Below are 114977 nucleotides of genomic sequence, written 5' to 3' on the forward strand. Positions count from 1 at the left end.
TACAAACTGGGTCACTTCATCCAAGTAAGGCCACCACCCGTACAGGAACTTCTCCGCAATGATTCTCAGCCAGGGAGTGACTTTCACTTCGCTCCGGGCCCCTCTCTCCAGGAGCCCTTCCAGTTCCTCCCGGGTCAGGTAGTCAAAGCTGCTGATTTCACTGGGATCTGCGCTGATAGTGACATCCTTCCTGATAAGCAGAAGGTAACAGACTTCATGTTCTCCCCAGACCACATCTGATTTCGCCTTATAATGATATCTTGTCATAAACACGATGTCCTCTAGAGAAACCTGTGGCAGAAATTGATGCAATGTAAACAAAATTGGTGTAAAATACAGAATATACATAGAAATGAAGCAAGTTCCTTGGATTTCTGCTGCCACAACTGTTATTGGGCAGACATTGGTACCTGGTCCTCGGGGATGCCCAGCTCAGCCTGCAGACGTCTCAGGGCTGCCCTCCTCACACCCAAGGCATCTTTCTCTTCCAATTCTTCAGGATTACTTAGTGGATGGCTGGAAAAGGAGTCAGTAAAGTGCCCTAGAAAGAACACACACGAGGAACAATCCTCTTATTTATTCCTGGAGATAGAATAGATGAAACAGACCTGCAGCTCTCACAGGGAAGCCCATCAAGACATGGCAGATGAGAAAGGCAGACAGGGGCTGAGTCCCTGCTCCCAGGGCTGTGAGATGTACTCCTAAGAACCAACAGCTCTGACTGCTCCCCTGCCCCTCCTGCAAAAGCAAAGCTTGCCCACACACTTGTTGCACTAAGTGAGCCTCAGGACAGGGAGCGGTTCTCGTATAGGTTTGTGCAAAGACCCAGAAATGCCACCTGACAGCAGGAAGAGCTAAGCGCTATGGACAGCCTGGATTGGTTTCGAGGTGGTGCGAGGAAGCAGAGGCCTCACTTGATAGTGTTGAGCTATTAGCTAGAGAGATAGCTCAGTGGTTAAGAGCACTTATTGCTCTTACAGAGGATCTGAGTTCAGTTCCCAGCACCCACATGAGGCAGTTCACAAATGCCTGTAACTCTAGTGTGGACGGTCAGCTCCTACCGTTTCAAGGGTTCCTATGAGGAGGAGAGTAGGATCAGAAAATATTAGATAGATTAGCAAAGAGGAGAAAGACAGAAACATAGGACAGCTTTGCGAGGACCTCGGTCAATACCCAATGGCCTTCCCGTTTATTCAAAAGGCTTTTTATAATAATGCCCAGGGGCAGGGCAAAAGACCTCCCCCTTGCTAGATCAAAGCACACCACACAGCCAAATGTAGACCCTTCCAAACATGTGGTAAACATGCCCATGGTCAAATCATCCCCTTATGCAGCCCTGCTGGGTAAAGCAAGCTCAGATTCTCAGACCCTGAGTAAGTTCCTACTAGGAAACTTCTGTGGGTCTCTACACTCCAGGTCCAGGGGATCTGTGTGATGGATTACTAACTCCTGGATTGTGTGACAATCAGAAATGGCAGGTCTGTGAAAAGATATCCCTCAGTCCAGGTATTGTTTTATTTTTATCTCCTAATCTTTATGCTAAATGTTGCTTATCATAGTCCTTCAGATTCTTAGACCAGTAAATTCTTCTGCATTTAAACAGCGTTGCTGCTGGACCTGGTGTGGGAAGAGAGCATTCAGCTATTCAGGAAGTTGAGATGGAAGGATTACAAATTCAAGGGCAATTACCTGTCTCAAAATAAAAGTGAAAACGAAGGGCCCAGAATGTGGGCAAATGGTAGTGTGCTTGCCCCTGGGTTTAACCCCTAGGACTAAATAAGTAAATAGGCTTTCATTTCACACAAAACAACAGGTAAACAGGGGGAAACAAACAAGCCAGACACTCTTACGGATCCCAGTTAAAGAAGCAGATCAAACAAGACATGCTAACCCAGCACCTTGGAGCAACACAGGCTGACAAGCATGTGTCTGACTAGTTCCTCCAGAAAGCTGTCGTGTATAGCCGGGTAACTTGTGTCACGTATTTCTCCCGATCACATCACATGGACCTGTTCTCTTTGAGTTATGATGAACTCACCCGGGAAAGTAAGTTTCGTGTCTGCTCGGCGCTGAATCAGAACCTTCTTCTCTGAGTTAAACAGAACAACACTGAAGGCTCGGTGGAGCAGCCCTGAAATGCAAAGGTCCGAGTGTGAGCACCCAGCAGCCACAGAATGGTTGCAAATGCAAAGGTCTGAGTGTGAGCACCCAGCAAAGCCACAGGATGGTTGCAAATGCAAAGGTCTGAGTGTGAGCACCCAGCACAGCCACAGGGTGGTTGCAAATGCAAAGGTCTGAGTGTGAGCACGCAGTATAGTTGCAAATGCAAAGGTCTGAGTGTGAGCACGCAGCACAGCCACAGGATGATTGCCTGCACTGTCTTCAGTCTGTGTTGTAAAAGAAAAATGGATGCTTATAGCAGTTGTATGCTTCACAGGACCATGGTTACCAAAAGTGATGTTTTATAGCCTGTAGCTTATTAAACTTATTTGACAAAACTCGAGACAAATATTTTAAACTTGTTAGGGAAATCAGGTCTAGATGGTAGTGAGGCAAAATCAGGACAAAAAGATTTTATTCAGGACTATTGTAATAGAGAGAAAAGAGACCTCAGTATAGATTTGGGATCAACTCTGAATATAAAATGGACAAGTGGGCACTTATAGCCTAGTGGCAGAATAGGGGTAGGTGAGTGGAAATGTCTAGTGAGAAGAAATCAGAGAGATGAGGAGAGCTGGATGAGATTGGCAGGTTGAGCTGGCCTTGGTGATGCATATCATTGTTCCCAGCACTCTGGAGGCAGATCTCTGAGTTTGAGATCAGCCTGATTTTTCTAGCAAGTTCCAGACCAGCCAGGGCCACACAATAAGACTGTCTTAACAAACAGACAGATAGATAGACAAAAAACACCTAAATAATCCAACACCTCCCGAGGGATGATGGGGCTTAAGGGATCTGATTGAACATCAGGATGGGGAACTCCTTTTGAACCTCTCGGGATTCCTGTCCCATGGGATTTCAGAGGGAAATGCATAGCTGCCCACAGGGTTGCAAGGTTCCGGATTCTGACAGTGGTTGGTTAAACAGATAATCCTGTCTAAGTGAGTTTCTCAGAATCCACTCCTGAAGTCTGTGTACTCTTTTTATGGGAAAACCTACATTTTTCTCTTCTGTTTCTTTATCAAATAAGGAGGGAAGAAGGGAGAGAGAGAGGAAGAGAGAGAAAAAGAATGAATAAATGAATGAATGAATGATTATTGCACAGTAGACAAAGCAAAACTATGGTGCTACCTTTCTCGATGTTTTCATTCTGATGACAATTCCTCTTGGTGTCTGCACCAATGACCTTGTCATTTTCATCAACAACAATCAGCATTTGATCTAAACGCTGTAGCTGGTGTCCATCAATCCAGTCAACAGTGGCATCAGACATGTCTGTGATCTGACATGAAATGGACACATACAGTTTCATCTTTGCGTGAAGAATATCATCATCTCATTTCTTGCTGTTTGTTACCAAACACCTCAAAGATCATTACATGCCTTCATCTCTCAGTGACAAAAATACTATACACTGATGCAGCACCTTCGTTAGCTACAACAGGGGCATAATGTGCTTCCAATTGTATCTCTTGGACAGAAGGTCTTGATGACTTTCTGAGTGAGAACATAGCCCTCATGCTCCCTAGAGTCTTTTCAAAGAAGATTCAAAAGTAAACCCCCACAAAAGGAATAAATGCTGACGAAAAGTACAGGTAATGCTGCTTGTGACATTTTTAAACAATGGTCTGAAGGTTTGAACAGACGTGGGGACATTCTATAGCCTTTCTAGAAAGTTGTGTTCACCCACAGAAAGGCTGGTGCATCCTGCTTAGTGTCAAATGGATTCTCTAAGAACATATTGTCAGTAACATTTATTTTCACCAAATCTTTCCATCATCCTTTTCCTCTTGTTTGTGTGTTCAAGACAATTTTGCTAGTTAGCCCAGGTTAGGCTCAGTTAAACTCACTATCTTTCAGCAAAAGCATTATAAGTACTGATATGACTGGCATGGGTCCTTATGCCTGGCCTTCACTCTCTTTAAAGAAATGTGAAGAGGGAGATAAATATGGTCAATTCCTTATGTATGAAAATGTCATAATGAGACCCATTTGTAAGACATTGCTAAACAGTCTTATTAATAAAAAAAAATTCAGAACCAGACATTAGGGTAAGAACTGAGAGATCAGAAAAGCAGAAAGAAAAAAAAAATAAAAGAAAAGCAGAAAGAAGCCAGCCATGTTCTCACTACTTGGAAATCCTCAGCCAAAGAGAACTACTTCCTGTCTACCCATGCCTATATGCCTTTTGGTTCTGCATCTCACTTCTCTCCGCCCACCTACATCATTTCTTGTCTGTCTATACAGACCTCCAGACCTCTATGGTTAGTGCTGGGATTAAAGGCGTGTGTCACCATGCCTGGCTCTGTTCCCCAGTGTGGCCTTGAACTCACAGAAATCCGGATGGATTTCTGCCTCCTGAATGCTAAGATAAAAGGTGTGTGCTACCATTGCCTGACTTCTACGTTTAATATAGTGGTTGGCTTTTCCCTCTGATGCTCAGATAAGCTTTATTAGGGTGCACAATAGATTGGGGGACACACACTGTATCACCACACCCATCATCATATACAGCTAATAGGTTAATAAGAAATGAACAGTGAAATTAGAGACATTTTCTCATTTCTGCCACTTATCTTCATGCGCTCATTATTTTGCATTGCTTATTGTCTCACTGTCTCAGCAAAGAAGCTGCTTAACTGGATTTCTGAATATGGGGTAGGGAAAAAACAGAAGAAAAATTTAACAAATACATACATGACTTGATCAGTGAGAGAGTTCCTAGAGAGAAAGGACACACACTAACCACTCCTGGATATTGGAAAATGTGTAGTGATGCTCCAGCTCAACTATGAACCACTCATACCTTTAAGTGTGCAAGGACAACAGTTAGGATGTCTGCAGTTCCTAGTGTTTTTTTATAAAAATAAACACACCCCAAACTCTCTGTGTCTTGTCTTTTCACTATGCCCTGCTTGTTCAGCTATCTATTTTCTTTCAAGTTTATTATTTAACTCCTAAAAGAATGTTCTAGGCATTACTCACTTTCACAACTGGGCAGATCACACCATAGTGCTGTGGGACATAACAAACCATTTTCTATTACTAGATGATTTGCTTTGTGAAATAGATGATCGTAGAAAATTATTTTAACACAAATACCTTTTTTTTAAAACACAAATTTACCCCTTAAAAGGGGGTTAACAATTTAGGCTTAACATTTATAGTGTAGGATTAGATAGCATCCCAAATAGATAGGGAAAGATTAATTATTTGAGATTTGATGATATAACTGATACATTTTTGAAAGTAACAAAGTTATATTCTTGCCTCTGATGCTCTATTAAATATATCCTAATGAATTTAAAGTTGAATTATAAAAAGTGAATGCATAAAAGAACTAGAAAAATACATGCATGAGCAGGGTATGCGATATTTTGTTAGGAAAAGCCTTTTTAGATACAACAATAATAGCAGAAATTTCAAGACACAACTAAATGGTTAATAAGTAAGTTTAAACCACCTTTCTGCAAGTCAGGAAAACCATGAACAAAGAAAAAGAGAAAACCAAAATACAACACTTTATCTTCCTAATATATGACAGACCTAATATCACCAAGTTATCAAACATTCTTATTTTAGAATAAAAATGTATAGATATAGTAGAAAATCATAGAAAAGCATAAATATATAATTTAAATATAAAGGAACCTACTATATGAATAGTTCTCCAGTCAGAGGGCAGGAGACCAAAGTCTCAGTACAGTGGAGACACAGGATTCTCCCTTCTGCCCTTTTATTCTGTTCAAGCTTTCTGAAGAACAGATGATGTCCAGCCCATTGGCAGGCTATTCTCTCCTATTTAATCTATAAATTCAGTGCTAATCTCTTCTGGAAACTCCCTCACAAATTGTGGTAATTACTTCTCTTGTTTCTATGAGAAAACACCCAACAAAAGCAAATTATGGAAAGAATGTTTATTTTAGCTGACAGTTTGAGGAGTCCGCCTATGATGGCAGGAAAGGCCTTAACTGTGTGCATGGGAGAGTGAGGTGGCTAGTTACATCACTGTAGATAACAAAGAGACAAAGATGAATGCTAGTATTCAGGTATCTTTCTCACACATGCACACCCCCTCCGCTTTTTATTCGGTCTGGAACTCCAGCCCAGGAGCTGTCCAGAAGTGTGTCTCATAGGTGATTATGAATTTATTAAAAATGTATTTATTTATTTCTTTGAAGTTGCCAATGAAGATTAACCATTACCCAGACACACAAAGAAATAATATTTGATTTGCATCTGAGCATAGTGCAATTAAGTTCCCACATAAAGTTAACCCTCACTTAAAAGTAACATACTCAGCACTTAAAAGTAGCATACTCAGCCGGCCGGAGGTGGCACACACCTTTAATCCCAGCACTCAGGAGGCAGAGGCAGGCAGATCTCTGTGAATTTGAGGCCAACCTGGTCTACAGAGAGAGCTCTAGGACAGCCAAGGCTGCACAAAGAAATCCTGTCTTGAAAAACAACAACAACAAAAGTAACATACTCATGATTCCTCTAGCTGATGAAGGGGCTTTATCACTCCGACAGTTTCTAAAAGAATGCCCAACTTAAAGTAAAAACATACAACAAAAACAATGAAGAGAGCAGAACGGAAGTTAGAAATATTTGTAGATAAAACTCAATATCCTACGAAAAGAAGTATTTTCAAGAGTTCATGAAGTATCTGTATTTGGGTCCATATAATAGACTCAAACAGTGACAAAATTGAAACTATAGATAATGTTTTCATATTATCCATAAACAACATTAAATATTAATAACATATGTCTATACTTCAAAACAGTAAGGAAACTATACTGTGAGATAATTTAGTAAGTGATGACAGAAAGATTCATATTATAGCACGTGTGATTCATTCAGCATTCTCATCACTGACAGGCCTCGTGTGGTGGTATATACCTGTGGCTCCAATACTCCAAAAGATGAAGCAGGAAGATCAGAAGTTCAAGACCAACCTAGCCCACATAGTGAGGCCTGCCAAAAACAAGACAAAACAGGGTGCTGGAGAGATGGATGCACTTGTTGCTTTTGCAGAGGACCCAAGTTCAGTTCTTAGCACCCTTGTGGCTTCTCACAACCATCTGTAAATCCAGTTCAGGACACTTGATGCTCCCTTCTAGCCTCTATGGACACTGCATGCATATGGTACACATTCAGACACCTAGGCACTTACAGATACACATAAAATAAAAATAAATAAATCTTTTTTAAAAGGACAAGACAAAGAAACTAATATCCATAAATGGCACATTGATAAATTTATTGGCAGGCTATATTGCCCTACATTTAAAACAATGAAACAATAAAAAAAACATTTTAAAATGTTGCATAGGGGCTGGAGAGATTGCTTAGTTGTCAAGAGAGCTTATTGCTTTTGGAGAAGACCCAGGTTCAGGTCCCAGCACCACATGGTGGCTCACAATCTCTAGTACCAACTCTGCCAAATTAAGCACAGAAAGCACTATAGGCAAATTCAATCAGTATTCTGCATCCCTTTATAATGTGTTCCAGGGTCTAGTAGGGGGAAGGTTGTCACTGGGTTCTCTGAGAATTCAGGATCTGATATATAGAACACAAAAACACATATCATGAAAGAGAAAGAATGAAAGGAAAGAAGTCAGAAGACATAGAAGATATAGAAGGAAGAAGAAAAAGAGAGATTGTGATTGAATAACTCAAAGAATTTCCTTTTTCTTTTTTTTTTTTTAAGATTTATTATTTATTTATTATGTATACAGCATGTATGACTGCAGGCCAGAAGAGGGCACCAGATCTCATTACAGATGGTTGTGAGCCACCATGTGGTTGCTGGGATTTGAACTCAGGACCTCTGGAAAAGCAGTCAGTGTTCTTAACCTCTGAGCCATCTCTCCAGCCCTCAAAGAATTTTCTTAAAAGAGATTGCATGACTGTAATATATATTGTTTTTCAGTGCAGACAGGGAACTCAACGCCTTGCTAGGGCTTTATCACTGAGCAAGACCCAGCAATCCAGTTTTCAGAGTGGCAGTCAATAACCATGACAATGCCCATAGAAGCTGCAGGAAGGGGGATGAGAAAAACCAAGAGATTACTGGGAAAAGATGATTATATTATATTATATTATATTATATTATATTATATTATATTATATTATATTATATTATATTATATGGAGACGAACAAGAAGCAACAGAAAGGACATGAGCTATCAATGGGATATAGAGCAAGACATGGATACAAGATCAAGAAAAGCAAGTAATTAGGGGTAGAATGATGCTTAAGAGCACTGACTGTTCTTTTGAAGATCTAGGTTTGATTCCAGGCCCCATATTGTGACTACAACTGTATGTAACTCTAGTTCCAGGGGATATGATGCCCTTTTCTGGCCTCTACAGGCACTGGAGGCATGTGGTACATAGGCATACATGTAGGAAAAATACTAACTGATATAAAATGACAATAAAAATTGAAAGCAAGTAATAAGAAATGTAAATAGATTTGAGTTAAAAGGATTAGACAAAGAGGTGCATATATGAAGGACACACACACACACACACACACACACACACACACACACACACACACCAGAACAAAACAAAAAACTTGCATTTGAACTTCTTAGTTAGAGTTTCTATTGCTGCAATGAAACACCATGACCAAAAAGTAAGTTGGAGAGGAAAGGATTTATTTGGCTTACACTTCCACATTGCTGTTCATCATCAAAGGAAGTCAGGACAGGAACTCAAACAGGGCAGGAACCTGGAGGCAGGGGCTGATGCAGAGGCCATGGAGGGGTGCTGCTTACTGACTTGCTCCCTATGGCTTGCTCAGCCTGCTTTCTTATAGAACCTAGGGATGGCACCACCCACAATGCCCCCACCCCCGTTAATCAGTAATTAAGATAATACCTTACAGCCAGATGTTATGGAGGCATTTTTTTCAATTAAAGTTCCCTCCTTTTAGATAACTTTAATTTATGTATCAAGTTGACATAAGACTAGCCAGCATAGTATCTTTGAAAAACGGTAGCCCAGGCTGGACTTGCTAGGTATGGTGGTACACACTTTTAATCCTAGCACTTAGGAGGCTGAGACAGGTGGATCTTTGTGAATTCAAGGCCAGCCTGGTCTACATAGTGAGTTCCAGGACTGCCAGGGAAGAAAGTGCTTTACCCACTGAACCACATGCCCAGCCCCTTGTCCATCTAAATTCAATGATTTTTTTTTTTTTTTGAGACAGGGTCTCTCAATGTAGCCCTGGCAGTCTTGGAACTTTCTATCTCTACTTCTTGGAAGACCCTATGAAGAACTGATATTATTTTCTATTATTTGTTTATGCCATCATGCTGTGATGGAGATGAAACCCGGGGCTTTGCATTTGCCAAGCATGTGCTCCGTCTGTGAACTACCATTCATCCTATTTTCTTTTCAAATGTTTGGCAGAACTCACTAGTGAGGCCATCCCAGTTGTATCCCCTTTTATAGGAAGATTTTAAAAGCACACCTCTTAAGAATCAAATAGTCAAACATCCCTTATAGACACAGGGATGGAGTCACATCACTCTCAAGTTTAGTAATTTATGCTCTCTCTCTATTTGTATCAATCAATTCATGATTTATTAATTTCATTGTTATTTTTAAAGATATGATTTATCAATTTGAGGGTAGTACAGATTTTTTCCCTTATGTTTGCTGTTTGGTATTTTTCTTTTAAGCTAATAGATTACTTTAGAGGAGTTTTCGTTTATAGTAAAATGAGAAGAAAGCACATTTTCATATACTCTCCACATATGCATACCACTCCCTTCCTGTTATTAAGGCCTTGCTTTAGTAAGGTACATTTTATTACTATCAGTGACCCTACAGTGGCCTCCTACTGACATATAAGATCAGCAGTTTGCAACAAGGTTAATTCTTGGTGTACACTCAGAGTTTAGACAGATTTATAATGACACATAATCTCCATTGTAGTACCACACACAGGAGTTTCACTGTTGATCAGAGATGAACCTGATTAATGAATCAGAGTTTCACTGAATAGCCCTCCAGAGGATTTCAACATCAAATTCATTCTCTATGCTCTGACACCTTCCCTTATTTCTACTTCTGTCACTTCTGATCTTTTAACTGTCTCCATCTAAAAAATTACGTTTATTTTATCTTATGTGTATGGGTGTCTTTCCTGCATTTTGTATGTATACCACATGCATGCCTAATGCCCCAAAGGCCAGGAGAGGGTGTCAGATCCCCTGAAACTGGAGATATAGATGCCCATGAGCTGCCAAGTGAGTGCTAGGAACCAGTTCTTCTGTAAGAGCAACAAGTGCTCTTAACTGCTGACCCTTCTCTCCAGCCTCTTAACTTTCTTTTTAATATTTTAAATTTGTTATTTGATAATCTCATACTTGCATACAATGTATTTCTATCATGCTCACCCACCCACCCCACCCACCACCAGCTCCTCATGGATTCCTCCCTGCAAGTTCTCCTCCAAACTTCCATGTCCTTTCTTATTTTTTATAGCTCACTGAACCGCCCCTCCTTTCCAGGAATGTCCTGTAGTTGGGATCATATGCTACGTATTCTTTCTGGATTGACTTCTTTTCACTTTAAGCTAAATTCATGTCTTCTTGTAGTTTGATGGTTTCTTTCCTGATAGCATTGACTAGTATTCCACTCACTGCATATAACACATTGGATTATTCATTAACTTCCTGGAGGATTCGCTCATTGCTTCCAGGTTTTGGCAATTATGAATGGAACTGCTTATTAATATCTATGTGCAGGCATTTGTGTGGATGTTTTCAACTCATTAGAATAGACACCTAAGCACAAAGGTGTTGGGAGGTTTGGTAAGAATATGGTTAGTTTTAGAGCTGCACCAACAAGAAGACTAGAGTCCAGATTGTTCAGAATCCATGAAAATGCCAGGTAAGCAATGGGGTCTGCCTGTAATTCCAGCCTCAAAAGGTGGAGACATGGGATCTCCCAACAAGCTTGCTAGCAAGACTGGCTCTATCAATGAACTCTGGGTTTAGCTGAGAGACCCTCCCCACCTTAAAGAATAAGGTGGTTTTTAACGTCCTCACTGTAGGGTTTTCCTAGCCAATAATAAATGAAATATTCACCGATTCCTTTTTAAAAAGGTAAAATAAGGTGGAAGCACAATCAAGGAAGATTCTTCATATAAACCTCAGACAACCACATGCATGCACATGTTCCCATACACAAATGAAACACACATACCCACAGGCATGTACGACTCACACACATACACATGAAAAGAAAAAAGAAGATGACGTTTTGTTTCACACAGATAGAATGCACACCCCTGTTGTAAACATCCTTTTGAGTCTTGGGCGTGACCATTCTAATGGATGGTACAAGTATCTCTGCTGTCCTCAGTTGCAGCGTTGTGATGATATAATGTTCAACACTTTATTTATTTTTAGTTTTTTGAGACAGAGTTTCTCTGGGTAGCCCTGGCTGTCCTGGAACTCACTCTGTAGACCAGGTTGGCTCTGAACTCAGAGATCTGCCTCCTGAGTTCTGAGATTAAAGGTATGCACTACCACTTTCTGGCTAAAAATTAGAATTTTTAATATTTTATGGGATCTTCTCCCCGATAGCTTTGATCCTGAACCAGGCCATAACTGTCTTTTTCTTTGATGTAGAATTCTGTCTTGATTAGAGAGAAAGAATAGATAGGCAAGGTCAGAGAAAGTAGACGGTCAACAACAGATTTTTCAGAGTTTTTCTTTAGCTTTAACATAACCTCTAAGTTTTTCTTAATTTCCCATTCATTTTTAACATCTCCTTTAATGATTTTTCTTGATAAATTTTTAAATTGTAATTAAAGCAGCCTGTTCATTTATGATCTTCAACTATACTGGCTAAAACTTTCAGTATAGTGAGAAAAAGAAATCCCAATAATACAGGCTCCAATGTTCCCCACTGAGGGAAGAGTAAAGCCAAGCTATTTTTAGTTAGCTTTCCCATTTTTCTCAAATACTTATGAGTTGAATTAACATAATTATAAAACACAGAAGCAGTTAAAGTACCAAACAGCAGTTTCCCTTCCAGCCCTTTCCCTTTTTTCAAATTAGACAACAGAGAAATGACAGAAGAAAAAGACAAAATAAGCACACAAACAAAATGGATGTCTTAAACCACATACTGAAAGCAAACAAAAATGGTACCAAATCAATCTGAAAAAAGCTCAGAATAGACCAATGGACCATCAACAAAACCAAGGGAGGTTCCAGTCCAGAAAGAGCTCCCTAACAATCCAATCCACCTGAACAGGTAATGCCAGATGGCTGGGCACAAGGGTATCTGGTGCCTATCTGGGTGACTGCTTTGGTGAAAGTAGATTGTCTTTGGGGGCTCAGATTTGTCAACACCAAACTGTCAACACAAAAGCACAACTCTCACCCTAAAAGGTAACAAGAGATTATTATGGATTAAAATATGAGTGCTCATAGCCTGGGAACACAGATGCAGGTTATCTCAAATTCCATGTTCCACTGTGGAAGTGCAATCGCATGAGATTTTATTAGTTATAGAGCAAATAAAGCAAAAAATCAAGACATTTACCAAATAGGTTGGTGAAGCACAATGGATAGGTCCATTACGCTAGGAAAATGGGAAATCTCTGTTAAATAACTCGGATGTTTTCTAGTGACATTTTTAGACTTTCAAATTGCTAAAGACTAGTGTTTTTCTAAGAATATGTATTAGAGTTGGATAGTAACAAAGAAGTTGGCAATGAATAGCTTTCAAAGAAACTGCAAATAGCAATCTGGCTCTAGTCTACCACATTTTATCTCTCTACAGTCATGAAGTTCAGTCATTCCACCTCTACAATCGTCAACAAATAGGAGGCTCCTCTGTGTGTGTGTTTGTGGGGTAGGGTCCAAAAAGTAAAAGGACCCATTCAGGTCATGTGATGGCAAATATGCCAATATTTGATTAGATCAGCCCCTCCTAGTTCCATGGAGATGGGAAGATGTTCAAAAGGTCCATAGCAACACCACAGGATGAGGAGGTGAGCCTGACCATGGAGAACCTCTGTGGATGATGGCAATCTAAATAAAGCCGTGCCTCCCCACCCTTCCACTGTACTCCACATTGCTCTTTTGAGGAAGCAAGTGATAGAATCTGTTCATGCCGTCTTGGATCTTGCAAAAGTTTTGCTTCAGTATTCCTTTCACTGCTGATTCCTAGTACTTGTTTCAGATGGACAGTCATGGGTCTTCAGAGATCCTGCCCTTCTTCTGTGAAGAAATACAAAGGTTTCATTACATGGGTAGCATCTTTCTAGCCTCTGAGTGTCTTATAGATTTGGAAAAACATTTGGGAAAAAACCCAGAATTTTAAAATGGCATCCTGCCTACATGAAAAAGGAGCTGGGAATGCGTATTTAGAGAAGTGACAGTTTAGGGGCTGAGGAGATGGTTCAGTTAGCCAAGTGTCTGTCCTATAAGCATGAGGACCTAGATCCACAGCATAAGGTAAAAAGCCAAGTGCAGCAGTGAGCACCTGTAACCCCAGGGACAGTGCTGGGAGGTGGGTAGGGTTCAAGAGGGTGTCCTGGAGCCCATTGGCTGCCTGCCTAACCAAGTCAATGAGCTTTGGGATTTCCTCACCTCAGGAGAAAGCCAAGCTAGTGTGAACTGTTGAGAATGTCCCCGTGGATTCAAGATCATTCTTCTTTGTTCCTATGACTTTCTATAAAAATTCTGGGTCAAGTTTTCCTTGAAATTAATTATTAAAAAATTTCTACATGTGCATCACCCTGAGGCACACTTACCCTAATGTTTCCTTCCAGGTGATTCTACTCTCAGTGACCAAAGGATAACTTTCTGCTAAGTAGCTATGATCGGAGAATTTTATCCCTATAGAAATCCTGATAAAGATAATTATTGAGTAGGTAAAGTTGTTCAAACATGGGAGGAGGAACTAAGAGAACTAGTATTGGTACAAATCACACTCAACAATGCACACAAAGCCAGGATTTACTTGACAGAATAGTATTTCAGTGGACGAAACAAAGGAAGAAGAAATGTAGTCATTAGGACCCAGAACAAGTGCTCAGTGACTTTCAGATGGAATTAAGGAAGGCTTTGTTAAATAGTACATTAAGCACTTGTTGAATGATGGAATGGTGGCTCCGTGTCAGCTAGTTCTCTTGGGTTTTCTGAAGGAGCTGTTTTCAACCCGTGCCCCTTAATTCAATCATGTTTTGTGTCAACTTGACACTTGCTAGGGTCAGGGGAGAGGAGGGAGCCTCAATTGAGAAAATGCCTCCACAAGATCTGACTGTAGGTAAGCCTGTAGGGCATTTTCTTAATTAGTGATTGATGGAAGAAGGCGCAGCCCATGGTGGGTGGTGATCTGGGTTCTATAGGAAAGCAGACTGAGCAAGCCATGAGAAGAAGGCCAGTGAGCTGCACTCCTCTATGACTTGTGCATCAGCTCCTGCCTTCTGGTCCTTGCCCTGCTTGAGTTCATGTCCTGACTTCCTTTGATGATGAACTGTGTTGTGGAAGCATGAGTCAAATAAACCCTTTCCTTCCCAAGTTTCTTTGGTCATGATGTTTTATCGCAGCAAAAGTAACCCCAACCAAGACACATGTCTATCACTGACATTGTGTTTGTCACACAGATTACTGGATATAAAAATTCTAAGAGGGTTTCAGTTGTACCCAATGGTACAGTTCCCATTAATATACCAGCCTTTCGGTCAATGGGAAATAATCCCTCCGCACTCAAGCACTCAAGGTTTCTCATCCTGCTGGGAAAACAGTAGCAGCATTCATCCTTCAATCTTCCTGCTGAGGCTTCTATTTCAAAGGGTGTGAATTCCACACTGGATTCCATTTTACTTTGGATACCAGACTTGCTGTGCTCCAGTATCTGAATTCTCTAAGTTGAGGTTACCGTGCATCCCGAGCCTGTCACTTAGGCCATATCAGTGTTGATGGGGCCAATTTCAGGCTTTGCTTCCATTTTTTTTCCTTTCAACACTTCTCAGTTTATTTGTGTTATTCCGGTCCTCTGTTCTTTAAGCTGTCTATTATGTAAATACCTTCAGACTCAGACACAAGCCCAAACCAGAAGCTCTAGGCAGGCATGGCCAACCTGTGGCCACTGGGCCACCTGCATCCCAGGATTGCTATGAATGCAGCCAACATAAAATCACAAACTTAGTTAAAACTTTGAGATCCTTTTGCAGCCTTACTCCTGCTTTTATGTAATTTGATTATTAGTTCTCCAGTGTGAACTTTGTAGACATCAAAATGTTGTAAAGGTTGAACGGCTGCTAAAGTCTGGCAAAAAGTAAACAAGGTTTACCTGGGTGTGGTGGTCGACACTTGTCATCTTAGCACTGGGGAGGTAGGCAAGAGGATCGGAAATTCAAAGTCATTCCTGCCCTCTAAACTACCCTCCTCCCCACAAACTCCCTCTCTTTCCATCACTATGTCTGAACCCCACACCCTTTCTGCTCCCCAAGAGCCCTGTCCCCTCCTACCCACAGTGCAGTCACTGTCTCAAATGTTTACTGAAGTGTGACCTCTGCTGCCAGGTTCCCCAGCCGATCTTAAGACAGGAAGAGCCAAGAGCTCACTCCTGACCATCCCCGCTTCTCAAGGATTACACAGGTGTCAAGGGAAGGACCGAAGCCACCGTCTTTTAAGCTGTCTCTGCATGCTGCTCTTAGCCCCATCTATGGTCCTGTGTGAAAGGGGACACCTTTCCCTTCACCCCATCTTGTGCTTGCAGTATGCATTAGCCTTCCTTTGTGTGCAGTGAGAGTTCCAGTCATGTGAGCTAACAAGAAGAGCGAGCCACGGACCTTCATGGAAGGCTGCCTTGGTGGAGCCTGCACTAACAAATCCACCTCTCACTTTTACAAGAAAATAATGATATTTCAGGAAAAAAAAACAAACAAAACAAGGTCATTCCTATTGGAAAAAAGATCATAACGAACTCAAGATAGTGAAAATAGAACAGTTTTAACAAATTCCCCCCAAGTGCCTGCCTTGAGATTTCTACCAGGCTACAAGTGGCTAGAGATTCTAATCTGAGGGCTATCAAATGAATCTAAGCACACTGAGTTCTTTAGTACATTCACTTTATTCTTCTAAAGCCATTCTATTTATACAGCTTCTTTTCTGTTCTCATACTTAGGTCCTCTTAGTCTTTCCTGCTCTCAGTCCCTTCTGCTGTTCTCTCATGTCTATCTAGTTCTTTCCATCTTCGTCCTTATCTTGTTCTTCTCAATCAATTCTCCTTCTGCTGTGAGGGAACCAGTACACATACACAAGCAGTAATTCTTTGGCAATGCAATGGGAGGCTTGAAGTTTTCAGGGTCGCAGGAAGAGATGATAAGGATCCACACACAAAGCAATAATTGTCAGCTTCCAATTACAACCCAAAAGGGGGGTGACTAAAGGGGAGTTCTCTGGTAGGGTCAACTAAAGGCTAAGATCAATTAGGGAATTGATGTGCTCAAACTATAATCTAGAAATGGCTAGGTAGAATGTTGGGGGTCAATAAGTCACTAGAAAGCAAACTGTCTTTGGCACCGTTTCCTCCCCTGCCCCCACTCATATCAGCTGCAGCTGCTGCCTGGTAGGGAGGGGGACATATGCTCGGTGGCTAAACAACCTATGTCAGAGCAGGTAGCATTTGGTTAGTAAAAGCACCTTCATTTGGAGTAATTGCTGAGGAGAGAATCTAGGAATAGCACTGGTTGAGGAGGAATTAAAACTTAATTTGCACAAGAAAGAAGCTTGGCACCTATTGCCTGCCTGGCCTGGAGGCAATCTCCTTGGGTCAGTGGGAAGTAACTGCCTTAACTCAGTAACTAGCAAGTGGCTAAAACATCATCCCAGGAATGTGAGCAGTAAATCTCTTAAATTAGGGTCTTGTGTAAATAACCCAGGCTGAAGGTAAGGAGTTAAAGATTTAATTGTTAGTAGTTATTTTCTCTTATCCGTAAGTTAGATGAGCTAATGTTTATCTGCATTTGTCCTTGGATAAAAAGGTATCTTAGCTGAAATACTTTTGTCAGGAGAATGGCTCTGGCCAGGTTTATGTTAATGAAAAAATAAACACAGCCTGGGACAATTATCCAACCACCCCAAATGTACAGGGAAAGTTGTACAAAGATTGAGATGCAATCGTGAGATTACATGTACATATAACATGGAAATGCATGGTAAATGGGGAGAATCATAGCTGTTATTGCACAAGAAGTTTACAACAAGAGACAGCCAATTCATTCAAAAGGCAGGAATTCCATAACGCCTTGGGTGATGGTTTCCTCTAACAGAACCCATAGATCTGATTGGTTGACCTTCTGAACTCTAGTTGTCACTGCTGTATACTCCATGGACTTTTGCTACTAGCAGCTCTTAGTACAATTTTTAATGTACAATTCTACAGAAAGGGGTGCTCGCTTCGGCAGCACATATACAATTCTACAGAAAGGGATGCCAGCAGAGAAAAGGCAAAATGACTGGTGTGATGATTTGGTGCAAGACACTGGTTTATAAATCCCTTATCTCAAGAGTCTTGTCATTTTTGACCACAGGCCAGGACTTGCCCCCTTCCCAAATTTCCCATTTCATTAATTTAGGATACAAAGGCTTACCTAGTTAATATGAGCCTTGAGATTGTCCCCTTTACTGATTGTGGGCTCAATTACACAGCAGATGCCCTGGAACTTTCCAAGTCTCAGAGTTTTGAGAGAAGCAGGCACCAGCCACAGCGGGAGGAGAGAGCAGCCTAGTGCTTCCTGCTTATCCATAACTATGATAAACTCTTAAGCATACCTCATACTGAAAATGGACCATCACATTCTGTTTCTTACAATCCCCAGCTATCCTGGGGTCAGTCAGGGATATATAAGACTGTCTAAAAGCCAAACAACAAACACCCCACCCCCCACCCCAAAGGATGAACGGTGCTGGTGGCAGCGCTGATTACCAGCAGAAAAGTCATGAGTCATGGCCACAACTACCAGAGTTACAAAGAGCTTTATTAGGAGGGAAGGGTGGGGGAGAGGGGAGCCAGGTTTGGTGGGAGGGAGCAGACAGCAGAGAGAGAGGGTGGGGGTCTGCATCCAGCTTTTAAGGCACATATGTAGTTGCCAGCACCCCCTGATGGTGTAAGATGCAAGACCCCGAGCTATGCATGTGCTGGAGTGAAGTCAGGATCCTAACAAACCCGCCCACACACACAAAACTCACCATGCCTATCCGATATCTTAGGAGACTGAATAATTAAACATGTAAATAATTTAATTGATTTTAGTGCATATATGTACTCATCTTTATAGATTTATAGAGTTGTTCCTGTTTTGTTTTACCGTAAGTAGCAATGGCTAGCTTAGTAAATACCTGGATGTCAGTATAACTGGCCAAACTCCCATGACAAAGTCATTCCTTAGAATTAGAGACACTAACCTGGTAAGACTCTTTACCCATAAAAGCACTTGCCACAAGCCTGATGACCTGAGTTGGTCCTCAGAACCTGAATGATAGAAGAAACCATACCCCCAAAGTTGTCCTCTACTTCCACAAGTGCTATAACAAACACATGCACACACACACATATACACAAACTAACTAAATAAATAAAAAAAATTGGATCCACAGCTCTTGGGTGGTCAAGGTCAAAAGTCAGGATTCGGAGTAGATTCCAGGGACTTGCTGGCTTGGACATGACTACCCCAAACCCTGGGTATTATCAATTTCACTGAAGTTCCTCCATGAACTATCTCCAAAGACATGTGTAAACCTTAGGATGTTCTTTATGCCATGGTCATGTTTTAAATGCCATAAACCCCAAGGACACCAGCTGTTATCCAGGAGCATAAAAATCCCAAGATTTGCCAGACAGTGGTGGCACACGCCTATAATCCCAGCACTCGGGAGGCAGAGGCAGGTGGATCTTTGTGAGTTCGAGGCCAGCCTGGTTTACAGAGTGAGACCCAGGACAGGCACCAAAACTACACAGAGAAACTCTGTCTCGAAAAACAAAAACAAAACAAAACAAAAAGATCCCAGGATTTTAAATAAAAGCAGCTTTCAGGCTTCATGAGATAGGCCTGTAAATTGTCTTCTTCTTGCTTCTGAAGGTAACTTTATGGGCTGTGCAGAAAACAACAAAGTGTTGTTATCCATCGTCTTAGTTGGGGTTTCTACTGCTTCGGTGAAACACTAGGACCAAAAAGCAAGTTGGGGAGGAAAGGGTTTATTTGGTTTACACTTCCACATTGCTGTTCATCACTGAAGGAAATCAGGACAGGAACTCAAGCAGGGCAGGATCCTTGAGTCAGGAGCTGAGGCAGAAGCCATGGAGGAATGCTGCCTACTGGCTTGCTCCTCATGCCTTGCTCAGACTGCTTTCTTTTTTTCTTTTTTCTTTTTGGTTTTTCGAGACAGGGTTTCTCTGTGTAGCTTTGTGCCTTTCCTGGAACTCACTTGGTAGTCCAGGCTGGCCTCGAACTCACAGAGATCCGCCTGGTTCTGCCTCCCGAGTGCTGGGATTAAAGGCGTGTGCCACCACTGCCCAGCCCAGACTGCTTTCTTATAGAAACCAGGACTACCAGTCTAGGGATGGCAGCACCCACCATGGGATGGGTCCTCCCCCACTGAACATTAAATGAGAAAATGCCTTACAGTTGTATCTCATGGAAGTATTTCCTCAACTGAGGTTCCTTCCTCTCTGATGACTCTAGCTTGTAAACAAACCAGCCAGTACATCCGTGAAAACAAAAAGAGAAACATCTTCGCTCAATAAGAGCCCAAAGCAAGAAAGGTGATGCTCTGTCCACGTCTCAGGTCCTGCTCTACCTCCTTAGTAAGCCGTTTATACACAAGACTTCATGCTTCCCTCCCTTCTTTCCTCCCACTAACAGTTTTTGAGCTCTTATTATGAACTGGTTCTGGGCACAGTTTGGAAAAATCTGTAATAAAAAACAATCCGTTTGAGAACCACCATAGTGATTTCTGCCTGGACTCATGTCTTCGGTCATATCCCTGGAATCTGGCTGCTAGGATCTTCTTAAACCATGTTCAGTTTCTTTCAAAAACTCTCCATCAGGTCTTTTATGTCCTTGATAATATTCAGATTTATGTTTTGATGTGTGGGAAATTAAGACCTCTGAGGATTTACTAATGGGCTTTTATTTACTTGGTATCAGCCATATTAGCTTGTCATCCTATCTCTCTGATTATTTCTAATGAGCATTGGTTTTAGCAATGGACACAATGTGATACGTTTTCTGTCCTGATAATAGGTTTCTCTGTCAACACAGTAAGCCAGATCAACCCAAAATTAAAAAGTAAAAGACCAGGTTTATTTGGGCAAAGTACTCTTGGGTGACCCTCCAGCCCCCAGAGATCCTGGCAGGGGAAGGAGGCAGGAGAAAAATCACATGGCCTGCCTAAAGGAGATGGCTTATACCCTGTAGCCAATGCATGGTGATGAGTCAGCCGCAGCTAGCAGATTCAGGGAGGAGCTGCCAGGCACAGCTGGGCTTTAGGCGGCTTTTCTTTGTTGGTATTTCTCTGAGGGTGAGGTTTGGAGCGAGAAAGAGAAGTGGGGGCTTTTGCAAGAGCTGGAAGTCTCAGCCAAACATCATGTATGAGAAAAGAACTTGAGGTAACTTGGAGTCTGTGGTATGTTGTTCTTTTTCTTTCTTTCTTTCTCTTTTTTTTTTTTTTTTTTTTTTTTTTTGAGACAGTTCCAGGCTGGACCTCTTTTCCAATGAGAATCAGCATATTCTTGTTACTCTAGAATCTAAGACTGGGATTTCAACACAAGCCAGCACTCTCAACAGGACTCATGGTCTTTACTTCCCTATTCTTATCTTTCAAAAAGCAAATTCCATTTCTCAGTCTCCCTGTTCTTTTCCTTTAATTAGGAAAAAGTCAGCCTAGGTGTTATCTCTGGAATTTGGTCCAATGGTTTTTAGAGCTATTCAATATCTGAAGTATATTCTAGGCCAGAGGGATTATATCTTGTTGCCTGGTACAGGAGGGTTCAGCCCACTGTGGGCAGTACCATCTCTATGCATGTGGACCTGAGTTTTACAAAACAGCTAAACATGACCTAGGGAACAGTCCAGTAAGCAGCATTCCTCCATGGTTTCTGCTTCAAGCTCCTGTCTTGGCTTCCTCAATGACAGACTGTGATCTCTAAGATCAAATAAACCCTTTCCTTTCAGTCAGAGTTGCTTTATCACAACCATAGAAATCACTTTAGAACTCTTGGCATATTATTACCTAAGTGATGCACAAACAGCCTGTATGCTTATGGTTGCTGTATACAAGAAGTGAGGCCACAAGACACCTTCAGGTAGTCACTCAAATTTCATTCATTCATTCATTCATTTATTCATTTGATCAACAGTCACACTGAATTCTACTTTATGGAGACAGCCACTCACGTTGCTTTGATAATTTCAATTTGTCAGTCCAGATGGATTGCTCGCGACGACATTGGCTAAGAATTTATGTCTTAAGTCAAATTCAACCAGGTGCAGACTAAGAGAATGCATATTCCACATGTGTGAAAATGCATATTCTAGATACAAATGTTTAACCCTTGAAACCAAGAGGTAAAGAGTCCCTCCAGTACTGTACCTGTTACCTTAAGTGGACACACCTCTTTCTGCTTCAGACTGTGTACTCCTTTGTTCTTCATAAATAGAACACACTAGGGACTATGTGTATATATCATACATTACCTGGCCAAATGAAGTGACTGTATCTTACAAGGATGGGAGGTGTTATTTTACATGAGAGAGATGCGTACAGGCTAACATCCTGGTCAGTTGCTAGGCAAGTCTCACTGGCTATAGGCAGTGATACCCACAGTTGCTGTCTTTTTCACATTAGTGAAGTGTTGCTCCATCAACTGACCAGTGGGCAGAGAGGCTCAGAAATCTGCTGGCGATTGGCTACCATTGACCAGCTTGGGATTGATTCTAAGTTCTTTTATTGAGTCATCACACACAGTGAACAAATCTTATACTTCAATTATTCTGACATATACATTCACCTATTCTGGCCTCCATCTTCAATTGGCTGTGCCTGTCATTAAACTTCAACTTCATGTCATTAGACTCATGATAATATATACTTTTTGTGTCTGGCTTCTACTCTAGAGTGGTCTGTCACATTGTTGTGTTTACCACATTTGTTCTTTTCATTTCATGACAGCAATATATCACATGGAACATCAAGAAGGATTTACTCATTGTAGCAGTTAAGCTGGGATATTCTAGGCTAGTAAGAGCTCCATGAAAGGCAGAAGGGACCAGGAGACGGCTCAGTTGGTAAAGTGCCTGTTATGTAAACACAAGGACCTGACTTTGGATAGCCAGCACCCAGGTAAAAGCCAGGAGTGGTGGTGCACAACTGTAACCCTAGCACTAGGGGTATGAGTGTGGGTGTGGAGACAAGCAGAGCTTACTGGCCAGCCAGTCTAGCCAACTGGTAAGCTCTAGATTCAGTGAGAAACCTTGTTTCAACAAATAAGGTGGCTCGTGATAGGTGAGAGATACCTGACATCAACCTCTGACTTCTACACACAGGTAGGTACACACATACACACACACACTCACAGACTCACAATACCTTACCTAATTAAAGATAGTGATTGCTGGGTATGTGATTCCAGCCCTTAGGAGGCAGAGGAAGGAGGATCTTTGTGAATTGGAGGCCAGCCTGGTCTACACAGTGAGTTCTAGAACAGCCAGGACTACATTGAAAAAAGAAGTCATGGTGACATCCATGTCCTTGAGCTGCTGCCAAGGGCCATGTCTTGTTACTGTGACCCCCTGTGGCCATGTTGGTGTCCTAGGACCATTCAGCCACTGGGGCCATGCGGATCTAGGGGGCCTGTGCTACCACATGGGTCTATGGTGACATCTGGGCCAAAGCTGCTATTGAGGGCCATGTGTGGGTCCATGGCCCTACTGCAGCCAGGGTCTGTGTTGATGTCCATGACCTGTGTTACCACCAGAGGCCATTCAGACTACTCATGTTGAAATCTGAGGGCCATGCTGAGTTGGCCCCGCCCTTCACTGAATCTGTGAGATCTGGCCCTGCCCCTTGCTAGCCACTGCAACAGGAGAGCTGACCCCAATGGCGTGGGGACAGGAGAGCTGGCGGTGAGGGGGGGTGGTCCCAGGGGAGGCCCAGACTGACCAACTCAGTTATTAGGGCTTTAAGTTAGCATACCCCAACATCTACCCTACCTATGACCTGCTGGAGCATGTGAAGAGGCTGGTCCTGTGGAACCATAGCCATAGGACTGTAGACAATTCCTGTGTCTGGTCAGCAACTCTCAAATACCCAGCAGTCACTTCCCAGATAATTGACTTGGAGGCTTAATATTATTTATAAATGCTCGACTGGTAACATAGGCTTATTACTAACTAGCTCTTACACTTAAATTAACCCATAATTCTTATCTATGTTTAGCCACGTGGCTTGGTACCTTTTCTCAGTCCAACATTATCATCTTGCTTCCTCTACATCTGGCTGGTGACTCCTGATTCTGCCCTTCATCTTCCCAGAATTCTCCTGTCTGCTTGCCCAGCCTATACTTCCTGCCTGGCTACTGGCTAATCAACATTTTATTAAACCAATTCAAGTGACAAATCTTTATAGTATACAAGAGCATTATAGCACAGCACAGGACCTCCATGACTCAGGACAACACAAGATATCTGAGAGGAGTTTTGGTGAGGGCCCAGTCATTGATTGTGTACCAGAAGCCAGAGGCCTCGAACCAGACCAACAAAACTCATTACAGTAAACATTTGCAAATAAAGCTATTTGGACAAAAGGATATATTGTGTGACACACCCCATAGTTCCCAATGCTACTAAGATGAATGAAGAGGTGATAGAGAGGCAGGATGGAGAAAAAAATGGAGTAAAGTGGGGTTTTTTTTTGCTTTCTTTTTTTAATTAATATTTTTATTTTTGGGGGAGGAGGGTGTTGGGGACCCAGTAAACAGCTTTGGAACTCATGGAACATGGCTGGATGGACAGCAAAACCACACTTGACTACGTGCTCTGAGGACCTAATGGTGTTATTGAGCATAGCCTTGCTTATTGTCCTCATGGTCAACATGTCCCTCATAATCTATGGGTTGAATGGAAACTCTAAAGGGGCCTCTAGTCAGTCCCTCACTGGGCAGTGTTACTGGTAATTACAATAATAGTGATTGACTTTTCCCAAGCATTGCTACTGGAGCAGATTAATGATTCAACCACCACCCTTACAAAGATTTTTGACATGTAGACTGCTAGTAAATTTAGGTTAAGATGTTTTTGCTAATGTCTTTGAGGTAGAAAATCTTGGGGAACAATTTAAAGTTTAGAAAGGCACATCACTTGTCCCAATAACCCCAGCATCCAGGGACAAGAATAGGTGGATTGCAGGAGCTCACTAGCCAGCCAGTCTATCTTTAGGTTCAGTGAGAAAACCTGCCTCAAAAACCTGAGGTGAACTGGGAAAGCCTCCACCACCCTCTTCTAGTCTTCACATGCATACACACCACATACATGCATATTAAAACTGTAAAGGCAGGAAGCATATACAAGTACAACATGCTCAAATTCACTCTGTAAAACGTACATCTTTAAGATTAAAAAATATAAATCTTAAAAAAAAAGTTTATCTTTGTAAGATATTCAAAATACCTCATTCCATAAGGGATCTATTTCTTGCTCCTGGTAAGGGTCCAACACATGGGACTGATCCAACTTAGGGAATCTCATTGCACCAGCATCTCCAAAGGATTAAAGACAACTTTCACTAAGACTCATTCTAGGCATGTCCTGCTAATGTGTCTCTTCCATTCAGAAAGTCACTGTACCCCATCCGGTAGCATCACTAACACATTAAACAACTAAAAACTTCAGAATTAACATGTCTAAGTTATAGTCCTTAAGGGTCAGAGGTAGCTATATTTTAGGAGAGGGACACAATTCATTATTTTAAAAGATGTTGGTGCCAAGGAGTTTATTGGGTCGAGATATTTATACACATCATACCCTAAGCAACATTCTAGCAACACAGTAATATCTAACACTTACTTGACTTTACAGAGTCCTAGGTTGCACTCTTCAGCATGACAGCCATTAGCTATAAAGCTACTGAGAAACTAATTATAGGTAGTTAGTCCCCAATTTGTAGAAAATAAAACTAGAAATATTTTAAATAAGTTTAAGGTATATAGGATTTATCATGTTTAAAATACAATATGCAGACTAACCTATTATATCCAGATAGTAACAAACCAGATAATATTAAAATAATTTATTTTTTAAATTTTCAATAAATACTTGCTACATCACTGTATCTTCAAAGATAAATCAACTATTCTGAATTATCGAGAAATTAAACTATAAAATTTTTATAAGAAAAAAATTATTCATTATACAGCATTTAAGTCTAAGAGCACAAATTTGACACACCTGTGGCAAGTTTTAAAAAGTACATCAATCAAGACACAATCTCAATATATGCCTATTCTATAACATCAGTCTATTGATCATTGACTTCCTCACTGCTACTCCCTCCTGCTTCTACCTCTAAAGTAAGCCCTTACTACAGAACAGTGAGTGGTTTTCTATTAGAGGTGTCTCTGTCCCTATGCAGCACTTGGTACTATCCATTAAAATTTTGGTTGTTGCTGGGCATGGTGGTTCATGCACTTTGGAGACAAGAGGCAGGAAGATCCTGAATTCCGAGGCTATTCTGGTCTATAGAGTAAGCTCTAGAACAGCCAGGGATACACAGAATAACCCTGCCTGAAAACCCACCCCACCCCCATTTTTTGGGGAGGTGTTGTCTTAGCAAAGGAATGCTAAATGATATTGAGTGTACAGGGTGCAGAGATGCTACTAAACATCCAACATAGGTCAGACACCTACAACAAGATTAACCAGGCCCAGTGCTGGTAGTGGTAAGAGTTTTCTCAACTCTTGTAAAGAACTCACTCCCACCTTATGACTAATATCTCTTCCACTATAATGATGAACAGATGTTGCTAAATGGTAAGTAACTATTTAAAAGTTAAGCAGTTACCATTACCACTAAAAGTAATAGTTAACTTTAAGTAGTAAAATAATTTCAGAATGGTTAAAGCACAATATCAACCAAAAGTGACAAAAAATTAGCATACTGAACTGGCCTTTCCAATCTGTGGGCCAACCACCCAAGGTTTCAAACCAATCATATATTATTTGATCTGTATTGAATATGCAGACATGTAGACTTTTATTTATCACAAAGCATAGTAAAACAATCATTTGTTAGCATTTACATTGTATTCAGTGCTACAACCAACCCAGAGATGAGGTGAAGAGTTAAAGATGTGCATAAGTCAAATACAATGTCATCTTGTATAAGACTTGAGCATCCAGAGATTTGATTATGAAGGGGGTCCTGAAATTATGAGGGTGATTGGATACCATTTACTCTCCCTTGAACCTGCTCTGCCTGTTATTATTGTTATAATTATTTTAAGGATTAGGGACTCAACAACCCGTGACCTCATGCCTGCAAAGCAATCATGGTACCACTGAGCTGTATCCCTGGCCTTAACCAGTTAAATATATAAGTGCTGTTTTGAAGCAGCTAAGTAGTCTCTTTTGCTCATTTTTCTGTCTTTATTTAATAAGACCACTTAGAAATTCGTCTACAATGATAACACTTGGCAAATAGCAAAGTGTTCTGAAAATGTTTGTCAAAATGTAAAAAAATGAAGAGTTCTACTTATTTCTTCAATCGTGTCAGTCATATATTTGGACAGGCTAAATTAAGTTTTATTTATGGCATAATTTTGCAATAACCTCTCATAAATGTCTTCTATAAACATCTTTGCATACACATGGGATAGATAATACAAAACTGTAAGTCAGTGGGCTTTTTTCTCAAACAAATTCTGGTTGTAAAATACCCATGTATCATAAAAGGGAGCCCAGTTCAAAACAAAAGAAAACAAAAACAAAAAAAAAAAAAAAAAAAAAAACCAACCTATCTTACTAGGTAGAAAAAATTTTCAATTCAGTTACACATTCACATTCTATGTATTTTGTTATGATCAACAAACTGACTCAAATGGTTTAAGTTATCCCACCATTTAAAGAGAAAAGTGTCTACAATAATTTTAAACCATGGAGTTAACTTAATTTCACCACTGGCTGCTTTCTTCATAATTTCTTTGAGTTCTTCCTTTGATACATAGAGATAGCTTTTAATCTCATTGGGATCTGGATTCAAGGTTACATTCTTTTTCAGAAACAAAATATAATCAATTTCATGTTCACCCCAGATACCATCAGACTGGGCCTTGTAGTAAATTCGTGTTAGATAATGCATCTCATTTGGATCAACCTACAACATAAAAAGAAAACTCAATTAATACCATCCACCAAGTCGGACATCGTGTACCTGTTTTTAATCTCAGTACTCAGCAGGCAGAGGGAGATGGCTCTCTGAGTTTGAGGCCAGTCTCATCTACATAGTAAGTACCAAGCTAATCAGGAATGTGCAGTGAGACACTGTTTCAAAAAATTAAAGAAAAACTGACTAACGACAAAAAGATAACCTAAAATCAACACATTTCAAGAATATCTTGTTTTTTAAATTTACTTTTTGTGTATGAGTGTTTTACCTGCATATATGCCTGTGAACCACTTGTGTGCCCAGTGCCCTGGGAGACCAGAAGAGGGCAACTGATCTCCCAGAACTGGAAATAGAGGGATATAAGCTGCCATATATGTTGGTGTTGAGTATTAAACATGGGTTCTCTGGAAGAGCAGTCAGTGCTTTTAACTGCTGAGCCATCCCTCTAGCCCTTTAACAATATCTTGAATGGCAGCAGAGTAGTTTTACGATCAGAGGGTTTTTTGTTTGTTTGTTTTTCTAGACAGAATTTCTCTGTGTAGCTTTGAAATCTATCCTGGAACTCACTCTGTAGACCAGGCTGGCCTCAAACTCACAGAGATCAGCCCGCCTCTGCCTCCTGAGTGCTGGGATTAAAGGTGTGTGCCACCAAGCCTGGCTACAATCAGAGTTTTTAAAATATTATTCTCCTATTGATGATATATGGAAAAATTATTACTGTTTGAGTGTCTCAATTTTTTATTCTCGAGACTGAACATAAGTTAATTTTTTTAAAAATATTAAAAAACAGTTACTCAAACTAGAACGTTACTCAATATAGGTTATTCAAAATAGAATGCATTCATATTTTAAAGTTGCTATTACCGAAAAACATTTACTATTTCAACTAGATGTGAGACACTTTGTCACACTGTTCAAAGAGGACAGTAAGGCATAGTGGTGCACATCTTTAGTACCAGCATGCTGGCTGAAAACTGACACAGGCAGATCTCTATAAGTTTAAGGCTAGCCTGGTCTACACAGTGAGCTCCAGGTTATCTAGCCCTAAATTTTGGTTTCTTAAAATCATGGTCCTAGTTTTGCTCAATATTGATATACCAGTCTATATGATGGCTTTTTTAATTGATAAAATCAGAGATGAATGCTGCCTTGTGGACATCCTTAGGAACATGAACCACAATTCTGAGTGAACTGAAATAACCTTTTCCTTCCTTGGAATTGTTCCCTTAAAAAATACTCATTTTTGAGGCAAGGTCTTTCCAAGTAGCCCTGGCTAGCTTGGAACTCATTATGTAGATAAGTCTGGCCTGAAACTCAGAGAACCATCTACCTCTGCCTCCCAAGTACTGGGATTTAGCTCAGTGAGGGCCTGCCAAGCATGGGTGAAGAACTGGGTTCCATCCTCACTACCACATAAACTAGGCATGATGGTGCATACTTATACTCTCAGCACCAGGAAAATGAAGGCAGGTGGATCATCAAGGGCATTTTCAGCTACATGAGATCCATCACATCTCAGAAAGGAGGCTGGAGAGATAGCTCAGCAGTAAGAGTACTGTCTTGTTCTTCCCCAGGACTCAGATTTGAGTCCTAGCACCAACACTGCAGCTAACAACCAGCCTTAACTCTAGTTCCAAGGGACTCCACTCCCTCTTTCAGTCTCCTCTTGCAGTGCATGCACATGGCACACAAGACATACATGTAGGAAAAGCACAAACATAAAACAAAAATAGGTATCACATATTTTTTTTAAAGAGGCTGGAGAGATGGCTCAGCAGTTAAGAGCACCACTTACTCTTTCAGCTGGTGGTTCAGCTATTTGCTACTCTAGTTCCTGGGGATCTAACACCCTCTTTCTGGTCTCCTTGGGCACCAGACATATATGTGGTGCACAACATCAATGTAGGCAAACCATAAAATAAAAAGTTATTTTTAAGAAAGAGAAGCAAAAAATTTGGCTGGGTTTGGAATACATGCCAATAAACCCAGCACTTAAGAGACAAAAACAAGTATATTATTTGTTGGAAACCAGTAGGAGCTATACAGCAAGACACTGTTTCAAAAAACAAAACAATAAAAATGTACACAATATTCCTTATTGAAGGGCTAGTTCTATAAATCAGGAAGTTATAAAGCACAGACTATGTACCACTGTAATCACAGCAATTGGGAGGCTGAGGCAGGAGGATCAAGAATTTAAGGCCAGCTTGGATTACAGAGTGAAACTGTCTGAAAACAAAATTCTTGGTCTGGAACTGAAAGTTAGTGGAAAAGTACTTGCCAGGAATGTACAAAACTCTGGGTTCCACTCAAAGCACTGCTGAAAATTGCTTTTTGGTTATTAGTCAACATCTTAACATACTGATTAAGGTTTCGATTGTAGGCTCTCTAAGAAGACTGATTACCTCTTCTAAGGGAATTCCCAATTCAGCTTTTAAGCGCCTCTGTGCAGCTCGTTTTACACCAATGGCGTTGTTTTCTTCAAGCTCACCTGGATTACTTAATGGATGACTACAGCAACTATTGGTGAAACAACCTGGAAAATAGTAATATGAACAAAGACGAACTGTTCTTCAAATCAGGTTTGCAAGATCAAGGGAAAGTTTTATAAGTAATCAGATAAACAGAGTTTTAAGTCAGTTACAATGGGCTCCCAGTATTATTTTCTGAAAGATAGTTATGGATAATCTTAATGCTGTCTTAAACCAAGAAGATAAAAACACAGAGATAATTCAGATAGTAAGGTTATATTCATTGGATAAGTTTATTTAATGTAAAATGTAAATGAAGCCATTTACCAAGCTATTCCTTTTGGACCTTGGCCCCAAGAAGTTCAATCAGATTAATATAGTTCCCAGTAGAATCTACCTTGTGCGTTAAGTATACTAACCTGGAAAGGTAATTTTAGCATCTGATCTCTGCTGTAACAGGAGCTTATTTTCACTATTAAATAAGAAGACACTAAAAGCTCGATGTAATAATCCTAAAAGCAAAATAAGTATGATTGGTCAGAAAATGCCAGTTATTTGTCCAATTTCCCCTCTTGCAGTTGAGAATATGACTAACAACCTGTTGACAGTTCTGCTATTTTCCAGTCTTCTAACAGGAATTTCTGCATGACTATTATGGAGAATAGTTCCAGCAAACCAGCAAGACTAGTCACCAAGTGAAACTCCTTTTCACTTGGCAGTGTTGGCAGTTTTGATGCAGGCCAAATGCTCTTTCAGGAATAGTAGCCAAAGCTACACAGTAAGACTCTCTTTACCCCCAAAAGAAAAAAGCATTCCTTTTATCCCAATATTTTTGTCAGCTAACTGGAAATGTCTACACAGATCACTTTGTAAAAAATATTTTAAAACAGTACCTTTGTCAATGTTTTCATTCAGGTGACAGTTTTTCTTGGTGTCAGCCCCAATTTTATTGTCATTTTCATCAATAAGAATACACATCTCTGCTAGAAGTTGAACTTGTTTTTCATCGAGATGGCTGGTATTTATTTCTGGCATTATGACAGAATGTCTGATCTGACCTAGAACACTAATATTGAAAAAGGTCATCATATTATAGTTTTCTAAATGGCATATACATATAGAGAAGTATATCTAGATTTGAGCTGAGGAGCTAATTCAGCCATTAAGCTTATAATTAATTATGCTTATTGTTCCCATCTGCAGCCTCACCACTCTAACCCCGTGGGTTTCTCCAAGGATGCCACTGGCCAAATCAAATACGCAACCCTACTTGGCCCATCATTTCTCCTATGACAATCGTACCTAGCCTTTTATAACAGTTGCTCTAAAGTGCCAAACTCAATGTTCTATTCAAATTACTGAGCTGACACCTCTTGTAGCATTGGGAAATCAACTCCTCCTTTTGTGTATTTTTCTTTATATATTTTTTTATTCGTGATCTGGCTCCAACCTAATTTTTCATCCTATTTTTCCACAACAGTTTCTCAATTCTTTATTACATGTTCCTAAAATCATTCCAAGTGTTTTTGCCATTTGCATCCTCAGCATGATTGGTAAAGAATGCCACACACCAATGTTAATTGAAATCTAGGTTTCAAAGTTCAATTCACAAACATTTAAACAATGTCCCATAAGATTTTATCCAATTTTTAACCTGGGCTCCTAGTTAGAAAAGATTTATGCAACAATTCTGTCAATTCTCCTAAGGGCAATATATAGATAATATTTTTGATGAAGAGGCAAAAACTTTATTCACTATATTCAAGTAGATGCTTTAGAGCAGTTCCTGGAATTTTTTTTTCTGAATAGTGAATTATTATACTGTCAATTCTGCTTTTATAAGTCCAAGAATTAGACAATGCCTAAACTAGACAATGTGGACTAGGTGCAGCTGTGTTCCAGTCAGTCTTTTATTTATGGACACTAAAATCTGAATTTCACTTAATCCCCATGTCACAAAATGATTTTTTTTTCTTACAATCAATTATTAGGTTATACTTCATACATCCTGACCTTAGTGCAGACACCTAATTTTCTCAACTTAAGTGTAAATTTAGACCACTTTCTGTATTGTAACATCTTTTGCACATCTCTATCCAGCAATTTCTAACTTTTCTAATCTTTGTAAGAGTCCTTACATATCCTCTCGGTTTTTTAAAATAAGTTTTCCCACAATTTATTTTGAAGATTCTATGTGATCTACTTTCAAATATACAGATTACTGGAGTTAAAACATACCTTTGAACGGCTAATACAACTTTCTAAAACTAAATAGAGTACAGAATGAACTAGTCGGGAGACAGGGGAATATCACTGATGACAATAAGGCTAAAATACTGAATACAAAAAAACCCGCCCCCCCCTCAAAAAAACCCACCACCACCACCACAACAACAACCTCAAAAAAAAGCAATGAGCTTAATGATTACAGGAAAGGACAAGCATTGTAAGAAGTGAAAATGTACTTCAACTGACAGGGTATATTTTCGACATTCATAGGCTAATTTAAAATTCTAAGGTTGATTTCATTCTTGTGGAATTACTAAACTTTTTGAAAAAAAAAAAGTCTTTAACTCATAATGCCAGGATATTAAAAAATCAACTTCATTTTCTTACCCATTTTAAGATAAGGTGTGGAAAATACACATCACCTAACTCAAGAAAAAGATCCAGGAACACATAGGAGAGGCGTCTCCATTTCTTTATAAAATTCACCGGGACATTTAACAACCACAATACCTGCAAATCCTCTCTAAAACTAGAAGCAAGCAGCCATCGACCTATTTATTCATTATTCGAAGAAGACAAGTGAGGTGCTCCATAATGGAGCAAAGACTAGATTTTCTTAAGTCAAGTCAGTTCCTTTTTTATAACTCAGCTCCCCAAGGTCTATGAACCGCAGCATTTCTCGGACTACTGGACCGCTTCTCAGGGCGTCTCCAGTCTCCACCGACAGACAGCCCGTTGGATCCGAAGCTCTGCCACTGGGATGCAGCCCATCACCCAACCCGCCCCAGAACCAGTACCCAGCCCAAGGGGAGCAACAGTCCCAGGCGGACCGAACGTCAAATGCCCACCATGGAGAGCCAAGGTGGGAAACCGCGTCACCTCAGCCTCATCCTGCCACCCAGCACCTCCTGGTCCCCCGCGCCATCCCTCAACAGAGTGACTCTTACCAGAGACTCCGGCTAGAAGCGCCTTGAAGTGCGGAGGTGCGCCGTATTTCAACGCTCTTCGCAGCAAGCCCCGCCTTCAGACACCGCCCCCTAACGGCATGTCCAATCACTCGCGCCAGCGCCCGTCCGCGCCACATTTCCTCAGCCAATCGCCACTAGCGTAAGCCTGACGTCACGACCGCGCCAGGCAGGCGCGCGGTGGTGCCACCTCCCTGGCGCGTGGCTCTGGAAAAGTCTCTGGAGGTTTCAAGAAACGGCTGAGGAACTGGACCGCGAACGAGGGTGTTGGCGACTCCCGGTGCACAGCTGGGACGGTCGGCACGCCTAGCTGCCTCGTGGAAGGGAAGCTTCTCTACTGGGAAGGTGCCTTGAAGATGGTGCGGCCCAATCGGCCACCAGCCAATGGCACCTTCGACCATGCCCGGGCTCGCCAATCAGCTGGCGGCAAGGCCAGGGCGGGCCCCTGACCTGACATGGGTGTGTGTGCGTGATGACGTCAGACGCCTTGAGACGGGAGCTCTAGCAAGTGCAGTGTTTTAACAGGGATGCCTCTGCTTTTCTTCCCAGAGACCACTGCCCGATCAGTCCTAGAGGGCGGAATGAAACTCCAGTTGGATGAACTTGATGAAAGTTAAGAAAAATCAAGAAATCATTGTTAATGTATTATTGGTTTAGAAGATTTAACCCTGCTTCCCCAACATGTTATTCCAGTAAGAAAATTCTGTAATTTGCAGCGGCGCTAATTCCCAAGGTGCTTTGCAATGTGGAATAAATTGTTCAGCAAAGTTAAATGAAGTTGAGGCAGGTTGGGGAACCAACGTTTGGACTGGATTAATTTGATAGTCATCAAACCATCATGTGACAATCCATTCTTAATAAATTTAGTGAAGCAAGGTTATACGTTAGAAGTCTTTCACAACAGGATATATGAGGTTTGTGTAAATGAGATGTGATGAAATTGGTCGAAAGTTTATCTATTACATCAATTCGTTTATTTTTTGTGATGTGTATGTGTAGTATATGCATTATATGCATGTGTGTGTTCAGGTACATGATGTCTTCCTCTCACTTTTTTTAGTTAACATTTTAAAAATTACAGGTTTATTTATTTTGCGTGTGAATGGGCATACCACAGTGCTCTGGTGGAGGACAGTTAAGAGAGTCCTATCTCTCCTTCCACCACGTGGGTTCTGAGTAACACGTCCAGGTCTTCAGGCTTGGGGGCAGGTGCCTTTACCCATTAAGCCATCTCGCTAGCCCCTCCATCTTATTTTTTGAGAGAGGGTATCTCATTGATTTTGGAGCTTACTGATTTAGCTGAGATTGAATAGCCAACAAATCCTCATGCCTCTGCTCCCCAGTTTGGGATCATAGATACCCATTGGTATGCCTGACTTTATACATGGGTGCTAGGAATTTGAGCTCAGTTCTTTTTTTTTTTTTTTTTGTTTTTGTTTGTTTTTTTCGAGACAGGGTTTCTCTGTGTAGCTTTGCGCCTTTCCTGGAGCTCACTTGGTAGCCCAGGCTGGCCTCGAACTCACAGAGATCCGCCTGGCTCTGCCTCCCGAGTGCTGGGATTAAAGGCGTGCGCCACCACGCCCGGCTGAGCTCAGTTCTTTATGCTTTCACACTTTACCCAACCCTCTTTCCAGTCCAATGCCTGTGGAATTCAATATTCTGAAGTTGTCAGCTAAGCAGTGCGGTGCACCAGTTCTCAAACTTGTTGGTCTCTAGACACTCTGGACACAGCTGTGTGTGTTGTATTAGGTAAAATGTATGAAGAACGTTTTATGTGACAAATTAGTAGGCAAACAAGTATTTTCAGTAGCTTCCAGGTGATCACAGTCATTTGTGTGCATATGTGTGTGTGTGTGTGTGTGTGTGTGTGTGTGTGCATTTATATGTGGAGGTCAGTTGATGACAGGTCTTCCTCAAAAAAATAAAATGATAAGATAAAATAAGGCTCTGTCCCTTATTTTTTGAGATAGTGTCTCTCACTGAGCCTGGAGCTGGATTATTGGTTAGACTGGCTAGCTAGCAAGGTCCAGAGTTCTGTCAATCTTAGCCTCCCCAGCAATGGGATCACAGGTACACTTCCAGGCCCAGTTGGTTTTTTTTTTTTTTTTTTTTTTTTTTTTTTTTTCATTTTTAATTGTCTCAAACTTTTATTTTATTTTTTTATTAAGAGATTTTCTATTCATTTTAGATACCAACCACAGATTCCCCTGTCCTCCCTCCTCCCACCCCCCAAGGCCCAGTTTTTATGTGGATTCTGGGGATTCAAACTGAGATCCTTATCCTTGCATGGCAAGCACTTTACCTACCGACTGAGCCATTTCCCCAGCTCTGGTTAGTTTTTGATAAACAAGCACATGGGCTGTCTTTTTCTGTTTTGTAATAGTGATTTCCCATTTCTGGAACTTTTTCTTTTCTTTTTTTTTTTTGAAGCAGTATCTCACTGTAGCTCAGGCCGTCCTGGAACTCTGTAGACCAGGCTGGCCTCAAACTCATTGAGTTCGCCTTCCTAGTGGTGGGATTAAAGACATTCACCACTACACATGGCTCAGGAATTTGAAATTTAAAAGAAAATTTCATACTAATACTTCACTGGTTTTAGTTGTAAACCTAAATACACATTTCCTATGAATGGTTTTGTAATATGCATTGGTTGTTTGGGAAATAATGAGTTACTGAATTAAGCAAGTCTTTCAAATGTAGATGACGCATTTCATTATTTACTACCATGCAATCACATTAATATTATCAATAATCTTGAAACACATTAGGCAACTTTCCCTGTGGGTCTAGGTCAGGAATGAAGCCTTGTGAAAACACTGTTGAATACTAGTAAGTCATTGATAATGGTAATAATAAGCTTTTATTGTAAATATTCCCTCTATGTTATTTTTTCCTTTAAATGATCTGAAATGGGAAGTGAGGGTTGATTGCCTAATTAACAGATACCCCTTCTCTGGTGCATAGAATTCCTTAAGCAAAAGACTACCAACCAACCAGCCAAGCAGCCAGCCACTCTGAATACTGGATGGACATCATGAAGCTACGCAACAATGACAGCTGTGTATTGCTCAATTATTACTCCTGCAGGATGGCTCCTGCAGGTGTTATTCCAGATACAACTGTTTGAAATGGTTTACAGCAGATTATTTTTCCATCAGAAGCCTCTGTAAACTAAATGACCCTGTAGCTTTTCCCATCAAGATGAGGAGGGAGGCACACTGGAGAAATGGCTTAGCCATGAAGAACTGGCTGCTCTTGTAGAGAACCTGGATTCAGTTCCTAGTATCCACATGGCAGATCACAAGCATCTGTAACTCCAGTTCTGGGGATCTGACACTTTCCGGCTGCCACTAACAACCAGGCACACATGGGATACAGATATATAAATGCAGGCAAACACTTATTCACACAACAATTTAAAATCTTTAAAAAAAAAAGTAGGAGCATTTTCTCAAGACCTGTGACTGGAGATTTTGAAGACAAGGTCTTGCTATCCACCACAGGCTAAACTGAAAAGATATAAGTAATCCAGATTAGCCTTGTACTAATGGTCTTTCCTCTATGGTAAGGACAGTGTTTGAGATATGATGTAGCCTCATGCTGGCTTTGGACTAGTAGTATTTCTCCATTGCTGAGGAAAGTGTCTGAGATGTGATGTAGCACTAGGCTGATCTTGAACTTACCTTTTGCCTGGGCTTCCTACGTGCTATGATTTCAGGCATGCACTAACATGCCTAGTTTGAAATATTTTAATGTACATGTTTGTTTTTATTTTATCAAAACAACGCTAGAAAAAAGGACAAGGGTTGTAGAGCTAGAAGGGAAATAAAACTTAGTAGCTCATAAACAGATCTTTAGCTGTGTGTTATCTTTGAAAGTTGGAAGGAAGATAGTTCTAGACTAATATTTCAGAGAAACTCAGCAGTAGTCTATAACTTCTAACTGGATTACTAGCCTTTGAGTTGTTCAGTACTTCATGGTAATAGTTTCCTTTCTGGGGATTCTTCAGCTTTTCAGATCCTTTCAACCTTAGTCCCAATTGGTAGATGCCCTCTATTTTAATTGAACTTTCTAGAGGACTAATTTGGAAAGTCCTGCACTCTTTTTGAATTGGCCTTTGCTATGGATTGCTTGATTTAGATTTATATATCTGCTTTTGTATCAGAATCTTATTCTGGTCCAACCAACAGTACCAAGAATTTGAGTATAAGGTTCAAAAGATAAGTAGAGATGAACAATATAGGAATTTAGAAAATAAATAATTGCTTTTTTATAATTACATAAGATTGCACTGTACATGTGAAACCTTTGGCATGATTTCAGAGGTTTTCTTCAACTATTACATTGTAGTAGTTTTGCAATCAGTTTTATGTATTTTATGTATTATGGGTGATGAGAAAAGAAACAAAGTGGTAGAATAATCCAACCAATAGACTGAGTTTTTAAAATCTTAAAGAAATATATAAGGAAATTCTTTTTCCTCATTGCTCATGGTTTGGACAGGAAATAAGCTTCAAAGGTCATGTGTTGAAGGCTTGGTCCTCAATGCAGGAACACAGCAGGAGTTAGAGCTTGAGCCTGGGGTCATGATATCATAAGCATTATGGTATTATCAGTGGATTAATCCCTTAGTGCACTGGCAACTGAAGGAACTGTTAAGAAATAATGGACATTTTTAGACAGGAGCCTAGTTGGAGGAACTAGGTCACTGGGAACACATTCTTGAAGATTATATCTTGTTTCTTCCCATGCCCTTCCTGGTTTCAGTAAGGTGATCAGTTTTGCTCAATCATGCCCTCTCTATCATGATGATCACCTTCCTGTCCCCACAGGCTCAAAGTCAATACAGCCTAGTGACCATGGACTGAAACTTCTGAAATGATCAACTAAAATTAATAATTCCTCCTTTATTTACAGGTATTTGATCACAGCAATGGGAAGCTAATTAACACACTGAGTTTGAGAAATATTCAGTGAGTGTTACAGTAAAGTCAGAGGAGCTGGAGAGGGGTTCATATACCCATTGTTGAAGATCATGCCTGAGACCTTATGTGTGTTAGGTGAGGAATATATCCCTGGACTATATACCCAGCCCTCTCTTTTCACTTTTATAAACTTGGAGATAGGTTCTCACTAAGTTACCCAGACTTGCCTTCAACCCACTCTATAGCCCAGACATGCATTGAACTTGGGATCCTCCTGTCTCAAGTTCCTGAGTAGTTGTGGCTACAGACCCAAGCCACCAGGCTGGTTGATTCTTCTATTGCCTTAGGACCTCACTTCATATTCTTTGAATATTTGGAATCCTTTAGGAAGAGGGGAAAACCACATAACGTGTGTGATTAGGTTGGATGAGAATATTCTTGAAAACACAGTATTTGAGGGGAGATTGCTTAGATGTTGAAGTCAAAGCATGAGTGTAACATGAATCTTAAAAGGTCTTATTAATAAAAACAAACCCGGAGCCAGGTATTGGAGTGAATGCTGAAAGATCAGAGAAACAAACCAGCCACAACTAACCTCACTTCGCCAGTTCCTCAGCTGATCCTGTTTCCTCAAACTGGAAGCCTCTGTGTCCTCATCCGAATGGATCTCAGCTGAACTGTTGCTCAAAAGCCTAAAAGCTTAACAGGACTCTAGTTCCTGGTTTTCACACATTATATACCTTTCTGCTTCCTGCCATCACTTTCTGGGATTAAAGGCGTGTGTCACCATGCCTGGCTGTTTCCAATGTGGCTTTTAACTCACAGAGATTCCAATGGAGGAATGGATCTCTGCCTCCAGAATGCTAGGATTAAAGGTGTGTGTGTGCCACCATTTTCTGGCCTATGTGTCTATCTAGTGGCTGTTCTGTTCTCCGACCCCAGTTAAGTTTATTAAGATGCACAATATATTGAGGGACACAGTATCACCACATTTCAGCACAAATAAAATTTCACCACACATGAGGACTTGAGTTCGATTCCCAGAACCCACATTAAAAAAGATGGTTTGGAGCCAGGTGTGGTGGCACACACCTTAATCCTAGCACTCAGGTGGCAGAGTGAGACAAATGGATTTCTATGAGTTTCAGTTAGGAGTGAGTGGTAGGCCAGCTAAAGCTACATAGCGAAACTAGTCTCAAAAACAATCAACAAACAATTTGGGCCTGGTGGGTACGCTGATAAACCCAGAGTTGGGGAGGCAGAGACAGATAAATCCCTGGGGCTCTCTGGCCAACCAGCCTAGTTTATCTGATGATATTCAGGCCAAGAGAGACCTTTTCTCTAGTGAAATGTGGACAGTGCCTGAAAAATGCCATCTGAGGTTGCCATCTAAGATTGGCCTGTGGCCTAATGTATGATAGATTTATAACAATGGTATTACTGGAATATTAGGAAGTGGTGAAAGGTAGGAAGGTGACCTGCTGGAGGAGGTGGGTCATTGAAGGCATATCCTTGAGGCTATATCTAACCCTGACTCTCTCCTTCTACATGCTTTTGCACAAGCTCAGGAGCCCAAGAAAACATGGACAGAGCCTCTAAGACCATGAGCCAAAACAAACCCTTCCATGTTAAAGTTATGTCTGTCAGATATTTGGTGATGGAGATGTAACACTAGTAAGTAGAGGAAGCATAATCATGCAGTGACTATCTGACAACATTGGCAGGTTTTTTTTTTTTTTTTTTTTTTTTTTTAGGGGGGGGGGCATTTTGTAGTTCAGGTTGGCCTGGAACTATGTATAGCCTAGGCTTGCCTAAATCTCCTGGTGATCACCCTGTTTCAGCTTCCAAAGTCTGGAATTATAGTTTGAGTCACCATACCCAATAACAGGGTTCTTAAATCTTTGCTATTGTTTTTTGCAGGAGAAATTTGAAGTGTTTGGAGAAGCAGTCTAGGAAAAGCCTAGAGCGTTATGTTATTCGGGTGTGAACGCTGAAGACCAGAGTGCTGTAGAAATGCAGACAGGAAGCACTGCTCTGGAGGCCGCTGGTGTTTACAGGAATGTCAACTACTACATTAGGTATCACATTGGAGGCTACTCATGTTACATTCTAGCTAAGAATTTGTCTGTATTCTGCCCACATCCTGAGACTTTCTAAGGTGCTAAGTTTAAAGGTAGTGAAGTAATTAATTTATCAGGGAAAATTCAAGACAGCTTAGTGTTCAGGTTATGCTATCGTCTTGACTGGAGGCTTTTTAGACATATTTACAGTGAGAACTGGGAGCCAAAAGCAGAGGAGAAGATTTGAGAAGCAGGCCGTTTGGCTAGAAGAGCAGCAAGTTAATGTCTGTGGCATAGAAGGGTATGGTTGTTAAGGAGATTTGTATCCACAGATATTTATGTTAAGCAAAATGAGCCAAACTCAGAAAGACAAAAGTACCATACTTTCTATCATATGTGGACTCCATGTTTGAAGGGCATACAAGTAGAAGAGGGACTATGATTGGGGAGAGAGCTTTAAAAGGAGAGTTTAAATGATGGAGTAAACAATAGAATATTCATAAAATGAAAGCAAGAGGGACTATCTGGGAGAGGAAGGAGACCAATGACGGGATAGGAGGAGCACAGGAGGCAAGAAAGGGATTTAATAAGAATAAATTATTGTAATATATATGTGTGAAGATGGCACAATAAAACCATTACTTTGTAGGCCAACTAAAAATTTACTTCTTAGAAAAGAAAACTGGTTGTGGTGATACATGTCTAAAATTCCAGCACTTGTATGTTTTTGAAACAGGTTCTCAAAATACTTGGCCACTAACCGGGCGGTGGTGGCGCACGCCTTTAATCCCAGCACTCGGGAGGCAGAGCCAGGTGGATCTTTGTGAGTCCCAGGCCAGCCTGGTCTACAGAGCGAGATCCAGGAAAGACGCAAAGCTACACAGAGAAACCCTGTTTCAAAAAACCAAAAAAAAAAAAAAAAAAAAAAAAAAAAAAAAAAAAAAAAAAAACTTGGCCACATAGTGAAGCCACCTTGCTGGTCGGCATGAGACCCTGCCTCTCCCCTCCCCTCCTCTTCCCTCCCCTCCTCTTCTCTCCTCTCTTTTCCCCTCCCCTCCCCTTCCCCCTCTCTCTCTGTTTTTCCAGACAGGTATAGTCCTGGCTATCCTTGCTTTGTTAACCAAGTTGGCCTTGAACTCAGAGATTTACTTGCCTTTGCCTCCTAAGTGCTGAGATTAAAGGTATGTGCCACCATTGCCTGGTGAGACCATCTCAAACAAAAACAAAACCATAAACAAAATGAAAAGAGATCTTGCAGTTTGCACTGGGATAGTGAAAGATGCCTTCAGGAGATTTCAGTAATTGGATAACTCTACCCATCATGGACTCAGGTATAAAACTGTAAACCCATTTTGACTGTCCCCTGAGATCACTGCGAAGCTACAAGGAATAGGGCCACCTGAAGAAACACTTTTCTGAAGTCCAGTTACCCAGAAACTGAGGCCAATGCTCTATGACCCAAAGGGTCTGGATCTGGGCAGATGAACTCAGCATTGTCCATATGATGCTAGTTTTGCAGGCCCATAGAATGTAAGAGCAATGTGGTCATGGAGGATTCCACTAAGATTTCAAAGGAAGGTCTCAGAACACAGGCAGTGTTTATCTGAGAGGTAATAGAGGATGCTGGTAATAGAGGAATGTGAACCTCTTGCTGCAATGAAGACCCCAGAGTGCTAGAGATACTAGAAATGTGGAATATTTGCTAAAGAAAGCCACAGTGACAGGAACAAGCCCAAGAGAAGCATGTAGATTACAAAAGGCTGTCCAAGCCCTACTATGTAACCCAGATGGATATGAAGCTATAAGCTTTAATGCTTTCCTTGCTGAATTTTGGTCTTGCTTTGGTCCAGTCCAAATGCATGATTCTGAATGTATAACAAAAGTCTTCTTTATGTATATACAGGTCTGTGTATACAATTCAGAGTCATGCAGCTCTATCTACATGGTTAGTATACAAAGAGATGAGACTTGGGAATTATACTTTGGAATCCTTCTCCTATTCATTGTTGCTAGAGTTTTCCTGCCTTGGCCACAGTTAGGACAAATCTTTGTCACCCGCCAGTCCCACAGCTGCTCAGACCCAACCAAGTAAACACAGAGACTTATATTGCATACAAACTGTATGGCCATGGCAGGCTTCTTGCTAACTGTTCTTATATCTTAAATTAACCCATTTTTATAAATCTATACCTTGCCACATGGCTGGTGGCTTACTGGCGTCTTTACATGCTGCTTGTCCTGGCAGTGGCTGTAGTGTCTCTCCCCTTCCTTCTTCCTGTTTCCCCAATTCTCCTCTCTCCTTGTCCCGCCTATACTTCCTGTCTGGTCACTGGCCATCAGTGTTTTATTTATATAAAACGATATCCACAGCAATTCATCCCTGTGTAACAGCAATATTTATTTTGTGCTTTGAATGTTGAAAGATGTAACTTGTTTTTATATAGGTTCATAGCTAAGCTTGTTTTGGGTTTCAGAAGAAACTTGAAGTCTTTGAGGTGGCTGGAGAGATAGCTCAGCTCTTAACAGTGAGAACTGCTCTTGAGAACCTAAGTTTGATTCTTAGAACCTATGTCCAGATGCTTATAATGGCCTATTACTCCAGGAGGTCCACACTATCTTTGGGACTCCCCAGATACCTGTATTCATGTGTCCAGACTCACACATGCACATACACATCGGCATAATTAAAAAATAATAAATCTTGAATTTAAAGCATACTTTGGGATTGTTAGAGTTTGGGGACTCTTGGGAGTACACTAAACACACTTAGCATTATGAGATGACCATGAGTCTTTGGGGGTCAAGGACAGAATGTTCTAGTTTGGATATGAAATATTCTCTACAGGTTCCCATTTTGAGCGCATGTTCCCTAGATGGGGATGCTACTTTGGAAGAGTCAGGAAACTATAGGTGCGGCCTAAGGCTGGAGATGAACCTTTAGGAGTTTACTATTCCTGGCCTCTTCTCGCCTGTTCTCTGCTTCTTGTCTGACATTAGGTGAAGAATTCTTCTGCCAGATGTTCTGACCACCACGATATCCTGCACAAGTGACTATGGACTAATTCCCCTGAAACCACATACCTTAAGAAATCATCCCTTCCTTTTCTTATTGGGCATCTTGATCACAGCATAATAAAGCTAACCAAATATCACAATATTTGCATCTCAACACTGTAATTTGTGAAGACTGGGTTATTCAGGTGTTGCCATGAGGTTGGGGGTGTGCGACATCTCCACAATGACATCTTTGTGTATAATCTTGAGATGGTGAAATGTAGGATTCTGAATGCACAATAGTGCAGTTTACACTCATAGACTCCCTTATGCAGCTCAGGTTCATACAGCTATTTCTAAATGGCTAATATGCACAGAGAAGAGTTTCACTTCTGCTTCTTCTTCTGTAATTTTAGGCTGTTTTTTTCTTTAAACTTTTATTTTATGTGTATGAGTGTTTTGTCTATATGTACGTATGTACATCATTTGTGTGCCTCATACTCGAGGAGGCCAGAAGGCATTGGATACCCTGGAACTGGAATTATAGACAGTTGTGAGCCATCATGTGGGTGCTGGGAATTGAACCTGGGTCCTCTGAATGAGCATCCAACCAAACCAACTCCTATTTTCTGTTTTTTTATGGAACCCTAAATATATCAAAGATAAAATGTACTTCCATTAACAGTATCTTAAGTGCCATCCAAACATGGCTGCTTTGTTGCAAAAAAAGTCACCTAGTGGAATGTTACTTGGGTATGGGATTGTGGTTGACAGTGCTTTCTGCTGGCTACCACTAACAGCAGAATCTTATATATTCATTGTTACTAAATAAAATTTTACTTAAATATCACAGCCTTCATGATGAGATCTACATGAGCAAACTAGGGGTGGGAGGGTAATGGAGGGCAAGGGTCAGGGGAAAGAGAGCTTAGGGGAGAGGGAGGTCCCAGCTGGATCAGGAGCAGAATGGGAGAACGGAGAGGGAGATACCATGATGAATGAAGACCCCAGGGGAATAGAAAGAAGCAGATTGCTAGAGAGAGGTCCCCAGAAATCCACAAAGATACCTCCACTGTAGACTACTGGCAATGGTTGAGAGAGTGCCTGAGCTGACCTGCTCTGGTGATCGGATGGCCGAACACCCTGGCTATCATGATAGAACTTTCATCTAGTGTCTGATGGAAGCAGATGCAGAGATCCATGGCCAAGCCCCAGGTGGAGCTCTGGGAGTTCAATCAGCGAGAGAGAGGATTGTATGAATGAGAGATGTTGAGACAATGGTTGGAGGAAGCACAGGGACAACTAGCCAAACTAGTGGAAACACATGAACTGTGAACCAACAGCTGAGGAGCCCCCATGGTACTGGACCCAGCCCTCTGGATAAGTGAGACAATTGATTGGCTTGAACTGTTTGGGAGGCCCCCAGGCAGTGGAGCCAGGACCTGTCCTTGGTGCATGGGCTGGCTTTTTGGAGCCTGGGGCCTATGCTGGGACACTTTGCTTAGCTTTGGTGGAGGGAGGAGGGGACTGGACCTGCCTGACTGAGTCTGACAAGCTGGGCTGACTCCCCAGGGGAGACCTTGCCTTGGAGGAGGTGGGAGTCGGGGGTAGATTGGGGGGGGGGAGGGCTAGGGAATGGGAGGAGGGAGGACGGGGGAATCCGTGGCTGATATGTGAAATTAAGTTGATTATAAAATAAAAATACTATTAAAAAAATCATAGCCTCCAAGCTTGACAATAATTTCCCTGAGAAGTCAAATTTCTTTCTCAGTTCATTTTATAGAATTGTTTCTAGTGGTAAGCTTTGGTTATTATACTGAATACACAAACACTCTCCCATTTTCTTGTACAGAATGCTTTGGTTATTTGAGTCTCCAAATATAATAAATTTGTTTCGTCTCCAGCAAACATTGTTATTACTGCTTCTTGAATCCTAGCCTTTAGTTTTATTTTATAGGAAGAGGAAGATTTGTTGACCCATGTAGAAGGAAAATGCCTTCATGCTTTTACCTGAGGTGAGTTTTAAGCACCCTGTTAAAGTTGCCCACAAAGACAAGGAGGCTGTTTATGTAATGGTTCCAGTCTGTTATGTAGGTCTTCCCAACCTAGATTAAAGAAAAAAAAAAAAAAAAAAAAAAAAAAAAAAAAAAGGCAGCTCAAGTCCCACCTTTTGCAGTGAACAGCTGATTCTGTTTTCTCTTCTTAGCCAATGGTGATCAGATATTTCAGAAGGAAACTGGGTGAGTCATCTTCTGCAGATAAGCTGAAATATTAATAGTTCTATCTCCATCAGGCTCTCCTGCAGCCAGATAGCAGGACTCCCACAGAGCCCTGCCGGAGAAGTGGTTCCCAGCAAGTCAGCTTGTAAAGCGGGTTGGATTTGAGAGATTCTGAAACCAGTTAAAGTTGGAGTACACTTGACCTTGCATTTTAATAGATTATTTTCCTTTCTAGTTCTTGGGCTTGCGCAAGTTTTAGGACAGATGGACTTAAAACCTGCCTGACCGTGGACCCCTCACCGGAACACCTGCAGTGGTGAGTACCCACGGCCCCGGAGGCTGCGCGTGCTTTTCCCATGTCACCGACGCTCCGGGGTTACGGGGAGCCATTCCTGCAAGGATCGTTTGTACTGTGTTTGTAGGGTGTAGGATTTGGGGTCTAGCAGTGCCGGTGACTGGGGAAGTTCCTGACAGGGGAAGTGCTGGGTCGGCTTACGCCACCAGAGGGCGTCATGTTCGTTCTCCTGCAGTCACTCGCTGGGTCTTGGCTCGGCCTACTTAGGCCACAGTGGAGGCCGCCAGGAACCCATGCAAAAGCCGCAAGCCGAAACAGGAGACTAGCCGCGCGCCACAGGCCCGTGGGACAGTACGAAGGAAACCGGGAAAGGACTTCCGCAGCCGTTGGGCGTGGGGCGGGGCTTCCGGTCTGTGGGTTGTGGAGTGTATCTGGGGGCGGGACTTCCGCGCTTACCGGAAGTGCGGGCGCGCCAGTTCGGGTCGCCCGGTCGTGTCAGTACGGGAATAGGCCGGTTTTTTACGCTGCTCTGGGTCGGTCCTGGGAGCTGCTTGGGGACCAACGAGTTGAGTGCAGCACCGGCTGGCTCCAGGAGGAGGCGAGTGCTGCTGCTGTGACAGGTGACGCCATCTTCCCAGCTGTCTGGCTTGGCGTCCTTCCCCGGTGCCCGGAGGAGGTGAGGTGTCGGGGTGGCGGTGGGGACGAGCTGGTCAAGGCTTCGAGGTGGATGAGGGATGCGGTCCTAACCCTGCGCGCTCCCTCTGGCTTCTCTGTGTCTCCAAGTGGTGTCTGCCTGGTTGCCTGTGCCCTGGGGGAAAGCCCTTGGAAGATGGTGACCTTCGATCCCGCAAATCCGGGGGGTATGGCCTCTGGGAAGGAGGAAGGGTGGGGGGCGGAGAGTGAGGGGTGAGCAGATGCTGAAGTGGTAAACCCCCGCCACGCCTTTGTTTCCCTTTCTGAAGACTTCTCCTTTTCTTTCCCCTGTACACTTCCACCTCCGAAGATAGACATTAGTTTTAAGACATCTTAACAGGCCCATTTTACCAAAAAGTTGCATAGATAGGCGATCCCAATTTATGAGCCGACATAACCGAACGATCGATCAGGTTCTTAGAGGTTTATCATCCAACTTGAACTCTATGACGTTCCTTGTGCTTGAAGACTAGGTCCGTTAGCTCTACTCCACTGTCTTGCACGAATGTAGATTGCTGGGTAGTTTCTTTGAAGTTCAGATGGGTTTTCTTTAAATTGATTATTCTGGCCTACAAATTTGCCTTCAAAGCATAACTGAAACTGTTTACCTCTAAATAAGTAACACAGCTTAAGATAATATGCCTCCACGACACTTTTCCCTTTTCTAAGAAATATTCAGTTATGCTACCTTCCTTGCTGTTTGGTTACTTTGCTGATCAAATTCGAGCGTTTGTAAATTCCTTTTGACATCTAGTCCCCATACTTGAGCATAGTATATAAATATAATCTAATCTAAGTGGAATAGAGGCCTTCTATTAATGTTGTCCAGTAGGGCAGTGGCCAGGGGCCACGTATAGTAACACCATGACCTTAGTGTTTATGTCACCCACATTTTTGCTCTTGGAAGGTTGTGTATTTCAAGACTTCTTGCAAAAAGTTCTGGATACAAGACCTTACTAAGTATGTTTCCTTCCTGTTCTCTTACCCAGTGTTGATACTTCTTTTTGTATAGGTATGTTGTTGGTCTTTTAACTTACTTTGCCCTTGACTTTAGTTAAATCCTTGGGATTGGGTATTTCCCTCAGCAATTTATTCTTATTCTTCCTAAGAGTTTGTCAGTTATCCTGTCCAGATATCTCTGAGGAAAAAAAATTATTTCTATTAAATTTCATTCTAGATTTGAATTTCTTTTTTCGGTTATGAAGATTAAAAAAAAATCTGGGTGGTAGCTTATTTAATTAATGATGCCTGTCAGCCAAGTGTCATCCTTAGAATCAATAAGTATGCATCCTGTGCTTTTATCTCACCAGTGACAGAACATTATAAGCAACTTAATGCTGGTGACAAATTTCCAAGGTTGCTTGTAGAGACCATTCTCTCCTCTGATACCAGTTAGATATATTAGTGTTTCAGCGCTCTAAGAGTTAATCTTAAAGTATTATTACAATAAAATATTAATAATATTAATTTATTGAACTTCTGGAACTTCAGTGACATTTTATACTACCACCTGCAAATTGTATAACAATTCTTTTCATATAATTATCACTTTTGAAATAAACCAACTATTTATTTTGGAATAAGGCAAGTATCTTTTTTCTTGGAAGAAAAATAAAGTCCTTCTTGCAAGGTGTGAAATGGAGAGTAATGTTTTATATTATTTAAAGTAAAAGTATAAATTAAGAGTTTGGCCGGGCGGTGGTGGCGCATGCCTTTAATCCCAGCACTCGGGAGGCAGAGCCAGGTGGATCTCTGTGAGTTCGAGGCCAGCCTGGGCTACAAAGTGAGTCCCAGGAAAGGCGCAAAGCTACACAGAGAAACCCTGTCTTGAAAAACCAAAAAAAAAAAAAAAAAAAAAAAAGAGTTTGTTATACTGCTTTTAAAACTACTTTAGCAAGCTCCTGGTTTGGTTCTATGTACTTAATAAAAATCTGATGATGTAGGTCGTAACAATTTAATATTGAACATACATACTAAAAAGAACCTTTTGAAAAGAGAGAAAGAGCTAAGTGTCTATTGATGTTGTTTAATGTTATACCATTTACCAAGGTTGTGAATTCGTACATTATCAGTGTGTGTAGAGATTTTATTCATTTGTTAAATATGCGGCACTAAAATTGGACATGTATAGTTCTGTCTTGCTTACAAATAGCAAGAGAAGAGAATATGCCTGTGACAGCATGTAATAAAGATGAAATGTATTTGATGGACCATAAATCAGTTAAGAGTGCAGGAGGAAACTATATTGTAGCTTTCCATTTAATGTGCTGATTTGTCCTGTTGAGTGTGAGTGTTTTGAAAGAAAATAATTACATTTTGGAGCTTCAAATTTCTTTCTTTAAAAAAAATGTATATAGGTGAAGTAGTACATAGTAAAAGTAACTTTTTAAAATAATTTTTTTTTAAATTTTGGTGTGGTGCTGGTGATGAAACCCATGGTATCAACCATGCTTAGCAATCTCCTTTCCATTGAAGTACATCCTGTCCCGGACCCTTTTTTTCTCCCTTTTGAGACAGTCCTTCTCTATGTAGCTCTGGCTGTCCTGGGACACTATATGTAGATCAGAATGGCCTTGAACTCAGATCCACCTGTTTCTACCCAACCCCTTCTTCCCAGAAGTGCTGGGATTAAAGGCATGCCCCTACGCATCTTATCTTATTTTCAGAGTGAAACAGTTTTCTTTCTCTTTTCAGTTGTCTGATTAATATACTGTTTAGTTTGTAAAATATTGTTGGACTACTTACTGAATTTGAAAATTCTACCTCACAGTGATTTTGTGTGAGGATCAGTGCCTCTGTATTTATCGATCCATTTAAGTTTCATAAGAAACCCTTTGTGGTAGTTTTTCAACCTCAGATCTGCCCACCATTGACTTTCTCCCATTTACTTGCTATTCTTTCTGTTTTCACTTGTCTAGCTTGGGTTCTGCATATACCATTTCAATGTTTCTTTTATGAGTGCTGCAGCCTCATTGTCCTTCTTGCCAGGATACCAAACCCCAAACCTCTGAATTTTTTTAGTAACTCAAACATTTAATTAATTGTATCTGCATGAGTGCATGGCATGTGAATGCAGTGGCCACAGAAGCCAAAAGAGGGAATCAGATCCTCTAGACTCTAGAAGTCTAGAGCTGGAGTAGTCTGACTGTTCCTGCACTGAACTTGGGTCCTCTGGAAGAGTAGCAAGGGCCCTTAACCTCTGAATCATCTTTTTAGTTTTTTGAGACAGGATTTCATGTAGCCCAGGGTGGCCTTGAACTCATTATTCAGCCAAGACCAGCTTTGAACTTTGGTCCCCTTGCCTCTACCTCTGCAGTTACTTTCTTGTTAATCCCAGCCCATAGTTTGGAATGAAGAGAGTGCCTGTAGCCTTCGGTTCCTTCCATGTATAGATGTGGTATGAATGAAAAGACATGATAATAGGACCCACATTAGTTTCTTGTCATTGAGGCCAAATTTCTAGCACAAAGCGGTTTAAGCAGGGAAGTGCGTATTTTGGTTTACAGTTGAGAGGAATACAGCCCATCGAGGCATGTTGTCTGGAGTGCTTCGGTCCATGGCACCTGTCAGGCAGCACAGAAAAAGCTGGTGCTCTGCTAGCTTTCTCTCCCCCTTGCGTTCAGTCCCGGACCCCAGCCCTGAGGTGGCGGTGTACAGAGCTAAGATATGTGTCCTCCTCTCTACTCTCTCATATACTCAAATGTGTCTCTCCTTAATGTCTTGAGTATTTCTTATCCAGTTAAGTCACCAGGCACAGGGCTATGGATTGGTGGGGGAAAGGTAAAGGATATACTATAGAGGCAAAAATAAACATGAAGGAAGGTGTCATGAGACTCACAACAGACTACAGCTTCTGAGGGGCTGGTAGTACTCGTGGTGTAGGAGCTACAGCTACGAGACCGAGTTTAAAGATGTGGTTGTGTAGACATGTCCGGTGGATCCAGAGCTGGTTTTGGCCTCCACAGTACCATTTTGTTTAACCTGGGGGCTAGGTTTAGTAAGTACAGTCTGCTTCTCAGACTGTGAACCTTATATCAGTGGCTGTTAGAGGAAAGACACTAGGAAATGCCATCTGGAAAAAAGTACCTGGCAAATTATTGGATTCTAGCAGTGACTCATTTGACCAAGAGAACTAAAACCATTGCTGTGATACCTGGAATGACAGCTAACAACATACCCCAGTTACAGAAAATATGAGGCGGAAATTGGAAATAAGCTGTACATACTGTGTCAAAAAGCTGCATACAGAATGCTAAAATGAGACTACTCTATTGTGTCCTGTAATTGGATAGGTGAAGAATAAGGTTCTCGGATATACAAGTGTGAGTTTGCAAATTCTGACTGTGGACTTAGCTACTGCAGCAGCAGCTAAAGTGAGTCAACCAGTTTTCTTGAAAAATAAGTGAAGAACTTTAATTGGATATTTGACTACATGGTGGAAACTGCAACTTCATTTCTGTTCTGTCAGTTATTTCTAAATTTCACAAATGGGAGTTATAGGTGCAAATTCTAAATCCAGGATTCTTATAGAAGCAAAGGTTGGTTGACACCTTGTTGTTCTAGCAGAGAGAGACTAAATATTGTCATTGGTTTACCAAATTCAGGATGTCACATGCCTATGTGTTTGCTAATAATATTCTAACATTATGGAGGCCCCTGGAATGATAAAAGGATCTTTCCTACTTTCCCACCACTGATAAGGCTAGAACTCCAGAAATAAAAAACACTGCTTTTGGGGAAATTATTTTTAAAATGAAGTACAGTTAGGAACACTAGACATTATACATAAAACAGAATAAGACTGAAAGATGGAAAAAGGTAAATAGACTGGTTAGGTCTTTTGGGATCTGAAAAGTTACATAGAATTTAGTTCACTTTTTCCATTATATATTCCTAACTTGATGCTGTAGAAGTCTGCAACCAAGAAACAGCAAAGGGCTCAAGTGAAAAACAGAACAGAAAAAGAAAGAAAGAAACTAGAGCTCTGTCTATGACAAATGGTAATGAGATGTCTTTCTCTGTAGACTTGGCATCAGAGAAGGCTGAGTGAAGAGCTGGGGTATGCTTGTGTGGTTACTTTTTTCCTACTTAGTTAGGGGGCATCAGAGAAGACCTAACAGAGATTCAAGAAGAGGCAGACTGGAAGGATGGCTCAGCAGTTAAGAGCTCATGTTGCTCTTCCAGAGGACTATGGTTTGATTTCTATCAGCCACATTGTGGCTCACAACCACCTGTAACTCCAGTTCCAGGGCATTTGATGCCCTCTTATGGCCTCTGTGGGCACCAGGTATGCATGTGGCACACAGACATACATGCAGGCAAAACACCCATAAGCATGAAATCAAAATGCTACCCTCTGTAGTGGCAGGAAACTGGGGAATAGTAATGAACACCCCTGATTTTTCAGCCATGATCTGAGTGGGGCTCAAGAGGAGGCTGAACTATTGGGTGCTACCCCTCAGCAGTAACTTGGAATCTTCCTTATGTGATGGCATGTGAGTAGGGAGCCTTAACTGAATCTCTGCCTTCCTTATTCACCTGGCAGTAGCTAAGCAGTACTGTTTGCCAGAGCAGTTTTAGGAAAGGCATGCTATAACAAATCCCAAGACTGATAGTATCATGTCCAAAAGGTCAAGGTTTCAATTAAAAATCAGTTGGCATATGAAGAACTAGGAAAATCTCAACTCAGTGAGAGAGGAGGAAGGGGGGGGGTGGAGAGAGAGAGATTAAAAACAGTCAGTGCTGGCACAGATATGACACTGATATTAGAATTATTTGACAAAGTTTTTAAATTCATTATCATAAAACTGTTTTAAGATACAGAAATCATGCAACTACAGGCATCTTGATTTTTGACAAGTGTCGAAAACATACTTGTGCTGAGAAAACTGTATCCACATGTAGAAGATTGAAATTAAAACCATTTACTCTATACAAAATTGAATCAAAATGGATCATAGATCTTCATGGAAAATGGGAAATTTGAAACTGCCAGAGGGAAATATTTCAAGATACAGGCATAGTCAAGAGCTTTCTGATCAGGACTTCAGTGACTTAGGAAACAATTAATATCAAGAATTGATGGATAGGGTTGCAGTAATTAAAAAAGCTGTTTCCAGCAAAAGAAACAGCAGAGTGAAGAGATACTCTCTAGAACAGGAGGATTTTTCTTCTTCTTCTTCTTCTTCTTCTTCTTCTTCTTCTTCTTCTTCTTCTTCTTCTTCTTCTCTCCTTCTCCTTCTTCTTCTTCTTTTTGGCTACCTAGTCATCTAACAAAGGATTAATATTTAGAATATAGAGAATTTTAAAAAATACCAAAAAAGGCCGGGCGTTGGTGGCGCACGCCTTTAATCCCAGCACTCGGGAGGCAGAGCCAGGCGGATCTCTGTGAGTTCGAGGCCAGCCTGGGCTACCAAGTGAGCTCCAGGAAAGGCGCAAAGCTACACAGAGAAACCCTGTCTCGAAAAACCAAAAAAAAAAAAAAAAAAAAAAAAAAAAAAAAAAAAAAAAAAAATACCAAAAAAAAAAAACCCAAATAATCCAGTCAATAAGTAGGGAAATAAATTGAACAAATACTTTTCAAATGAAGAAATATAAATGGCTAATGTTCAGCATCTTTATCCATCAGAGAACTGCAAATCCAAATTGAATTGAGATTTTTGTCTCACACAGTCAGAATGCCTATTGTCTTAGTTGGCTTTCTGTTGCTGTGATAAACATCATGATCCAAAGCAACTCAGGGAAAAAAGGGTATATTTGATTTTACAGCCTCTAGTCTGTTCCAAAGCAGGAACTCAAGGTAAGAACCTGGAGGCCGGAGCTGAAGCAGAGATCATGGAGGAGTGCAGTTTACTAACTTACTTCCCATGGATTGGTTAGCCTGCTTTCTTATACAACCCAGGTGGTACCTCTCACAGTGGGCTGGGCCCTCCTACATCAGTCATTAATCAAGACAATACCCCCATAGACTTGCCTATAGGCCAATCTATGCAGGCATTTTCTCAGTTAGGGGTCCTTCTTCCCAGATATGTCTAGATTTGTGTCAAGTTGTGTCAACCAGTAGTATACCTATCATCAAGAGAAAACAAAACAAGACAAACAAAAACCCAAATGTTGTTGAGGATATAGGGAAAGGGGGAATTCTGTACACTGTTGGTGGAAATATAAACAAGTTCATTCACTATCTAAATCAGTGGGGAGCTTCCTTAAAACACTACAAACATAAGTATTGTATGGTCCAGCTATATGGCTTTTGGATGTATATTACGGATTTGGGCCACAGCATCCTGTTTTGTGTTGTGTCTCTGTGTGTTTTAAATGTGGATTTAAGGGATTAAGTTGTCAGGCTTACACAGTTAGTGATTTTACCTGCCAAGCCATTTTCCTGCCCCCAGTGTAAAATTCTAAGCATGTTAGGTAATTGACAAGAAAGTAGAGACAAAAAGAGAATAGAAGGAAAATAAGTTTCTGTGGATGTTAGTATTGATCTGTATTTGAAAATAATCAGTATAATTAAACACTGTTAAGGCAACAAAGAAAGTCTATGCCCTCATATTTACCTTGTCTGCTGGTTGTTTCAACTTGCTGTATCAGAAATGAAGTACATGTTTTCCCTGCTGTTCTTTAGCTTATTGCAGGAGTGACCAGGATACTACCTTCTAGAAGTAATGCCCACAGAAAGCGGAAGTTGTTCGACTGCTCGCCAAGCAAAACAAAAGCGCAAATCTCATAGCCTTTCTATAAGAAGAACTAACAGCTCAGAACAAGAGAGGACTGGACTACCAAGAGAGATGTTAGAAGGACAAGTAAGTCAGCATTGGTCAGTGCCCATTTTAAAGATGGTTGTCATGCTTGTAATATAATTGAAATAGTTAATGCATGTGGGTTTCTAAAGCAGAAGAAAGGCTTACACTACCAAACCTTTAAAAGAACACAGTAAATTCAGCAGCCTACACAGAGATAGAATTAGATTTCTTTGTTTTTTTAATTATTATTATTATTATTATTATATTTTGGTTTTTCCTTTTTTTTTTTTTTCTTTCTTTTTTTGGTTTTTTTTTTTTTCGAGACAGGGTTTCTCTGTGTAGTTTTGCGCCTTTCCTGGAGCTCACTTGGTAGCCCAGGCTGGCCTCGAACTCACAGAGATCCGCCTGGCTCTGCCTCCCGAGTGCTGGGACTAAAGGCGTGCGCCACCAACGCCCGGCGTATATTTTGGTTTTTGAGACAAAGTCTCTGTGTAGTCCTTGCCATCCTGGAACTCATTATGTAGACCATGCTGGTCTTGAACTCATGGAGATCCACATGCCTCTTCCTCCCTAGCGCTGGAATTAAAGGCATGTGCCACCACGCCTAGCTAATGTTAATAATATATTTATAATAGTAACAAAGAGATACAGGTATGACAATATGAACTCATTTTATTTTTTGTACAGGTTAGTTGTCTCTAAGAGGTTTAGTCCTAGATTTCTGAGACAGGATTTTTGTTTCTAATAGTCTCAAGAAAAGGGGAGAATTAAAATTTTGATGCCTTTTCTACTCTCTGGAGTGACTTAACCTGCCTTTGTCTTTGTCTCTGCTATAGTGAGTATATGTGGTCCTTTGATGAATGTACTAATACATGACTGATAACAAGTTTTGCTTGTATTTTTCTAGTGCCTTTGTAGATGTCAAAATGTTAGGATTTTTGAAAAGTATTACTGTGAAGTCTAGATAAAGTGTTTTATTAAAATAATCATGAAGTATATATACCTATATAAGTATGTACATATACGTTTTGTTGCAGGATATTTGATCATACTGTGAACCCTGAGATTGTGTTTATTTATTGGAAAAACCTCTTTCTAGTTGTGGTGTGGCTCTGCCCTAGCATACACCTTTAATCCAAGAGCTTTCTGCTTGAATATTGTAAACAGGTTCAAATAAAGTCAACCATAGGTCAAGAGGCAGAGTACGCAAATAGTTGACAGGAAGTGAACATAGGATTATTAAGAAAAAACCATGGCGGGTAAGAGGAAGTCAGGAGGACAGATAGGGAAATGCTTAGGAAGGAGAAGGGAGGGACATTGAGTTTGAGAGTTTTGTTTGAGGAAGCATAAGAGAAAGAAGAGAACTTTCTGGGACATTGGTGGAGGAGGAAGGTCAGCTGGGTGCTTTCTTTGCCTTTCTGTGCTAGCAGACTTTTACCCTACCATCTGGCTCCTGAGTCTTTGTTGGTAAAATCGAACAATGGAGATTTAGTCAAAACAACTTTTGTAACTTTTTTTTTTTTTTTTTTTTTCCACAATTAGACTGTATCAGCCATAGTGCTGTAGGATAAAAAGGCTTGTATCTGAGAAATTGGCCTTCATGAATGCTGGACCTTATTAGAACTGTGTAAGCAACTTCTTGCAAGGGACTTCTAGTATATAAATTCTATAGGGGCAGTAGGTGTTCACCTAGAAACCCACAGGGTTATGGCTTGCCACAGAGTAGATATCCAGTTGATACAGTGGGAAAACAATTATTTCACTGTATTTAAGAAATGATGCTGAAAGGGTCACCCTGGTTAGTACAAGTTGTTTTTTACAGGCTTTTTTTTTTTTTTTTTTGGCTGCAATGCATATTTTTCCTTTATTGTTTTGAGAGGGTCTTGCTGTATATAGGCCAGTCTGACCTTGGATTTGGAATCCTTCTGTCACAGCTCCTCATGTACTGGGATTACAAGGCATGCTGCATCTTAGCTAGCTTTTGCCTAAATGCTTCTGCTCTACAGTTGGTTGACTCTACAGGTGTAAATCTTGTGACGATAGAGGGTCAACTCTGTCTGCCCTTGTCTACTTTCTATAAAAAGTTACATTTTAGTCTAGTGAGGGATATAAAAATCATAAAAAGAGCTTTGACAGTATTTACTTTGCTAGGTGATTGTAACAAAGTACCATAAACTATGTCGCTTAAACAACATAAATTATGGCTGGAGAGATGGCTCAGAGGTTAAGAGCACCAACTGCTCTTCCAGAGGTCCTGAGTTCAATTCCCAGCAACCACATGGTGGCTCACAACCATCTGTAATGAGATCTGGCGCCCTCTTCTGTATACATAATAAATAAATAAATCTTTAAAAAAAGAAAAACATAAATTAATTTTTCCATAATTCTGGAGGATGAAATCCAAGATTAAGGTATGGAAGGGTTTCCTCTTAGCATTTAGGCATCTGTATTGGCCTGCTCTTAGGGTTCTGGCAGGATATACCTCAGCTGCAGCCACTAAGAGAACTCCCTGTGTGCATTCGATACATTTCCTTATAAAAGGCGGGCCTTGTACACCTCTCATCTCATTTTCTTCCTTTGCTCTCATCCCCAGGGACCAGTCTCTACCCGCTTCTCTGCTCCCTTCTTATCCCTTCCCTCAAGAAACCTCCCACATAGGCCCTGTTACATGGTGTGTCACCTTCCTGAAGTTTTTAAAATACACCTCCTAAGGCCTTACTTGTAGCTGTAGGTGATTGCTACCTTTATGCATCCAACATTATCTTTCCTCTTTGCATGTTTCTCTTAACTATTGTAAGGCCACTGGTTATAATTAATTAAGATCACCATTATAACTGCATTTTAATGGTCCCTTCAATAAAGATCTTGACTCTTACTATAGGCACATTCAGGGGTATTCAGGTTTGAGACATAATTCTTCCATTTGAGAGAGTAAAACTAAACTGTGTGGTAGGATTTCCTTGATGGAAGTGTTATCACCTTTGATAAAGGTGCCCCAAAGTTATTGTAACATGTAGGCAGTTAAACATGATTAGTATGTCTTAGTATTTAAAATGTAGCTTAAACAAGAACATAATTACATTGACATTTAAATAGTCATATGTAGCTGGTGGCTACTAATTGGACAGTATAGGTAAACAATCTAAAGTGGTTCTTAAAAGTTTTTTGATTTACTCACATTTCTAGCAGTGAAAAATTCTACTTTGTTGGCATATTCTAGAGCTACTTCCCACATGAGGTGAATTTGTTCTTAGTGTTGTCTTCCATTGTGATGTAGTATAAGGTGGTAATTGTATCTCACAGTAGGCATTTCAAAAGGTAATTCGCAGTTCTTTCACCTGAGCAACCTAGACCTGTGTACTACTCTCCTGGCTCTCTGAGTTTCCCTTGTTAGCTAGACAGTTTGATAACTGAAGTTATTTGGAGTGGAACTAACCAGCATGAGATGTGAGTGGCCACGCTGACCTTCCCTTTACAGGAGGGAAGAAAGTGTAAGTGTTGATACTGCAGCTGCAATGGTAGGTATAAGTGGACTCCTGTGGGAAAACAGAGATGTGCTGACTGTCGGTAGTCTGGATTTACAGGAGTGATCACTTTAGATACAGTGTTTTGCAGTGTTCTTTTGGTTATTATGGAATAATATCAAAAAAAGTGAAGGTTAATTGCCATGATACTGTATTAGGTTAATGTTCTATATCTTAATTTGTAAGTGTAAAGTTCTTTGGAGAGACGTTAAGATTACCAGTTCTGCCAGATTCAGTGTTTAAGCTAGCATGTATATATTTTAAATAGTTTACAAAATTTATGGGAGAACATGTGATTATTGAAAAACTCAAATTGTGGAAATGTTCACTGTTTTTTGAAATTTATAGTCCTAAGAAGTTAACCTGAGTTGTAATTTAATAAATATTGTGTGTATGAATATTTTTAAAATTTGCAGCTTACCAGGTCTCAATTCAACAATTGGTGTTGAATATAAACTTGAAAAGTCACTTGAAGATTATATCGATGTTACTTGAATATTGGGAAACTAATATAGAAGTATTTGAGAATATTATTTTTGAAAAATACTTTTTGTGCTGGGGAAAGGTGGGGCACACAAGCTAATTATGTAGATAGAATCCTTGTGAAGATTAGAATAGAAAATATCAAATAGTCTATTTATTAATAATGTTCAGGAAAAGTAAATTATTTTGTGAACTTATTTAATGACTTGGAAGTGTTCATATGTTTAACTTGGAATTATGTTGTAGATGTTGCTTCCTGCTTTCTTCACTCTGCCTTTTAGATAGAAACTGGAAGTGAGAGGGGAAATGTGCAAAGGTATGAAGGATGTGACTCTACTACTAGACAGTTTTTTCTTGTAGGCAAGATTTTCTTTTCTCTTCATAATAGTCTTAGTTATAGAGTTTTAGGAAGTCACTAGTTAGTTTTGGTTTGAAGCACAGTGGATCTAATTAGGTGATGAGGCAGATCTCAGTGTATAGCCCATTGCCCATTGAAAAAGTGTTTTTTTGTTGTTTTTAAATAGCGTGTGGTAGGCTATTTGTAACATAGCTTCACTTTTGGAAATGGCTTTGCTTCTCTATGAATTTGGAAATTTTTGAATAAAGTAAGCTCATGTTCCCTCTGTGTCAATGCAAAACTAAGCTTTTCCTCCAAAGGGAAAAAGTTTACTCTGAGTCAAATATTTGTGACCAAGGCCTAAGAACACAGATTATGTTCACCTGAATAACTTGCTCTAGTGTGGAAGAGGGTACAAGATCTTTTGAGTCACATAACAGAAGAATGACATGTATCGGTGCATTGGTCAAATATATTGTTGGGGACATCTGGCAGGCAGGCTACAGCAGAGAAGGGGAGTCTTTGCTGTGGGTTTCAGGTGTTCTGACATTCTTAGCTTTAAGGTTGCTGGATGCTTGCGGTGTGCCCAGTGCATTCTAAAAGGTTTACCTAGCTGATGTTAGGTCGGCTACAGAGGTTGATAATAAATGGCTGTTCCAGATGGTTTGGGTTCTTAGTCTAAAACATTAGAGATCCACAATCAAGATGTTCTGGTTTGTCAGTCAGTCTTTAATATCTTTAGCACCTATATGGCTGCTTCAGAGAGAATTGTATTCACACGTGTAAAAGGAAAAGTTATGTTATTTTGTAAAATGTTTGCTCTTAAATCTTGTATTTAAGAATCTAGGAATACATTTTGATTATTGTTTCCTTTGTAGAAACTTGAATCTTAAAAAAAAAAAAAATTGAGTATTGGGGATTGAACCCAAAGTGCATGCTAAGTACATGCTCTCACTGAGCTACATGCCTAGCTAAATTTTAAATTCTTTAAACCTTCATATATGTATAAGCAATAAAATATATGATGTTATAAAGTAAGAGTTTAAGATAAATGATAATTTACTTTGAAAAAAATATTGTTGCTTGGTATTAAAGTGATTCATTCACTTATTTTAAACAAAAATATTTGTTTTGTACAGGATTCCAAACTGCCTTCTTCAGTTCGCAGTACATTGCTGGAACTGTTTGGTCAGATAGAAAGAGAATTTGAAAATCTTTACATTGAAAACTTAGAATGTGAGTATCTCCTATCAGTGTATTTAAAAAATGATTACCTCTCCATAGAACTCTTTGAGAATAATATTTGTGGGTTGAGATTCATCATTCTTTTATTTTCTATTCTGTTGTTAAACATGCTGACTTAAACATATTATTGGGACTGGAAAGATGGTTCAGCAGTTAAGAGCACTGGCTGCTCTTCCAGAAGTCCTGGGTTTGATTCTCAGCACCTGCATGACTGCTCACAGCTGTTTGTAATTCCAGTTTCAGGAGCTCTGATGCCCTCTTCTGACCTCCAAGGGCACTAGACAATCATGCAGGCAAAATAACCATACACGTAGAAAAGATTCTCTTACAGTTCTGTGGGTCTAGCATGATTCTTGCCAGGATGAAGTCAAATCCTGGCAGAGTTGTCTTCCTTTCTGGAGCCTGTAGGGACAAACATTTGCTGCCTGTTTGTATGGTGACAGGATGCAGTTCTTTGTACTTTTAGGACAGGCCCCTTTATCACTGTCCTTGGCTTATGTGCCCATCTCCTTTAGTGATGTGATGGTTTTTCTTAGGTCCTCTCTGAGCCTTTCTGTCTGTTTCAGTTCTAAGAAGGTGTGACTTGATTGAGCCCCTGGTTATTCCAGGATGACCTCCCTACTTGCAGAACCCCTGAACTTGTAGGCTAACATTGTTAACAGGTTATAGTGCTAAACCCTGAGAATCTTTGAGGGGGTTACCAGAATGACCAATCAAAATTGCAATTTTATACAAAAAGAATGCATTTCATTTTTCATATACCAAGTATACCATAAATTATATAAACTTTATCATCTCTTGAAAATTTCCAAAAACATGTTGATGTGTGTGTGTGTGTGTGTGTGTGTGTGTGTGTGTGTGTGTGTATGTATGTATGTATGTATGTATGTATGTATGTATATAAGAACTGGTCTACAGAGTGAGTTCCAGGACAGCCAAGACTACACAGAAAAGTCCTGTCTCAGGAAAAAAAAAAAAAAAAAAAAAAAAACAAAACCCAAAATAAATAAAATGTTAGGTACTATGTATCAGTACTATGTGCTGATTTTAAGGATTTTTTTTTTTAAAGTATCAGAGTTTTAGCAACTGAAATATTTTGGGTGTTTTTATTGTGATTTAAGATATCCACATCACAAAGCACCTCCTCCTCCAGTTAAAAATAAACTTTAAAAATTACTAATATTGGAAGGTACTTTAACTTTATGTTGTCTAGCACTTAGAAGTTTTGGTGGCTCCTTGGTACCCATAAGATAAAGTCCCAGTTTCTTTGCCTGGGTGCTGTATAGAGCCTTTGGCCTCAGCCTATTCATGACCTTGACTTGTTTTAAACTTTGGTCAGACAAGTATCCTACAGTCCCAGGAAGCTTCATGGTATCCTGAGAAGCATGTAGGCCCTAGAGCTGGGTGGACCTGTGTGCAAGTCAGGTCCCAGCTTAGTACTTGGTGCTTTTAAAACAGTTACTTCCCTGGGCAAGTCTCTGTCTTCTCTGTTTCACAGTGTAGATGCCTGAGGCCTCTCCTAAGGTCCTTTTTGATAGCCAGGAGAATCATAGTTTTCTGTATCTTTAGTTACTGTGTTCTTTGTAATGGTCCATTTTTATGTTTCTCTTCCCTGACACTCCTAGTCTTGCATTTCCTATTAATTTTTCATTTTGGAATTTTAAAATCTTTGTTATACATAATCCTCATGTGGAGATTTTCTAGTGTCATATACCAGTAGTTATATTACTATATTTTTTCTCAGTTACAGTATCCACAAGTAAACTATAATTATTTCACTGAATTTCAGACAGTGTCAGATTGTTTTTAATTGCATGAAACCAGCAAAAAGGAAGCTGTGCTGAATAAGAATTTGAATATGCAGGTGTCTGCTTGAGACCCCAGTAGTAACATCTTCACAGGGTCACAGGAGTGAGCTTTCATTTATTTATTTTTAAAGATTGGATCTCATATAGTCCAGACTGGCCTGAACTTGAAATGTAGCTGAGAATAACTCTGAACTTCTGATTCTCTTTTCTCCACCTTCTAAGTGCTGAGATTGTAGGCATTCACACCCAGTATATATGGTGCAAGGATGAAACCCAGGTCCTTGTGCGTGCTGGGTGAGCACTCCATAACTGAGCTTCATCCCCAGCACTGACTTCGTTCTCGGAATGATACCTGGAATGATGGTTTGCGTGTTTGGAAACTATTATCATCTTGCTTTTTAGGATTGTTTTCATAACATTTTTTGACAGTCCTAACTCACAACATTCTTATGTAAGTTTTAGAAGTGATGAGTACGTTTGAACTTAAGACCAAATTTTACATTAAAAAATGTTTTTATTTCCAGTGCGCAGAGAAATTGATACTCTTAATGAACGCTTAGCTGGTGAAGGACAAACGATTGATGGGGCGGAATTGAGTAAGGGCCAGCTCAAAACAAAAGGTAAAACAAATGCTTGTAAAGTATTGTACATAGATTACTACTCAAGGGAACTGAGATTTAATGAAGGACACCGACTCATTTGCTCTTTACTATCAGCCGAACTTGGAATACATAATTCAGATACAGGTCAGATGGGAAAGAGCTTGGGTCCCTCTTCCAGCTCTGCTGTGGTCCTTATGACTTGGTGGGTGCACAGATCTAAGTTTCCCTTTCTACAGCATAGCTGTACTTTGCAATGCTGTGGTTCTTGAGCTGATTGTCAATTCTCTGTCTCCACAGCGAGTCACAGCACCAGTCAGCTTTCTCAGAAGCTAAAGACCACCTACAAGGCTTCAACCAGCAAGGTATGCAAGGCACTGGCTCTCGAACCAGTCATGTGGTGCTTACGGTGTGCAGATGTGTACTTTAACTTGCATATTTTCCAGTTAGAAATGTGTAATAGAAAAATGTCTGGTTTCTAGAAACAACCATTGCTAAATGGCTACAGAATGTAGATGCTTAGATACTAACTTAGATACTAACTTCAGTGAGATCAATGTATTATGCATTAGTAATTTTTTGTCTTTAGAAAAACAATGTATTTTGTATTGTTAATTGGCTTGTTAAAAAGTATATGGATTCAGAGATAGATAATAGCTAACTATATGGAGTGAAATTCTGTGTGGGCTAAAGTTACATTTTCATTATTATTTTTCAATATTTTAAGTACAAGAAGAAAGTGAGGGTGTGCTTCTGAGACATGGAGGGACAGTCAAGGGTTTTCCTTTTAAAGTGCCTAGTACAGACTTGAAGTGGCAAGGATTTAATTGTTTGGAAAGTTACTATATAATTGTCAGTATTTTGAGGTAATAGTATATATCTCTAATTTGGAGTATTTTGAATATATAAAAGATAAATTAATTACCTAATTTTGATGAATGTACACTCATTGGGTTGAATGCGAGGGGAAAAATTGAAATTTGTACTATGATTACATAAATATTACCAGCTTTTTATTTTTACAATCATTGTCTTGGGCTGACAGTCATTTATTTGGCAGGAACAATGAGCTTAACTGTAGTTAAAAGGGGAAGTCTAGCCTTTCTACCTTCTCTTATTTAAAAATTCTTGGTAATCATTATTTAGAAGAGAACCATGGGTATTGTTGACATTTTCTATTGTGTACTTTGATAGCATCTGGAATGTAAATTGCTGTTTCATTGGATTTTTGTTTGTTGTAATGTCTAGTTCACCCTAGTTTTGAAATTTGTGATTAATTTCAGTGTTCAAAATGAAGTCTAAAATTATGTTCTTCATTTCTTGTTACATTATCTTGAATTAAATAGATTGTTCTGATGCTTACAATTTTGTGTATATAATGTGTGGTCTTAGGATTCAAAACTTTCTGGTTATTTCTGAAGTAGAGGAAGATATGCTTATATATAGCAGTCTTTTACCATGAGCAATTAAAAAAAGGTTTGGACAAAGGTAAGGGCATGCACAATAGTATTTTGCTTTCAAAATATATTAGAACTATTTAACAGCAGTCATTTTAGGATTAGAATATGTCAGAAGCATATTCCTAATGGACTTCTCAGCAGTTTGTACACTGTATGTACTCATCTTAAAAAGTAATGAAACACAAGACACCTGAAACTTGAAGAGCTAATTTGGTAACGATATATTCTGATTTGTACCACAGCATGGATTCTTGGTATTAAAGCTAAGCACGAATGCAACAAGAACATGCTACAGTCTAGATTCATTACTTGCCCTCCTTGTGACTCAGAGCCATGAAAGGCAAGTAGCATGTTTGGTGAGACAGTGGGAGCACAGAAGTGTATGAAGAAAACCCGGAGAGGTTTTCCCTCCCCTGGGCTGCTCATGACTGATTGCTAATGCTTATGGGCGGGGTTGTGGGGGAAGGCAGTCTACCCTGAAAACTACTTTAAAGAAACTGGTGGAGATGTGTGCATATTTCTTTAGAAATTATTTTTTATAGTGGAAAAGGGCCTTTCTGATTTGCTTTTAAAGTGCTTTAGGTTGTTTGTGTTGTAGTTAAACTGATTTAGAATGTCGAGAAAACATGATGCCATTGCTTTATTCTGCTGTTGTTCTGCCCGAATGTTCCTTCTAAGTAATTCAGTTGTTTTGTTGGATCTCTTTATAATCTTGACCAAGTCAGTGCTTTTTTTAAATTGAGACAGGGTCTCTCTGTTGTCTTGCCTGTCCTGGAACTCTCACTATGTGGATGAGGCTGGCCTAGAACTTAACAGAGATTTTCCTGCTTCTCTCCTGCCTCTGTCTCCTGAATGTTGGGATTAAAGGCATGCACCACTATGACTAGCTTAAGTCAGTGTTTTATTTTGTTTTTTAAGCATAATGAACATTATGGAAGTGGCATGTGAGATTGTATGCCATGGTATTCATGTTAAGTATATTATTCTGTTTCTGAAGTATATGGTTGTATTCTCATGGTAGTGCCTCTTCCACTCTATCCTTGAATGGGGTAGGTAAGAAATGTGACTCAGTAGTTTCTTATACTAGAAATGTTAAGAGATTTGGAAAATGAAATTTACCACAACTTAGGATGGTGGTAAGTTTTATGTGGCCTATAACTTCTCTCTCTCTAAAATGTAGTACTATTTGGCATCTCAGTGGTGTTTTCTGTAAGCACAAGCACATATGGAGAGGGATACTCTTGTTGATTTTAAGAGGGAGACTAGCAATTAGAAAGATGACAATAATGGGTTTGAGATTTGAACAAGTTATTTTCTATTTTCTGTAAAATTTAAACCAATTTAAAAAGAATTGGCTTGTATCATTTGTGAAATTTCAGTCTCTTAACTAATCATTTTGTTTTTGTCTTTACTGTGTTGGGGAGAAGCTGAAAGCACATAAATAATTAATGTAACAGATTGTGTCTACATATGTTTATATAAGAGTAAATTTGTATACATGTCCTAGGCTTTGCGGAATCATTGTTGAAGGCAAGCTGTTTGAATCCATTAATTTTGTTTTCATGTTTTCTTACATAGATTTATAGATCCATTATTATTTATATTTTTTCTGATTTACTTAAAAGTTGAAATGTTTTCATTTATCTAAGAGCAGCTTCATGATCAAAGTTTAAAGAAATATTTGCATTTAGTTTTTTCCTCACTTTATAGTCTTCATTATGAGGGAAATGAGAATTGTTACATGTGTCATTATATGGACCAGTACCTTACTGTGTGTTCCTCATTGTCTGTATCATCTCAAGTCTGTTTCCCATTAGAATATGAGCTTCTAAAAGACGTTTGTATCTCTCAGCTCTGTCTCCATCTAGCATGGCACGTGGCTTCAAGCAAGTGCTCAATAAACAGTCTTTAACAAACCTCTTCATCTGCTACAAGTGTGGTCATTTGATTCCTCTTAAAGCATGGGCTTTTTTTGTTCTGATATGTGGTTGGTGTAAAATGATCAAATTCAGGGAAAAAATGAAAGTTCTGTGAACACACACTTTAGTGTTAGTAGTTTGGGGTATTTTTTTCCTCAACCTTTTCTTATCTGTTTCTCTGTCTGTCTGTCTGGTCTCTTTCTCTCTGTCTGTCTTTCTCTCCCTGTCTCTTTCTTGGTGTGTGTATATGTGTTTTAAAGATTGAGAACTTGGTTTGGTGATGGAGATTTGGGGAAGAGTGACTTGAGAGGCCCTGGGGTGCCTTTTTTTTGCAGTGAGACATTACCTGACTGACTCCTGTGCACTAGTGGAGTGGGGAGAATTTTCTGAAGCTTCTGAGCATGAGCTGAGTGAGGGCAGCCTTCTTGTGAGGCATCTCAGTTCTATTCATGCTTGTATTATATTCCGTTAGTGTTTACAATACCCTGTTAAATTACTTACACATTTTCAAGACATCTTTGTGCTGTTTTGCCTTTTTTAACTTAGAGAAATTTAATTCAGTAAATGTTTAAAAGTGCTTCTTTTCTCCTCAATTTAGATTGTCTCCAGCTTTAAGACTACCACATCAAGGGCCATCTGCCAGCTTGTGAAGGAGTATATTGGCCACAGGGATGGTATCTGGGATGTCAGTGTTGCAAAGACCCAGCCTGTGGTTCTTGGGACAGCGTCTGCCGGTGAGCCAGACACTGTTGCAGCTGGCTTGTTAAGATGTGGCTTTGACTGATAACTCATGAAGTGTGGTGGAAGAGTTATGAAACCAAAGCTTTTGGATCCAGGTGTGGTGGTTATGCCAAAGGCCCAGCACTTGAGCTGGAGTGGGAGGACCTCACGTTCCAGGCCAGCATGGGCTGTGATATAAAGTCCTGTCGTATTGTCTCTCAAACAAAAATGAAATGAGGAGGAAAGAAGGAAGGAGAACAGGAAAGGCTTTGCCTTGGCATGGAGCACCCATTTCTCCTGAGACGTGTAGTCCTTTGTAGTAGTCCCATGGGTAGATGTCACAGCCAAGGCTGGACTCCTGTTTTTGAGGCAGTAGATCCCTGGCTTCAACTAAGTTATGTGAGCATGTCTGTATTTGAATGGTAGAAGCAGCATAGGTGGGAGAGTTCTTAAACGCTAGGTGGTTTTTATTGGCTTTGTTCCTGGTCAGGCCAGGTGTGCTTCTGACTTGGGGGTAGGTTTGTCATTTTTCTCCCAGCAGTAAATGGGAAGGGTTGTGCTAGCAACTGAAAAATGCGTATTCTCTAGACTGTTGAGTTGTCACAGGAGGCTGCTCTGCAGAGGGGGATGCACTTCGTGGGTCACAGGGTAGGTCCCACCCTACCACGATAATTTATGAAAGCTCAGATTAGTCTAACATACTACTTCTTCAGATATGAATGATGATTGGATGTTGAAAATGACTTTCTTAGCTTGTGAGAAGTTACTTTCTTACTAGAATCTGTTTTTGTTTTTGTTATATTGAGAAAGGGTTTCCTGGAACTAGCTCTGTAGACCAGGCTGGCCTTGAACTCACAGAGATCTGCCTGCCTCTGCTGCCCAAGTGCTGGGATTAAAGGAGTGCACCACCACCACCTGGCCTGGATTCTGATTTTTAAAAGTAAAAGAGACCCAAAAAACCTAGTTAGAGTGTTGAGAGTTTCTTTCCTGTTTGTAGTTGTGCTCATTCTTAAACATCTTGGATGCTTTGAAAGTATTAGTTAAAAAAAGAGGGGGTGGCTTCTGATATTTCTGAAATTTCCTTTGGATAATTAGCTACTATTTCTTCTTAGAAATTTTTTTAATTTTCCCTTTCCCCCCTTAATGCTTGTGAGAGAAAAAGGTCCAAAGGAACAGCCATCATTTCATATAATTTAAGTGGATTTGGAGGCTAATTGAATTTGAGAATTAAAAGATGTTCTGTAAAGCTCTAATATTAGGATAAAATAATATATCTATGATATAAATGATTTCTGTATGCCAGTTTCACACATGATGGCCTCGGTGAAATGGTCCACTAGGATATCAAGTCCAGTTGTCCTTGTCTAGTTCTGTGGCTTCAGACAAGTCACAGCACTTTTCTTAGGGTAAATGAACTGTACAGAATAGAATCAAAGTTGCAAGAACTGTTTGGAGGACTGGAGAGATGACTCAGGGGTTAAGAGCACTGGCTGTTCTTCCAGAGACCCAAGTTTGAATTTTGATTTTTAGCATCCACATGGTGGCTCACTACTGTATTTTAACTATAGTCCCAATGGATCCAGTACCCTCTTCTGTCCTTCTAGGGTACTGCATACATTGATATCCATGGAGGCAAAAATGCATACACATAAAATAAAACTAAATTAAAAGTACCTGTTAAGGTGATGTGACTTACCATTTTTAGAATATTATTTTATTTTTAAAGAAATAGTGATGTCTAAATTATGACTTCTTCATCTTGTAGATCACACGGCTTTGTTGTGGAGCATAGAGACTGGCAAATGTCTTGTCAAATATGCTGGCCATGTAGGCTCAGGTAAGCATTACCTAAATGAGCACAATAATCAGAAGCTGTGTTTCTCTGGTTCCTTTTTAAAATTTTTCATAATAGCAACTATATTGGTTAAAAAGTTTTATACTTGATATAAAATTTTAATATTTTGGTGGTTGGGAGACATGTAATATAGTCAGACTAGATAAACTGTCCTTTACCTTATACGAGTAATAAAGGTAAAAAGTTTAATACTTAAGTAGTGCTACGTATTAGTCTACGTTGTGTAACTGTAATTATTTATTATAAACCATGTGTTAGAGATTAATGTGTAATACTTCGGTCAGGCAAAATAAAGGATGTTCCCACTGACTGTGTGTTTGGGTCTGTAGTTTATATTTTATAGTAACTCTCTTCTGTCTCTTCAGTTATACCTGGGTATTAACACTGTTTTGATCAAAGTTCATTTTTGTATTTTCCTCCCAAACATTTAGAAATTTCTTTCACCTAGTATGTCTTCATCCAGTCTCTGTGCAAGACTGCCAACCTGTTCATTCCTCTCATCTGCTAGCTGTCACTGTTCCCTTAGTTTTGATGGATAGCCTTGTTATTGGGCACTTAGGTCCATGAGCACATGTGTGCGTGCGTGCGTGCGGTTTTTTCTTCTCCATTGTGCCTGTGCCCATATTAACAAGTCATAGAAATCAACAGGACAAAGGCTAGAACATAATGTGTATTTAATGATAAGACAGTCTCCTAGGGAAGGGACTTGGGCTCCCTGTTGCCTCCATTCTCTTACAGAAACTTTTTTTTTGGGGGGGCTAAGTCTCACCTAAAGAAAATGGGGTTTAAAAGATCCTCACTTTTGAAAGAGACTTTTTTTTCTTTTCTTTTCTTTTTTTCCCCCAGTATGTAAGATCCCCACTCATTCCAGTCCTGAGTTTTTTATCCCTAGATTCATTCCTTTGGTATTTATATAGAGTGGAAGCCTCTTTTGTTTTTGGAGGTCCGCTTCAGATGGACTCCTGCATGTCTGTTAAAACACAGTCATTCTTCCAGTGGAGAAAAGGTGATAGTTTGGTAGGCAAAGAGAGGGACACAGCGCATTACTCATGAGAACATCTCCACTCACGTTGGAGTTCGGCTTAGGCTCACATTTATAGACTCAGTGTCACCTTTAGCTTGTGCAAACAAAGCTACACCCATGAGTGGATCCTCATTTAACTCAGCACCTTCCTGACATCTTGGTGATCTCCTCAAAGGCTAGGGCTCTGAGATGTAGACCCCCCACCTCTTCTCTTTCTTAGCACCTTCTCTCACTTTACAATATTCCAACTTTGTAATACAATAGCTAGCTGTTCTTGTTGCTGCTCTTCTTTTGTCCCTTTTTTACTAGGCTTTTCTTAGTTTATAAATACAGTGTCCAGAATATATTACTAGGGACTCAAAAATATAAAATTTTGTTGAACATGTGTTACATTCTCCATGTCTTTTTTAAAAAGATATATTTTTATTTTATGTGTATTATTTTTGCCTGAAAAATCTATATGCACCATATGTGTGCCTGGTGCCAAAAGGTCTTAGAAGAGGGTGTTGGATCTCTTGGAACTAGAGTTATAGCAGGTTGTAAATAGCCATTTAGATGCTGGGAGATGAATCTGAGTTCTCTATAAGAACAGTAAGAGCTCTTAACCATTAAGCCATCTCTCCAGGCCTCTTACCCCTAATTTATTTTTAAAATATATTTGCTTATTTTTAGCATTGTAGCTTATGTTTATTACTTATAATAGCAGTTTTCACTAGCTATTCTATATTATTTGTATTTTAGTATTGAAAGTAAATAGAATTCTCTTTTTATATAGTTTCTTAGTAAAACATAATTTTAAAGGTGTAGCTAATACAATTTAACTAATGGATAATTTTTTGAAGTTTGGCATAATTTCCACAACATTCTTTCTAAGGGATATGCATTTCCTTTACAAGGCAGGGACATGAAGATTGATTCTTCTTAGGATGAGTTGAGTTCAACTCCCTGGCCAGACTAATGGAGGTTTTAGTCCATTCTAAAACCTAGGGTTTGCTTTAGGAAACTCCTAGGTAGGGAGATGGGCCTAGAATCTTTTTTGTATGTGACCAGTCCATTAAGCTGGGCTCATACTTGTTACCTTGCTGGCTACCCATTAAGATAGTCTATCTGAATACAAGGAAGGAAGGAAGAAGGGATACTGGGCACTGGGAGTTACTCTTTGGCTTATGTTCTTTATTAAGACAATGAAACTTACCTTTGAGTATCCTGAATGTGGATAAGAAAATGGGAGGATAGTAACTTAGTCTCCATTTTTTGAGTCTGGTTGGAATTCATTCCTGGGGTCTCATTTGTCATGGGCTAGATCAGGGTTTTTGTAAGCTGGACAGGGGCAGGATGAGGCTAGTGGGCAGTGTCTCCACACTACAGTTTGCTTCTGCTTCTTGTCATAACCTCATTTTCTTTGTTTATTTTAACTCTAAATTACTTGCCTGTTTATAAAAATGGATTGTTAATATTCTTTCTTGTATGTCTTGCCATTTAGCAAGGTGGTTCATACTTTAGTTTTTTTTATTATACCTTTGTTCATATTATTCAATATATTCATATATTCATAGTTTAATTGAATCAGAGGAGCTAATGAACTATCATAGTTTTTTAAATTTACAATTAACTTTGTAATATAATAGCTAATAAATATTAAAAACATGGTTTTATTATCTTAAACCTGTTTTTGTAAAATTTTTATTTTGCAGTAAATTCTATAAAATTTCATCCCTCAGAGCAGTTGGCTCTTACTGGTATGTTGATTTTTTTTTTCTTTCTTGAGTGAAATTATTAATAATCTTAAAACAGCTATAAATTTTATATTCTTTTGTTAGTACTATCAGGTATCCATAGCACGTAAGAAAGTTAGACAATATTTAGTAGAAATTTTATGAATTATTTTCATTCCTTTCTAGGTGATTTACCTAAGCTGTAGTAGCTTGTGTATATCACATTTTAGACTGGCTTTAAAAACATAGCTTCATTTGTTGCTTTTGGAAGGTAGCCTTTTGTACTGAGGATTATTTCTACAAAATTGTTACATAGCTGTGGAGTCAAATGTTTTGAGATACACAGGTGATAATCTGCATGTGTTGGCTTTGATGGGCCAGAGGTTGCCAAGCTTCTGAAAAAGACCAGTTAGTAGGTATATTTGTCTTTGACAGACTATATGACATCTATCCCTGCTCTGTCCTGCTTTTGTAGCAGGTGAAGAGACATGACTGTTCATTTACAAAAATGGGGAAGTGCCTGCATTTTTCCCATGGACCAGATTCTGCTGAGCCCAGGATAGAGTATACATGTTGAGATGACAAGGGTGCTCTGCAGGTGGAAGGATTTAAGAAGGAGCCCAGCACGAGTACTTTCAATATGTGGTGTATAGTGATTACTATTTTTGCTCAGAGACTTTTCACATGTGAGAGGGATATGGAAGGAAAGTTACTCTAAATCATTTCGTAGTCCTAGATGATTATAGCCAGTATGTACCTGAGAAGTTAAAGTGGGGAAGACACCGAAGGTTTATTGTATGATTGGTAGAGGAAAGACACTAGACTAGTGGCAGTTGGATATGTCTATATATAAACCAAAGGCTTAGAAAGGAGTGGTGAAAGCAAGTCCCATCTGAAAAAGGAACTAATACCAACTTTGAGACAGATAAAGGAGAAAAGAAAATTTCACTGCAATTTTTATATAGTGTTGATTTGAAGAGAAACTGGTAAGTCAGGACCATCAGTTGAGTTCGGCCATAACAAATTCACTATCAGTTCATGGTAACTTCTTTAGGTAAGTTTTGCAGCAGTGGAGAGAAAGATGTAAAGCAGACCACTTTGGCGAGGGCTGAGAATACCACTTTGGAGTGTAAGAGGGCCTATTCCTAATCTGAGCATTTTCTTACAAACTTCTGCTAGAAAGAAGAGGAATAGGAAAGCAACATAAATAAGTAATGCTAATAGTAACATAGTAAGTAATACCTGGCACATTGTAAAGTCCTATTAATAATGAATGGATGAAAGTATCATTTCCTTTCCTGAAACATCTCAGACTATTATAGTCACAAGTGTAATACAATAAAATATTTATTACATAGATTAAAAATAAAATCTCTATTTTTTCTTATCCATCAAAGTTTTTCTAAAATGAAAGGGGAAATATTTTCTTTAGTAATTGCAGCCCTAATTTTATACATGTGTTCTATTCTTATAGCCTTGTACAGTCTGAAATCACTATTTAAATAAAGTATGTCCATTTTACTAAATGATCACTAAGTTAGAAAAGTATGATTGATGTTTGGCCACAGTGTAGGAAAGAGCACATTTTATGCATGTTTTGCCCAGTGGATAATCTTCCCCCATTTGTCTCTTCAGCTTCTGGAGATCAGACTGCTCATATTTGGAGATACGTGGTACAGCTTCCAACACCTCAGCCTGTTGCTGACACTAGTGTAAGCATGTTCACTTACTCTGACAGTTTGCTGTTGGTCTGCTCATGGAGGACTCTGGATATTTGCAAATTTTAGAATAAGCAGATAGCATCTGGTATGGTTGGATGTGGCTTAACTGACCTACATTTTAAAAGATTAGTGTAGATGTGAACTGTGAGTTTAATCAGCCACCTCAGCAGATGCTAGCAATAGAGGTAAGAGTTATACTGCTGTGGGGGAAAGGAACAGAACATAAGATGAGATGGAGGAAGCCTATCAGAATGCTGGGGTTCTCTTAAGCACCAGAAAATGGAACTGCCTGGCTATGAATATGTATCTTCCTTGGGACAGAGAACAAGGGTCTGAAAGTAACTTGGAAATTGCCAAGGCTGTCCACTCCTACCACAGGCCTGAGGTTGTCTTTTCCTCATTTGCAAAGGGCAGAAAATGTTCTTGGTTTTCATTCTCCCTGCCTCTTTGCTTCACTTTCTTCCTTCTACTCCTTGTTTTTCTTTTTTTTTTTTTTTTTTTTTTTTGGTTTTTTCGAGACAGGGTTTCTCTGCGTAGCTTTGCGCCTTTCCTGGAGCTCACTTGGTAGCCCAGGCTGGCCTCGAACTCACAGAGATCCGCCTGGCTCTGCCTCCCGAGTGCTGGGATTAAAGGCGTGCGCCACCACCGCCCGGCTTCTTGTTTTTCTTTTTTACAGACATGATTTCATTGTAACCTAACCCAAGCTGGCCTTGAATTTGTGTTCTTCCTTGGAGTCCCTAGAGCTTGGATTACAAGCATGTGCCAGTGTATATGGCCTCTCTTTGGTTTGGGGCAATGGGGATTGGGGGGCAGAATGCCACAGCCTAGTGCCATAGCAGGAGGGAGGCTGCCTAGCTAGCTGTCATGGTGAGGAAGCTTCCTTAGTGGTTCTAAAAGGTAGAGCACGGATCCTAAGGGGATTATTGTTGAGACTTAAGATCTAATGGAATTCGCTTTTCTAGATTTGGGGTTTGTTTGAAACCTGTTTTTCTTTCCTCCTTTTCTTTTGCTCCCCTTTTGGAATAGAATTGCTTGTCTTGTATGTCTTCAGTATTGTATTTGGATAAATATAATTTGCTTGTTTTCTGTGGTCCATAGCTAGTTAGGAATTTTGCCTGGATATAAATTATACCTTGATTCTCATGCAGACCTCCCTTAGATTGTATTTTGTTAAGACTGTACTTTAGACTTTAATGTTAATGTTGGAATGAGTTGATGTTTTGAGGTAGAATGTGTATTTTTCAGTGTAAGAAGGCTCTGTAATTTGGATGCCCAGGGTTAGAATGTTATGGTTTGGGTATTTATGTCACTCCCAAATTTGCATGCTAATATGGCTTTAATTGGAGGTAATATCTTTAAGAAAGTAGTTCAGGTTAAATGAGCACATAGGGTAGAGCCCTGATCTGATAATATTAGTGTCCTTAAGACACCAGAGGGACCGCTTTTTCTTTTCACCGTTACACGAAATGCTTCTCTTTTCACCATTACACAAAATGCAGCTGTTTGCCAGGCAGGAGAAGCCCTTCCACCAGAACGTGAACTGGTTGGTACCTTCATCATGGACTTCTGCTCTCCAGAATTAACATATATCATTTCACCTTCTAAAACATGAGGTTTCAGGGCCCTTTGGAACCTATTTTTTGTGTAGTCTCTCTAGTGGAACATGTGTTTAAAATTACACATGGCCCAAACTATATATATGGTCTTGACACTCGAATCCTTTCTTCTGTGTTGCTTGTCTGAGGAGGTGGCTCCATCCTACATCTAGGTGTTTATTTCTTACTCTTTTTTTTTTTTTTTTTTTAAGTAAAAGCCTATTGTGTTCACTGTTGTAGGTCAGGAGTCCAGCAGTTAACACACCTGATATAAAGTTTAGAATTTTTGTGATATGCTCTTTTGTCTCCCTACTCTGTTCCTAGCTACTCCACAAAATCTTAAGAATTTAGTTGTTCAATCTTTTCTGTGTCCCTGGGAAACTGTTATGTAGTGTACAAGAGAGAGATATCCACCGTGTGTCAGTTGTCACATTCCATATTCTTTACTGGAGCCATGTTCATCACTTAGTCAAAGAGATCCTTGTGCACAGAGCCATCCAGAACTGTATAGCAGCACGGGTACAGGAGTGTAAGATTCTGTAGGTGCAGATGTGGGAGCTGGGAAGCCTTGTGACATGGAACCAAGGCCTTCTGAACAGTTTAAGTAACAGCAGAGACAAAAGGCATCTAGACACTGAGCTCAGAGCTACCACAGTGCTGCAGTATTCCCATCAGGCATTTCCTGTGATTGTAGCAGTCCTTCCTCTCTTGGTATGTGTATCTACCAGGAGTCATTCTTCTATTGAATAGCATATCCTGGGAACAAAGCTCTCATGCAGAAGGGAAAAGGTTTTGCTGACCTCTTACCTTTCCACAGATTTCCAGGCTCCCAATTTCTTGAACCAGTTGAGTCTAATCTAGTGGCTGCCCACCATAGCTCCTCTTCCATAGTACATCAGTAGTCATCTTTCTAGAATAATGGACATGCTAATTAGATAACTCCCCCTTTGCCTTTGAGATGAAGTTCTTTCTTTGTAGGGATGCCCCTAATCTTCTCCTGTTATTTGCTTTTGAAACAGGCCCTTATTGTTTAACTCTGGCTGGCCTTGATTTTATGGTAGCCTTCCCTTAGCCTTCACAGTGCAGGGATTATAGGTATGAGCTATTACATTCCTAGACTACAGGGTCTGTTCTGGTTTCTCTTTGCAAACCTTTCTAAGCTTAGTTCTTATATTCCTTCTGTACTCCAGCCCATACTGAAAACAGCTATGCTTAGCTCTTTATGGTTATCACATTCTTTTCTTTCCCAGGCTACACCTGTTGTCCCCAAGCTCCCTTCCCTTCACATGTCACTCACATGTGGCATTGTTGAAGAGTTACACTACCCTGTGTACTTTGATGCATTCTGCACTTGTAGCAGATGTTAGCATAGTCTGATAATTCCTTGTTGTCATCATTAGAGTTCTACTTCCTCTCTTCCTAATGATGTTTCTGCAGTGCTTCTTTCTGTCCTTAGAATGGTTCTTAGCATCAGCACCAAACATTTATCCCAGAGCCCATCCAGAACTCCTACCCCACTGACTTTCCTTCCCACACCAGCATCTTCAGAAGTGTCATGTGAATTCACTCTTTTCCTTCTTGAGTCATCAGTTCCTCATCATTGCCCTCATGGTTGCTCATCAACAGACTCCAGGGCTACTTTTTGGGATTCTAACAGGTGCCCTTTCCTCCTCTTTCTTCCTTCCCTTAAATCTTGTTGGGTGCCTCTCTGATGCTCTACCCACTGGTGTAAGTGTGAGTCATCTCATCTGTTGTTCTCTTATACTATTCCTGGTTGGTCTTACTCACCATCTATGGCTTTAAGGACCAGCTGTTACTGTGGGTCTCAAAATTTGCATACCGACTTTCCTCTTAACTCCAGACTTCACTTGTCATCTCATTTAGTATCTTCCTTGCGTGTCCTGTATTTGCTACTGGGTTCTGGACATTCTTTCTAATATGCTACTTTATCCTATTGTTCATCTCACTTTGTACTGTTGTCATTCACTTAGTAGTTTGGGCCATATACCTTTAAATTGTCTTCAAATTGTGTGTGTGTGTGTGTGTGTGTGTGTGTGTGTGTAATTCATGTGGATATCTTTTGGCAAATTTTGAAACTTTCCCGAGAGGATATATTAATCAGCCTTTCTCCTCACCTTCATTACCACCACCCACACCTAGATTTCTCTTTCCTGTAGTTATTTTTTCCTTGGTGCTGCCTGGGACAGGTGGCTTCGGCATCAAATTTATATTATCATAGTCTGTAGACTAGAAGTCTAAGAGCAAGGTAGCAAGCAGAAGGATTAGTTTATTCTAAGGCCTCTGTCCTTGGCTAGCAGATGGTTGCCCTTTCACTGTGCCCTCGCATGATCTTTCTCTTGTATGTGTCTCTGTTGTAATTTTGTATTGCAGTATGTAAGTCATGGTGGACTAGGTCCTACACCCAGCCTGATTTGAATGTAATTGCTTCTTATGGACCTTTCCCCCACTAGGTTCACATTCTGAGGTCCTGGAGTTAGGGCTTTAGCATATGAGTTTGTAGATGATACAGTCTAGTGCATTTCAGCCTCCATTCATTTTCCTGTGTTTAGCAGTTGATTTAGGTCATAACATGTCTCTGCTTAGGAGTGATGATTTCTACCACATGCAGAATAGAGCACAGAGTCCTTTCCATGGTCTATCAGGTTTTTCACAGTACCACCTCTGTGTCTGTGTTCCTCCATATACGAGCAAGCCCACTTACGTAGCAGAGAAAGGGCTTGTTTTATACTTGTTCCTTCTGCCTGGAATACTGTTTCCTTCAGTATCTGCATACCCTTCTTTGTTCTCTGCAATTGGTCTGAGTTGTTAGTCTTTCCTCAGTAATTCTGTGTAAGACAGCAGCCCTTCAGCTGTCTATCTCTTCTACCCCTATCTTATTTTCTTCACAGAACTCACTGCTACCTGATTGTATATGCTATGCATTCCATGCCATGTGAATGCAGATGGCACAGATGACATACTTTCTTGTGTATTTTGTTCATGTGTCATGTTCTCATCCTAGTATGTACATACACATGACATTTATTCTCACACTAGTCCATATGTGAGTTTTGTGAGTGTGTGTAGTCTTTCCTGTAAGGACAGGAACTTTGCCAATTGTGTTTATGTTAGAATTCTTATCATTTAGAGTAAGTGTCATCTTACATATGACAGATAGCCTCTGTCTCCTTCTCTGCTGTATAAACAGCAGTTTGTTTATCAACGTTTATCGAATGAATAAACATTTTCTTGAAGAGCTGGCATATAGACTGCCTTGTTACACTTTTACATTATCTGGCTTTTAATAAAAGATTTCATTGATACAGGAAAATCAAGTCATCTCTCATTGTTAGAACAATGGAATTCTAAGTTATTATAATTTAAAATTTTTAAAGTATTTTAAACAGGCTTCTAAGAATTAAAATGCTTTTTGTATTGTGACATATTATTGACTTTTATGTATTTATTTAATTTCATATTGTATTTCTAATAAGTGATAAAAACAAATGTTGAAAATTGCTTTATTTGCCATTTTATTGATTATTAAAAATGAATTTTAGTTCTTTTGATGCCATAGTGGCTTTAATATTTTCCAGGATATTTGGCCTTCCTTTTATAGCCGGCCTTAACATTGAGAAAGCATTCCTTGAACACCATATCAGAAACTGTAATTGCATTGGCCCTAATGGTACTAAATCTAGAAAGATAAATGGTATAGCCATGTCAGAAAAAACTCAAGATTCCTACAAAGTTTTTCTTTTCTGATTTTTATCCTTAGCAACAAATTTCTGGTGAAGATGAAATAGAGTGCTCTGATAAAGATGAGCCTGACATTGATGGAGACGTGTCCAGTGACTGTCCTACTGTCCGAGTCCCGCTGACATCTCTCAAAAGCCATCAGGGTGTGGTTATTGCTGCTGACTGGCTGGTTGGTGGGAAGCAAGTGGTGACAGCCTCATGGGACAGAACTGCCAACCTATATGATGTGGAGACATCTGAACTTGTTCATTCTCTGACAGGTATCTTGCTATGAACATCTGAAATTCTTTCTAGTTGGGCTGTTTTTATGTCTGAGCTTACAAATTACTTCTAGGCCAGGATTCTCTTTAGTGCTATTGGCTATGTGGTTGTCATTTTTGGAGATCCTTTCTGATTAATAGAACTCTTCATAGCTAAATTTGTTTTACCTTCAGGAGATTAACGGTAGCATGCAATATTTCAGTATTTGAAATATGATTGCTATATTGGTTTTCTCTTTCTCTTTGATAGTTTCTTTCTTCTTCTTCTTTTTTTTTTAAACACTCTTAAATAGCAGGGATCTATTACCTTGATGGTTTCCTTGTCAAGCTTCTATGTCCAAGGTAGCTGCTCCTCAGCTTTAAGGGTCTGTTTGGTTGAGTGAAGGTGCGGCTTGGGCAGGACCTCTGGAACTTGTAGTCTTCTGTGCTCACTGGTTGCTGGAAAAATTCATCCAGTGTCTTGTAGCTATGTGACTGGGGTTGTACTTTCTTACTAGTGGTCAGTTAGGGTCTGTCCTGAGCATCCAGGGCTCCCACCAAAGGCATCTTCCCACATAGCAGGTTGCTGGCTTCTAGGCCAGCAGGAACATGCCTCTGTTGCCCTGGATTCTCTAACTCCTGGGAGGACCTTGGCCCTTTGAATGGTTCTAGCTATTTAGACTAGGCCACTGAGGACAGCTTTTCTTTAACACAAAGATGAATGATTTAGGGACCTTAATTACATATGTGGAATTCTCTTGGTCTGTTGTATACGCCATTTATAGAAAGTTGTATTTATAGGTTCTGCCCAAATGCAAGACAAGATGTACTAAGGGCCACAAATTATACCATTAGAAGTTATTTTTGTTGCATTCAGCCTGTTAAAGTGATTTGTCTGACCTTCTAACTGTTAAGACCAGAAATTGAGTTATGATGTATGTAGTTCCCTACTCATTTTTTTATGTGGATAGCTGACATGACTTCAGGCATCTGAAGGACAGCCTTCCATACCACTAAGTAATTCCTTAAGGTTTACTTTTCCATCAGCTATTAGTGGTATCTGTAAAGATGATGGATATTTTTGATTCTTGTGTTTTTAAAAAAGCTTCACTCTAATTGTGTGTCTGCAGGTGGATGACCTTGTATTTTTGTTGTATTTGGTTGTAGGGCATGACCAGGAGTTAACACACTGTTGCACTCACCCCACCCAGCGGCTCGTGGTGACCTCTTCCCGTGACACAACTTTCCGTCTTTGGGATTTCAGGGACCCTTCCATCCACTCCGTGAATGTTTTCCAAGGACACACGGAGTGAGTTGCAGTTGTTTAGAGATCTTATCTATGAAAAAAGTGTTGTAGGTTACCATTGAAATTTAAGTCTAAATTTCTACTGTTTGAAACTTAGCTCTTTTTCATAATGATGGCTCTTTCTCTAAACATTTTGGTATGTCTTTCAAAAGTTGTAGAAGACTAAGAAGGCTCTGATGTCAAGAAATTGAATGGGATAGAATCTGGCAGGGGCTGGGAGTGGGTAGCTCAGTAAAGGAAGAGTTAAGAAGCACCCTAGGCATGAGTAGTGGGAGCATAGTCATATTATCCATCAAGAAACCCTATCTAAGCCTGGCGGTGGTGGCGCACACTTTTAATCTCAGCACTCGGGAGGCAGAGGCAGGCAGATCTTTGTGATTTCGAGGCCAGCCTGGGCTACAGAGCGAGATCCAGGAAAGGCACAAAGCTACATAGAGAAACCCTGTCTTGAAAAACCAAAAAAAAAAAAAAAAAAAAGAAAAAAAGGCCCTATCTAAGCTGTCTGCAACTACTAATTACTGTAACATGTCTTTTTAAAATTATTTGGTTCCCTTTCTTCTCCCAGTTTGCTCTCTGTCTTAGTTAGGCTTCTATTGCTGTGAAGACGCACAATGACCACGGCAACTTTTATAAAGGAAAACATTTAATTGGGCTGGCTTACAGTTCAGAGGTTTAGTTCATTATTGTCATGGTGGGAAGCAAGGTGGTATGTAGGCAGATGTGGTGCTAGAGAAGGAGCTGAGAGTTCTCTGTCTACACCTGAAGGCGGCAGAAGAGACCTGTTACACTGGGCATGACTTGAACATATGTGAGACCCCAAAGCCCACCTCCACAGTGACACACTTCCTCCAACAAGGCCTCAAGTACTAATAGTGCCATTCCCTATGGGCCAAGCATTCAAACACATTCTTCTATGGGGGCCATATCTATCCAAACACCACACTCTTTTTATGCACTCCTTTTACACATATTCCACTAGTCTCTCTATTTTTCCATTTCCTTTATGATTGACTTCCCAGCCCTCTCATGGCTCCTTCCTATTTTTGTGACGTTCTAACACATAGAAACACACCGTGTTGTATCTTTTAAAGTTGTTGTTATTACATGTATTTTCAGGGCATATACTGGGAGGAGGTTTTTTTTTTTTTTCTGCATGTGTATATACACACACATATCATCAGTCTAGTATATATATGTTCCTCTCTGCTTGAAGTTCTATCAGACAAATTCAGCATGAGACTATCTTGACAGAGTTCTTCTATAAATGTACTTTTTTAATCTTTTCAATAAGCAAGGAGATTGTCTATTTACTTCCTGTAGACGAATTTCTAAACGGTCTTATTAAATAAGAAACACAGAACCAAATATAGGAATGAAAGCCTTAGAGATGAGGGAAATAGTGAGAGACACCAGCTAGCCTTAACTCACCACACCGATATAGTTTCCCAAGAGAACTACTTCTTGTTTACCCAGGCTGTTTTTTGTCTTGCTGTTCTGCTCTCTCATTGGCTCTTAGCTCAGCTACCTCACTTCCTTGTTACTGCCTGTCTATACAGACCTCCATGTCTCTATGGTTGGTACTGGGATTAAAGGCGTGTGTCACCATGCTTGGCTGTTCCCTAGTATGTCCTTTAGCACACAGAGACCCTGCTTGCCACGTGACCGGATTAAGGGCGAGTGCTGCCACTGCCTGACTTCTGTGTTTACCTAAAAATGGCTGGCTATGTCCTCTGCTCTCTAGGCAAACTTTATTTATTAACATACAAATAAAATATCACCACAGCTTCTTCATGATATAGATTAAGGTAGTGTCTGTCATGTCTCTTCCTGGAAAGTTATGTTTTCCAGTTTGGAGTTACTAAAGTGACACTTTGAGATATGTGACTATCTTATTCCCCAGCATCCTTTCATCACTGATGATCCCTGACAATTTAGGCAGTATAAGAATGTTGCAAAAGGGTCAGGTTTCTAATTCTGTTATTCTTTTCACACTCACTAGCTAGCCCTTTTGAGAATAAACACAGATTTCTGGTTATGCTTGTCATTTTGATAGTCATTGTCCTTTATTGTCATTTTAATTTTGGCTCTTGGTGCCACTTGTAGGCCATTGAACCTTCCAGTTGTCCTCTGGTCTTTAGACATTGCTATCATTTTTCTACAGTAGGATGATGTACTAGGCTAGAAAACAGCACTGACATCTCTCCCAGTTGGTTCTGTTAACCTGTACTGGAGCAAACAAAACCTATCAGATTTGAGTTGGACCAAGAAGAAAGTTTTGTTTTCAGATAGCAAGCAGCTGTCCTTGTGATAAGGTAGAGCAGATGGAGTCACAGGGAGACCAGCCAGCTTCTCCTTACCATGTTTGCAAGGACAGAATGGAATTTGTGGAGAACTGGTGAAGGCTAGAGCATTGTGTCCAGATAAAGGTTCAGGTGGCCAGAGTTTTTTAAATCCTTGGTGTGCCTGGCCAGGTGTAGTCATAATAATAGTTTGGACTTGATGTTCCCAGATTGGCCAGGCATCATCTCCATTCCAGAGAAAGTGAGCCATGAGCAAGCCAGGAGGCAGCCTGGCTTCAGTGGAGTTTAGCTCAAGTATAGCCTCTCCTGGTGTCTCCAGCTTGCCTTGTGGTGGCATTTAAAGACTTAAAATTGGCACCCTGGTTATTTGAAAAAATTTTTATTGATGTTTCACGCTTTGAGAGGAGAATGTATTTGCATTACTGGTAGCTGATAGAGGTGCGTGTTACAGCTTTTAAGGATGTTTCAATGGTAGGTTGTTGCTAATTTGTATCCCTCTAGCTGTAAAGTATAGTGAATGCTAATGTGATGTTTGAAATATATAATTAGTGATACATTTTTTTTTTTGCAGCTGGCTATTGCATGAAACAACAGTTGTTTTGAGGAACATGACTGGTTGTGACCCCCTCACCCTTTTTGAAGCAAGGTCTTACTATATAACTGTGGTTCCCTTAGAACTCACTATGTAGACTAGGCTAGCCTTGAACTTAGAGATCCACCTACATTTGCCTCTGCCTCTGAAGTTCTGAGGTTAAAGGCATGTTCTACTACATCTGGCCTAAGGAGCCCTTATTTTTAATATAGACTGAGGAATATTTAGAAGGTTGGTTGATCTCCTGCCCCCACCTCCCCAATCCCTTCCCTCCTTTTGAGACAGGGTCTCTCTACATAGCTCTGGCTGTCCTGGACCTCGGTGTGTAGACCAGACTGCATTCAAATTCAAAGATTTGCCAGCTTTTGCCAAGTATTTTTGTTTTTTAAAATAGGGACCAAGAGTAGGCTTATATTAAATGCACGTAATTCACATGAGCCCTTTCTCTCACCCAGCTTTTCTAAGATGTAAGATAGTTGTTGAATTGCCTTTAACTACAGGGTGAATGAAAGTTTTAATGAGAGTGAAATATATGAGTCAGGCTTGCTCTTACCCAGATTATTTATGTTTTCTCTTTTCTTAATTGATTAGTCATGGACTAGCATATTGCATTGATGTGTATATATCTAAAAAGGGTTGAAATGTTTTTTTCTTTGATACTAATTTTCTTGCTCTGTCAAGAAGGATAAATTTTAATTTATTAAGGTCTTTCTAAATTGGCAGGAGTCAACTGGATTCTTCTGCTTCTAAATTTTGTGTAGTTGGCTCAGTGGTCAAGATCATTGACTGCTTTACACAGAACCTAGGTTTGATTTCTAGCACCCATATAGTAGCTCACAATAGTCTGTAATTCTGGTTCTGGGAGAATCCTAAGCTCTTTTCTGGCCTCCTCAGGTACCAGGCACACAAGTGATACACAGACACATATGGAAGAAAAACACCCATACACATAAAATAAAATTAAAATGGAAAGAAAAAGAATTCTTTAAAAAAAAAAGAGTGGCTGAGCTTAAAAAGTACCTTCTGGCCTTTCTCATGTAGGTTTAGGACTTGGTCAGCAGATGGAGCTGTAGATATCTGTATTGAACACAAACCACTTCTGGTAATGATCAGCAGTAAGCCTTTAGAAACACTTCACATTTAGAAAAACAGGAAATGAGACATTTCATATGGTTTCGTCTAAGGAATCTTCATAGTGACTGTTGCCTTTTACCTTTGTCCTGGCTTCTGAGAATTTGAGCCCATACGACCAAATAGCAGGTAGTAAATACATATAGATGTACATCTGTGATCCATAAAGGGCATGCTTTTATTAAAAGCAAACTTGATTTAATTCCTCATTAAGAGCAGAATAATAGTCATGTCTGCAGTGTGTGTTCTCTTCTGAATCTGACTTAAGAAAATAAGCCATGGTTCTCCACCTTTAACATTCTGGTGGCTTCACAGAGCTCTGCAGGCATCATCTGCAGTGGACTGTAACATTCTATCACCTAGAAGTCTGCATGCCTCATACCTAGCATCCTCTGAATGAGTACATGGGAAGGGGCTTTTAGAAGCTCATGGAGACTACAGCACTATCTAGCAAATATAATTTTCTGGAGTATTCAGTAAGTTATTTTCCTGAATGCTACAAAAAAAGTTCAAAGTCTCAGCTTTTATGTTTACTGTTTTTACTGGTGTATCTAAAAAGTTGAATATGAGAAGATTGTTTAACGAAATCTTTGCTTAGAGAAAGACAGTATTTCTACAGAAGCCTTTCTTGCATATTTCATATAAACACGATACACAACTCTCTTTTGAAAATTGTATTTTAGCACATACCTTTAATCCCATCACTTGGGAGGCAGAGGTAGGTGAATCTCTGTGAGTTCAAGGCCAGCCTGGTCTACAGAGTTAGTTCCAGGACAGCCAGGGATATACCGAGAAATTTCGTCTTGAAAAATTAAAGGGAGGAAAAAAAAAGTTGTATTTTAGTTCATGTTTTCATTTATGAGAACTCAGCATAAATCTTTTTTTTTTTTTTTTCTTTTCTCCAGACAGGGTGTCTTTTTGTAGCTTTGGCTGTCTGGAACTCTGTACACCAGGCTGGCCTTGAACTCACAGATATCCGCCTGCCTCTGCCTTCCTGAGTGTTGGGCATTTGCTACCATGTTCAAGGCTCTACATAAATTCTTTAAAGAATCAATGTCTTTAATGTGAACAGTTAAGAACTTATTTCTAGTTAATCTGAATTTCTGTATCTTGAGTTTTCTTAAGGCAAGGTATAGTTATATAAGCATCAAGATTATTAGCTCAGTCTTGTGATGCAGTTTCTCAATGAGTTGAGAGATTTTTTCCCCCTTCTCATTTTCTCTTTCTGTTATCCATGTACTTTTACATGGTTTTGGTGCCTTTTTGCAAAACTAAGGTTTGAGATATAATGCTTCACTGTAAGATTAAAAAAAATATAGCCAAATGGTCCCTTGAAATTTGTGCTGTCATTATATTTGCTGGAAGCAGACAGAGCTCCTTGATGTCAGCTGTGCTTAAGGCTTTTACTTTTATCACATGTTTTAGAAAGGACTAATAAGCCTTTTTCATTTTTGATGTGTTGAATGGATTTTCACCCTGTATTATGACATCTCTTCATTATAATAGGAATTCTACTATATTAGTATTTGTTGAATGTAGTGGTGTATCTGTTACTGGCTCAGTCTTTAGTAGCTTTGTGTTTACCAGTTTGTCTGAAGAATAATTTTAGAAACTATATAGTATTGTTTAACTAGTAGCAAGAATGCAAAATTGTGTACCTTGATCTTAGAAAAATAAGTGGTTACTTTGAAAATTTTGACATAGGAATTTCTGCTGGAGGCTGAAATGATTGTTTCCCCCATGAATTTCTATCTTAATTATCAACAGCTGGAACTAAAATTCAGTGCTTTTCTTCTGAAATGACTAACTCTTCTTTATAATAATGTGGCTTTTCTTTGGTAGTGTAATTTAGTAGCTCAAGAATCCTCTAGCTCCCTTCTGTTGAACTGGACTCCACACAGATCTCGAACTAAATGGATTGTGGATGGATGATACGTGTATGTGCAAGGAGCTCTTACTATTATGAAAGTTGTTAGGTTAAATCCACTTACTGCTCTTTGAGAGGAATAGATAGATGCCTATTTGATGGCCTATAAATAACCAAAGGCTCCCAGCTCCACTCCTGAGATTAATTCCTCTTGGTACCGTTGCCTTGTCTAAGAACTTGACATTTATCCTTTTCCTCTTCACTATCTCCCTTTCTTCAGGTCCTGGACACCCCCCCCCCCTTTGTTTTGTTTCCATTACTATAAAAAGGAACTGACAGTTGAGGCAGTCACTGGTCATTAAACTTCCTCCATGGGTGGCCAATGACTAGTTTATATACCCACTGACAGTATTTATTTACAAGTGTGAATAAACTTTGGCATTGAAAACAGTCTGAAATTAGCTCAGCATGGAAGAATATTTGAGAATGGAAGGTTTTTGTTTCTTTCTGGCTTTTTTTATACATAGTTGTAACTTTATTCTCAATGTGAGATTTGGTGATTTCTTCAAAAGAAACTGAAATGCATCTAACAACAACAAAAAAAAACCATGTTAAAATTGTAATGATTATTTTGAAGTTATGACATTTTCCTATGCCTTTATTGCCAAGTGTCTGGTGGGAGGTAGTTACTGCTAAGTACTAAATTCTAAGTAGACTCACCAAGGTAGAAAGAGCTTTGCAATATAAACAGTTTTCTTTATGCTTTTAAAAAGAAATGTTTGGAAAATGACATTTTTATCTGGATGACAGTTGGGTTTAATTAGAACTACATTTTGTTCTTTGTCAAAGTAAGTCATCATGTGGGACTCACTTGGGTATAGGCTAGGGAGAAGTGGGTGGCTTTCTGCTGTCAAGCTGCTTTGTGATGGAGATTTTGGAGGACTATACTTGTTTTTTATTTTAATTAATTAATTTGTTTAAATTAATTTTTTTTGTTTTTGATATAAGGTTTCATGGAGCCACTCTCTCCTTTAATAACCTCACTTAAATCTATGATAAAATCTTCTTTATTTTTAGTGCAGGCTAGCGTTGAACTCAATGTATAGCTGAGAGTAAGCCCGGACTTTTGGTTCTCTGCTTGGACCTCCCAGGTGCTGGGATTACAGACGAGCATCACTCTAGCCAGTTTATACTTAGTTTTCAAGTCTGCTTTGCTACTGGTGACTGCTTTTACACTCTCCTGTGTGAGGAGGAAGTAACCTGGAACCAAAGATACCAGTGAGTAGTGCTTTCTAGAGACAGGAGTATAGCTCCAGAAGTGTGTTCACAGGTAGAAATGACTATTTGAGAAATAAATCAAAGCCACACCTGAGTTTTCTTTAGGGATTTAGCCCTTGAGAGGCTACTCATGTGCCAGTAGATGGCCCTACAGTCATGCACATACTGGTAGCCCTGAGTAGACTCAGTGGGTTAAAATGAAACACATGGAATTGGGAGGAAATAGTGATGGGGGTTAAGGGAGGAATTGGAGGAGAGGGAAGGGAGGTAGACTTGATTAAAAAACATTCTGTATATGTATGAAATTTGGGTATATATTTCAATAAAAAATAAATAAATGAATAAATCAAGGCTGAAAATAGCTAAGGCTAGTGGTATGGTATGAACTCCAATTTTAGGTTTTCCTTGATTTAAAAAAAAAAAAAATTCCCCTTAGGGGTTGGCCTAAATCAGAAGTTCCTGTTGTCTCCACCTGAGTACTAAGATCATAGGTGTGTTTGCCACTATGCTCAGCTTTATGTGTTACTGAGGATGGACTCCAGGGCTTTGTATATGCTAGTAGCAAGCACTCTTCCAATTGAACTACATTCTAAGTCCATTTTCTCAGTTTAATTATTAGCTTAATTGTGTTGTACAATCTCACAGGGAAACATAGTGGGCAGTGGGCAGAGGTAGCATGTGGCTGTACTGGTTTGTGCTCAAGTGTGGAATGGCTGGTTTGTGTGTGTGTGTGTGTGTGTGTGTGTGTGTGTGTGTGTGTGTGTGTGTGTGTGTGTGTTTAAATGTATTAACTATGAATAAATGACTATGAGCACAGAAATGACCAATATATTAGACACATAGCTGCTGTATAAACATGTGGTAGGCACTGTGGATCGCAACTGTCATGGAGTCTGGTGGATACCATTCTCCTGGTATCTTGGGCTTAATGGGTAGGTCAGCTTGTCTGGGCCAGCAACTGTAGGAGCTCCTTACTTGGGCTTACTCTGTTGTAGTTTGAATAGGTAGTATGGTACTATGTCAATACAAGTGATACATTTTAAAGTTGCTTCTTATTCAGGATATAGTTTTCAAAGCAAAAGATTTATTTATATATTTTGCTGTCTTTAAAGCCCTCATGCTGTAATCCTAGTACTTGGGAAACTACAGCAGGAGGATGATGAGTTTGAGGCCAGCTTTGGCTACATTGAGAGCCTGTCTCCAACCAACCAAAGAAATGGGCTATTCAGAAACTGATAAAAACAAGTATTGAAGGAATGAGTACTTTTAAGTGGATGAATTGATAGTTTTGTTTCACTACAGACTATAAATGTTCTGATTCACTGAGACAGGTCCAAGTACAGGTAGAATTGTTTGTTTGTTTGTTTGTTTATTTTTTTTGAGACAGAGTTTATAACAGCCCTGGCTGGCCTTGAACTCACAGAGATCTGTCTGCTTCTGCTTCCTGAGTACTGGGATTAAAGGCTTGTGCCACCATGCCTGGCCCCAGTCTAGGTAGAAACCACTTTGTGTTGTGTAGAATCTGCAGAGTAGGAGTGAGAGGAACTGCCAAAAGCTCCAGCTTCTGGAGGAAAAGATGGTAATGATAATGGCATTAAAGCATGCTTTCCTGGCCCAGCCAATACTGGTGGACATCCTGTCCAAACTTAGCCCAGGTGAGACGGTCACCTGATCAGACCTGCAACTGCTGCCACTTCCTTTTTCAGTCATCTTTTCAGTCATCTACTGCCCAGATTTTCTGCTTTGCACCAGGGCTACAGGGTTCTGGCAGTGTAGTAGATCAGAATAACATGCCATTTAACTGCCATCTTCGGGGAGCCAGCTCTTCCACATAAATGATTTCTACAGTAATATCTCTCTCTCTCTCTCTCTCTCTCTCTCTCTCTCTCTCTCTTCTCTCTCTCTCTCTCTCTCTCTCTCTCTGTCTCTCTGTCTCTCTCTCTCTCTCCAGGGTTTCTCTGTGTAGCTTTGTGCCTTTCCTGGAACTCACTCTGTAGCCCAGGCTGGTCTTGAACTCAGAGATCTGCCTGCCTCTGCCTCCCGAGTGCTGGGATTAAAGGCGTGAGCCACCACCATCTGGCTCTAGTAATCTCTTAGTGAAAATTTTGAAAATAACTCACTCTTCTAAGTCATGTTTGTGTGAAGGAAATCTGAAATCCTGTGTGTATTAGTTTGTTCCCACACTGAGTGGGCTGGTGCACTTTGAGTTTTGTGCGTCTGCTTTGTTTTCTGAAGTCAGTTGTGGTTTTTGTGTTACTATCTATGGTGGTTTGAATAAGATGGCCCCCATAGCCTCATATATTCGAACATTTTAGTCATTAGGGAGTGGCACTATTTGAGAAGGATTAGGAGATGTGGCCTTGTTGGAGGAAGAGTGTCACTTGGGGTGGGCTTTTTGAGGTTTCAAATGCTCAAACCAGGCCCAGTGTCTCACTCTTCCTGCTGCCTGTGGATCTGGTTGTAGAACTCTTAGCTCCTTCTCCAGCACCATGTCTTGATTGTGTGCTACCATGCTGTAAGCCAGCCTCAATGAAATGTTTTCCTTTAGAAGAGTTGTCATGATCATGGTGTCTCTTCACAGCAGTGAACAGTGACTAAGACAATGTCCAATCTATCAGTCCTCACTTCCTCCATTTATTGTTCCTTCTATGTGAGTGAGTGAATGAGTGAGTGAGTGAGTGTGTGTGTGTGTGTGTGTGTGTGTGTGTGTGTGTGTGTGTGTATCTACTAGGGAAAAAGTGATGGTATTGAAGATCAAACCCTGACCCTCATAGGGTAGGCAAGCATTCTGCCACTGAGCCGTATTCCTAGCTGCTCCTAAGGTGGCATATCAGTGTATGTCAACTCAGAGTAATAGCTTAAAGCACATTCTCCTAGAAAGCAAGAACGTGAGTGCGTGGAGGCTAGGAATTCCCTTCTGTATTCTGAAGGACTGTAGTATAAAATAAGACAGGAGCATACATTTTTGAATTATGTGCATTTAGGCCCCTGTGCATGCAGGTAGTTGTAAGGAATGGCTTATTCTCTTCACAGCCTTTGTCTTCTGGGAATGAGGACTAGTACATGAACAGATAAATCAGAGCTTAGCTGAGTGCCATTGATTAGTCAAGAGAGCACCGAGGTGAGTACTGTTGCTTAGTCTAGAGGGCACCAAGGTGAGTACTGTTTCTTAGTGTAGAGGGCACAAAGGTGAGTACTGTTGCTTAGTCTAGAGAGCACAGAGGTGAGAACTGTTGCTTAGTCTAGAGAGCACCAAGTGGAGTACTGTTGCTTAGTCCAGAGAGCACTGAGTGGAGTACTGTTACTTAGTCCAGAGAGCACCGAGTGGAGTGCTGTCTTCAGTCTGGCACTGTGGTTTGGCATTTCCACAGTGATTCTGCTTTCTGTGGTAAGATGACCGAGATGATCGCTTTTCTTCTGCTTAATTATAACTCCAAAGGATTGTCATTGTGTTTGCAGCGGTGAGGCTCCAAGGTGAAACCTCGTTGTAGCCATTCAGAGTAGTAAGTAATAACAGTTTCAGAAAGTGGCTTCATTTGGTTCATAATATAAGTGTCATTTTAAAGGGAAGCTGCCATGTCATATAGGGTGTTACTCAGTATTGTAGCTTTTCATGTAACATTTACTATGGAGAAGGTTTTCAAAAAATGAGGTACTATATTTGTCTCTGGATGTATCTTTTCCAAGAGGGAGCTGAGTTGAAACATGCCCTGTGTTACACAGCTGTGAAATTTCACAATGAAAAACATCTATCCTCAATGAATATTGTAGGTATGAATTTCCATTTTAAAAGAGTGAGACAAAATTCATTCATTCAGAAGTGTGAAGTGGACAGTTGCTGGCAATGAGATGCACAGTGAGTAGGGCAGCTGCCGCCATGGCTGTTGCATGCTAGCAGTAGCAGTCGGGCTGCATCCCAGTGCTCTCACACAGCTTATCTGGGGCAGTGATTCTGCCTGTTCCTTTTGGGGGCAGGCACGGGTTTCCAGGAGGCTGTGGAGAGGAATCTGAAGCTTTGTTTTCAGGTGGAGGAGTATGGGAGGATACTGTAGAGCTGAACACTTGCTGGGAAAGCAAGGGAAGCTTCATGATGGCCATGTTCTCTGTCAGGCAGAGGCAGATGATATTTCAGATTCTGGTGGGTGAATGGTCTCTGTGGCTTTTGGAGTTTCCTGGAAATTAGTTGTGGAAGTCTCTGCAGGTGAAGTAGGGTTCTGAGGCTGGGTAGCATGGTACATCTGCAGGTGTAGGCATGTACAGGTGTAGGGTCATGAAGCCATTGCATCATCCTTGGAGAGGCAAGGGTGCAGTGTAGTTGCTGGATTTGGTTGTGGTTTCCCAGTGAACACAAATGAAGTCAAACAGGCTAGAGGGGATTGAGGAATTTTAAAAGGTGTAATTATGAAGATTATAGATCCATAGCTGACTTTGAGTCTACCAGAATGTAGGCTGGGCTCTGGAACTTTTTAGGAAGAAACCAGTGGTACCATGACTGCCATCCCCTACCAGTCAGTGCTGGCGGGCTCCTTGAAAGCTTATATAATGCAAAGGATGGCAGGGGGCGGGATTGCCATCTGTAAGGAGTCAACTGGCTTCTATGTGTCAGTGAGTGATACCTGAGCCTTAGCTTAAAAGGAGTATATCTTGGCCTCAGCTTGAGGAATACAAGTAGGGGTGGTGGAAGTTTCTGCCGGTATTCTGATGTATGGTCGGTCACACTCGGGCTGTTTACCCACTGAAGTCTTCAGGGTTGTGAAGGATAGAGGGTTTTTGATGTCTGTATAATGGTTGCCCTTCAAATGTCAGTTCTCCAGTGACCAGAAGTAGACAGTGTGTGAATTCTCCACATGTTAGCTGGAAGCAGTGAGCTGTTTTCTTGACTGGCTCTTTAAAGGCATGCTGCTTGTTAGAGAGTTGTGATAATAATAATAATCCATTCTGAACGTTTTGTTGGCTTGTCCTTTGGAAACAGGGTCTCACTTGTAGCCTAGGCTGAACTGCAGCTCATTACATAGCACAGGCTAGCCTCAAACTTTTGGCAACTCTGCTGCCTCATTTTTGGAATACTGGAATTATGGTATGAACTGTCATGCCTGGTTTCATTCTGAACTTGAAACGTGACATTTTTATTTTCAGTCTGCCTTGCTTGCCTAAGCATAGAGCCCATGGGTGCCTTCCTGACATCATCTTATTATTCCCCTAGCCTTCTCAGTGTAGTTTGCTTTAAAAAGTGTTCCTTGCCACAGTTTCTTGGCAGTTTCTGTCTGTGGGAAGTAGGGGTGTATGTTCTACACATATGTAGTGTGCATACATATGGATGTACACATTTTATACCACCACCTCTTGAGAGGCATTCTCATGATGTGTGGAGCCTGTTTCTCCTTGGGTCTCAAGCTGTAGCTAGCTGCTCTCAGCGAACACAGTCCAGTGTTGGTTAGGTAGAAGTGGCTCCATTTTCAAGTTGGGAATCATTTTTGGTCAGCTTCCTTGTCTGGGAATGAAGATGTTTCTCAGGCCCTGGAACAGTCACTGCTGACCCAAGACTGGGCACAAGGACCCAACTGGCATACTCTGCTCTGTGTGGTGCCACTTAGCAGTTCATTTTTTTGGTTTAGCAGGAGTGATTTTTCTGAAAACTTGAGATTTTTGCAAATCTGTTAATATTTAAGAGTGAAAAATGTTATAGTACATTGCAGTAGCTTTGCTTTCTCTAATAATCATTTTAATTAGTAAACCTTGTCTGCATTGTATTAAGATATTCATTATATTTGTGTGTATTATGTGCATGTGTATATATGGGATACATGGGCACTTAGAGATATGTCTGGAGGTCAGCTTGTGAGTCAGTTCTCTCCTCTCACCATCTGTGTTTGGGGAATCATATTCAGGCTGTCAGTCTTGGTGGCAAGCACTTTTCTTCTCTGAGCCATCTCATGAGCCCATGTATTATATTAAAAGTTGTTAATAAAATGTTATTTATGTTTCAGAAACAGAACCTTTAAAATTCTTATATACAAAAATGAATACATAATGTCTGCTATTGAAATGTTGGTCACTATTAATTATCGGCAGAGTCTTGGGCCAAGAAAAGAAATGAAAAGTTAAATAATCAAAACCTGAGGGAGGTCACTTCTCACCAAGTTTAAACAATACGTTTGTTGCCAATTTCTTTAAAATTATTGATATAACTAAAAATATTGTAAAATTACAATGTTTTTAAATTAGAAAGACCAGATTTCAAGAAAGCAAATGAGCCTTGACTCTTGATATTGCAAGAATGACATTATTGTATGAATCTTTTTTGTTTTTTTTTTTTTTTAGTTTTTTGAGACAGGGTTTCTCTGTGTACCCCTGGCTGTCCTGGAACTCACTCTGTAGACCAGGCTGGTCTTGAACTCAGAGATCCACCTGCCTCTATCTCTTGAGTGCTGGGATTAAAGGGATGTGCCACCACCTCCCATCTTATTGTATGAATCTTATTATTTTAACTTTTTAGTAATAATTTTAAATACATTTGCATTTCCAAACTGATTTTTATCTTTGAATTTGAAAAGGTTCTTGCTAATATAGTTAAACAGTCTTAAGAATTTAGCCCCATTGGGTGTGGTGATGCACACCTATAATCGCAGCAGAGGCAGGTGGATCCTTCTGAGTTCAAGGCCATCCTGGTCTGTCCATGAGTTCCAGGTCAGCTAAGGCTGCAGTGAGATCTTTAACTCTGCCCTAAACACACTGCTCTAGAGTGCTCAGAAATTACGGGGGCCAGTGTGCCAGTGTTCATCGTGACTATCTCAGATGGTTGCAGCTTCACATTGGCTGCTGGCAGTGCAGTTTAGCTTTCAATTACATCTGCATCTCAGATGTAGGGTCTTTCATTAAAAAGGATAAACATGGCCAGCTTCTCTAGAATGGAGGTCTCAAAGGCAGTGTTTTTTCCCTCTTCTCTGGTCCATGTTTCCTCACACAGAGTGAGACCTAGCACACAGAAGGTGCTTAGTAAGTACTTTCTAGATGAGCAGGTCTTTAGTCATTTAGATTGCAGACTTCTGTTACTCCTGAGGAGGGAGGGTTCCAAGGTCGTGGCTAAGCGAGACTATTAAGGTAGTGTTAGATGCTAGCAGAAGTAATTTGTTCCCCAGGGAACAGTTGAATTTACTGAAAAAGAATGTGGTACAAGTTTAGCTTCTACTTTGATGCTTTTGTTTGTTTTTATCTAATTTTCTAAATGGGGAGTTTAGCCATCAAGAAATACTCAGAAATATGTTTCATTCAGGTATGTTTTTTTCTGTTGGTTAATTAGGCTTCTGATCTTCAAATATAGGCTGTGTAAGTTCTGAAAATTACAGATAGTAGGAAAAGCAAAAAAAAAAAATATTACTTTTGAAGATCTGGCATGTCTACATAATAGGTTATTAGCGTGTGGGCTCATGTTACCTGTTAGGAGTTTGGTTCTGTACAGATAGTTTGGAAAGCAGTTGTCAGGAAAGAAGCTGCCAGTCTAGACTTTGGGTACAGGGCATGCAGTTGCCCTCTTCTCTGCTTTCTGTAGTGTTGTGCGGTGTTCTGGGTTCTGGCTTGCCTGGTTGGGACATACTTTGGTTGCCAATTCCAGACTGCTCTGTTTGAAAGTTGAATCTATTGTTCAATCTAGATGAAGATATGCACTTGGATATTAATGCTGGAATACACTTGAACAGTTGACAGGTCAGAGCTGTAAAGTCCCAATGATACCATTACCTATGTTCTTGAAAAGAAAAATTTAAAAACAGGTTTTTATGCATGAGTATTTTGCTGAAATGTATATATGTGCACCATATATACATGTGTGTGTGTGTGTGTACCTGGTGTTCTCAAAGGTCAGAAGAGGGTGTAGGCTCCCCTGGAACTAGAGTTACAGATGGTTGTAAGCTACCATGTAGGGTCTGGATATCAAACCTGGGTCCTCTGCAAGAGTAACAAGTTCTCTTAACTGCTGAGCCATCTCTACATCTCCACATACATTCTTTAAAAAAGAAAAAAACTACTAATTTTTTGAGATTGATATAATTAATCATTTCCTCTTCTTTCCTCCCTCCAGATCTTCCCATGTACCCTTCCTTTTTCTCTTTTAAATTCGTGACCTCTTTTTTTAAAAATTGTTGTTATATGTATACATGGTAATGCACGAAACAAGTCCAGAGGATCAGAGAGTTTCCTATGAGATTGTGTCTCTTATTAATGTCAGAAGCTACACCATAAGTCTCACCAACATGACTGCTTAAACGTGAGCTGAACAATGACAGCAACTATAGGCATCCTAAAGTGGACAAGGGAAAGACCACATTCTTTTGAAAGATGGATTATGTGTGCTGGAACACAGATGCCTGTGTTCTAATAGAGGATGTCCTGTACACTTGTGTTTCTATGTAGGGAATGCTTACTCTGTAAACACCAGATCTACTGCTCTACAGATACAAAATTGTTTTGTAGGAACTTAAATTTTAAAAACAAGGAATGGCAACCCAGTCAATTTTTGACATGATGCCAGAAAAGCACACTGCATTAGCTTTTCATGGTCCAGCATTTTCCACATCATACATTTTTTTTTTCTTAGTGGTGAAATTTCGGCAGATTGTTATGCAAAACAGTTTTGTGTCTCTGTGTGACTGAGAAGACAGCTGTTAGTCCTAATGAGGAGTGCTAGCATTACAGTATTTCCATTGATTGAGACCCACGGAGGGAGCAGAATGTTCCAGATCAGGCAGTGGTGTGTGGTGAGAAGGTACCATACTGTCAGCTGGAAGTACATGCTCGACTGCTCTCCACGACAAGATAAATGAGTTTTGCTGGAGTTTGGCAGAGTCTGAAGCTTTTCCAGTGAGTGGTTGTAGCTCACTAGCCTCCCTATGGGACCCACAGTCCAAGGGTGCCTTAAAACTACTGCGTTTTTGCCAGGTTTTTCTTTTGATGTCCTACAATACCCGTCAGGATTGTGATTTATTAAGAACCTAATGTCTTCCAGCATTTCATTAACATAAGGTCACATAATCTTTTGTTGAGGCTTTTTTCTCTGCATTAATTGAGTGAGGTGCTAGCTGAAATTTAACTTGGCCAAAACCTCCTAGAACACACTGCAGACAGAAGTCAATGGGCATCTTTACCTCATGCTTTTCAAATATCTGGCAGTAGGAGAAGCTCCTTAAATGTTCCTGTAACCTTTGCTACACCTCATTTATAGTCAGGCCCTATGCTATTATTTATTTAAATAAAGAATACGTGGGGTTGGAGAGATGTCTCAGTTGTTAAGAGCACTGTCTGTTCTTCCAGAGGACCTGGGTTCAATTCCCAGCACCTGCATGACGGCTCACAACTGTCTGTAACTCCATTTCCAGGGATCTGACATGCTCACACAGACATACATGCAGGCAAAACATATAAAATAAAAATAATCATTAAAAAATACCAACAAGTCAATCATGTTTTTAAGGTTTGTCCATATATCCATTTCTCCCCTTATCATATATTGCTGTGTGATATGTGTCTTTTATGCCTCATCCAGATGTCGTGCAATAATTTCTAAGCCAGGTGGTTTTGCCTTTCTGGAGACACTCACTGTTGATTGTCACATGTAGAGACGAAGTACCCACTGATGTCACATGAGCTAAGATAGGGAGGCACACAGTGCCCAAGATACCCAATTATCAGAGAACAATCCCACCCAGCGCCAGTTCCAGTTGAGTAATTGGGGTGGGCAAATTTGTGTTGCAGATGCCTGTGTGATGGCAAAGACTGTCTTCCAGAAGTCAAGATGTGTTATATGAAAATAGTGTTGCCCCTGTATTAGTCCTGATTGTGTTCTGGGACCTCAGTATTATGCCAGAGTTTATTGTCAGGTCTTGTTGAAAACCCTTTGGTTGTTAGTAGCTACACTGGTGTTTTAGTTTAAAATTCTTGATTAATGTAGTACAACTTAGATTTAATTAGAACTTAGCTGTGCCTGTTTAAATAATAGAGTTTGTATAAATTGGATCTAGTGACTTAATGGGTTCCCATCAAGAGTCTGAATAGAGCATGGAATCACATCTTAGTACAGATTCGGGATAGGGATAAGTGGCATTTAAATTAGAATTTGGGAGTTGATGTGTAAATTTAAGATGTAGAAACCAAACTTCTGCTCATGTAAATTAATGATTTGTGGACATAAGAAGACAGCATATCTAGGTTTACCTGATTGTCATCTTGTAGGGCAACTTCAACAGCTTGTGAGTAGTGAGCCTTCATATGGAATGGATGGCTCTGGGTTATGTAGTGGTGGGGGACAGCTGCAGAGGTGAGGGTGGAGTCTTGAGCGGCTCCTGCATTGGCATCTTTGGAACTGTTGATTTGGGCCTGCAATCAGGCAGTGTTCTGCTTTGTGAACCAATCTGGAGAGATTGGATATTAACATATTAGCATGTTATTAACATATTAACCAAAATGCACAGCCAACACTGCATCAGGCAGGAAGCAGTATCTTCAAAGTCCCATTACAGAGGTGAATGGTAAAATGGAGACTCACTTGCATTCAGTCAGAACAGTAGCATTGTCTAGGTATTCTTCCATGACATGCTGGGTTGCATTTTAAAGGATGGACTATGAGTAAGTATCTCACTTCATAGTTCATGGGAAGTAGGCTTCGATTACATTTTCTTACGGAACTTGCCTGTGAAGAGAGGTGATTGAGTTGAGACTTTTCTGCTTCAAGTGCCATTTTTATCATTTCAGTCCTGTCTCTGAATAAGTGATTGGTGACTTTGGTTTGAAAGGAAGGGTTGTATCACAAGTTAAACTAATAGGCCATGGTCACTTCTAACTGGGACAACTTTCCCAATGACTGGTGGTGTTCTGTGTGTGCACTTTGAGGCCATAGGTCACCATCTAGGATCTTGCTCTTCACATTACTTTTTGAGACCAATTAGCTCACTGAACCTGGAGTTCACAGATTTCAGAAGACTGGCTGGCTAGCAAGTTCCAGGGGTCTTCCAGTCTCCACCCTCTCAGCTCTAGGATTATAAGTGTTCTGCCATGCCTGTGGTTTTTTTTTTTTTTTTTTTTTTAAATGTGGAATCTGAGGATGGAACTTGGGACTTAATGCTTTTGTGGCAAACACTTCATTGATAGACCTATCTCATAGGTTTATTTTACTTGGAAAAAATGTCAATTAAACTTCCTTGCCGCTGTGAGTTGCCTAGTGTTTTCCCTAACTCCAGTGTTTTGATTGAATTGGAAGTTACAATTAAAGTGGCTTTTTACTTCACTCATCTCATCAGACCTAAATATATAGAACTTTTGGCAGGCTGTTTAATCCACATTTTTCCAGTAACTTCTTTGCTGCCCTGTCTGAGGATGGTAGGACAAAGCAGACATAGACTGCATTTTCCTGCCCAGTTGGGAAATTAAGCAAGGATCCTTCCTTATTTAACATATTTACAAGGAGAGTTTAATAAGCATTCACAGGTTGCAGAGTAGAAGTGTAAACCTGCACATCTCCAACCTTCTTGCCCTCTATTGCCCCTCTGGAAGCAAGACTGTGTAGCATGCACTGTGGGGGATGGTTGGTGCACCCTCACTCCAACTGCTGATGTGTCTGACCTTTACCTGTAGCACTGTGACCTCTGCTGTGTTCACTGTGGGAGACAACGTTGTTTCAGGCAGTGATGACCGCACAGTAAAAGTCTGGGATTTGAAAAATATGAGATCTCCAATCGCAACAATTCGTACAGACTCTGCCATTAATAGGTAAGGATTGATTGTATTTTATTGTCTTGTTTAATGATACAGCCTGTGGGTAGGGGGTTCAGCCTCCTAGGAAAATGTATTTTATTGATCCTCTTATGTGAATTCAGTATCTATAAGTACTTAACCTTACTCAGCACAGTATTACATTGATGTAGTAAAACTTAAAAGATTCAAAAAAGGCCTTTGGTGGCCAGATGCTCTAGGGCTTTGTTTACTTACTGAGAGGCTCTGTCTGCTGTTGGGCAGTGCGTGTCTGTGTGTGTGTGGAGTCCACGTGTTATCTGGCAGGTAGGTGTACCGTAGTCTCTTGTCCAGTGTTGTAGGCAGACTGTCCCTGTGGTTTGCTAATTTAGTTTGCCTGGAAAGGTGAAAAATGTGGCCTTTACTACTGCATTATTATCTGTAAATTCAAAATACTACTCTGTCAGTATTTTACATAAACTTGTTTTTGTATCTTTTTTGTAGGATCAATGTATGTGTTGGCCAAAAAATCATAGCCCTCCCCATGACAACCGGCAAGTGCGATTGTTTGACATGTCAGGAGTGCGACTAGCCCGGCTTCCCCGGAGCAGTCGGCAGGTATGGGTTACAGTGTGTTCATCATGAACAACAAAGGAGAATTACAGTTCCATGTTTTACATCAGGGCTGCCCTAGAGAAACACAAACAGGTCACATTAAAACTAGAGACTTCCGCATGAGAAAAATTAGCTTTAGCATGTTTTTTTTGAGACAGGGTTTCTCTGCAAAGCTCTAGCTGTCCTTGAACTCAGTGTGTGTAGACCAGGCTGACCTTGAACTCAGAGATCCATCTGCCCTCTGTCTGTATTCCAAGTGCTGAGATTAAAGGTGTGCACCACCGCCGGGCGGCGGTGGTGGCGCATGCCTTTAATCCCAGCACTCGGGAGGCAGAGCCAGGCGGATCTCTGTGAGTTCGAGGCCAGCCTGGGCTACCAAGTGAGCTCCAGGAAAGGCGCAAAGCTACACAGAGAAACCCTGTCTCGAAAAACCAAAAAAAAAAAAAAGGTGTGCTGCACCACCGCCACCACCACCACCACCACCACCACCACCACCACCACCACCACCACCTGGCTACTTCAGTATGTATTTTATGAGATGATGAGCTAGTTATAAATTGGTGGGAACTACTGGAGATGGGATACCTACCTCCACCTCCAACCAGAAAAACATCTTTTTATGGTTGGGTGTCACAGGAAAAAGAAGTTTTGTTTTTCTTATAAATTATGGAATTGCTTCTTGTTACCATCAGATGTGACATACAGGAGTTTGGTGGGTACTTCTGTGTGGTTTATTCAGATCACATGAGAATGCCCTCATTCATGGCTCCAGCTCAGCCAAGCAGAATCAGAATGTGTTCAGGGAACAACTAGCACTGTGCCCTTAAGATTTTGATGCTCTGTGAAGTAGGAGCTGGGGCCTCAGTATGTATATGGGTTGATAAGTAATGGAGGCAGAGGTTATAATGAACACTCCTTTCTTTAGGCTGTGTGTTTAACTGAGGTTCCCAAAGCATAGTGTCTTAGTTAGGGTTACTGTTGCTGTGATGAAACACCATGACCAAAGCAACTTGGGGAAGAAAGGGTTTATTTGGCTTACACTTCTACATCACTGTTCATCATTGAAGGAAGTCAGGACAGGAACTCAAACAGGGCAAGAACCTAGAGGCAGGAGCTGATGCAGAGGCCATGGAGGAGTGCTGTTTACTGGCTTGTTCCTCATGACTTGCTCAGCCTGCTTTCTTATAGAACCCAGGACCACCTGCCCAGGATGGCACTGCCCACAATGGGCTGGGCCATCCTACAATCACTAATTAAGAAAATGCTCTACAGCTGGATCTTATGGAGACCATTTTCTCAACTGGTCGTCTCCTTTCAGATGACTCTAGCTTGTGTCAAGTTGACATAAAACTAATTCTGCTTTGTTTTTCTTCGGATCCTCCCTGAATGTCACTGTGATGTCTGATGAGTCAGTCAGTACATTCTGTTAATGGATCCATTCCTTGGTCCCTCCAGGTCACTTGCCTACACCTTTGAGCATTGCTTGTGCCTTTTACAAAATTCTCCCATTGCTGTCCTCTGCTTTTCTTTTAATTCCTTCTTGTTGATAGGACGCTCACCTCACCATGGAATGCTTCAGAGTACAGTTCACAAGCCATAAGCCAGCTTTGTATCAATTGTGTCCTGTAAACACTGGAGACTAAGGATGAGTTTGGAGATGTAGTGGGAAGTAGGAATTAGTTACCAATATGTCACCTTTTCTTTTTAAATGGCACCTGATTTCTCAAGCATGGGAGTTCTTCCAGCAGTGGGGTTTCAGCCACTCTTGGTTGCCACTCATGAAAATGTGCTGCCCAGGATACTTACTATCTTTTTCTTCTTTGAGTGTACCTTGTAGGGAAATCCCCATAAAATCAGAGTGAAATCATTTCACAACCCTGCAGGGCCATGAATTACGGCCCACCAGAGTTTTAGTCATGCCTTCCACGTGGTAGACTGCTCATGGGTGTCCTAAAATTGTTATTAACATGTAAAGAAAGTGTTTGTGAAGAGACTGATGACAGTGTGTACTACTTTATTATTCTGATGATTTCTTTTCCCTCAAGAAAGTAAGGAGTTCTAAGTAGAACTTTGTGGTCCTAATTCCATGTAGAAAATTCCATATAGAATTACCTGTAAAATATTCAACTTTGCTGGAATTGTAGAATTTTTGTGTCTGGGTTTATTTTTTTTATATTGCAATATGTGAAATAGGTTTATTTTAAGATTGACTAACATTTAACTTCGTTTTAGACCTGTAATTCTTCTTCAGATAAATAAGTATAGTTTTAGTGTCATAGCATTACAGCTGGACATCACTTGCTCACTGTTGTAGGTGCTTTCAGCTGACTAGTTTTAGAAACAGAAAACCCAAACAGAGCATGTATGGCTGGTTCTCAACCTTCCTAATGCTGTGACCCCAAACCATACAATTATTTTCATTGCTACTTCATAACTGTAATTTTGCTACTGTTATTTTAAGGCCAGCCTGGTCTGCAGAGCGAGTTCCAGGACAGCCAGGGCTATATACAGAGAAATCCTGTCTCAAAAATCCAAAGGGGGAAAAATAAATCATAATGTAAATATCTGTGTTTTCCGATGGTCTTTTGGGGGGTTGTGACCCAGGGTTTGAGAACTGCTGATGTATGGGAAGCTTGTTTTCTTCACTAATGGATTTTGAACCCAGAGCTATCACTCCTGTTAGGTAAGCACTCTATAACTGAGTTACACCCCCAGCCCTTTAAATTTTACTGGTGTCAGCTTGGATCTTCTTGCCTGAGCCCCTAAAGTAGCTAGTTTACAGGTGCGTGTGCTACCATGCCCAGTGAAAAGGACAAGTGATTTTAAATTATTTTACTTTGGGGATAGTGTAAGTAGTATTCCCAAGTGTTTCAGGGAAGCAGATAAATAAGTGGGATCCTGTGTGGCCAGAGTCCTAGGGCTTTTAATAAAAGAATGCCTGTTGTGACTATCCACAGTACTGTGGAGTACCCCCACTGTGTGTGTTTGAGTGGATGACCCCCTTTTCTGGGTGCTTGATGATGCTGTGACCACATAATGTGTGGAAATTCCCCTTCCATCTTCGGTGAGTGTTCACTTGTTAGACACATGTGGCTTTCAGCTTTCTTCTTAGCTGGATGGCCATTTTCTCTCACCTAGTTGTCCAGTACCCGATTTCAGTATTCTTCGAGAATACCATGCATTTTTCTTTTAAGTAGTTCCTGTCTAAATGCATGGTTTTACTGACAACTAATGGACGTAGATGTGTTTTCCTTGAAACAAACAAACAAACAAACAAACAAAAAACACCCAACACTCTCAACAAAGAATCAATGAAAGATTCTTTCATAGTTAAGACACCTTCGTAACTTGTCACTTAGGGTTTTCTTTCTAGTTAGTTTTGCAACCTGGATGAGTCCCCTATTTGTATAAGCAGTATTTATATTGAATGTCTACAGAAGAACATCTAGTCTTACTCTTGCTGAGTATTTCTTCTACTTGATAAATACCTGTCAGGTCTACTCAATCCTTGTGCTTTATTGTATAATAACAACAACATATTAGAGCTATTACATTAATTTATGGGTAATTCCTGCTGTGTAATGTGCAGACATTCTAAGTGTTGGGCGTTATTTTAAACGCTCAAATATCTGTACAGACACAGTATATAACATTGTAAGTTTTGTAAACTATTTGTTAGTAATTTCCTCCAACATTGTGATACTTAATTTGAATTCCTAAGGATTCTAGAATCAACTGAAGAGGCCATTTCTTATTTTTGTTTCATCTTGTTCATGTATGTATTTTTCTAGTTCTTTTATTATCTGAACTATTTATTTACTGAACGATATTTGAGGCCTTTGAATTTGGTTTACTGTGTCTGAAAATATGTCTTGTAGCTTTATCTATTCATTTAAACAATTCCAAGTGAACATTGATTTGTGTGTGTGTGACTGTAATTCTCTGATTTCGTGAAGAAAGACTGAATAATCACGACTTTTGATGTGAGTGCCTTATGCACTCACCTGTTCCAGTGGCACACATTTCACCCTTGCTCGACCAGCTTGCTCCTGACAGGCCTGTTGCCGTGTTGCATGGTAGTTTTTGGCTCACTTGAGCTACTCCTGTGTTGAGTTTTCACTTTTACTTTATTCATTTGAGTCATGTAATTAGCATGGTGAAAGTGTCACATTTTGTTTCAGGAATAATGTATTAATTCTGTTTTGTGTGTATATTCCTAGGGTCACAGACGAATGGTTTGCTGCTCAGCGTGGAGTGAAGACCACCCCATATGCAACCTGTTCACATGTGGGTTCGATAGGCAAGCTATTGGTTGGAACATCAATATTCCTGCATTGTTACAAGAAAAATAAGTCACTGGTGTTCCTTAGTTTGAAGTTTGCCATGGACCTTTGATTCATGCAGGCTCTTCTGCATATTAATCAGCCATTATAGTGAGAGTTTGGCCCTGGGAAGGGTGCCTTGTATATGTTCTTTTCACATCGTGCCCAGCTTGCATGAAATGTACAGAGAGATGTGTGATTCTGTTTTTTATTTTTGTCTTGTGTATATTGGCATCCTCTGGACAGTAGAAGTGAAGCTCACCTCCCATGTAGCATACAAAATGCTTTGAGTTGTTGACGTTGACAGACGAGCAGTAGGGCATTACATTACATTATATGAATTAAATGTGAACTGTGTACCTGTTGTGAGGCATACCCAGTCTGTTACATTGTCTGGAGTAACTATCCATATCTACCTTGTCCTGGGAAGACTGCAGAGCTCATTTGCGTTGGCTATGGAGAAGCAGGACTGATAAAGATTTCAGACTTGGTTTGTGTGAAGTTGGAGCATGTGTCGTTGTGTAATTCCATTTCAGCTCTTAACTTTTGTTCCAGTTATGTAAAAGTTACCTGGATTTACAACATTTGTGCAGAGTTTCTTTTGAGAAGAAAACATTTCTGTTCGTTTATACAAAAGGATTTCAGTTTCCTGAGGTCTCATACAAGCAAATTTTAAAATATGATTCTAATCACTGATTTTAGACATTAAACAAAATTCAAAGCACTTTAATTTATAGCTGTGTTTATAAACAGATTTTAGAAGTTTCCAATGACTTATCCATTGAATGTGACTTGCCCTTTATACAAAGGCCCTGCTACCTGAAGACAGAATCTTATTTATTTTCTACACCTTTGATTTGCGTATTTCTAAATGGGTTCACTTCCTTGGTGGTATTTGAGAGCCAAGAATGCAAATAAATGAGCACTACCTCAAAATAAATATTGGGAAAACTTTGGAGTCTCACTGTTGCCTAGATAGAGCACTTGGATTTAAAGCTGGAATATTGAATTCAAGGTAGAAGGCAAGAAAGACAATCATACCAAACATGTCCTGAAGGTGAAAGGCTCTCTAGTTAGGCTGGAAAAGGGATAGCCATGGCAGACAGTTCATAGGCAACAATAAGTATTTGTCTAGAACAGCTTGGATACCTCTCAGTGCCAATCCTACTACTGCACAAGTGAGCCTTTCCTTCTTGCCTTCTAGAAATCACTGTTCATCTGATATTTATAAGTGTGTTTCTTACAGAGTTACAGTTTTGATAAAGAGACATCTCAGTTACTGCCCCTCGTACTTAAACCCTTTACATACCGCCCTTTGGAGACTGACCACTTGGGGAGAAGAGAAAAGTTAGTATGCTGTTATGGTTAACCCACCTCATACCTCTCCCTCAGGTCCCTGTTTTTTCTTTGGGTGGCACAGGAGGGCACCTGAACTAGTAAGTGGTAGGAAGTTTGGTATAAGATGTGTATTGTTGTGCATAGAACATTTGGGTGCCCTTTGGTGGCACTTTCCAGGACTGAGAACTTGATTATTGGCACCTTTGACTTGGGCACCAAAGGAGCTGATATTAGGAACTCCACATCTGACTCATTTAAAATGATTCTTTGAGTAATTTTTTTTCAACTAAAAAAAAAATTGTATTTTTAAAGTCTGACCCTTTCTGATCACAAATCTCACCATGGAGTGTTTGAGAACTGAGTCAGACGGGCCACTGTAGTTGATTACATTTTTAAGACCTAGCTCTGGCTGTTTTGAATGTATTTTGCTTGATGGTGGAGTACTGTAGGATGATGTCCCCAGTGGCCTGCTTTACCTTAAAGCCACAGGGTTTTCTTATCCTCTCCATTCCATTATATTCACAGAGTTGTTAATGATGGTGAAAAGCCCATGTTCTTACGTTCCTTGTATCTTAATCTGAAAGTCTAGGTATAGTTAGGAGCATTGAAAAAAAGTATGCAAATACAAACAGCAAAATCAAACGTAAGAACCAGATCTCTGCCAGACACAGTTTTGAAGCTTTAAAAAATTTCTGTTGGTGACCATTTAGTTCTATGCAGACTAGTGACCTTCACTGCCAATAGCTGCTTATTTTCTTTGGCTAACTGGAGGGACCAGCCTCTGACACAGAAATGAGGCTCTTCACTCAATTTCCAGAAGACCCTAATGGTGCTCTACCAGAGTGCTGAGGAGCAGGATGGGACTTACTATTAACTGCTGTGTCATTTGTTCGAATCCCATGGCTGCTGTGGTCAGTGTTACCTTTAAGAGTTTATGACTGGCACGGGCTTGTGCTCACGAGTATGTGCAGGCTTGTGTGCATGTGGCTAAGGGTAAGTCATGCTATCAGCCACATGTGATCTCATTAGAAATAGTGTTTGGAAATAGGAACACTATTATGTGCTAGAGTGTCCAGAATTTCATTTAATAATGGAGGGGAAATGTGTGGTTATTAAATGTGCATTGATACAAAATTTCCCAAGAGATTTCTTGTTGGACAGAATTATCACCAACCCCCCATCTTAACTGCTGCATCCCAGTTTCTGTAGAGTCCAAAAAGCTCTGTACATATTTGGGAATCTGAAGACTATGTAATTCATTTGTTACTTAAATCTGTGAAGAAAAAGTTTTGTTTTGTTTTGTTTTTTTGAGGGAAAAGTGCATTTATAAGTGTTCTGTGGAATCAGCTATCTTTACTGTATTGATGTAATTGTTTGTAAATGTTCAGTGTCTTCATTGAAATATGAAGTTCATTAAAACATTTGTGTTCTGTAATTACTATTACAAAGGTTTATGTTATTGGGAGTCTTGTGTTTTTACTCCTCATGTATTACTTTGTGAAGCATTGTTGACAGTTATAGAAACATCAGTTGTCCGGAAATTGAGTGAACTGCTTATAATGCCTCTTTGAAATTTTTTTATCTTAGACTTTAAACCCAGTTACATTCTTTATCTATTTCTTTTGCAAGAAAAGACTAGAATTGGTAAGATTTTACCAAGTTCTGCAGAAACATTCCTTCTACACTATCCATAAATCTTGTTTTCCTGTGATAACTTAAGGTTTTAAAAAGTTATTTCAAAACTGGGAACATTTCAATTATGCACAAAGAACATGGGCCTTGTTATGGAAAGAAGCTAAAAGTGAAGTTATGAAAGTTTCAAGAATTAAATTCAACTTCATTAAACTAGCTTTTGTTAGGGAATTTTTAGCATGCTTAGCATTGTGTGTGAAAGAAATGATAACAGTATTTTGGGGACTCATGACTTGTGGGCATAGATAGAAAGGTATTCAGTAGCTCTTGTCAGGTCATTTAGCCAAAGAGCCTTTGCTAAGGTGACATTTAACCAAAACCTAGAGGTTATAAGAAGCAAGGAAGTTGTAGAATTTCTTGTTGGACACGCAAAGGTGGGTACTGACCACAGTGTGGCAGCACTCTGTGAAAATGGGTGGCCTGGGATGAGGCTGGGCTGAACAGGTACCATCTCCTTTAGAGGCCTTGGTAAGAAGTGGATTTCGTTCCCCATCTGTTGTTTCTTCCTGGAGATGCAGTAAGCCTAGACAGGCTGTGGAGGTGTCCAGGTGAAAGGAGCGGCTGCCAGGCCTTGTTGGCAGCAGGATGCAGGATGGCAAGAGGATGGGTTTGCGGTCTATTTTGGGGCTAGAACAGGTAGTTCTGGCAGGAAGGAAGCATTATTTATGCCACAATCCAAATGTAGTTTTGAAGAACTGCCTACTCTAGCTTTGTTGTGTGCCTTCATCAGCGTCTCCAAGATGTTACAGGGACTGTTGGTAAGGATTTTCCCTTAAAAAACAATGCATCAGGACATTTCAATCATGTGAGACATTAACAGATTGCTAAATTTATTTGTCCTCTATACTGAGAGATACTCTGTCACCACCACTTAGCACTGTCACAGTGTTTGCAGTGTGCCCATCCTCAGCCACAGGGCCACAGTAGGAGCAGTCCTTTATCTTCTATGGCCAATTAGGATCCTCTCTTGAAATTTTGGGCTGAGAATTGGTTGAGCCAGTTTCTCTCTTAAGTAAACTGTGAAGCTCCAAGAATCACTAGTGACCCTGCTTTCAATCCCAGTGAAAAATAACAGTGTTTCAAAGTGCTAAGAAAAAATTGTTAGAATTGCATATTCAGCAAAAAACTACATTTGAAGAATGAACGTGAAATGTTAGGGGTGAAATGCTTTTCAAATGACCAAAAGGCACCAGCAGATATTTATGTATAACTAATGTTACTGATTTATTAAATTTATTTAATAGGGATATTGAGTTAGTGGTAGTGTATTTTTAAGTTTTCAGATGTAAATTTTCAAGTAGAATCACTTCAAAACAAAACAGAACAGAACACAGTGTGGCTCAGCAGCCAGGAGTGCTTGCTGTTCTTTGAGAAGACGAGTTTGGTTCCCAGGACCCACACTGGGCAGCTTACAGTCAACTCTAACTCCTGCCAAGGGATCCAGTGCCCTCTTTTGGCCTCCCTGAGCACCCAGACACACACAAAAATAACACATTAGAATAATAAAAAGTGGTTACTGATGGCATTGGGAAATAGAAGAAGATACAAGGGAACAAAGCTGAACAAAAGGAAAAAACATCAAAGATTTTGTTTTCCATTTTCACAAGTAAATACCTGGAATCACCAGGTGTTTTTATTTTAGTGTGTGTGTATATGCATGTGTGTGTATGTGAATGTACACATGTGGACAGCAGAAGTTGCCCTTCAGTGTTCTTTGGGATATAAAATACTACAGTGGCCTTGGAAAGTAGATTCTTACAATGTCTATCTCCATAATACGGCAGTTACAAGGTGAAAACTTCAATGGGGACAGGCATATAAGTGATGATAGATATACACAGTGAAGTATTACTATCAGTTAAACCCAAGGAACCACATTCTCTTAGGAACCTTATTGTGAATGAAAATGTAACCCATTGAATATGCAATATGAAACCATTTTGTAAGGCACAAACCAAGAAAAACTAAATCCTGTCTACCTACCTACCTTCTAATCTCAGTTATATATCTACCTGTCATCCCACAGGAACAAAACCACAAAATTTAGTCTTATGTTTTCTCTGTTGGTGTGGTTGGGGTAGGAAGAGAGAGGACCAAATAGGGAAAACTCAAGCTTGTCAAGTTCCATGTTTAATGTGTAAAGACAAGTTTTAAAAAGTGCGTGTGTGGCTGGGCGGCAGTGGAGCCTGTCTTTAATCCCAGCACTTGGGAGGCAGAGTCAGGCAGATCTCTGAGTTTGAGGCCAGACTGGTTTACAGAGTGAGATTCAGGACAGGCACTAAAACTACATGGAGAAACCCTATCTCAAAAAAACAAAACAAAACAACAAAAAAGTGTGCATCCATGCACATGCTATGGTGCACATGTGGAGGTCAAATGATGTCTTTGTGGAACTGGCTCTTCATACTTACGTAGTTTCTTGGGATTGAACTCAGGATAACAGGTTCACTCACTAAGTGCTTTTAGCTGCTGTGCCATCTCGCTGCCCCCATTTTTGATAAGGATGGTAGGAGCACCAGTCTCACTCAGTATTTCAGTCTTTCATAATTCATAACAAACACAACGTTCCTTTAGTATATCGTAACAGTATACAATTAAGAGTAGTGTGTAAAAAGTGAATGTTGACACTTTTTGACAGCCTCTTATGAATTTATTGTCTAACCATATTTTATTCACCTCAGATAGTTTTTTTCTTTTGCTTATGAACAGGTAGTTTTATTATTCTAAAACATCTCATTCTCAGTCATTTGGTTTGCACATATTCCATAGGAGGATGTGAAGCCAATTTTGTATCCTTGAAAAAAATGGTCACTAAGGAAATTGTACAAAGGCAGTGTGCTATACTGTGTCAGAATTGGGCTGTTTTCAAATACATTTTATGACTCCTAGTGTCCAAGTAGGAAATGTAATAAAGATTTCATTTACCAGGTGTGAACATAAAATAACAAAAGTAGTTTTCTTATAATGCTCATATACTGAGAGTGAAGATCATTTCAGATCTGGGAGGCAGTCCAAGAATTGCATTGAGCAGAGGGTACATATTTATTCTTTCAGTTTGTATTTTGAGGAAACAGCAATTTAGGATAGGTGGGGATATTCTGCAATATTTAACCATTTTCTACCATGCATATGCTTTATAAATGTCTTCTGGTTCCCAAGTTGATTGTCATAACTAATATTAAAATATTCTCCCTGCAGGGTTGGGTGATAGCTTAGGGGTACAGTGCTTGGGTTTCATTCCTACACTGCAGAACAACAAACTGTGCAGTTGGTAAACTTACTCTTCTCCTGTAACTGATCCTCATTAGATGGAGCTAAATTCACTCCCCCCTCTCTTTTTCAACAGCTGTGTTGTGTTGTAGTTGACATATAACACTAAACATAGTTGAAGTGTTGAGCTTGGCGAGTTTTACCATAAATATTTAGCCATCATTTCACTTTCCTCTCCCACTCATGTACCCTCCTACATCTCTAACTTCATTTTCCTCTTCTCTCCTTCCTTCCCTCTTACCTTGCTGTGTAGCCCAAGCTCATAATCTTGCATCCTGGGATTATCAGTTGCATGTAGGATTACATGCCTGTGCCATCAAAATTTCATTTGTCTATTATTTTGTCAAATATGTTATCTGGCCCTGTTCCTTGTTCTCCTCCAGTGGCCCCATTAACTATCCATCCAGTTGCCTAATTTTTTCCACAATGGGCTGTTCATATTTCCTTTTAGTCCTTTCTCTCCTTGTGTTTTATTTTTCATGATTTTTCTTCTGAAATATTTTTATTTTGCATTATTTTGAAGTTTTATATTTACCCAGCATTGGGAATGCAGAGGCAGGAGGACCACAGGAGGGTCTCTATGTGTTTGAGGTCAGCCTGGTCTACATGGCAAATTCCAGGACAGCCAAGGCTACACAGCGAGACTCTATCTCAAAAAAGTTATTTATTTATTTATTTATTTATTTATTTATTTATTTATTTATTTATTTATTTATTGTGTGTGGTGTATGCCATGGCATGTATGTGGAGGTCAGAGAACAACTTAGGAGAGTCAGTTCTCTCTTGTATGGGTTCTGGGGCTTTGAACTTATGTTGTTGGGCTTTGCAGCAAGCATTTTTACTCATTGAACCATCTCACTGGGCCAATTTTGGATTTTTAAATCAACACAAAAAATATACATATTATATATATTTAAATGGACACACACATATATGGAGTGCCATGTGATGCTTGGATACATGGATACATTGTATAGTATTCAAATTGGGCAAATGTATCTCTGCAAGTAAAATTTCTTGCTGGTAATTCTAGTTTTTAACTATACAGTAGATTTTGATTACCTCTAGTCACCCCACTGTGCAGCAGAACTGACATACTCAACTTAATTGTAACAGTACCATTGACTGATTTTTCTCATCCCTTTCTTCCCTCTTTGCCTAGCTTCTAGTCACTGCCATATTACTCTCAACTTCTACAGGATTAACTTTTTTACATTCCATGTGTAGGTGAGATTGTGTGGTGGGTGTCTTTCTGTGCTTAGTCTCACTGGATTCTATTTATGTTGCTGCAGATAATAAGATTTCATCCCTTTTAATGGCTGAAAAGTATTTGGGTGTGACTGTGTTTCTGTCACTATTAGTGTATGTGTGTTTATGTGTGTCTGTGTCTATGTGTTTATGTGCATGTTGTTTGTTTTTGCTCTTTTGGGGGGCCCGCCACCCAGCTCCCAAATAAATCAAACACGAAGGCTTATTATTACTTATAAATGCTCGGCCTTAGCTTGACTTGTTTTTTGCCAGCTTTCCTTAACTTTAATTATCCCATCTACCTTTTGCCTTGGGGCTTTTCCCATTCTCTTACTTCTGTAAATCTTATTCTTACTCTGTGGCTTGCTGTGTAGCTGGGTGGCTGGCCCCTGGAGTTGTCCTCCTTCTCTGAATACATTTTTTTTTTTTTACATTTTACCCAGATTTCTCCTACGTATCCTCTGTGCTTGCCAGCCCTGCCTATTTCTCTCTCCTGCCCCACTATTGGCCATTCAGCTCTTTATTAGACCATCAGGTGTGTTAGACAGGCTCAGTAACACAGCTTCACAGAGTTAAACAAATTCAACATAAACAAAAGTAATACACCTTAAAATAATATTCTACAACATGTGCATGTGCTTTTGTATGCATTTCCATGTGTGTCTCTGTGTGTGTGTATGTATGTGTGTACTCCATATTCTCTTTAAATATTCATCAGGCTGATTGACCTGATCTCCTGGCCATTGGGAAGAGTGCTGCTGTAAGTGCAGGAATGTAGATCTGTCTTCCCAGTGCTGGAGTTACTTCCTTTGGATATGTGCCCAGTGGTAGGATTTCTGGATCACTTGGTGGCTTTATTTTTAACTTTGGGGAAGAATCTCCATAGTTCTTTCTATAGTGGCTATGCTAATTAGGCCCCCACAAGAGTGTGCAAGTATGTGCTTTCCCTGCATCATCCCCAGCACTGTCACCTTTTGTCTTTTTGAGCATATTCTCTGTAATGAACCCGATGCTTGGGTTTGGGGTTTTGTAACCTTGTATTTACCGTTAGTCCCATCATGTGTCTTTTGAGTTGGGTTCTGAAGTTGTCACCTCTGGAATTCCAGTTAGTGTCTCCTTAGTTTAGTTTGTGGAGCATATGGAAAACAATTACAGTAGAGCTTAGTGTGTTTCTCTGCTAAGTCTAGCAACTGGCAACCCCAGGTCAGATTTTATGAGTTACTTTTTTTCATTTTGAATTCTGTTTTTATCACTTACATATCTGGTGAGATTTGATTGTATGCTAGAGAGTGAATTTTACCTTTTAATGTAATGGATATCTTAATATTTCTACAAATATTCTTGATCTTAAGCCAGTCATATGGTTATTTTAAATTGTTTTGGGTGTTACTTTGGACCTTGTTTTTAAAATGTGTTAGGTAGGACCAGAATAATGCTTAGTTCACGGTTAATTACCTCATACTACAGAAGAAAGATCTTTCTGACACTGCATTGTATCATTAGTCTGTTGGAGGGGACAACCATTAGTCTTAACCCCATGTAATTTTGAGTAAAGTTCCTCCATCTTTTCTGGTGTCTGTTTATTCATGTGCACACACTGGTCAGTGCTCAGTTGGACAAGCAAAGGACTCTTTTGATCTAGACAGTTCATGCTACAGAAACTACTGCTATAGACAGTAAAGAGAAAACATACAGATGTATAAAAACCACCAGCTCTCACCTTCCCTGCTCTTGAGCTACTCTTGGAAGGTAGTTGGACCGTTTTTATATTTGTAATAGATTAATTGAACTGTGCAGGGTTTGATACACACCTTTAAAATCAGCAACTCAGAAAGCCAAGACAGAAAGATTGTGATTTGAAGCCAGCCTGGGCTACATAGTGAAACCTTGACTCAAATCACAAAACTTCATCTTCATGAGAATATTTTAATACTGATGTTGTATGATGCTTTTTTTTTTTTTACACTTTTCCAAGTCCTTTTTTTTTTTTGTATTTTTTTTTTGTATGATGCTTTTTATTTTGGGTTATTTGCTGGTTTTTTTTTAAGCAAAAACATAAAAGTAGACACATACAAGCAAGGGTAGTGGTTTGAGTTTCATTTTTGTAACTGTGGTAAGAAGCAACTTAGAAAGGGTCTAAGATTCCAGGTTATAACAGGAACTTCAAACAGCTAATCATATTACATCCACAACCAAGAGCAATGAGAAAGCAACTTAGAAAGGGTTTACAATTCCAGGTTATATTCCAGAAACTTTAAGCAGCTAGTCATTACAACCATAGTCAAGAGCAGAGAGAAATGAACACATGCATTCCCTTGATCAGCTGAGCTGGATGTCTCTACTTTTACACAGCTCCAGACCCTCTGCCTAGGAAATAGTGCTGCCCACAGTGGGGCTGGGTCTTCACCAATAATTTACTTATAACAACCTCCTACACATTTGCCTACAGGCCAACTCAATATAGATAATCCCTGGTTGAGAGACTCTTACCAGTTGATTGTAAATTGTGTTAAGTTGACAAAGGCAGTCATTACAGTTCTGTTTACTTAAACCAAATAATATTTCTTGAACCTTTTGTCTTTATGAAACATTGAATAGGTACTTTCTGAAGAATGGATGCATATTTTTAAAATGTATATGTAAACCAATTTAAAAGAAATTTAAAACATTGAAGCCTGAAAGAGCTGAAATCTGCCTGTGTTTGGAATATACCCAGGGCTGATTCAGTAGAAGGGAATGCAAACATGATGCTCAATCATATGAACACAATGGTAGCTGTGGAGGGCACAGGACCCCTATGGATTTCAGAATAGTTATTGCAAAACTCTATCAAACCCATATTCCCATTCACATTTCTCTTCCCCTACTGATACCAACTATCATGTGCCACATAGTGTCTTCAGCAATGGAGATATTTCATGATGCTCCCATGTCAGTGTTACCAGCAACAGATTTAATCATCTCTAGATATGCAAAACGTGCAAGGAAGTAGCACCATTGTCTTAGGGTTCCTGTTGCTGTGAAGAAACATCATGACCATAGCAACTCATAAAGAAAACATTTAATTGGCATGGCTTGATTACAGTTTCAGAAGTTCAGTTCATTATCATCATGACAGGGAGCATGGCAGCATACAAGCAGATGTGGTACTGGAATAATAGTTGAGATTCCTACATCTTGCAGGCAACAGGAAGTCAACTGACATGCTGGGCAGTATTCTGAATATAGGAAACCTTAAAGCCTGCCCCCATAGTGTCACACTTTCTCCAACAAGGCCATACCCACTCCAACAAAGCCACACCTCATAATAGTGCTACTCCCTATGAGATTATAGAGGCCAATTACATTCAAAGTACCACATTCCACTCCCTGGCCTTCATGAGCTTGTAACAATATCATAATGTAAAATGCATTTTGTCCAACTTCAAAAGTCCCCATAGTCTATCACAGTCTCAATAATGTTTAGAAGTCTGAATGAAGTTCAGAGTCTCTTCTGAGATTGATTTAACTTCAATCCCCTATAAAATCAGTATAGAAGGACAGATTGCATATAGCACAGAATATACATTACCATTCCAAAATGTAGGGGAGGGAGCATAGTGAGGAAATACTGGACCCAAGCAAGACTGAAAAAAATAGCTGAGCAAACTCCAAACTCTGCATCTTCATGTATGATGTTGAAACACTCTTCAGATCTCCAATTCCATTCATCTTTGTTGACTGCAACACACTTCTTTCTCTTGGGCTAGTTCCATTCCCTGTTAGCAGCTCTCCTCAGCAGGTGTCCCATGACTCTGGCATCTCTAACATCTTGGGTTCTCCAAGGCAATCCAGGCTTCAACTTCACAGCTTCACAAAATGGCCTCTCTACTAGGCCTCCATTCAGGGACACCCCTGACACATGTTTGACTTCAGCAGCTTTCTTTAGGCTCAGAGGCAAATTCCATAACCCATTTCTTCTGTTCTTAACTCTAAAGCCAAAACAATGTGGCTGAAGCTGCCAAGTTCTGCTGATTGTTGGGGCTGGAACATGGCCCCCTCATTCAATTACATATTCACCAGCTTTCTGCCTTTTACTGCCTAGGCTTGGTTGTCCTGAGACTGGAT

General features: G+C 40.0%; 3 protein-coding genes and 1 long non-coding RNA gene across 5 annotated transcripts in view; 2 read left to right on the forward strand and 2 right to left on the reverse strand.

Annotated features, from left to right (window-relative positions):
• Positions 1-4165, reverse strand: part of LOC114685776 (isopentenyl-diphosphate delta-isomerase 2-like) — a 15400-nt gene extending 11235 nt beyond the window's left edge. Inside the window, exons 1-4 of the mRNA XM_037206461.1 lie at positions 3292-4165; positions 2039-2131; positions 411-541; positions 4-291 (exon numbers count right to left, since the gene is read on the reverse strand). Coding sequence (XP_037062356.1) covers positions 4-291; positions 411-541; positions 2039-2131; positions 3292-3472 — 693 coding nt within the window. The 5' untranslated portion in view covers positions 3473-4165. The remainder of the gene's footprint in view (positions 1-3; positions 292-410; positions 542-2038; positions 2132-3291) is intronic.
• A 22274-nt stretch (positions 4166-26439) lies between these two features.
• On the reverse strand, positions 26440-33478 carry LOC114684853 (isopentenyl-diphosphate Delta-isomerase 1-like). Of its 2 annotated transcripts, XM_028859406.2 has the most exons (5): positions 33242-33478; positions 30959-31131; positions 30485-30577; positions 30000-30130; positions 26440-27582 (listed from the first exon to the last, which is right to left on the reverse strand). In XM_028859406.2, the coding sequence occupies exons 1-5, from the start codon at positions 33376-33378 to the stop codon at positions 27265-27267; spliced, it is 852 nt and encodes a 283-aa protein (XP_028715239.1). In that variant the 5' UTR covers positions 33379-33478; the 3' UTR covers positions 26440-27264. The 2 variants fall into 2 exon arrangements, with proteins under 2 accessions (XP_028715239.1, XP_028715244.1); XM_028859411.2 differs by lacking the exon at positions 30485-30577.
• Positions 33479-33690: 212 nt separating this feature from the next.
• LOC119088043 lies at positions 33691-40993 on the forward strand. The gene is made up of 3 exons (XR_005091612.1): positions 33691-33951; positions 38177-38319; positions 40105-40993. It is a non-coding gene; the product is annotated as an uncharacterized LOC119088043 (long non-coding RNA).
• Positions 40994-45495: 4502 nt separating this feature from the next.
• Wdr37 (WD repeat domain 37) lies at positions 45496-106099 on the forward strand. Its single transcript, XM_028859399.1, is given in 15 exon segments — positions 45496-45773; positions 54073-54250; positions 59674-59770; positions 62112-62207; positions 62487-62551; positions 66164-66299; positions 68051-68122; positions 70859-70903; positions 72515-72591; positions 77974-78214; positions 79361-79502; positions 98290-98424; positions 98890-98921; positions 98924-99003; positions 103221-106099. Coding segments are annotated over 14 exon segments (1488 nt in total). The 5' UTR covers positions 45496-45773; positions 54073-54112; the 3' UTR covers positions 103353-106099.
• Positions 106100-114977: the final 8878 nt, after the last annotated feature.

This window comes from Peromyscus leucopus, chromosome 5 (genome assembly GCF_004664715.2).
Source record: "Peromyscus leucopus breed LL Stock chromosome 5, UCI_PerLeu_2.1, whole genome shotgun sequence".
Taxonomy (NCBI): domain Eukaryota; kingdom Metazoa; phylum Chordata; class Mammalia; order Rodentia; family Cricetidae; genus Peromyscus; species Peromyscus leucopus.

What these genes read in the sequence shown, in the direction of transcription:
- LOC114684853 (XM_028859406.2), bottom strand. Translation starts at nt 33,378, where the DNA reads ATGTGGCGCGGACGGGCGCTGGCGCGAGTGATTGGACATGCCGTTAGG. An exon ending in GCTTCTAGCCGGAGTCTCTG is followed by an intron (nt 31,132 to 33,241) that starts GTAAGAGTCACT and finishes TTTCAATATTAG; the next exon opens with TGTTCTAGGTCAGATCAGAC. An exon ending in TGCTAAAATTACCTTTCCAG is followed by an intron (nt 30,131 to 30,484) that starts GTTAGTATACTT and finishes ACTATTTTCCAG; the next exon opens with GTTGTTTCACCAATAGTTGC.